Source organism: Pholis gunnellus (genome assembly GCF_910591455.1).
Source record: "Pholis gunnellus genome assembly, chromosome: 14".
Taxonomy (NCBI): Eukaryota; Metazoa; Chordata; class Actinopteri; order Perciformes; family Pholidae; genus Pholis; species Pholis gunnellus.
Genome location: NC_136541.1, coordinates 6282783 through 6402751, shown reverse-complemented (window position 1 = coordinate 6402751; position 119969 = coordinate 6282783). Strand labels below are relative to the sequence as shown.

The 119969-nt window shown below is 43.9% G+C and overlaps 3 protein-coding genes across 7 annotated transcripts; 1 reads left to right on the top strand and 2 right to left on the bottom strand.

Annotated features, from left to right (window-relative positions):
* Window positions 1-12267: 12267 nt before the first annotated feature.
* Window positions 12268-61847, bottom strand: mib1 (MIB E3 ubiquitin protein ligase 1). Of its 5 annotated transcripts, none has more exons than XM_079173168.1 (22): window positions 61023-61847; window positions 59552-59723; window positions 57171-57300; window positions 52937-53041; window positions 51865-51931; window positions 51324-51528; window positions 50661-50844; window positions 49472-49616; window positions 49213-49346; window positions 48282-48389; window positions 47957-48154; window positions 47674-47825; window positions 22915-23047; window positions 21730-21816; window positions 21131-21289; window positions 19259-19440; window positions 18406-18595; window positions 18222-18300; window positions 17933-18106; window positions 16395-16466; window positions 15549-15649; window positions 12268-14639 (listed from the first exon to the last, which is right to left on the bottom strand). In XM_079173168.1, the coding sequence occupies exons 1-22, from the start codon at window positions 61249-61251 to the stop codon at window positions 14499-14501; spliced, it is 3147 nt and encodes a 1048-aa protein (XP_079029294.1). In that variant the 5' UTR covers window positions 61252-61847; the 3' UTR covers window positions 12268-14498. The 5 variants fall into 5 exon arrangements, with proteins under 5 accessions (XP_079029294.1, XP_079029295.1, XP_079029296.1 ...); XM_079173169.1 differs by having other exon boundaries at window positions 16395-16463; XM_079173170.1 differs by having other exon boundaries at window positions 18020-18106.
* Window positions 61848-64485: 2638 nt separating this feature from the next.
* abhd3 (abhydrolase domain containing 3, phospholipase) lies at window positions 64486-73971 on the top strand (the record flags this gene model as incomplete). The annotated part of the gene is made up of 9 exons (XM_079172642.1): window positions 64486-64647; window positions 65736-65899; window positions 67592-67774; window positions 69069-69114; window positions 72163-72275; window positions 72787-72960; window positions 73375-73423; window positions 73522-73687; window positions 73790-73971. The coding sequence occupies 9 exons, from the start codon at window positions 64486-64488 to the stop codon at window positions 73969-73971; spliced, it is 1239 nt and encodes a 412-aa protein (XP_079028768.1).
* Window positions 73972-79142: 5171 nt separating this feature from the next.
* greb1l (GREB1 like retinoic acid receptor coactivator) lies at window positions 79143-97659 on the bottom strand (the record flags this gene model as incomplete). The annotated part of the gene is made up of 32 exons (XM_079174027.1): window positions 79143-81502; window positions 81768-81906; window positions 82565-82765; window positions 82875-83016; window positions 83113-83328; window positions 83577-83739; window positions 84070-84274; window positions 84461-84622; window positions 84848-84987; window positions 85112-85258; window positions 85389-85494; window positions 85629-86188; window positions 86299-86531; window positions 86738-86853; window positions 87387-87729; window positions 87920-88056; window positions 89177-89366; window positions 90012-90192; window positions 90361-90561; window positions 90743-90877; window positions 91210-91338; window positions 91488-91787; window positions 92050-92235; window positions 92783-92920; window positions 93496-93621; window positions 93721-93855; window positions 94800-94922; window positions 95708-95821; window positions 95947-96123; window positions 96413-96589; window positions 96826-96999; window positions 97503-97659. The coding sequence occupies 32 exons, from the start codon at window positions 97657-97659 to the stop codon at window positions 81339-81341; spliced, it is 5817 nt and encodes a 1938-aa protein (XP_079030153.1). The 3' UTR covers window positions 79143-81338.
* Between the last annotated feature and the right edge of the window lie 22310 nt (window positions 97660-119969).

Genomic DNA, 119969 nt, shown 5'->3' with positions numbered 1-119969 from the left:
TGTGTTCAAATGTGTCTATAGCTTTTCCAGTCAGAAGAACAAATAAGCCCTCGAAGATCTGATAAGATTTGAGCTTCACTCAAAGGGGTCTGCAGCGCCACCAGACATGGCCGCCTTTGCACTGCGCTTGTCCTTCCATGACCGCGTAACCTCGCCTCTCACACTTAGCACACAGGCAGACAAACACACACTCGCACAGCTCCCCTTCCGCACACATTAAACACACTCTCAGACGGACTTGGAGGTTTCTGTCGCCCTCGCCTTCACTTTAGTCAGTTGCCAGACAATGAAAACATTGAGCGGCAGTTTCTATGGCGTGACCAGGGCTTTTGTTTGACTGAAAAACATATGCATTCTACATGCTCCAATTATGGTTTTATCAGATCGCTGTCAAACACACCAATCACGCGCCTTCCTTTGTGCCCTCTCTAGCGGTGTGTACTGTACCAAGCGGAGCAGTGGCTCGCTGTGTTTGCATGTTTGCCCATGGTGGGAGTATAATATCTGGGACTGCTTTTTGTCCCCGTTGGCGGAAACCCCGCGGCCTAGTCGAAAAACAATGTGTCACTATCCCTTGTACCTCACAGTAACTGATTGGTTTCGAATAGCAGAACTTCCTTGTGTGAATATTTCGGCAAAATTAAACGCTCGGTGTTGCCATTCTCCTCGGGCTCCTGTTTAAAAAAAAGAAAAAAGGAGGCCATATCAGTGCGATCTGTAGCACGTATACAGTTAAAACCTTCATTGTGACTCGCACTGCACGCCTCAACAAAAGACATGGCTGATCTAACTCACCATTGGCTCAGGCCTCGATTGGCCTGATTTCCGTTCAGTGTCAAAGTCACGTCCACATTACCAGCTATTTCACAAGAATGCAGTTATGATAACTTAAGTTGTTTAACCATAATATTAATATACCGTATATAGACTGCGTGGTACACCTGCAGCTGGGACATTGTTATTAGATACTTTTTATGAACTCATAAACTGTCTTTAAAAATAAAAGATAAACTTCAAAAGGAGAAGTCTTGACCCCGGCCCTTTGACACAAAGACAAACCCTGGCCAGTGTGTGTGCAGTTTGTTTTGATAGACTCCGATCAGCAGCGTAGGTGCTTAGGCTCCACTAAGCCCAGTGTTTACAGATCTGCTAGAACGCAGCCTTATAGCCTCAATATGCCGCATGCAGGCAGGCAGACATCGCTGAGGTCTGGACCAGCTGATATTATCCATGAAACATGATTAACATAACATGATAATGACTCAAGGCGAGGATGGAGCCGTGGTCACAGACAGTAGCAGCAGTGTGACTCAATGTAAACTGTAAAATAAAATGTGTGGAACAACTGTAAAGATGACCACAGCATGATATACGGCTTCTTTCTTTTTTTTATTCTTTATTGCTTTATGTTCGGCCGATGCAAGATTTGGATTTCTCTGCCTCCACTTCAAATCAAGATGGATGGGGTTTAGTTTGTGGCGCTAACAATATTAAAAATGTAACAGCGACATCTCTTTCCAGAATCAGTGTCCCTGTGCAAAACCAACTCGTTCGTCAAAGTAGATTGCAGCTGCAAATAAAAATGTATCTACTCCTGAAATTCTTTTTGAGGTGTTGACTTTGTTGACACATTACAGGGAAAGATTGTTATGAGGGAAACTCTTAATTGCCTTCTTGCTGAGCATTCAACGGGAAGGTCGATAGTCTACTTCTCCCATGTCTATTTGTCAATTAGCTTAGCTTAGCATGGAGACTGGAAGTAGGGAAGCAGCTAGCCCGATTCACTCCAAAGTTCAAAAGTTAACCTATCAAGACTTCCGAGGCTTACTAATAATACCGACATGTGTCTTACAAGTACAAAAACTGAAATTTAAAATATAAATATAAATATTTTTTAGGGGAGTTACAAAGGACTTATAAACGTAACTCCCTGCTGATTAAACAAACGAGATAAGACAAGTTAGTGAGTTAGTTACTGAGCTGTAGAGGTGTTGGTAGACACATTTCTGAACTAAAGAGAGCGCTTCGCAAAGCTGTTTCCTGCTGCTTCCAATCTTTTTTGCTAAGCTAGGCTAATCTCCTCCTGTGTCTCACCGTCAAGTCAACGCCCATGACAACAGATTGGTATCGATCTACTCTCATCTAACTCTAGAAATGAAAGTGAATCAGTGCATCCCGCCAAATGTTGAAAGTATTTCCTTAAAGACACACGTTTTCTCATCTGTGTCACCTCAAAGCTATGGGAACAATTTGAAGCCTGTAGAGGTTAATGACAGCGGCGGACAAATAAAGTCAACCAACCGGTTTTAAAATCAACGCATCGCATTACAGACCTTTAATGACCTTTCATTTGACTAAAAAGATATTTCTAAATTGCTAACGAGAGTCTTTATCTTCCTGCACTGTGATGGAAGTATTACATTACGTAATGTCACAAAAGCTCTTATCGCAAAGCGTGTTCGCACCTTGACATTTCCTCATCTCTGCGCAGAATGCCGTGCTGTACATGTGCTGTGAGTAATTCATCAGTGTCCTCTCCACCTTAGACTTTTGCCCCCACAGTAAAGTACCTGGGTGCACTACCAACACGGCTCCTCTTGACTTTGCACAAGACATATTTACGTCTTGGCGTTTTATGGCCGAAAGGATAAAGGTTGCCGCGAAGGTCGTTGAAAAGATTCAGAGAGGGAGAGAAGTGAACAAGTGTGCGTGGGAGGGAAGGGAGCAAGGAGGGGTGGAATAAAGGGAGGGAGAGGAAGAAGAATAACGAAGAATTATGACTATAGAGGGGGAGGTTGCTTTCCAACACCACGCATTGGCGAAGGCCGGTGTGTAAAAAGCCACACCGTAAGAGCACGCAAACACACACCTAGAGGGATTCCTACCTGGGACTCAGGTCGGTGGGAGCCTCGAGAGCGAGAGGCAGTAATCAGTAACAGTGTTATATGGCCGTGTTAATAGTTAACATGGCCCCGAGAGACTGTGCCCCTGGCCCAAGCACCTGCAGCCCCTTTTACAGGCATCATCCATGGAAAGAACAAATAGTCTGAATGCTTGTTGGGCACATCGGGCTTTACATGAACCAACTCATCTGACATGCCAACAGGTGTTTGGTGAATTATTGGAGGTCCTTAAAGCCTTAGGCATGCTCCATACAACTGTAGTGCCCAGTTATTCTTCTCCTCTCTCCTCTTCTCTTCCAGCTATCCTCTCAGGGTCATAGTAGCAGGAGTGAGTGCTATCTGTCAGCCCGACTCCCCCAGACGGCCTTCTGGCTTCCCACATGCATATTTGTCAAACACCTATGTCAAAATCGTAGTCGCTGCTTCAAAGTTAGCCCCTCGCTTTCTATCGTCTCTCTCTCTCTACACATAGAGATACACACACCGTCCATCCGTACAACAACAAAACAAATAACCATACAGAAACACATGCCTCCCTTGGTTCTTGATAAATAGAAGCAGCATAAAATCAGGCTCAGGTCAGGATAACCTCACGGTGACCCACCGGCTCCGTCTCCTGTGGTGACCTCTCTCGCCAGCTGCCGAGTGCGACCTGTTTCGGCCCGTCCCTGCTGCTGGGTCAACCGCACACACCCAGCACTGCTGCACAAATGTACATGCACGCCAGTGCTTCCTTGACGACTTTCACGTCTCTTCTTTCTACAGTCGGTTTTGTGGCACCTTTATTTTATTTTTTTTCCTTCTTCAGCGTTCCACTTCCGAGCAGAATTGATCAAGTCTCAAAGTCCAAGAGCTTGATGCGAACGTAATGGCAGTGACATCAAGAGAGCACTAAGGCAATGTTGATGCTTCTCTACCCGGGCAGATGTGTGTGCACAGTGCAAACAGACCCTTGTACTGAGGAGGCTAAACTGGAGCACTCGGCAGTGTAAAAAAATCTGGGCTAATGTCTGTTTCTCCCACTAAATTGTTTTTTGATAAGGGAATATCTGGAGATAAGTGTTGTCACTATCCTATCTGAGAAGCGGAAGCCAGTTCGATAAATCTCTGTAATCTAATAGGAGTCATGGGCAGTAGCTGCCATCCAGGGATACTGTCTGCTGCGCTTGGGCTCAAGTGAAGACTTACTCTGATTAAAGAACAGGGGAGAAGCGAGCCAACACTGCCAGCTTGTAAAAATTGATAACATCTTTACATTAAACAAATGACTATCGCTGCTCATTCAAGATTACTCTGGATTTGTTGACATATTAAAGCAATACTGATAGCCTTTGTCAGTTGCCTAGTGAAAGTGTATCTCTGTTTTGGCGCACAGAGCCAAAGAAAAAAAAAGTGAAACAAAGTGGACAAATGTGGTATTTGTGTTACATTTAGTGTACCTGAGGCGGGGCCAAGATGGCGCTTTCTTGTAAGGGGGAACATGTCAGATGCCAGTTGGAAATACCTTCATGATAAACACAAACACAGAGGATCTGTGTATGTAGTATAACCAATGCAAGTCATTTTCTAGCTGTTTTATGATCAAGATAATAATCTACAAAAGACCATTTTATGTATTTATCTATTTTTGCATGTTGCACACTATGCAGCCAAATACTGATGTCGTTTTTTTAAATTTGGGCCACAGACCTCAATTTCCTAAATGAATCAGTCTGTTCCACACACACTGTCCTGCTGCCCTGTGTGTATTAATCCACAACTGAAAGTGTGGCTCAGCTGTTGTAGAAAATTTAGTCAGACCTTTTTTTAATTATGAAATTAACCAAGACATTTGTGAGTGAACGGATTGGCTTCGAGAGGTCGGAAAGTATTCCTAAACTATAATATTGCTTGTGTTGGTCTTTTCATGGGATCTGTTGAAAATAGTAAGTATACGTATAATAAGGTAGACATTCAGGTAAACACTCTGGGATTTTGGCCTCGTAAACACTGAGGTCAAACCTTGTTCCTAGCCAGTTGATTACAGGATAACTGTTGCCTTAATGGGCTGAAAAAATAATCTGAACATTTTTAGTTTCTTCCTTCCAGGCTAGAATTGAATGAAGTGATATCATATTATATATTAAGTTGTATAAAAATCAACTAGCAGAGAATCTTGTTTGAAACAGTTAATCCATCGCAGCATCTATTTCTGTGTTACCACTGTGAGGTGAATACTGTGAGAAGCTGAGTCGTTTTTGAAAACACTTCCTCGTTGGTAGATTTTACTGTGGGAAACTCCAACATCTGGGATTTGAAAGTCAGCTGCAGAAAAGCATTACATTTGTTTTAAATGCAGTCAGGAAACCAAATCGGGATGAAAAACAATATGTTAACGCGGATGTTGTGAAGAATCCCCCCCCCCCCCCCCCCCCCCCCCCTCCAAAAAAAGAAAAAGTACAACAGAGGCCCTTCCCCATTCTACCTCCTCACTGTTCTCCAGATCAACAATCTAACTCTCTGAGCTGGAGGCGAACAGGGTCTCCTCCCCCCGCTGACCTGAGCTCACAGGGGTTGGTGTTAAGTAAACTTTGTCAGCCACGCAACGATCTCCAGCAGAGAACTGTCTCTCCGCTCATCAGGAGACCTCCTCCATGACCCCCACCTCTCTGCCTTGGCATTCCTCTGCCACACCACCTCCCTGACCCACCTTGTCTCCATCTTTCCTGCCCTCCCCCGTCGGCCCCCGCCATCCGTCCGTCGCCTTGGGTCCTGCTCTCTGTCCCAGCAGCCCGTGCGGCCCGGCTGGTGTCTCCTGCGTTGGAGACAGCCTATCAGGGGCCTCACGTCATCTGTCTCCAGGACCTGACTGACATGTCGACCTCAGAGATTACCAGCTACTATCAGAGAACTGGGGGGGGGGGGGTTGTCTGTGCTCCCTGAGTGGATGCTCCTTTCTCTCACCATAACACTGGTTGGGAACTGGAACCTGCTTTAGACCTCTGAAACTCTGATGGGGCATTTTATCTGTCTGGGAGCTGCCCTGTTGATTTGCTACAAGGTCTGCAGGGACAGAGTGCCAGGCAGTGACAGATATCAACTATCTCGGCCAGCGTAGACACCAGAGAGGAGAGAAAACTTCAAGAGTGTTGGTCTTTGCCGTAAACATCTAGTGAGTTTCTGCTGTCCATCCAAAAGGGTTTGAAATAACAGCGTGGAAAGTCTGCCGGTCTGCTATCAAGGTCCAGATGTTGCATTCCCAGGCTGCATGCCGAGACCTTCAACCTTAACATTAACGGAGTTGGGGATTTTTTTTTTTGGTGAAAATTCTTCCAGTGCAAATTGTAAACAAATAAATTAAATAAAACTGAAAAAACTGAGCTTACCAGCTCCTTTAAAGCTCACTCCTTAACACATTCAATCTTGTTCTTGCACAAAAACTAGTGTTGTGGTGTAACGGGGGATTATGTACCAGACTATTTCTTGGCGGCCATCATAGACTTTATTTAAGAAGTGGACGTAGTCACCGTGACGTCACCAACTGGTTTTTGACTACTGTTTTTTTGCAAGGAGAAGTGACACAAGAGGGTGGCGCTAAGGAAAACTGAACGCTGAATAAGACATTTTTAGGTGACTAATAAGGTTCAAATGAACTTCTATGCACTGAAAATACACTGTGAAAGGGTTAAAGTTGTGAAAAGACAAACACATGGACAATCACAAGTTAGCCACGTCCTAAAGGACACCCTGCTTTATCGTCTCTTTTACTCTAAATGGGACCATCATTTACTAAATGATCATCATACTGTAATGAAGAAGACTTGAAACTATAGCAATTGAGAGCATAACCTCATGTTTACAATGATGTTTACTGAGGTAATAAATCAAGTGAGAAGTAGGGTCATTTTCTTACATATTTCTATACAATCAGTCTTTGCAACCAGAGTTCTCAAAATGTCAAAATCTTCTTTTAACATTTTTTTTTTTTTTCAGACATTAGCCAGGTACAACCTTAAAACTGTCAAAACATGATCTGAGCGGGTTGATAAATTCTTGCATTTTCTTTCCCCAGAAGTATATAATCCAGCCTCCCTGTCTCTACATTGACTCTAGCACAAGCTCCTGGCCTTTAGAAAAAAAAGACCTTCCTCTCTGCCAGGTGTTGTGAAGCGAGCTAACTCTCAAGCTCTCGTCATTGCTCTCTGTCTAGAACATGGAGCCCTGGGATATTTGTGTATCATGTATTGATTTGGAGGTACAACCCTTGGCTGTAAAACAAAGATAAAGAAGTTAGGCATTAACTATTTTTTTTCCAGGGGTCACTCTGAGCTTGTTTCACATAGCTGGAACCCACCTGGAACAAAAAAAAACGGACATGAAAATGCCTGCCCGTGTGATGGACTCTGGAATATTGATTTTTCTCTCCGAACAAAAAAAAAAAAAGGCCTTTTCAGTCAGTATTTTGCTCTGAGCTCAGATAGGGCTGCTGCATTCCTGTCTACTCCCTCCAAGGTTACTGCCTGCATGGCGGAGGCGAGCACCTGTCAGATGTGCGCTTGTTTTGTTATACAACGTGTCTTTGTAGCATTTGCTGTCTCCATAGAGCTCCCCCTTTTTTTTTTCAGTAACGGGAAGAAATTGTAAGAAACAAAAAAAAAAAAAAAAGAAGAAGATTGCTCAGGGGAATTCAGTTAACTTTAGCTCGGGGAGTTTCCTTGTTGTCTCTATCCGAGTTCACAAGGATTACAACCGGTTGAATTCTCTACTCGCATGCGGCTTAAACACTGATCCCAAAGCTAACCTTGTTTAGAAATCCTCACCTGGCACCATGCAGGACAACAGTGTCATCAACACCACCTTGTTTGCCTAGTTGAGAGTTAAATGTGACGAGGTTTGCACTTGTTGATTAAGTATGTCTACCCCATTGTTCTACAAACTTGCAGAGGTGTGACATTAAGTGCATCTAAAGAGAGCAGAGTGCCACTATTGCTTAAATATTTGAATAATTGACTAGTTCCTCTGATTGGACCGGATAGTACTGGTGGTTATTACGTGTTTTTTTTAAATAAATAAATCTAAAATATGATTTACATTATTAGCATTATACTACTTCTTTAAAAGTCATGCTGTTTGTGTTAGATTATCGACTTATTAATGAATTATTTATGCATTTTAAAACATTTTACATGCCTGGTAATGACTGGTGTGTTTGTGTTTGTAATCTACCTTATAAAACGAATAGCTTGCAGCACTTCTAACCCCGTCGGGAATCTTTTCAATCTCGGCATCAAAAAGCACTCTACAGTTTACTGCCCAGGCAAAGGTTGCACCTCCACAGTTTTATAGAATTATTAAGTAAGCAATTATGATAACCCACTGTTTTAAAGATAATAGGATGATAAGGTTCTGCCAAACTCACACTGTAGTTTGCCCTTACGTTGCTCTTCCTGAGGAGAAAATCAATATCTTTTGCACTTAGTCCACTTCGTCCTCTTGACACGCAGACTTGTTTATTTTACCTGTTGAGCATTAAAAGTTTCAGATAATCCACAGAAATTAATAATTACAATCTACATATGCGCCTCGTAGCCACACGTTGTAATGGCCCTGCGTGGCTAGTGGCATTTTATCAAAGCTCATAAACCTTGAATGACTATATATTGATAAAGACTGTTTAAAGTGTCATTGGAACGATAACATTTGCACTGTAAATGTGGCTCGCAGGCTCCAGCCTCCAATCGTGCGGGGATGATAAGGACAGCACTGACTGCGGCGACAGGCAATAGGTCAAAAGCCACAGAGTATCTGGTTTGGGGATGTTGAAAGCCAAGTTTTACGTTGTCAAAAATCATGAAATGAAGATAATTAAATCAACTCAGAATCAAAGCTGTGGGGCCTCTTAAAGAGAAGGTAAATTAACTGTGATGACACCCGGCAAAGTGTTTACAATTGATGCAATTTGTCCTTAAACGCCAAACTGGAAATTATTTGTATTGCGTAAGTAAGGAATACTGGATCTGCAAAACTTGAAATTGTTCTCATAGCCATTTCATTTATGTTTGTATAATACAAAATGTAAAACAAATATATTTTATTTACACAAATTTAGTTTTTTATTAAATCACAAAAAAAGTAGATGACATACAAAATAAAAGTTACAAATGACTTCTTTCTTGTTTTACTTTGGGATGTGTTCTACCAACATATGCAGGACTTTACGGAGTGTTGTTTGTGTTAACCTTCTCCCTCCGCATGCATAAATAACAACCCACCACTGAGAGAGGGATGGACGAGTGGTTTGACACTTTGCCCTGATCAATATCAATAAAGCAATCAGCATGTCAGGGGCCTATATGTTGTTGAGGAGGGATCTGTAGGAGTTTATGGCTTTACTGTGGAGGTGGGGCTGCTGCCTTCAGGTACACCAATCCAAACTACAGACACACAAACACATGTGGGATTATATCACATTTAGGGACATTCAGAGACTTAAGCTAATTTGTTTGCGATAACTGGAACCACGTCTGACGTATGCTAAACTATATTCTAACTATAAATGAACCAGCAGGTAAAACTAAAACAGTTTATGTCCTCAGTTTAACCAATGTCCCCAATTAAAAGTCCCAAAATTGGTCCCAAAATGTGACGCAAACAAATCTTCAGGCCCTTCCCTTCTCAAAGAGCCCAGGCAGCCAGATTGCACTTTGCTCAGGCCGACCATAAACTGAGACAATAAATCCAACCAGACTTCTGAACTGGATGACATGAGGGAGAACGAGAGGACCTTCAGACAGCCAGCGATCAATTCCTTCCAACATGGAAGCAAAGCCCAAGTGGCCAAAAAGAGATGGAAAGAAGTATTTCTCCCCTTTTTATTTATCTGTGTGGTCCGACTGAATCCAGGGAGGAATTGATTTCTGAAGGTTTTTAAAAAAAAAAAGAAACTGACATTGAGAATTTATAGTGTGAAAAATAATGTGTAATAAGACGATGTTTTGCAGATGGTAATGATTAAATGTAATAACTTTGCCCCTTTTTTTCTGTCAGTTTAAAGCCAGTCCTCCACTGAGACCTCATGAATCAATACGGTGAAATCAGAAAAACTAAATGCTGTTTATTAAGCAAACTTTTAGTTTTCACAGATTGATGCCGAACAATATTCGCTTCTCGTTTCTGGGCTTTAGTTTTAGCTGTTAGGTAACTGTGTCTAGCAGGAACAGAGCACACCTGGCACCACAACATGTTAAGTTCAAGTTCTGAGTCGAGATGCGATTAGTAAATCTAAGCTGCTGTATTTGCTGCTGCCAGCCGAGGTGAGGATCAACAGCTCTGTTTGAAAGGGAGCCTCCTGCTCTGAAACAACCAGACAATAACCTCTGGATGAGTGACGCGGCTTACAACTCGCTGTTCACACCAAGATAGAACGCGTCCAGCGTGACTTATTGTACATTTTGCTGAATCGTCCTCTGCACCACAAATATAAATGCATGTATGACAGGAGAGAGAGAAGCTACAGGGTTTAGTCGTTGGATGTACTGCCACCTTGTGATGTGCTCTGAAACCTGCATGTCAGACCCCCCCACCCTGTCGTCAGAGCTTCGTTTCACAGTAAATGTGGAGTGAATGTATTCATTTTCTGTCGGGTCAGAACTTCAGAACCGCCGCCCGAGGGGGCACGCCGACTTTCCTCCCCCGCGGCGTGCTGACTCCACCGGCAGATGGATGTCACTGACCCTTCTCAGCGATCACAGCAGAGACTTAAAGCACGGTCACAGTCATTTTCTTGATCACGGCTGCCCGCTCTTCTCTCCGGGGGTCCAATTCGTCTCTATCGGCTGCTCAGTGAAGCCCGCAGTGCCGAGCCACCATCACTCACACTCCGCAGGGCAGCCGGTGGATTAGCTGACCCCCCTGGTGTGGGAGCAACAACCCCTGCAGTCCAGTCAGCAAACACTGCAGCTGAAACCGGCAGGCGTGGCGGTCAGGGATCCTCCCCAGGATCAGGCCGTGGCCTGGGGAGAGATAGCGGCGTCTCCAGCACCCTGAAAGTCAGTCGGCAGGGCCGGACAGAGTCACAGACATCTGCCTGGTCCTGACGTTCACCCCTGAATGTCTCTTTTTAGTCTCTAGTCAGGTTGTAGACTATTCTAATGATCTGTCATACAGCGGACGGCCAAAAGTATATAGACGTGCAAGACTCTGGGCCTTAATATGTAGCTCTTGCAGGACTTTTTGCTTTTCTCTGTTGTAAATGGGATTTCTTTGACTTGTTTCTTCAACAAAAACAAGTCATTTGAAGAGGTCACCTTGGGTTTGGGAAAATTGTGAGGTGCTTATTTTCACTATTTAGTGACATCAATAGGTCATGATATTAACTACTAAAACTACAGGCAATGTGCAAAGCATTAAGTAGTATCTTCACAAAAACAGAGCCATCTTGATGAGTACAACAAACATAATTAAAGAAAGAATATTGTCCTACTAAACATTGGTAAAATGTGGTTATCTAAAAATCAAACCTCTTCACTGTGTGAAGCTAAACAGCTGCAGAAGACGACAAGCTCAAGCGAACAGGAGTGTCCACATACATGTGGCCACACACGGTTTTATTCTCCATGCAGGAAACGACAGCAGCTGCCATTCACGTCGCTGTCTAACGCCGTAACAGGTAACCTCATATGAGGGTCCATCGCTTTGAAGACAGGTACTTGAGTGTAAAATGACAAAGCGCCACAGAAATGACAACCAACTGTCTGGGCCTCGAGCCAAGTCCCGGAGATCTGAGAGGGTATAAAAAGGTGTCAGGGCCTCCCCTGCAGTCAGCGAGCATTGACGGAGTGAGAGGGTGACAGCGTGATGAATGTCTTTGTTATGACCGGCTGCATACTGCTGCTGCTGCTGCTGCTGCTGCGTGCGAGCTCAGCCCAGAGATGTCCAGGTTATGAATGGACTAGTCAATGAGCTAGAACATAAATGGCCTTTGGTCATAATTTCGTAGTGCTCGGAGGAGACGCCTTGTGACATGTCATCCGCTCACTGGAGAAGACGCATCACTCTATTCGGGTCTCTCTCATCTCTCCGGAGTGTTTCACTGCTCTTTTCTCTCTCTCTCTCTCTCTGATTAGCATAGCTGACCTATATGACACACTGGTGCTGAGTCATTATGAGGTGTTAGCATTTTCAATTAGCTCACACCTCCCATCTCTGCCTCCCTGTCTCCTCTGTGAGGCAGACGCTGCACAGCGGGAGAAAAGCAACAAAATGCTAATGTTGCGCTCAGAAGAGGGAGGCCGACTACATCCGAGCTCAACCGGAGAAACAAAAACAACAAAAAAAACGACGAACAATGCGGCAGAAGTTAGATAAACAAGCAGCACCTCTAGTGTCCCGTGGTTCATGTAGAACTTTATTTCAGCTATATGGTTGTTTTTAAAAGCACTTATTAGCAATACAGACTGAACGGTTTCCATGATACATGTCGTACTGCATATGTCAAACATTCATGCCAAAGAAAATACTACTGATACATTTTCCAACAGGACAGTTACAGGTATTGAAAATAAAAGTACAAAATAGGCTTTTTCATAACAACCATAACAAGACAACACTACCGTAAAGCGTATTAGTGCTTCTAGCTTTAAGTGTTATCATGATCAATGAAAAGAATCAAAACTGTACTCAAAAAAGTTGCTTTCAGTCGAAAGAAGTAAGGAAAAACAAAAAATGCTCTTATGCGGATGCAAATTCCCACATAGCGGAGCAAGCTAGCCTCCTCGCTGAGTCTCCACATGGGCCACTGCCTTTTAAAACAGGTAAGGCAGTTCTGTCTTTATAAAATCATTAGCTTTCCTCCCAAATAAAACACTGATGAAAACATACTCGACACCTTTGACGACAAAAATGTCTTTTTTTTTTCTTCCTTCTTCCGTTTCACAAATGAACACGTTCGGCTTACAGAGATCTATTTCAGAGAAAGAAAAATGCTTCTACTGATGACTGCTAGAAAGCTATTGCCAACGAAAAACATCACAGACGGATCTCGACATTAATATCAAAGCAGGATGTTAAGAGAGAATTTGAGGCTACATATTAGGAAGGCAGTGTTACCTATAAATCCTATTTTTTTGGGCAGCAATACAAAATAATTTATTCTACATTTTCATCTTAGTGTTCTAATAGATTGTACTCTCTAGCTCAAATAAATGTCGATTTTGAGAAGAAGAAAAAAGGAAATACACTTAAATAAAAAAAGTAATACAAGATAAAGAGCACCTTATCCCCATACAAGTTATTTAACAAGTAGATTTTTGGAAGCAAATGGCACAGCGTTGTCAATGGTAAATTAGCACTGCTCATTGAATTGTACTTTTTTTTTTTTTTTTTGTCAGACAATACCACCAAGTCTCAACAGTTTAACATCAAGTTGTGACAAGATACTCTTGTGACAGAAGTGTTTGCATCATGTAGGTTTGTGTGCACAACGAACAGGTACAACAGAGGCTGATCACTGGACAGAAGCTGGATGAGTGTGAGGGTTCTTCTCGAGTCGCTACACGGCGGCCGTGGAATTTGCAGCCAAAAAAGGGTAAACGTTCCTGGTACAGCATGGTTATACAGCATGGTCAACAAAAACACGGGTGCGGTGTGCGCGTGTGCTCCCTGGCAGTTACTACAACTCCATCTGCGTTTTATCAACGAGCTGAAGTGGACCTCCAAAGTCACTGCAGAAAAGAGCTTTTACCCTGACTCGGCGTTTCTAGTGCAAAACTGCCAAACATCCGGTCTTCAGTCGGCACACGAGAGTGTCACAACAGCCGAACTGAACACCGACATGAAGCTGAAAACACTCACGGAACCTTTTTAAGTGGTGCAAAACAGTAATGTGTCACAAACTTGCCATTCTGTCGCGAAAAATTAAGTACTTAAAATCCACATCTGGAGCTTCCGATACCAATACACGTGCATAAAGATTTACAAATACAATAAAACTCGACTGCAGCCGGCATTGACTGCGACAGATGTGCGAGAACTTTACATCGTAAGGGACCGGGGCCCGACCTCTTCATCACCTCCTCTACAGCTCTGAATTAGCGGGGAGCCGTTCTGGGGTGAAATCCAGAAGTGAGCCCCTAAAAGTTCATGTCCGGGACCACGAGGCTAAAAGGAGCCACCGTGGACTCATTCGGAGAGAAAGGAACTTTCACATATCAAGTTAAAAACAGAGAATCACACAGAGAGGAGAGTGAGAAGATGATGGCGGGGGAAGAAAGGCAGAGAGAAAAATGAGAGAAAAAGGCGACGCGTGTGATGCAAGTAGTTCTTAGAACACACGACAGAACAGCAAAACTGATAGAAAAGTCAATTCACATTTTTTTTCCTTTGTTTTGTAACAGAAATTCCATCTGAACACAAACCATTAAGAGAGCATTTGTCGTGTCGAATAAGACGTGAGAGGACGCCCTCGGCTGGCTGACTCGGGTGCTGTGGGGGATGGTGAACAGCGGCAGCAGCGGGCAGCAGCAGCTGGTGCGATTGTGGCTTTGCGGGCGCGTTCGGTGAGGGCCTTAAGAGAGGAGAAAGAGTCTGTGGTAGTGAGAGGGGAGGAGGGGGGGTCGTCTAGTAAAGGAGGATGCGGCGCTCGATGGCCTTGCGGCAGATGGGGCACTCGCTCATTCGGTCCCCACACAGCTGGCAGGTGCCGTGGCCGCACATGAAGATCATGTTCTTCAGCCGGTCCAGACACACCGGACACATAGTCTGCAATCACAGTGCATGCTTTGTTGTGATAAAGTCATTTCAACTTTCAAAAAACTCTTATGCTGCACATATCCGTTTGAACACACAACATGAAACATCACCCCGTTTGGTTTTATTCTGCCTTGGTAGTTCACGAGCCACACCTGGTTTGTGTCTTTATTAAAAAAAAAAACAGGGGTGTGCCCAGCTTAGCCACATTACGGTAAAACATCATTTAGCAGAAATGGTCGTGCCTTGAATGTCCCTGCAAGGCATTGGTACTTTTTAACATGGCTGCTTCTAAAGCAGATGTTTCTTTTCACCGTCAGTTATTCAGAGGGGAGTTTCACTGAAAGCAATGCTCTCTTTTTCAGAAACGCCCTGATCACATTTACACATGGCGGCTGTCCAGTACAGCCTCCGTCTGATCTGCTGGACACCGAGCGGCTCCACTGGAGCAGTTGGGGTTAAGGGCCTTGCTCAAGGGCGCCTCAGTGGTGGTAATGAGAGAGGGGCAAGCGCTGCTTATCACTTTGCCCACCCATACATGTCCCGTCGGTCCGGGTTGATCGAACCCATGACTTCCGGTCACAAGCTTTGTTCTCTAACCTTCAGGTCACCACCGCGCGTCATCAATTTACCTCTGAGTGTGGTCTGTTAATGATTTAATCATTTAAAGAACGCATCAGGAAACACGCTGTGGATTTGATGGCTCGAGCTTATGATTGTAAGTTGAATATGAAAAAAAAAGGAAATTGAAGACATTAACTTGGAATATTTGATGGACATTTTGGACTATTTTCAGCTTTTTTTGGTCTAAAGAATAGATAAATACATTTAGAAAACACACCAATACTAAAAATAATACTCAAAGTGAGAGTACCACGCCCTGCCTTCCTCTGCTCTACACTACAGACAGTCTGGACTCACCTGTTCCTTGATGTCCTGCAGCTGTTGCTGGAGCTTCTGTACATCAGCGTTGACGTTGGTGTTGTCCTTGTCTCTCTGCAAACCGGGGATGTTTCCGCTGGCTGTTTGGACGCAACAGCGCACGGACATGTCGAGGGAAAAAGGGAATTCAGTTACCAGCAGAGAGACTAAACAAATCAAAAGAGGGTTGCGCCAGCAGCCAAACCAAACCTCAGCTCCTCGTAATGATAAACTATATTGCCAATAAAACTGAAATGCAGCCACACCGACGTTGCCCTTCTGAAACAAGCCGGGAGCCAGGTTCTATTCAAAACATGTGTTTTACAAACAAGCATGGATCACAAACATATGCACTCTGAATTTTAATATATCGGGCTCTAGCAAGTCTGTGTTGGCATTGCATTCATTTTTAAATGACTTGAATTCAGAAATGCACACTTTGTAATTATCTGAAAAATAAACTAACACAGGACAGAGCATTATACAACACTACAGGCATCGTAGGAGCCACAGGATGAAGGAGTGTAATGATATACCAGTTTGAAACTACCTGAAATATATCATCTGAGCACTCAACAAAATAGCTGGACTGAGGCCCTGCTGTGGACTCCCTTCCAGACTGGCAAACATCTGCCAGAGACCGTGAGCGCCAATGTGATTCTCAGCCTTTGCATCACAAATATACTTTAACGGCATATACTGTTTAGGGTGTGTGTGTGTGTGTGTGTGTCACTGAAAAAGAAAGGGAGGGGGTTTAAGGGGAGGGGAGAGGGGCCAGGGCAGCACTGGGGGGAGCTCTTTGAGAAAAGGGGCTGATAAGGGAGGGGATCATAGAGGTATACTTACACCAACTTAGTGCCAGATTGTTGGGCTGGAGAAGATCCTGCGATCCCCCTGCCATAGTGTTAGAGCTCCCTGCTGGGAATAACCAGTCACATTGTTATAGTGGGAGCAGTCCTTGACCAGCTCAACAGCTGGCCTGGGGACCAAAACTACTCACTACAGCCTCTAAGGGAGGTTCAGAGACAGAATTTGAAGGAAAAAAGCCAGCAAGCTGGAAAGAAAGGGAAATAGAGCCTCTTCTATGTAGAATATATAGTTAAAATGCATAGCGGCAAAGTGATTCTTTTCTCTTTTCTTTTTGTTGCCGTCAGCCAATGTGAAGCATGAGTCGAATGCTTTTACTCACAGTTAGAAGTACATATCAGAGAAGTAGGGAGTGAAAATAATCAAAGTGACGGATGAATTGCGTGCATTGGATTTGCTTTTGTAACAGACATCGACAGTCGAGTGTTACTGGGATGAAGGGAGAGAGGAGATAAACAATCAATGCTGCCCCTTGCATGAGTGTATGAAGTGTTTGGGTCTGCATTCATTTTTTTTTGCACGTCTGGTAACGACTGCAAGAAATATTTGCCTGCCAACAAGCCGACGCGTGGAAGAAAATGTAAAATAATGAACACGGGGGTAAACATGAAGTTAGTGAACTTACAACAGTTTCCCTTTTAACTCAAACAAAACACGACAGGAGTAACCACTGGTGAGATGCACCACTAAAAGAAGGTCATGGGCAATAAAAAAAAAACTGTGTTCAACTTGGAGACAAGAAGATGGATTGTGAATGCAACCAAAAATAAATCTATTTACACACTATGTTGAATCACTATTCATGGACAATTTGGGGTAAAACTGATGACATTCAGCACTTGTGTACAACTGAAAGATTTCTTTTACGTTTTTTTCATCATTCCAAAAGAGTAATTTTTCACATTCATGTATCGCATTAATACTACGGGTAGTTTAGCAAATAAGTTCGGCAAACTTTAAGAGGGCACAGAAACATGAAACGAGGACATCGGGCTGTCTGTATATTAGGACATTATTGTATTACTCAGCGCGGGTCAGCAAAACTCAATTTAGAAATGGCTTCTGAGATTCTACTGATAAAAACATTATGATCTGACACACAAAATCCGGTCTCTTTGGAAGATCTAGTTGGGGCCAATTTTCAGACAAGGCAGCCAAGCACCTGTGAAGCCACTGTCCATTTCAGCCAGAATCTAAATAGAAGCTAGAACAGATGACACGAACAAAATGATTGCAATGATTCAAACATGCCAGATCTAGTCGTGGAAAGTAAGATTAACTGATTCAAACACCTGACTTAATTTGTACATTTCTACATGTCTACTAGGATGAAAAAATACAACAACAACAACAATGTATCAATGATGCAAACAAAATAAAATAAAATGCATAAGCAAGGCAGCAACAAAGCAACATATAAAACAGGCTAAAGCAGATATAAAAAAGAAGTGGAAACGAGAAAAGAAAGAAGGAAAATAAAGGGGAATTAAAAGGGAACGTGTGGAAGATTCACTCACTAAGGTCATCATCATCATCATCATCATCATCATCATCATCATCATCATCATCATCATCATCATCATCAGCGGCCTCATCCTCCATACCTTTCCCACCACAGCAAAGAACAAAGGGGGTACGGCGTTCAACTACAGCCCGACACTGTACGCACTTCTTCATGAGGCTGGCACAGTCTGGTGACAACAACACACATATCGGTCAGAATACAAAGTCCTCTCTATACACAGCGTGTGTGTTTTTATTTTGATATTCAGCAGCTGGTCAGAAAGATGCAGAGGTGTGACTTACTCTCACAAGCGCACATGTGGCCACAGGGCTGGAACAATACGGCTGCTTTTTTGTCAGAGCAGACTACGCACTCTTCGATCTGCGGAGGGACAAATGAAACAACACCACACACAAAATAAAAGCATCCGCTCTTCGTCGTGTTTCTATTTCTGGGTAGGACGGACAGTGGCACTGCTTCTGATACCTTAGTTCTCGACTGGACCTGATCCTTGCAGATGAGACACTTCTTGACGCGAGGCGAGCAGAGGGAGCAGGTGGCGATGTGTCCGCAGGGCCCAAACAGAGTGTCTCTCTTCAAGTCCGAACACACCATACACTCATCCAGGGTCTCGATGTTGCTGTTCACAGACGGGCTGCGGGTGCCCACCTGACCGCTGCAACATTGAGAATAAAACCACAGCGTGAGAGAGCGGACGTGAGGGTGGAAGAAAACAGAAAAAAATAGGGGGAGACAAAGACAGAGGTATTAAAAAAAGTAATAAAAGACACAAATTAAAGATTTTTAGCAAAAAAGGGAAATCAATAAGGTTGCTGATGATTTTCCTGAGATGGTTCCTTTTTCTAAGTCAGCGTAGGTGAATAAATATATTAAATTTATGTTTTTTATCTCTGTGTGTAACAAAGGTTTCTTCTTGTTTTAATTGCAAAGTCTGTTTGATTTAACAGTTAAGTTTTATTTGGCCACATAAAAGTGAAAACAGACTAAATCAACATCTAGGTCTGCTTGTCTGTTTTGATATGACCACACACAGTCTGATGAAAGCTTCGTTAATCCATAAAAACTAAAAGTTAAACCGTCTTAAAACCACAAATTAAGGATTTCTCACCTCAGTTCTTGTACAAACAACTACTTGTCCAAAGCAACTTACAACAAGTGAAGCTAGTTGTTCCCAGTTTTTACACTTAGCTAAGCCAACCGTCTTCATATTTAACGGAGGGACATGAGAGTGGTATTGATCTTCCCATCCGACTCCTGGAAAGAAAGCAAATAGGTGTATTTCCTAAAATGTCAAACTATCCCTTCAAGGGATGTTTACCTGCTTTTCTCTTTGTGGCACTTGGCCAGAGCCTTGCAGAGGCTGGGGTCTGGACACAGGTCTAGAGGGGACTGGCCCTTCTTGTTACGAATGGTCAGGTCCGCGCCGTTAGCTGCCAGGAAGCAGGCAATGGATGCCGCACTCTTCTTCTCTGCCCCCTGGGTGCCCAAGCCCATGATTAACTGCAGGGAGCCAGACAGACACACAAAAACAGATACATCAGAAGTACATCAGGCACTTTGGACATAAAAGATTGTTTTCAAGTTCAACCCAGTGGGACCAGGCGTCTCTTCTCCTCCTCACACATCTGCACGAGAGTAAAGAGCAAAGAGAGTAGGGAGTCCTGATTTTGATATTATTCAGTACCATCAGATCATCGCTAATTAGCCAATCAAAGACATGCCTTAAGATGGCCGTCAGGCATCAGGACCCCCCTCGTCCCAAGCCAAAATCCCATTAACTGTCCCGTCTCTCTCTCGCTCCTCCAGCTCAGTCGAGCCCAACTCAAAGCCTCTCTCTCGCTCTCTCAATTTGGGCCTTCCATGTCTGATTGTCTTCAACCAGTAAATTTTACATCTCTGCTGATGGAGCCACCGGGCCGGCTAATTCAATTCTCATCTCAAAGGGGGGGGGGGGGGGGGGGGGGCTATGGGAGAGTGACCCAACTGCACATATCTCAATTAGGCCTGCTGTCTGTCTCTTCCGCAGGGAACCAGGAAGGGCAGGAAGCAGGATACAAGAGAGCAGGCCGAGAGAAGGAAGAGAAGGAAGTGGGCGGGAGACAGAAGGTGACAGGTAAGTCTGTAGCTGCAACTAGGCCCCGTAGCCTTAAACTCGTCCCTGTAGGGATTAGTGATGTGGCGTTAACATGAAGAGGGTTCAGGTCTGACACGGCCTCTACGGAGGGACTAACTCATTCAGGCTGGTCCAGAGGCTGCAGAGAGCTGGTTGGCTGCTCCGTCGGGCTGCTGTCTGTCCTGTCAGTGTTATACAGGTTCTCTCTGCACACTCTGGTATCTTTTAACAGCCCAAAGACACACAGCTCATATGAATTGGAGACTCTAATGTGTTTAATGACTCTGATTAGTGTTTGCTAACCAGAATTACGACCCTGCTCCAAACCTAAATTTAAACACAGATCTGACACTATTAAGCTTTACTATGAAAACATGGGTGTCATGTGTTTATTCATCAGATCATGTGCGTTATTATAGGAATACTAGAACCAAAGCAGCTATTGGTAATAACTCGTTTCCCTCTCAATCCCATAAATACTGATCTTCATTTTCAGATTCATAACAAAATCTCCTGCAAGTTGCAAAAGCTGCATTATTCTGTCTCACACACACAGGGCTGAGGTGTCCCTAGGTGTGAACATGTTTGTATGTGCCTCAGCTCTGCTATACACTGGTGACTTGTCCAGGGTGTTTCCTAGTGTTTTTCACAATTTATGCTGGGTAATAACCAGACCCTCAACCGGAGAAAAAACAGGTAAAGAATATAAACGTAACAAGACTCTAAACTTTGAACGAAGCCTTTTAAAGAGTGGCAGTAAAGCCATGGCAGGTAATCTTAAATTCTCATGACACGCTGCATTCTTGTGTGTGCCTTTTGTGGGCAAATACATTTGGGAATGTTTAAATGAATCACACCCGCCTATTGGATAATGAGGTGCCACAATTCCTGATACAATTGGCCTCAAGCGTTTTCAGTTTGTTGTTTTCTTGTTGATAACGGCATCTCTTGGCTGTTAGACAACGTTTCATTTCACTTTAATGCCGCGATGCCTTATGACACCTTGAGGAACCTTGACCCAAGCAAATTACTGTGATCTAGGAGGAACAGTGACGTTAATAATTGATGTATACGCACTGTGTTCTTGGAGGGTTCCCAGGGCTCCACTTTGCTGACGTCCTGCATATCTTGGAGTTGTCGCAGTTGGGACAGTGTGTGGTGACGCAGTGCCTCGTGGAGCGGCGTGTCCCCGTCCTTGTCCTGCACGTCTAGCTTGGCCTCCGCCCGCACCAGCAGCTGTCAACAACAACAACACGTCAACAAACAGTCAGACAGAAACAACTTTAATTTGATGCTACAATGCAAATGCCTCAGTGGTGATCTTTAAGGTCTCTGCTCAGTGCCTCAATGTTGTGCTCCCCAATTATGGAGTGCATTTTTTCTCGAGTCCACAAGATGGCAACGTGGCAATCTCAATCCAATACTATGCCAGATGACTAACCAAGACACCGCCTCAGAGAACATTATCCCTACACAGCATCAATCTGAGGCAGGACCACATCCAACGGCAGGACATCCACCCGTGTAAATAAAATATGACGCTGCACCGGGGTTGTTCTACTCCCTTCTGTGTTTAGTCCACAATGAGAAACTGAAACAAAATCTTCAGTTTGTGTTGGAAATGAGGAGAAAAAAAACAAGATAGAAGCATAAGAAAAAGAAGACGTTCCACTAACCCGGACTATCTGGGTGTGTTGACGCTCCACTGCCAGGTGTAACGCCGTCTGCTGGTTGACGTTCTGGATGTCTAAGTTGGCACTGCCCTTGAAGGGGGGGGAAAGCACAACACACAATAAACATGTGGGCATTTGTGCACACATTAACAACCAACCATAATGAATCACACATATGTGCATGTGAATATGACAGACAAGTGATACATGTGACGAACAGGACCCCAAAAAAAAAAAAGGAATTCAGTTAAAAAGTAAAATAATCGTTCAGCACATGAAAGATTGTAACAACCATTCTGGCTTTCTGTGCCACGGCAGAACCTTCCTTCTTTCCTTCAACCCTGCCGACCAACAAAGTGTCACCTAGGGGGCTGGAAAAAACGCATCCTACAATAACCCTGCATGTGATTGTCATTTCCAATTGCGAACACCTCAGCTGAGGAGATGTGGAGGGAAGATAAGCATTGTGATCAGGCGGTGTGTGAAATCCCCAAGTAATAAGACTGGCTGGCTTGCTGGCTGGCTGGCAGGGAATCTGCAGTGCACCTTGTAGTGTGGTGCAATAACTGAATAGAAAGCTGAGCCATCACTGCAAACCAGCCCATTGCAGAGACTTGGGGGGGCGGGGGGGGGGGGGGGGGGGGGCGTCCCCGCTGAAAGGTATAACTTGCGCAGCGAGCGTTCATGCGTTGGAATGTTGCAGCAACATCGCTGCCTTGCACCATATCCAAATTAACCCAGTTTCCCGCTTGGTCAGGTGACTTTTGCTGTGAAGTCCTGTGTGTGGTAATCCTGAGAGAGTTAAACCTGCAATCTCAGAAGGGAAAAAGAGCACGAACCTATGATTGCAAGAGGAGGAGGATGTGAGGGCCCAACAGCACTAAAGAATACCCCTGGAGGCTCTGTGAACCGTATGGATTCAATAAAAAAAAAAGGCACTTATAGCAGCTTCAACTGGTCTACAGCTTGCTGGCTGCAGGGAGTGCAGTGGAAGCTGCTCTTAATGGTCTGTAGGCGGGGAGAGCCAGAAGTTCAGGCTGAGCTGATGCAGCTGTGCTTTGGGCTCATTATTGTAAACGAACGGGGCCTCTCATGGAGGATGAATAACTGCATTTGTTGTCAGTGTTAAGCATGCGTTAAAAAAAAAATCTGTTATTTATATGCATGCGTGTGCTTGTGTGTCGTTACCTGGTGCACCAAGAGCTCGGCCACCTCGACGTGGTTGTTGAGGGCGGCCAGGTGCAGAGCGGTGTAGCCGTCGTCCTTCTTCTCGTCTACGATCCAAGGCCTCGGCAGTTTAGACAGCAGCACACGCATGGCACTGCACAGAGGACACATGGAGGAAAAAAAGGGAGTGTTTGAATGGACTGAGCTGGGAAGCATGCCGAAAAACCCCCCAAGAAGATACATAAAGTATAGTCGAAATGTTATAATGTAAACCGCTAAAACAAATCGATCTGTGACTGTATCGTAGCTGGGGGTCAGACACAAGCTGCTGTAAGCAAACACATCGCAGCGTCTGTACTGCTGATACACAGCGTATTCCTACACTTTTTCTTTACAGCAGAGCATATCCCATTTTCACACATAGGGACAAGAATACTAAATCAACTTAGGGAGGAGTTGCTTTCCCAAGCAGAGTGTTATTTACATCAAGCTTTGAGTGCTACAACAGCGCTGTGTGTTATGTTAGAGTATCTGTCCCGCTATCATCTCTTCAGTTAAAGAAGGGAAGCCACTTTTCCCTTGATGATATACGCAAACGCAAGCCTATCATCGGGAGGCAAACCGGTAATTACACAAGATTTAGCTGCATTCACTCGGGTCTCCTCCCGGGGAACAAACAGACAGGGTGGGAATGGGGGAAAATCCATCGTTTGAGCGGCGCTGCTTTAACAGAAGTAGCCCGGTGTGGTGGAGAGAGCCCGTCAGTGCTGAGCCACTGAAGGTCATTTAGAGGATGTGTGCAAAGAGAAGCGAGCAAGAGGAGGACTGAGAGGGAGTCACAGTGTGGAGAGAGGGACGCCGACTGTCACTTCCTTCTTGTCATTGAAAAAAAAGAGACGTCTGTTTTACTAGTAATAGGAAGCCACACGCGTTTCCATTTCTCATTAGATCACAAAAAGGCAGCAGTGACACATTTGGAAAATAAACAAAAAAATAAAACCTCCATGAGATTAGACTTAAACTGTAATAATGTTGTTATTAGAAATAAATAAGGGAAAGTGAGCACTCTTCTTCCTTCTAGCGTTAGTTTAGTGTTTCAACTGTTATCTATTCACCCCCCAACCTCTACCTCTCTTGCTCCTCTTCCTGCTTTAGCCCCTGGGCAAACATCCAGGCATATGGCACATGAGAAAAATGAAATGAGACGCAGCCGTAATCTAGTGTATGACCAGTTCATCAATCGGGGGATATGTGATGGGGAAACAAAGGCTGCCAACACACAGCTCTTCAACTATTGCAAATGCTATGGAATATAAAACAAGGCGGCACTTAAAAGCCATATCCCTGAATTGTTCTTGTGTCTTGTCTGTAGTAAGGTACACAATGTACCTTCAATGAGCATTAAAGCCGCAAAACGCTGGAGGGAACACTTCCAACCTTGATTAACCCTGAATAATCACGCAGGGCATATCTTTGAACTGCGACAAAAGGAGGCACTTTGATATGGCTGAACGGCCCCCTATGCGAGCACCGGAGTGTTTACATACAGCGAGTTAAAGGGAGGAAATGGGCTCGAGCACGGAGCAAGAAGGCCACAGCCCGTGCAAATCAATGAAAACGCCGTTTACTATTAAGAAGGAGAAAAGAAAGAAATGCTGGCAGGCTTTAAAGCTGAAGGTAATCAGGATGGCTGGTTCCCTGCGGGTTTTTTTGCTAAACCTACATCTTGTCTACCCTCCTTGTGGAGTAATGAAAGAGAGCATCATCAGCACACCCTCTTGAGGGAAGCAGAGGAAGAGGGGCCGAGAGAGGGGGGGGGCAGGCAGTCAGCACCTCTGTACGGACAGAGATCCGGAGCTGCTGTACTGCTGCAGTGATGAACAGCGCAGCACACTGATCCCAGGCTCGCTCTCTCTCTCTCTCCCTCCCTCTACCTCTACCTCTCACTGCACAGAGGCTTACGCACACACACACCTGCATTGCTTGCAGCCATCTTCAACCACTTAATGCAGAGAAGCGCCGCTTAAATGAGGTAGCAACCGCACCCACTCTCTGCCTAATCTCACATTCATAATGTGTCGCCTTTGTTACGAAGAATTATTTGCTTGCATACTGTAGATTCACCATCTCGGGGGGGGACTTCTGAGTAATTTCATCCGTGGGGCTCCCACTGGGCACGAGTTGAGACTTAAACAAGCAAATTATTCAAGGAAAGACCTTGCCACATCACATTCTCGCCTGAAGCTGGAACATAAAACAAAATCCCAGTGGTTAAACATCACTCTTTTAGCTTTATTTCAAGTAAGACTTTCTTTTTTTTTTTACTACAACAGTTTTTATCTGAATCAAGGGCAATCGTCCCACATGAAGCCTTTGTTCTTTTTGTGCCAATTTTCTTCCTTCTATTGGTGCAATGTATAACATTTGTAAGTTCAGGATTGGCTGGAAATATCTCCTATATGTCGAACAACCGGCCAATAAGCCTGCAACACCATACGGGCAGACCGGCGCCTCCTAGTGTCAGAAGCAGGCACTGGAGTGCTGGGCAGGTGTTTGCTGGTGTAGGGAGCCTCTCCAATAGAAGGCTAGATTGACAGGCTCCCTGCCACGCTGGGCAAAATAGGCGGCCATTAATATTAATGCCCCATACTGGCACTGCTGCATTGCAGTTAAACTATTTGCTGTAAAGGCAGAAAAAAATAAGAGAGTGAATTCAGAACCAATAAATAAATCCTGGTTGTTGTTTTTATCTCTTCGGTAAGCGATGTTAGCAGTGGCCCGAGGGTGGTGTGAGAGAAAGTGTTGTGCCGGCCCTTGAGGTTGGTTGTAAAGTGGGAGAGAGTGAGTCTAGTCAGCTCAGGCTGCAGACCTTTTACTGAGCAGAAGATGCCAACTTGACCTGGGTGTTAACATTTAGACAATGCAGGTTATCTGCTGAGAGAAGGACGCCGCTAGCTTATTGCATGTGAACTTTAAAACCAACGCGACGGTCCGTGTGAATGCTGGAGGACGTGCAGCTGAGAAAAGGGGAATGGTAGAGGAGAGACGTGATGGAACTGGGTCACCCTGTGAGAGATCTCAAGGGTCCCTCAGGAGAGCCACACCGGGGCCTGTTGTCTCGGGCTGCAATTTGTCTTTGACCGGGACGCTCTCCGACACTCTCGGCTCTGTGTGTTGGCGTTTGTCATTGTATGCAAGACGGCGGAAGTGTGTGTGTGTGTGTGTGCGATGTGTGGAAGTGTAGGGGTCGACAGGTCCCTTCTGCTGCCCTCGCCTGGCTGACAGCCATCTGTGTGGTGGTCAGCGGCCGTTATTGCAACAGGAAGTGAGAGTCGGGGGACAATAACTTGGGTTGGACGGGGCAAAACGGGAACAGTCAACAACATCCAGCCCGAGATTAATGGCCGTGCACAAACATATGGTTACTCTGATGTAGGAGACGTGTTTGGCATACCGCCGTCCATTAACTGAGGCTTCGAGCTCAACAAAAGAGATTCTGCATCGGAAATTAGATGCCAAAAGGTGCCACCTGCCTTGGGAAAGTGAAACGCTTTATAAAACCGAAAGTGATCAGTGGTTATATGGTCAAACATACTGATCTATTTTATCCACGCTGCCTTCAAGAACCTTAGCTGGTCACAATGTTCCATGAGGTTTGGCTATATATTCCTTATTGGAACAGCCTTTGGAGCTGAGACGACCTCAGACGATACATGAGGTGACAGCTCATCGGGGACGAGATCAATACTTTCAGGTCCTTTGAAATAGTGAACCCTGTTCCCAACAAATCATTCACAAATGCAACCGTCCTCTTCCCTCTCTGGGCAGGGAGTCACTCTTCATCATGTGTGAAAGGTTTGGACGGCACACAGTCCTCAAGTCAGAGGCAGCCGGGAGGGTTAGAAACATGAAACTGATCGTAGAAGACGCTGTTTTGAATGAGAATGTTGGCTTAAATATTGCTTGTTTTTGATGATAAAGGCACAACTTCCACATGAAAAGGGGAAACTTAAGTCTCAATTCCACCGCTGTCTCTAAATAACGCAGCAGATATTTGACAAGACAAATAATTTAGGAAGCCTATAATCCCCAAAACAAATATAACTGGTTGATTTTTCAGATCCATAAAAGTTCATCCTGACCATCAGTCCAGCCCTAGAAGCAATTAGCTACCAGTTCACCTTGTCATGGCCGCCTCACAGCTACTCTGGCCGGAGTAAACAGACACAGATAGCGTCCGGGCCAGCAGTGCAGCAGAGAGCTGAGGACAAGAACCTAGCTGGCTCCGCTCAATAAAAAAAAAAGAAAAAAAAAAGGCTTTCATTACCATGCCGTGAAGAGAATAATTTCCCCTACAATGTGACCTTCCTCTGCCTGCCTGTACCTGAGGCCCCTGAGTGAGCATGCTTTTATTAACTATTTGCATAAACCGGGAAAAGGCAGAAGACAGGCAAGAGGTGCATTTCTATGATGTTTTGGTTATCACTCTGGCTATTCGCCTGTGCCTTGAAGGTTGTTTAGCAGACACCAGGTGCATTTCCAAACATCTCAGGTACAGTTGTCTGTCCATTTGGGGAAGTATGTGTGTGTGGGGGGGGGGGGCTGAGATTTAATCAGGCTTAAATTACCTGGTATTATGAGCGTCCTGATTCATAGCAATTTATGAAGAAGGGGGCAGCAAGACAGTCAGAGAAGCCAAATGGCGCGTTAATGTCCCATTGGTTCCAGATGACCCAATTATTCTCCCGTGCCGCTCTTCCTTTGCACTTTATTCTCCTCAGCACCTTGAAAAAGCCTCATTCTCATTTCAGCACCGGCCTTTAACAGTCATAATATACGTCCTTTTACCCCAAAAAAGCAAAAAGCCGACATAAAAGATGAAGCGAGGACATGCAGATAATATTAGAATAAAGAGACGGCTAAATCATGCACACAGTATCGCTGAATAGCATTATTACCTATAAAACAACCACGTAATTACTGAGCATCACTTTTCACACAGGCCTGGGTCATAACGTCATATGCATTCATCTTTAGTCTTTTGGTAGTGCAAATCTGGGGACAGTTGAAAAAATATTAATAAAACTGAAGTGGAATCAACCTGCTGTATGAAAATGACTCACAAGTAGTTGACATAAGAGTGACACGACTGTGTGAACACAATTTAAATGTGCAAATTACAAAATTGAAAGATGACAAAACCACAAAGACAGGATTCGATAATCGCACTTTGAACGCTTGACTTGACGTCAGACAGAGTACACAAGCCGAGGCAGAGGAAATGAAAGTTGAAGCTCAAATGAGATATCAGCCAAAAAGACAGACAGACAGACGAGGGTATGTTGTCACCGGAGCGTCCTCACTCACTGACGCCTCTCTCTGCTGTCATAACAGCCATCGCGCCTCAAACCGAGCTGCTAACAGAGCAAAGGAAACCATCTGGAACTCATTTTCTACTACTATAGAAATTGAATTCATGAAAACAAAACCTACATGACAATATCTACACCTCTGCCTTAATGTATGCAATTATGTTTTGTTTATTGATGGTTGCGACGTGTTTGTGCTCATCCAAAGTGAGAAACTGAACTCATTAATATGCGGTACTAAAAGCAAATTGGGGATTTTATGGCCCCTGTAACTGTTGGTGGTGAAAACCCAAACCAAGGCCTCTAAACATCCTTTTTGAAACCTAAAGGTAACGCATGCGCCACCTGTGCTTTTCTAAGATGCAGATACATTTTTGAAGGCTTTTTGTTTTTTAATCAATGGTTGGCTTTAAGCAAAAACTTTCTTGCCCCTATTTCCACTTAAACTACAATGTGTACATGTTTTCTAACTTTCTAGGTCATTAGCAGTCTTTATGTTGAGCCACTATGCCATTTGCATCGTTTTCAGGTTTTTAGCCACAAGCTCACCCACTCAGCATCTAAATGACTTGCTATCTGTGAAGCCAATGTTTCATTTCTGGCCGACAATGACTCATTAACTGTGAGAGAGATACTGGAAGTTTTGTGATTATAAAGTTCCTTTCGGTTTGTATGAAAGAAAACCAGACGTACTCCTGCCCGGTGAAATTAACTGCACGTGCGTGGACAGACTCGACACCGAGGTACAAAGCAGTAAATAGAACAGAGGGATCGACTCGGGCTTTTTGCAGAGCGGTGGAGAATTCAGCCGCGCTGAAGGTCCTTCGATCGACGGCGACTCAGCAGCGCGCCACGCTGTCACCGCACGGGCAGACGATCTGAGAGGCTTCCCGTGATCTACGGTCTCACTGCAAATCTAGCGCTTTAAATCAGCCCTCACTCCCCGGCCAGCCTGCCTCCCCAGAAACACATTACACTCCCCCTCCCCCTGAAACAATCATTTCTGTATGTTGTAACCCTGCGAGGGTCCCTTCACAAACAGTACCACTATCGCCCCTTTAACACACCAGAAAAATCAGATTCTCTTCCACAGTAATTGGCAGAACGGATCCAAAGTGACACAAATAAGTTTCCATATTGCAGCTGATGAGTCTGTATTTTCAGAGGAAGAAGCTGTGGCTGACGGAGCGGTTTGGTAATTAAAATCTATTGTTTGCAGAGAAATAATAGGGATCAAAAAGGGCCTTGTATCAGCTTCTGCCTCCCCTAAGCACAGAGACAACAGGCCAAACGCCCCAGAGCAGAACACGTCTCACAGCCAACTTGATAATGATGGAGCTTGAATGTACTATAGATTACACAGATAAGGCTCCGTAGAAACTACCATGTATTCCACACAGATCCAGGATTCTATAGATAGTGCAATGGAAGTTTTCACCCAACAATTTTGCATGTTATCTACTATTCTGCCTACACCCAATAACGTAACGCTATAAAGTGCCTCGACCACTGTCGTTTTTCTTCAATACTCTTTGCATGTTCGGACACAAGGATCCACACACACACACACACACACACACACACACACACACACACACACACACACACACACACACACACACACACACACACACACACACACACACACACACACACACACACACACACACACACACACACTTATCCTCCCTGACCTGTCGTACTGCGTTTACATGGGAGCCACTGACTTCAGTGTCCGCACGGGGTTACCAAGGAAACATGGTGTGCATTATTCAACAGCTGAGCTTCGGTTGAGCGTCGGCTTCAGTGTGTCCCTCCGAGTGCATCGGGGCTACTAAAAAACCCAATCAGCCAGGCATTCCTCATAATTATCTTGTCAACTTACCACACGAAGCCCCATCCATTTCTGATCCTTCATTCGCCTGATCTAAAATATTTTAAAAATAACCTATACCATTAAATAATAGTAAAAGGACTTGGGTTGGACTAGACATCCCTAATTAAAATAGAGGGTGACATCAATACTTATGTCTGTATATATTATCCATATTATATTGATATAAAGCCCGGCTCTATGAAGTACAAAACTGGAACATACTAAAACGTATATAATAATAATCAATCACACTGGGTGACCAGCTAGTTAAAAACATACTCAGCGACATGTTTTCTTGAGTTCTGCATCATGTGAAATCATATTTACTATACTGCAAGGTCTATGCTGATGTTTTATGTGCGCTCACACAGATAAGAAATATTCAGGACGCTTCTCAGTGTTTCATAAAAAACACAAACCGAAGTGCCATCACGGATGTTAAAGTACCATCAAACACAAAAACAAATTATATTACTTATTCCAATACATCAACTAAATAGATAAACTACATTTGTTTTTAAATGGGGGGGGGGGGGAATATTAAAGATGCCCGACAGCTGTGCTGTGGAGGTACATCACCTTGCTCTGTCATGTTTATTACCTGCATTGCTGAGGCACTTTTAAGTGCCACAAATAAATCCTGCTCTTTCTAGGTTTGGCGAGTGGGCAAAAAAACATACCGTCAGAGGTTATAGTGCCTTCACAATGCAAGCTTTTCTCTTTGCATGCTACAGTCACTTTCCCAAAAGCTCTTCATGTCCTTGAGTCCCTTCAGGAAGCGATGCACCCCTCCCTATCCCTCCCTCCCTTGATCCCTCGTTTCCTCTCTTTCCCCTCTATCCATCCATCCTTCCCTCCCCCCCTCCCTCCCTCTTCCAACATGTGCTGTAGCAACATTGCAGTCAGGACTCAATGCTTCAGCATGCCACAGGACGGACAGAGCATTACAGCACGGCTGAGCTTATCTATTGGCTCAGGGCCACAGTTGGCCCAGCCCTCGGAGGAAGTGTGGGCGTTCTGATTGGTCACAGGGGGATTGGGGCTTGTATCAGCTTGTCCTCTGGCTGGTCTGTTGGACTGGTCCCAGCTCATACAGAGGTGGACACTGGGAGGGCATTCAGGATTGGATGACTTTTCAATCAAGTCACAAGGCATGCTGCAGCAAACTGGTACCCAGGCTTCAATGGGAACAATCTTCAGTGGCTAATTTAACTTGAATAAGCTACAACAACATTACAGCGAGTCTAATTGAAGAACTGAAGATAATAACAGAGAATACTAAGGAGACACTTGTAATTGCAAAAAATTAATCAGCAGAACCAGTCTCTCTAGACCACATGGAGCAGGTTTTGATAATTGTCCGACATGAGGACTTGGCCTCACATCGTGGACTACAAGAACTCACCGAGTGCAATTCACCTGGATTCCAAAGGTTACATCGACATATCTCCGTGATCGGTTATCTTTTAATGAATTACAGCCAGGCACCTGTGCATACCCTCTCCCCTGACCTAGTTTATCTGGTTCCACCATCAGGAAATATCACACATCACTCTGTGAAAATGGGGAGATCATAGAGACGGCAGATGAACACACAAACACTAATAGCAGAATCACTATGCCTAAGTGAAAGCCCGCCTCTAATGTACCATGTAAAACCCTAATATTCTACCATCACGTACAGTGTGAGAGAGAGTGTGTGTGTGTGTGTGTGTGTGTGTGTGTGTGTGTGTGTGTGTGTGTGTGTGTGAGCATATGGTGACAAGGGGGGACTCATACATTGTCCTCAGCAGCTACAACACCTTCCCCGTCACCTCTCTTTATTTCACCGATAGGGTTGTTGGCCGGTCCATCTGGCTCTCCTCACGTGTATTAACATCTGAAAATCGTACACACTTACAATCATTAAAAAACCAATTCACACTAAGCGTATTAATAAGAACTAGCGAGCGAGCATACATGCCGCTACTTGAGTGGCCGACTGCCAAACAATCATAGACTGTAAGCAGCACGCTGTGTGTGTGTGTGTGTGTGTGTGTGTGTGTGTGTGTGTGTGTGTGTGTGCGTTTGCCTCCGAGAAAGTGGTTTCGCAACACATACGCACCCCTGCAGTGCATAAGTATTTGTGTGGTTTGTGAGTCACTCGACGGTTGCATGCGGTGCCGGTAAGGCGCGGTGAAAAGATCAGAGGCGAGAGGAGCTTCCCCTGCAGTGAGGCTGGAGGGAACAATGGGCCGCTGGATCAGAGAGACCGACTGCCACTGGCTTCCCCCTCCAGCACCCAGGTAGGCTGGCCCATTCATAAATCACTTTTATTCCTCCGAGCGCTCAACAGCCTCACCTCTTCAAATGATGCACTGTGTAAAGGGAAGAGGAGGGAGGGGCAGGGTGGTGGACAGAAGAGGGGGAGGAGGGGGGAGATAGAAAAGAGAAGAGCCAGGCCGATGGAAGATGGGACTCATTAGGAATGGCTCTAATCCCTCTATGATGCTGACTGGTGGGCAGCCACACAGACTTAAAACAAGCCGAACGACCGAACAAGACTTCACCAGCAGAATTCCCGTTACGGAACTCTTCAATCTGAGAGGAGCGCTGCCTCAAACGGGATGAGCTCTCGTTACACGAAACAAACCAAAAACTCATGTTTTATAGTTTCACAACAAGGAATCACAGTGGAAGAAATCAGTCCTTCTGAAATTGATCAAAACTATTAAATGTCAAAGTAAAAAACAAATCTCAACAAATTAATCTTAATTAAGTAACAAACTAAAATAAAAATGATTGATTGTATTCACCCCTGCAAGACAATATTTGGTAGACAACACAGCTCCAGCCTCGACTCTATGTGTGAACACTGAGCTCTGTTATGGTGCATGAGATCAAGCCATTCTTAAAGTCCTGCTACAGATTCTTGATCAAAGGCCTGCTGCAGAGAATTATCCTCACAGCAGGCGGCTGCCACCATCACTACGCTTCACGGTGGGGACTGTGTGTTTTTGTTTGACTTGCACCAAACACGGCATTCACTCGTTGACTCGCCAGCGGTGGACCGTGCGGATAGAGTTGCTACATCACTTTACGTCATCTCCACTATTTATCTAACGATTTTTTAAATGTCTAAAAACACCACAGATGTTTTAGCAACAGAATCAAGAGAGAATACTCGTTAATAAATAAAATAAAATAAAGACAGGAAACGAATAGCTTCAAAAATCTACAACAAAACTTGTAATCGGCTTAGATAATGTTGCAGTTTTTTCCCATCCTCTGAACAGTAATCTGCTTTATAGTTAATTTTTAAATTTGAATGGAGATATGGGAGAACAACACGTCCCGCCCCTTCATCCAGTGAAAGAAAGCACATCCATTAGTCGACCCTCTTTTTATTGATCGATTAACTGCTCAGCTAAACATTCAGCCCCGCGCTATTCATCATGGCGGGAAGATGTAAGCCGCGCGGCAGAGTTTCAGGGGCAGATGGGATGTCGGGATGTAATTGAGATTAAACTGGTGGGTTGGGTGGCTGGAGCAGGCAGGGTGGAGACGCACTGGGGATACACAACACATCATCGGTGGAGATGGTTAGAAACCTTAACCGACGGAGTCGGAAATTAATGAACACCATCAGGTTCAAACGCACGTGTACAGTAAGTGCATGTACTGTATGGGAATTTACACACAGTAGGGAATTAAGGCCGTCTGGCACATTCAGTTTTAAGTGGTGTGTATACATAGACACTCCACGGCAATAACAGGCGGACATTCACAGTTGCCATTTATAAAGCCGCAATTCTGCATTTTTGATTGGCCATGTAAGGTCATGTTTTGAGCAGACACATTAATTTGGAATCCATTTTGACTCGCAAATGGTCAATTCTTGTTAACAGCCGTAAAGATAAAGCAATCGAAAAGCTATAAATTGCAGTGACAATGCATTAATTAAATTGCAATTCATGCAGAATTATCTCCGCCATGAAAAGAAAAGGCCTGAGATATTACTGCAAAGTGAGGCTAGAATGACTGGGAGCTTGTTAAAAAGGCTCATCAAATCAAGGAACAGAGAATTGGGTGACATTTTATTCTGGCTCATGAAAATACACTTTGACAGATGTTCATGCTGTATTGAGGGTGTTTGTGTGTTGTAACAATCTCATTCATTTTAAACCGAAATGCCACAGCCTGGTTTCTATATGAGTACCTTAAAGAGCACTGGCTCACACTTCCTGGGGCGTCGTGCAGTTGAAATGCAGGTTTGGAGTAAGCAAGAGGACTCGTGCGCTGTCGTTGACGTATAAGAGGAGAGACTGAGAAAGGTAGGAGGGCACAGAGGACGTTGCTTCTGTACAGTATAGATGTGCCCCGCGATGAGACCAACTAATTAAACAGATCCTTCAGTGGCCGCGCCTCGGGAAAGCTTGAAAAAGACACTTGAAAATTAATGAGAGCTCAAAAAGAGGAGAAAGCAGCCCAAACTTCTCAATGCCTCGGAGGTAACGTTGCCACTTATCTCCCTGCATTGCCAAAAGCAGTCTAAAAAAAATAATAATATTTCATGCTTTTCTGCACTACACGTTCACCCTTTTCCCTCTCCTCCATTTCTCAGACATGCGGTGGTTTTAAGTGTAGAGGTGAGCACATGGAAGCTCTTCTGCGAGCAGCGTGTTGGAGCTCCGTTAGAAAAGAAGACCGACAAGAGACTGGGGGTGGTCAAAAGGACACAGCGAGTGAGGGGGTGGTATCAGGGGAGGAGGTGGTGGAGCTGCTGGGGAAGGATGTAAAGCAGGGGAGGAGGGGGTGGAGAATCAAGAATATACAAGTGGAAGCACGAGACACCACTTTATTTGGAGCTACTAAAAATAGCGCAGCAAATGGTAGCAGAGGCTAGCTGGGCCCAGCGCTGCTCCTCTCTCTCCTTCCAGGCCGGTGGAATCGATAGGCAGGGAGCTGTAAGGGAGGCTTCCCGGAGCCTGTAGCCAACAGTTGCTGAGGGAAGGGGGGGGAGAGAGAGGAGGCCAGGAGAGGAGCAGAGTGGAGTGGAGTGGAGCGGAGCGGGGACTATTTTTTGCACTGCTTGACTAAATATGGTCAGGGAGGTGGTGAGACAAGACACAGGAGCAGCACGGCAACAGGGGGCCAAGGCGTGCTTCAGATGCTTGGCTTCCCCACGAAGTGCTAACTGTTCAGCGTAGCCCTCTGCACCGTGGGGTAGCAAGCCTTTGGCTGCTTGACCTCGTGTCCCTAATTTGCTGCCACGGTGTTCTTCCTGTGCTCTGTGCTCTCTGCCCCGTCCCCCGTCCCCCCGAAAACTGCAGCAGCATCTCCACTTGATCTTTCCCTAGTAAATAAAGGTGACCCTGGAGATGCACTATTAAGAATGCATAAACGGCATGTTGAAGATTCGCAAGCGCAAAAAATGAAAATGTAAAACTCCAAAAAATACCCAACAGATATTACAATGTCCTCTGTCTCTAGTCCCTGACAGTGGTAATCAAATGTACATGGATCGCAAGGGACTATTAAAAGTACAGCTGTCTTCTACCGCAGAGGCACAGCTACGTCTTTTTTTAAATACCTCGATCACAATTCTGCTCTCAACCCATTCAATAAACTCCCTCTTCTAAGCTGCTGTGTAAAGTTCCACTGAATAATAAAGGCGCTTTTTAGGAGCAGAATGAAGCTCTGGGGCTGTGTGTGTGTGTGTGTGTGTGTGTGTGTGTGTGTGTGTGTGTGTGTCGATGGAATGAGAAAAAGGTTGGTACACTTTCTGCCTCCTCCACCGACCAGGGCATCCTCCCAGCTTTCTCCCTCACAATGCACATGATGGAGAGGAGAGTGCTGCAGATTTTTTTTCACCCCTCCTTTTCCCCCCCTCTTCTCTCTCTGCCTCCCCCGTTTCTTTCTTTTTTTTCAAATGGCAGCTCTTCATGTCAGCTCTACGTCTTCCTCTTCTAAAGGTATGACTTGTGTTTGTATGGGAATGTGTGTGTGTGTGTGTGCTTTCTCCCCCCCCCCCTCGTTCCCTCCCTGACTCTGGAGCTCAACCCGCCTGCCACCACCCCTTCTCCTCCTCCTCCCCCCAATCATAGAAGCTGATTCAGCGAGTCAGGCGTGCACCCGGCACACACGATGGCTGCAGCAGCTGGAGCGCTCTCTAGGTCATTATGGCTCTCTTCACTACGGGAAGAGGAGGAGAGGAGAGGGAGGAGAGGAGGAGCGGCTCAGATAAGAAACTGATCTGACAGGTAATATATGCTCTTCCTTCGCTCTTTCGGACGGAGTTTACCCCTGACAGGCCTCGATGTCTCCTGTCCCGTCTCTTCACTCGCTCTTCTTCGGATGCGATCAGTTATTAAGCGCATGGTTCGCCGGTGAGTCGCGGGGGAGTGGAATGCACTGTTCTGCAGCAGTGGCAGCACTGGGACAGAACTTAACCAGAGACAACCTATGAGGTTTTTTTTTTCTCTTGTCTTGTTCCTCTTGTCTTAAAAGAAGGAAAGAAATAAAGCTTTTTTTTTTAAATATGGAGAGAAAGAGGATGCAGGAGGAGCTGGAAGAGGGAAAAGGGAGGCTGGGGAGTTGCTAAGGTCCACATGGATTTTAGCCCTGTTTCTTTTTTTTTTTGCACTCTCCACTCTATCTCTCTCATCTTGTTCTTCCTCCCTCCCTCCCTCTCTTGTCTTGCTTGCTCTCTCTTTCTCTCTCTCTTGTGTTCCTGGCACTGGCCGGACATGCTGCAGCAGCAGAGCTCTCTGGCTCATTAGGCTTCATGGTTGCAGCTCTGCCGCTATCTAATGACGGACTCGTTAACTCAGACCTGCACCGGTGTGGAGAGACGTTCCCTTATGCACAATTCGCCCTCTGCGTCCGACACCTTCCAAGATGGGTTTTTTTGCCACCATGACTAAGGACACTATAATTACTGGGACTTTTTAATGTGTTCTTCTTTTTTTTTGTCTTTTTGGTGGTCTTACCAGACCGCTTTTCAATTTAACTGAGGGGCTGGGTTGGGCGGGGGTGCACTGCCATTCTGAAATTGATAGGAGGTAAGTTTGAGGACACTCTTAGGTCCAAGGTTGGCTGATTGGGGCAGAAGGATGGAATGTGGCGACCGGAGGGATGACGAAGCATCAGAATAATGAACAGCGGGCAGGTCAGGAGTGCTGAACAGGGGGGTGGGGGGGGAGGGATTGACAGCACACAGCTGTGAGAAGTGTATTAACAGAGATGTAGGGGGGGGGTGTGGGCAGCAATGGTTGGCTGAGTAGATGTGTGTCACCAGCTGAACCCACAGCACTTAGGGTAGTAGCCCAGTTTCTTCTCTCTCTCTCTCTCTCTCTCTCTGTAACAGATTGCTGTAGGCTAGGCAGGGCATGCAGGGCACACAGTGCTGCAGTGCTATCGCCCAAACCAGAACAGACACCACACGTTCCCCAACCTTCATCCCGCTGAGTGTCGGAAGGAATTTCAGCCCCCCCCCCCCTCTTTCTCTCTCTCTCTGCTATTTGCTCACCCTATCGGGTGGCTGTGACATTTCCTAAACAGGACGTCACACCTTTAGGACCAGGACTCATCCACCAACTGTCACCTCCAGTTCAACCTCCCCTCATTGCTATTCCAAAGCCTTCCGCTGCAAAAAACACTGCAGCAATTTTTTTCCCCCTGTTTATTCCGTTTCTCTGCCACCAAGTCTCAAAACTCAAATTGAAGCTGGTCTTCCCTAATCCATTATTTTTGGTTTTACACCCGTCGCCCGGCTGGCTAGCTCAGCGCGGTTGGAGGCATTGTTGACTTGTGGAATGTGTTGGTCTGGGGCAAAGATTCATTAGAGACTCGCTGAACAATTCTCGCCGCCATGCAAATGGTTATTGATCTGTTCCACCCCCCTCTCTGCACAGACAGGTGAGGGTTGATCAGAGAAAAAAAGGGAAGTGAGAAAAGATTACCATTAAAACAGTGATCTATGTGTGGGGAGAGAGAGAACAAGGTACAGAGAGAGAGAGAGAGAGAGAAAGGGAGAGAGGGGTGGTGGTGGGGGTATAGCCAGGACCAATCCACAAGTGCTGAGTGGGCATTAACGCCTTCATGTGACCTATGGCCTGCCTCTGCGCCTAAAGCCCAAATCCTGCTCACAATAGCTTCCTGTTCCACTTGGATCACTCCCGTTTTCAAACATCAGCAGGCGCTCCGGCTCGCCTCTGGGGACGTTGCTGACACAAGAGAGACAAGCGATAGCTACATATTGGTAGAAAGTGAGAGGTGGGATATAGAAAGTGGGGGGGGGGGGGGGGGGGGGGGGGTGAAACAGGAGAACGAGATGGCAGTGAGGGAGGCAGACTGAAAGAGAAGTGGGAGGAGAGAAGTGAAACTGTTTTAGTGTGTCAGCTTATAGGTGCACCCCTGCTCGCGGGACACACGGTCCAGAGCGCGATGATCACCCTACAAGACAAGGCGCGCACAGAGGCACCTTACACCACGGACTTTCTGCCAAGGAGAAAAAAAACTCTTCTCATCTCTGCTGTCCAACTCCTTCATCTACCTCCTCAACATTTTTTTTCCTGGAAAGAGAACCAGACCACCTTCTAACTGCAGTGAGGAAAAAAAAAAGAAAAGACGGGGAGTTGTATTCCTCCCCCTGATCCTCCTGGTTTCTCCCAGTTGTCTGGAGGACAGCGGGGGTCACCCGGGTGAGTCGACTATGGTATGGACTGCAAAACTTCTGTTATGTTCAGGGGCGGGGGGACCGGCTGCTCAGCCTTACATGGCAACCAAAGGAAAGCCTCGAGCGTTGAGCTGCATTTACACTCAAAGTCACCTTACGGTGCAGACTACCATACTTGGGGGAGAGAGAGAGAACGGTGAGGAAAAATGTTGCTGCTGGTAACTTCCTGACCTTGGCGAAAGGTGAGACATTTTCATACCTAAGATTACCTCCTTGGTGTACATACTTCTTTATGTACCCATATGAACATATGATAGCTATGGAATGTAAAGAAGTATGTATTCTTGGTGAGGTGCTTGTCCTCGTTCTGGGAAAATGATGCAGGACAGCAGTGTCTGAGGATGTGTTTGTGCTTTGCAGATTGTTAATATGACTGTGATCACGGTGTGAGAGGAAAAAACGAAAATGGCAAAGTATAGAGAAAGAGAGAGGGGGGGCAGAGAGAGAGAGAGAGAGAGAGAGAGAGAGAGAGAGAGAGGGGGGAGAAGAGAGAGAATGAATGTGAGTGGGAAGGCTCATACATTAGCTATACTGTCTCTGGGCAGTCTCACTGCAGCAACATTCACTGTAGGGAACGTACTGCTTTCTAAAACCGGCTGACTTGGCCAATAAAAACCTCTCATCCAAGATCTGCCATCAACTCATTGGACAATTACGTTAGTTAGCACAATGTGATAGCGGTCGTTGTTTTGAGATTGCTCTGTCAGCAGAGTGCGTTTAAGGAGCTACTTGCCACTCACACCTACTATGGGCAGACAGCGGCCTTGTGACATCGTCACACCAACAGGGCCTCCTTTCATTATCGGACCGATTTTACTGCATTACAGCCCTTGAAATTCTGCCAGCTGCAACTTAGAGCCAACTTCAGCAGGCCGTGAGAGGTATGCCAGAGCTGCTCCTGACCAGTAATACCATAATCTTTCCCAGTGCTCCCACATGGCTCAAGGGGGGGGGGAGCAAGGTGAAATTGACCAAAACTCTGCCACTGTCGCTGGCCTTTTTTTTTTGTTTAAAACATGCAACTGAAAGAGCAGGAAATAGTTGCTGAGGAGGTAGAATGGGAGACTGAGGGAGTGAGGTATACTATGTATCATATGGCTTCTGTGTTAACAATATTTGTGTGTTTAACTGCGACGGCCCTCCCTTTATGCCGCTACCCTTATCCCCCCCCCCCCCCCTCCTCTGATTCCTGCTCTCATTGTTCACGTTTGCTACGCTTGCCAAATGCTTTGCCGGGCTGCATGGCAGTCAGATTAGACCATCAAAAAGTGACAATGCAGGATCAGAGTCGACTGTGGCCCGTCAGCTGATTCCAATTGTTGACCGCTTCAAACAAATAAAAGGCAACAGAATATGGACAGAGGCACGGGGAGAAATGAGGCGAGGGGTGGGGGGGGTGGGGTGGGTGGGGGTGGGGGGGGGGTGGGGGGGGGGGGTGGGGGGGGGGGGGGGGGGGGGGGCGTGGAGAGCTATTCATATATATTTCACCTATTCTGACCCCCTCGCTGGCCTGTGATCACAGACGATCCCTGTACCAGTTTTAGCCCAGGTTTACTTCTCTTTAAACCCCGTTAATGTAGACACACTGCTCTACTAGAGGTCATTTGTTCCACTTGGGCTCTAGCTTGAACACCTAAATTAAAGAAATAACAAATAGAAAAAACCATGGAACAAATATAATTCTTACTATCCGCAACTATCCGAGGTATACCTGCGTACATAAATTGCTTCTTCATAAAAACTAGATTTATTTTCCTCAATTACAATGTTGTTTGGATGCGGAAGGCTGGAATGTTTTTCTCCCGCAGTAGAGCAATGAAAAGGTGTGCGTATGCCCCTGTAGTACGACAGCTTTATTCTAATGAAATACAAGACACTTCATTCTGAACTAATTGATATGCCGAGTGTAAGGCTCACTTACTCCATTCCCCTTCAACGGAAGAAATCTCTTAAGTGGAGTTGACACAACCGGTCCCAACTCTGACAATATGCATTCCCTTCACCTGAGTTTAATGACGATGGTTAAAAACATACTTAAGTCATAATGCCAAATTAGTTTGAAGTCTATAAATCCCTTTCTGTTTCTTTTTCCTCTGACGAAGTAGGATCACATTTCTGGAATGTAAAAACCCTTTTTACATTTTTAATTAGGAGAGCGTCATAATGAAGCTGTATGTTTTGGGCTTCCGTTTTTCCCCCCCATTCAGACCCCTCTGCATGATGTTCTGTTTAGACCTCTCTTTTCTGTGTAGGAGTCCATGGCTTGCATTGCATGGAGCTTCCCTCAATAGCACCGAGCTGCTGTCTGAGTGACAAACACAGCAGATGCTGACATTATCAAATGCTGAGTGCCTGTCGTCCCCCCGGCTTTTGCCCTGTTATGGCCCTTAGACGAGGTGAGCGGCCTGGCCACCTGACTCTGAGCGTGTGTGTAAGTGAGCGAGCATGAATGTGCATGTGTATGTTACAAATAGACCTGCCTCTGGTGTGCCGTATCAAGCTGGCCCTACACTGACCTCCATCCTGTCTACAAGCAGGGCCGTATATCCCTCAGCTGTCATTGGCCACTCGGAGAACCGTATCCGTGCCTTGGCAGAAAAGTCAATAATTATAACAGCTGACCTACGCTTCATATTCCGCTTGCAAAATAGTGTCAAAGGAACATTTATACCAGTAATGATAATGAAAGTATGTGAAATGTTTGACGGTTTATTGAGCTTATGATTGACGACAACCAACGTAAGCTTTAGGCACACAACAGCATAATCAAAGATCTTTATGTGGGCGCCACTGGGATCGTTTCCTGCATTAGCACTGGGATAGATTTTGAGCGGAAAAATGTTGCATTACTGTACTTCTGTTGAGCCCTGAAAGAGAAATGAAATAATCTGCCCTCAGTCACTGTTCAAACAACACCCTTCACACTACAAATCAGTCTGGGACTTAAATGACTGCTTTAAATTAATGTTGTGACTCGACACCCCAGAGTGCTGCTGTAGGAGCGAGAGCGAGCGAGCTTGTGTGTGTGCTCATGCCTCTGCATTTGTCTGTTGGCCGTCTCGGTGACCGCAGAGGCGGCGTGTTTGCAGCAGGGCCCATCTGTCAGAGCCTGTAATTGCTTCATGACTCCGGGACATTTGACTCAAGTGCACTGCCACAGATTATTATTATCCTTTTCTCAGGGAACAATTTCTCTCGCTCACTGGGAGGGAGGGGGGGCAAGCATAAAACTTTAAAAAAAAGATAGCGAGGAGGATAAATAGACTGCCCGGGGGGCAGCAGAAGAGAAAGTTAGGTAAGGTTGATCAACTGTACCTTTGTGTTATCGTAGTGTGCTAAATGTAATGTGTGTCACACAGGGTGGGTGAAGGTGAACGGGCGGGATTAAAAAAAGCAGAGAGATCGTCTGTTTGAACCAGTGGGTGGACATGGTGTGATGGGCCACATCTCGGCTTTTTAATAAGATGTTGAAATGCAACATGGCCCTTTCTCTGCTCTGTGTGTCGCTGGCCCTTTTCGGATTAAACTGTACTGCAGCAGAGCCTCTGTGACAGTTCACTTCACAGCAAGTCCCGTCTCTGAAACAGTGATTCCACAATGCTTTGCTAAAGCTGGTAAAATGGAACCAAATCACCTCTTGAATGGATTTGGTCCCCTTCAACCAGCTGTAGCTATGCTTTGATGACTACAGGAGCTCCTTCGACACAATCGCTGTCACGGGCAGCGGGTTCACTTCCTACTGACGACCTCGACCAACAACATCTGCACCGTTCAAAACTGTACTGTTCAATGTCTCATTTCTGACTAATAAATAAAACAGATCCCAGCTTCCAAACTTTTGGTATGGTCCACTTTCCTGACTCTCTGCCTCCAACCGGATTGATATTCGGACCACACTATCAATGGCTATTTCAAAAATAGCAGGGGGCGGGGGGGTCGGATGTGCAGTGTGCGCTATTTCAGAAACACAGCGCTCGCATGTCTGCGCGGCTGTCCTGCTAAGACATCTCCTAAACTGACTGTCACTGGACGCTAACAGTCAATTACACTGTGGGTGGGAATAGGCAAAAAGGAACTAAAGGAGACAGTCAATGCAGCTCAGCAGGGGTACAACGGTATTTTAAAGTGCTATAGATAAGAAATAAGACCATACGAATAAAAGGTAAAAAATATAGAGAGTGCACATTGCACAGATTCAAACTCCTGCACTGGTGTTGGACAGGTCGGGGTAGACGAGGGCCAGATGCTCTGGAGGACAGGAGCTCAACAAATCACAGGGGCCGGCTGCTCTCAAACACTCGCTGTTCCTGCAGATCAAACCAAACTCCCCTCACGCTGCGTCTCCTGACCACCCTCCTTTTCCTTTGCCTTCCTAATTTGGTGCTCAACACCACAAAAAACACGATTATTTGTTTGAGAATCGTTCTAAACGCTGTAATTTATCCAATTTGTCTCATTATACAAACTGATTTGAGGTTGTGGATATAGCATAAACAAAAATATGTATTGAATTAACTGTAAAAATAAAAAATAAAAGGCGCAGTATTCTCCATTTCTTGTGAATTTAAAGTGTTTTCCATTGGACCAATAACCATGAAAACTATTTGGTGTACCGTAAGAGGCACTAGCTTACTCAATTACAGTATAGTCTGACTTGATTAGCCTAGTCTGAAATGAGCAAGAGAGAGGACGAGAAACTCCTGATTCAATCATTGGCAATCATGAAGCGCATGTGAATAAAGCAGCAAGTCTCTAGAAGTGCAAACATTTGTCCCATTCTGCAAATTTGCCTCAAAGGGCACACAAACACGTTTTCTATCTAATTGAGAGCTCCGTTACAATACTGCCGCCTATTAGCACCGACATTATATTGGGAACGCTGCATTTTGGAGCGTGGTGTGATTAATGGCAGAGCCCTCGATTACCATGTGGGGTTTGCCTGTATGATGCCATATTTAAAAAAAAAAGAAAAGCTGAGCACTATATGAGAGAGGGAGGAGGGCAAATATTACACGGAGGTGACACGTAAAAGGGCACAGACCGCCGCTGCAGGGCTTGTTTGGAGCCCGTTTATGAGTCATGGGCTATTAATCGTATTGTTTACAGTATTGTAGCAGCTACTGGCTTCCCAGCAGCCCGAGGGGGAAGACACAGATACGAGCCAGGCTCGGGCTGCGGTAAACACAACGGGGGGAAAACATAATGTGGATGTCCGAGAAAATCCTTTCCTTACTACCAGTTATACCAGCGCTTTCAATTTAGTAGCAACTGTAAAACTTAACAACTAGGTCTAATTTATGAGGAAATGCCTTCACACTCTGTAGTGGTATGTGTGTGCATGTGTGTGAAATGAAGGAGGTGAAATATAGTAAAACTCCTCGGTTCCTGCCGCACCCCTGTTGGTCGGCTTGATTTCTCTCTCTGTATTTGGGACTCCAAGTTGAAAGATTCATCCGTCACCCACAGGGTTCTTCCTATACATCTTCCTCAATCTTCTTTCCATCGCTGGAAGACAAACCCGCGATCTTAAAACACCCAGGCACACACACACACACACACACACACAAACACACGGGCCTCTGACGCACTCTCTGAAGCCAGCATTTGATGTAGATAACTTACATCGCTTACGAAGGTGGAAGCAATTTTTCTCCCCCCATTTTACATGAGTTGTATTAGTTTTGATGAAAAACGATAGATTAGACTTGTTTAAGACGCGTGTGCCAGGACATTCTTTGCCGGTGCTCAATCTAATCACGGGGAAGGGAGCGCGGACCTACTATCAGGGAGCATTAATGGCATCGATCGTAAACTGGAGGGGGCTTCATATAACACCCTTCATCCAAGGGGCTTCCGATCAACTCCCAACTCCAAGCACTTCCTCATGACTGTTGTCAAAGGCACTTTTTTTGAAATATGATTCGGTGGTAGGAATTCCTCTAAGCACTCAATCGAAACAACTGCCTCTCCACTAAAAACACAGCAGACAAGGTACTTTCATTTCAACCTAGGGAGAGCTTTTCGAGGGCTTTAGGACTTGTGGACTGTCTTCCCGATATTGCAGGTGCTCGAGCGTGAAATAAAAGTAAATGGGCAGACTGGAGAAGGCGACATACATCTTCGTTTCTCTGAAGGCGAGGGGACAGAGCGTGGACGGAAGAAAGGGAACGCACACACACAACACAACAGCAGCCCTGATACAGAGAATACTGCTACTCCAGCACTTTTTTTCGCCGCTAAATCAATGCGTGCTGCAGCCGACCGGCTTGCTGCTGCTTTACACCGAATCCTGGTTTACATGTACACATTACACGCCCATTGCATTTTAATATTTATAATGCAAACAAGTGTGTTTACACTCTGGCAGTCTGTGACCTTTCCTAAATGAGTTTACTATCATTCATTAAAGTTTAAAAGCTGTAATAAAAGACAACACAGTGGTTTAACATCGCGTCACACACGGACTACAAAGTCAGGATGGGATTTCGAGCCATATGGCCAATTTTGTTTGTCATGTGGGATTTCTATATTTTTTTTTTTTTGTCAATTAGTGGGTATGATTAAAAAATGAAATGAACATGTGGATGAATCAGACTCTAATCTATATAATTACATTTAATTAATTAAATAATTTCAAGGATAATCAGCTCTGGACCGACCTGCTGTGGAGATCGGTCAGGCAAGCTAGTTCTGCATCTTTTATAAAATAAATCTAAAATAAAATAAGTAAAAAAAGTATTTATATTTACTGCATTTTTGCACTTTTGTTGCTGTTCATACTTTGTCTTTATTTGTTCGTTTCTCTTTTTTTTTTTGGTCTGGTTGGTCCCTTTTCTGTTTGTGATCCCTGTCTTTCCCCTAAAAGTGTTACTTAATTTGTCCCAAATTATTGTTATTACAGCCATGATTTTGAGAATTTGCTTGTCAGAGGAAATAAGTCCTTTCCTCACAATCTGTATGTTAATTAAATGTATTTGCCAATAAATGTCACTAGAGATTAACCCACTGACAGCGGATTTTCCTTGATAAGCAATGCTTTGTGTTTTCATATCGTTATTCTTCATGTCGAATCAGTTGGTCAGTGTACCACACAGGAGCCAGGCCCCGGCTTTAGTGTGCCAGAGGTGGAGGGCTGGGTCTGGCCAGGCTTGTGGCAGGTGGCAGGTGTTCCACAGCCCTCTGACCTCAATCCTACTTGTCCTCATGCCAAAACGAATGAATGCCAGTGAAGGGGAATGACATTTAGCCCGGGATAACCACGCTCATGCACAAACATACACACGGAAAAGCTCTCAGCGAGTGAAGCAGATGTGAACTTTTCCAGAGGCCGCTCCGTTCTATAACGCCGACCCTGTAACGTCAATGTCCATCAGCTTAAGAGACCCCGGATGAACAACCTGATACAGACAGCCGTCTCACTGAGCCATCTTTAATATGCTTATTGAGAGACAAGAATGAAGTAGCCAAAGACTGGAGTGGTAACCTTCTCCAGACAGAAATAGCTACGGCCAAGGACAAGGCGAGCGGCTGCCGCTTCAGGCCGGCCTCTGCTCACAACACACGGAGAAGGACCGGCACAACAGTAAAAAAGAAACAACAAATGAACTTCAAGGGCAATTAACTACACCAATGAAAAACAATTCAATGAAAGACAGATGCTTTCAAGGCCTAAAAGGTAGTCTGATGTCAACTTGAGACCGTAGCATCTGTTGGGGAGATGGATGAAGCCTTAAGGCCCGCCTCAAACTTCAATCAATGTCAAAGTAAATTCGGATCCAAAGTAAATTGTATCGTTGGATGAAATGCGATCAGTGGAATTGAACTTCTTTTAGTTTTAACGGTTTTAAACTCTTTTTAAATTGAGGTGGAATCTGTGGAAAAACATCGATTTATATCCAAATATCCATTTTAATTATTTTAGATTTACTACTAACGTTGACTTTTGGAGCATTTTAAGGAGAAGCATCACACAAGACTGCAGTAGTGTATTACACAACATGTTTGGAAAATACTGGAAATTTGATCTATAGGTTTGGCATATTTTCCTTGGAACACATTCAATTGTGCAATAATAATCCAGGACTGAAAATGTATCTTAAAAGGTGTGAAATAAATGAGGTTCTGAAGTGCCATGATTTTACACACTTTTGATGATGAAGTTTTCTATTTGTTTATGTCAATGACCCGACCGAGTCTGTCTCCTAGTTTAGACATGTAGGTGGTGAGCCCACGTCTTTCATTCCGACAGAGGATGATTACGTAACGGATTAGTAGTAACAGATTAGTGATTCTGCCACGGCCTCAAAACAGGAAGTGTAGTGGTTGTAGTTTTGACTAATATTTGAAAATGCTCTAAAATGTATTTTTTCTCGAGCTAAAGTTGTTTCAGTTGGGCTGAATATTGAGAACAATTATGCATCAGTTGAGTTATTATTCAATAATCAAGTCTAAATCATCACAATTTTGTCACTGAAGATATTTGTGTTATGTCATGCATACAATCAAACACCGGTCTGGTGCTGATTCGTTATTAGGGCTAAAATGTCTCACGGTGCCAACAATCTGATTTCTCAATTGATTTTTTTTTTTAACGCACTGTGAAGTCTCTTTTCCAGTTCTGGAGTCTTGTGCTTCAATGCTGAATCAGTCAATGCTGAATCAGTGTGTGGACATTAGAAATATGTAAGGCGTTTAAGGTGAGACTATTGAGATCCTGAGGATGCCGTCTCCACAGATTCCACCCAAACATGCCCTGGTCCCTCGTAGACCCCAAACAGGTGCGACAGCAAGCGGGAGAGCAGGACAGTGTCTCATACCTGGGGTTTCCTCGAAGGGCCGCGTGATGCAAGGCATTGAAGCCATTATTGTTGGTGATGGTGACATCAGCACCAGCCTCCAGCAGCACAGACAGCATGTCATCTCTCTTCTTGCTTATGGCATCGTGCAGCGGCGTGTCCCCCTCGGAATCCTAAAAGGGGAAACCGTGTGTAACTTTCTCCTCTCGGACTTATCTGTGATTCAAACCCTGCCGTAAACGACCTCTCTACTCTCACAGGGTATTTATTTTTGTACACGTAAATAAGTCGCAGTGATAGATACCTGAAGGCTGGGGTGGCAGCCAAAGTCCAGCAGGGTTTTGACCACCTGCAGGTGTCCCTTGTTGACAGCTATGTGTAATGGAGTCTGCCTTCGCTTGTTCCTGGCATTCAAGTCTGCACCGCCCCTCTGCAGTACCTCAATGACAGAGCCCTCATCGCCAAATGACGCGTGGTGCACTGCCCGGTCTCCATCTTTGTCCTGAATGACACACCAGCGTAATGACTCAGTGTTGTTTTCTACATAATGAAAAGCACTTACTTAGCCTAAGATGCATTTGTGATAATGAAATGGATGCGAGAGGAGGAATGCGTTTAACTATACGAACCTCAGCTTCCAGGTCAACGCTGTGTTTCAGCAGCAGCTTTAGGACGTCCACGTGACCATTCTGACTGGCTGCCTGCATAGCAGTGTGTCCAGCACACTGGCCGTTCACCTGTCAACACATCGAGAGTGAGAATATGGGTGTGTGTCGATGTCATGTGTCGTGTTTAGATACACATCTGCTGCATTAGCCGTTCACCTGAGGGGCTAAGAGCTCGGTGAGGGCGTATTTAAGCGTTTGTGTGAGCGGCTGCGCATGCACGGCTGTGTGTGCATGTTTCATCAGCAACTGCAGCACTGCAAAAACTCAAGACCATAAATATTAATGTGGACTCCTTTGGGAGTCTCGAGACATCTCTTGTCCTGGCAGGCGGATCACTTGGCCGAGCTCAGTGTGCTCAGCTTTAAGCAAATAATTCCACTGAAAGGCAGTAGGGCATCTGGCCAGCCGTTACAACTGACACACACACACACACACTCATTCACTCGCTCTTGCTCTCTGAGTGAGGACAGTGTTGCAGACTTGACGTAACCAGTTCTCATAACCTACACCGGGCACGGGCTTCTGTCCTGTGGCAAAAAGGATGTTTTCCCTGGCCTGTAGCCTGTAGCAGGGTTTGTAGATCTCAGCTTGATTTAAAGAGGGAATGGGGTCTGTGCTGCAGTGCACACCAATGCTCCTCGGTGCCTCCTCTGGGCCCAGCCTTAATGCTTTTCGGATTGAGAGAGGTGCAGGAGTGGGAGGATCTCAGAGCCCTTCCCGAGGAGAGACTCAGCCTCTTCGATATACTGAGAGCAGAGCTTAGCTCGGGATATTCCAGCTACAATCATCAATGGACTCAGATCTCTTGTAGATATTCAACGGCAAAATGACTATCTAATATCTAGGAGTCCAGCAGCAGCTCATACCAAAATACCATGTGTTGAGCACTTACATCCACATCAGGTCTCTTAAGGATGTCCTCCACTTTGGCCAGGTCACCATTGGCTGCTGCCTTAACCAGCTCCTCATTGATGTCTCCGGACTCTTGTGTCTCAAACAGTTTCTTCAGCAGCTGAGACAGACGCTCTGGCCAAACGGAGGGAAGAGAGCAGAAAGTGACTGCGTGTTAAGGTGTCAGAGAACAGGCGGCAGTGAGGACAAAGAACCACAATGACACTCTCTCCGCGTCAGGAGTGCTTGTTCACACATACCTCCAGAGGCGTTGGTGACAGCGGAGCCAGAGGGGGCAATCTTGGTGACAGCGGCGGGATTGTACGTCCAGGAAGTTCCACAAACCTCGACCTTCAGGTCGCTGTCAGAGTAGATCTGCTGCACACGGCCCACCTTGCCGAGGGTCTGTTGGTAAATGTTGCGACAAAACTCATTAGTACGTGGAGGGCTGTTGTCTATGGGCTATGTTCTGTGTAACGGAGCCTGTGAGATTGGTAGAACGAGTGCGGGGAAGGACAAGGAGAAAAAAAGAAAAATGCCAGCTCAATAAAGCAATTGTCCCACCCGGAGCAGTAACGAAAATAAAACCTGATAGAAAAATAACTAAACATCACATATTTAAGATGTGTTCTCATTATTCAGAGGACATTTACTTGCACAAGAAACAAGATGGATATAAAAGAGCGAGACCCCGCTACTGGCTAGACTATTATTCATCTATACAGCCGATACAAAGAGGACGGAGCAAAATGCTTTCCAATTTTGAATCATATCGTCTGGATCTCGGCTGTATGAGAAAGAGGCACTTTGAGTGTGTCGAGGCGGGTCTGGGGCCGTCCTGGAGGATGCCATCAATAACGGGGGGAGCTGCTGCTGCGGCAGAAGCAGCAGCGGGCGACAAACCGCCGTGGCTAGTGATCAAAGCTACAACCCGTCTCTGGGTTTTAAGGCTCATTAGATGCTGAAGGGGGGGGACAGTTTGGCAGGGACAAGTGGCATATTGAAGTAGACTGGCGATACATAACCTCAGGCATGCTGGGCAGCGATGAACAAACTTCATAATAAGGGAAGAATAGTGTTGTGTCGAGACCAAAAAGGATCAAAACAAACAAATTGGCAGCAACACGGACGCGGAGGGATTTGCAGGGGAAACAGCAGAAATATTACACACAGCTAGATTAATTCAGCCTAATTTATAGAAGCTGTTTGCATATAAATTGTGTGCTTGTAATGAATTAATGTAATGATTTAAACAATCGCAAAAATGTCTGGTGCAAATACCAAACAGAACACATATTGCCTCGCTTGTTTTAATGACACTAGCCACTGAAGTGTACTTTAGATTTGAAGATGTTCCGTCACTCACACGACTTCACAGCTACAGTCCGGCGGATAGTATCATGTGACGTTGTGCTACACTATACATAAACACGTTAGCAGCACGCTTACAGGTAGCATTGCCTCGGCCCACTCTCCGTGGCCTCTTTGGAGCAGTTTGATGCGGTCGATGTCGTAGCAGATCTGGACCAGGTCTCCCACTACGAACTGGGAGGTGCCTCCCTCGGCCCCGGCTGCTGCGTCGCCGCTGCGCACTACGTTGGCCTTTGTCAAAACGGCGGGGTTAAACGTCCACCTGAGGATACGGAAATCAATGCATTAAACAACTTATTTACTCACAATTGATCAAATATGATACCTGAACAAGAGTAGATTCGGAGCAGTCAGATGGAATATTTGGGGGGTCGCAAGCTACGATTAAACCTTTGTTTAAATGATCAATGTCTGACTTGAGTTATGAGTTTTTATGAATACTTGAAGCAGACTGAAGTTGACATTTAAGGTGATAAGAAGATCCACTTTTTAATTATATTTTACAACAAATTGACCACTAACTTTTAGAGAGGCTCTTCTCTCAAGTGTTACAAACCATAATTTAATCTTGTAATGAAGATGTACTTCAGCGTTTGGTGGCATTTGCCTGAGATGAGGTGAAAGGGGGGGGGGGTTATATAAAACTGAATTTATGGGACGCTGTGGTGATGAGACGCGGTTTCATTGGTTCCACTTAACAGCAGCCGATAAATCTGAGCTGGTCCATCTCTAGGAACTCACCTGTTCCCACTGGGGTACTGGACGACGATGTCGTGATCCTCATCGATGCCACACACTGTGCCGGTGGTGGTGAGCGTCTCAAACATGCCGTCGGTCCACCCACCATGGCCGTGCTGGAGGGACTGAACAATCTCGAGGTCTAAGTCGATGTTGACCAGGTCTCCGATCTGGAGGCCGCCAGGATTTCTGTTGCCATTCTGCTCACCTGGGAGATTAAGGTAACGTTAGCTCTATCGATACAGCAACTTTTTAACCACATATGTGGCAGCAAATAGGTAACAACAAAACAGAGGCAAAGCATTACTACAAGTACTAAGTGTGGCTATTTGTAGATAATACTATCAAACCTCTCACTGCATGACCTGAGCCTGTACATGGCTTTGGCAGCCAGGTGACTGTGTAGCGCTGCCATCTAGTGGCCAAACAGCGCAAACTACAAGTGAAACCTCCCCTAATGCCCTTGAATTCACTGCACCAGAACGATAGGTGAGAGAGAATTGGTGCAATAATGACGGTGGACGCGGATCACAGGCTCACTTACCTAAAACGGGACAGTGGTCTCTGTAAAAAGAGCCTCCTTTGGCATCCTGGACACATTTCAGATCCGACTGAGAGAGAAAAGAGGGAAGGGATTAGATAATTACCCGAGGTAATTACATTAGAGGAGGGGCAGGAGGACCGTGAATGATGGCACAGAGAATTTACTCACTTCATGCTGTAGTGTGAGTGTAGTTGCCTAGAATACCAACAATATCAGTGCCCTGAGGGTAAGCTAGGAAAATGAAACACTACATTGCTACAGAGAGAAGGCATCGCATCGTTTGTGATGACTCAGATGCGCAGCCACTGTGGCAGATTTAGAGGGCAGAGATGATTGTGAGGCAGAGCGAACATTCCTCTGAGCGGAAGGAACACTAAAGTCCTGAGTAGAACAAGTCCAGACAAATTAATAACTCCAGTCTGTCCTACTGCATCCAGCCAGCGAGACACTTTTGATCTCACGATGCTCTGAGCACAAACCAAACATTCATTAACAGGGAAAGGTACTTCACATAAGCAAACGTGTAACTTTGTAGTTTTTTTTAGCAGGATTTGATCATTTTCCATAAAAAACTAAGCCAAAATAAAACAGTCAAGATGGGGGGGGTCGAGTCCATTGACTTAATCCAGAGGCAGATGCCACCTACTTCCCTATCAGCCTATTAAAATAACAAAGGACAAATCTGTTATGCAACCGAGACACCCGATTGGCCTCTTTCGTAAAAAGGAAAGGGCGGTCTCCACCAATGAGCAAGAGGCTTCTCATTTGAGACGCGTGTGTAGCTGCGCCTGCAGCAACCCCCCCCCACCCTCCTTCTAAAGTTGACCTCCATGTTCACTCTCTCCCCCTAAAAAGCAGAAAGAACAGCTTGCCTTTATCATGTAGATACCTTCCCCTTCCAGCTGCCTGTACAATTGTGCCTCACAAAGGCCTGGCAGCAAAAGAAAGAGCCCCGGCCCAGCGGTCAAACACAAAAGCCACCTGACAGCTGATCTTTTGTGAGGCTCTGTGTGTGTGTGCGTGTGTGTGTGTGAGTGACTGAGCGATAGGGTCAGGCTGGAAGTTTGCTCACCATTCCCTCAAAGCCCACTCTGTACAGGTTCTTGGCCCCATTGTCCCACAGTACGTAGGCAGCGCTGTGAGGGCTGGCTGCACTCCAGTCCTGGATCTCCGTCACCTGTGGAGGAGGAAGAGGAGGAGGAGGAGGAAGAGGAAGGGTTAAGATGAGTAAGACAAATAAGGGCACATTGAGTTTTACTCCTAATTTTGGGATAAATTATTGGCTGGGTGTAATAATGGAAATTAAAGTGTGGGCATAATGTGTGTAAAAATACAATATCGACCAGAAGGGGATCATTTTCTTAATGGGAGCTTTCAAGCAGGTGTTTTTCATCTTGAAACCTCATCATGATGGTGAATATGACACTTTATTGATCCCTGAAGGGAAATCATCTTTTCAAACTAAAGGGCAGAGTGAAGGTTGAGCTACAGAACAGCAACCCAAAGACAATATGTCTGCTCACACAAGTTGAACTCTAGTTGAAAGGGTCCAGCGTCTTCTGGCGATGCACTGGGTACAGATTTGTCGTGTCGCTCCGGGTGCGAACACATCACAGAGTTTGAATTAAGTTGTACCACTGCTTTCCCAACACAGTTACAGAGGACATTAAGAGTCGTCGGGATGCTGGTGTAGTAAATCTATACACACAGCCACAGAGCTTCAAATTCAAGAGACGTTTAATTCCCTAAATACTCAGAAATACTAGGAGTGGGATACATCAAGAACACATTCGATTAGGCTTTGATTCTAGGGGTCGCAATTAGATTTAATTTTATTTCAACTGCATTGCAATCTTACAAGAAATACTACTAAACTTTTGTCTTAGTTTTTCATCAGTTGGGAAGACTTGTCTACACTATTTCAAGGGAATTAAATGCAGTTGCTATTCAGGAATAATTAATGAAAATCAGAGTCTAGGTATCCAAATAAGGTTAGCTGCATCATCTTTGATGAATTCAGGAAGGTCCTAAACATCACGATCCATGTATGTTTCCATCCTTATGCATTCAGGGTGTGGATCCACACTGCGGTCGTAGTATGCTGAGGTCAGCACGAAAAGCTTTTTCTCTTCATAGTCATGCCAACGCAGATATTTGAAATACACCGACAGTCAGTAAGCATTCTTTTTGCCACAGAAATTTTCGGCTTGAAAACATTGCTCTTCACAAAAAAGTGAAAAAAAAGTGAAAAAACTTCCAGGAGCTAGTTAAGAAAACGCTCCTTTCATCACAGAAAACCTAAAAGTTATTAAATTACATCATTAAACCTCTTCTATTCACGCTGGGTTGGACCATTAATGAGTTAACAAACACATGGTTCTCCCTCAACCTGTGCATGCACTTTGAAAATAAATGAAGACCCTGCATGAAGACTCAACATGCACACCCGTCACTACATTGTCACACAGACTCTTCTGGAGTTAGTACTTGTTGTATTACATTGTGACTAATGCTGGACCCGACTTATGTATCCAGGACCGGCTCACGGCTTTTGGCTAAAAAAAAAATAATAAAAAAAAGGCACAGTAAGCAAAGGAAAATGACGTGTTATTGGCATACATAAGCAATAAGCTATGAGTGGGGGACAGAAAAATCAATTCAAATTTGGAAGAGAGGGTCGGGGATTTACACACGAGACAACTTTCATCATATCGATAAAGTGTCAAGAGAAGCGCTGCATTGGAGTAAATTAATTATTTAATCAAAAGCTGTGCCTTTAAGGAAACAGAACCCAAATAGTTAAATTACTTTCAGGGTAATTGATGAACTGGCCTTGAGAAGTAATATTCATGCTAAACTAACGGATCATCTAAGCTGCAGGACATGCAGGAGCAGTTTTCTGGAGAGCATATTGCTTACAGCATCATAAAACAGTAATGAGATATGCCATTAAATAACACAGCAAAATTAAATCTTAAATCGCCTGCAGGGGCTCTTAAATTGAATACTCTGGGGTCTGGACCAGAGTCAAAATACAAGCACTTTACAGTATGAATCTAAATAGACTGGGCTGAACTCATCAGACATAGTATTGCTTTGTAATAATGGGTTTGAGCCTGGACTAACCTGCAGGAAGGAGGTCTGTTTATAGCCTCGGGAAACATGAAGAGCAATCCGCAGAATTAAACGAAGGCGTAAATGTTTTTAGTGGCACATTACACTCGTTCCCATCATCATTTCTATGCGAATGTACTCTTACATTATGATATTGTGCACAAGTCAACCTCATGTCGAAATGAGTTTCTGGATAAATCTGGATTATTGGCTGTAGCTGCTAAAGTTTAACTAACTTAAATGTTCTTCACTATAAAGAAGGCTTTAGAAACAGGACGTCTTAAAAATCCACATTTAAGTATATATTTTACCTGCCAAATCAAATTGTTTACAGGATATTCCACCTTTGTTTCTTTATAATGCATTTAATACTTTTTTTTTTTTTTTTTTTTACAGGGCTTGAAGAAAGGCAATAAAGTAGACCATGAATATGAGATATGAGTTTACAGGTTATTACGATCCCTCCTCTGCATTGTGGAGGTTGGTTTATGGCTTCTTGCCTCTTACACCCACAGTCTATGGGTCACACTTGTTGTCGTTTTGATTCTTCACACTTCTTTTTGTTTGTACGCCCTCTGGCGTTTTTGGAAAATAATGTAACGAACAGCGTATTGTGTGTAAACGCCTCCGTGCATGCTCTGGGAGCTCGCACGCAATCTGCGGAGGCTCGCGCTACGCTGCCAAGCGCGAGTATGAACAACGCTTAACGAGACACCAGAGCACTGGGCTGTGTTCTCGCCTGCCTGCAACATGTCCATGCTACAAACACGTCGAGTCAGGCAGTGCCCTTCCTGTTTTGGTTGAGGCTCCCGCACATTTCAAATCGAATCACATCCTGAGATGCAAGCTTGTTTTTTCCTTTCTCAGGTCGTTTAGGGCAAAGGATCCTTCCATGCCGCCCTTAAGGGCGTTCACGCTCCACTCAGTGGCACACATGTGGTCGTGATGGCCTCTGTCAGACGTACTACGCCTGCTTTACCACCAGGGATATATTATCCACTTACCTGTGCAGCTTTGAATTAAAAACAAAAAGCTGAGTTTGCCTACGTTTTTGAAACTGAATCATTTAAGTAGTCATGTTCATTCAGCAAGGAATGGAAAGATGCATGAACTTTTATACCTCGCTTGTGAAAAAGAGATTTTGAAGACAATTCTCACTCTCTGCCTTATTTTTTTTTTTTTTGCTGTCTGTGTCTGGAGCCCAGAGAAGCTCTCAGGTGATGTAAAAACAAGTGGCAGAGTGATAAAGATCACATGCTTCTCACTATATGAGAAGTAGTAAAGCCAGAAACATCTTTCCAGCACTGGCCCTGGTTTATAAGTGACTGCCAGACTTACAGGCGTACTTGTGTTATTGGCCTCAGTGCTCACTGATCTCAGCTCTGTACTGTATTTACAGGTCACTGGCTCGTGGAGAAAGAAAATGGGCAAAGTGGAGTTACAGGGTCTACTTTCTTGGCTGGAACCGTACTCATTTGAATTATTTTAGACCCATGTGCAGCTTTTGACACAGTTGAGCTGCTTCCTTCAAATTCAAACCAATCCACTCACACGCTGACCTGGAACAAGTCATTCATGCTTCTATCTTCTCAAGAATCATTAGTTCAGAATGCAGAACCGGTTTTAACAGACAACGTCGTCGTCGTCCCCCCCCCGATCCTGGCTTCTATCCATTCTCCCGCTCACTGTGCGTTTTTTTTTATTTTACTGATAACTTTTAAAGCACGTCTGGCAGAAATGTTGAGCCTCGCAGCCTTAGATCCTCGGGTGGGGCCCTTCTGGCTGTTCCAAAGTCGAGACTCAAAACTAAAGGTGACCGTGCTTTTGCCATCGGGGCCCCTCGGCTCTGGAACGAGCTGCCGGAGGAGATAAGGCTCGCAGAATCACTAATCTCTCTTAAATCACTTCTTAAAACCCATTTTTACTGACTAGCTTTGATGTGATTCTGTCTTTTTACTGCTTTATTACTGTCTGTTATTTTTGTTGTTATTATTTTACTCCTTAAGTTTGTTCTTATCGTAACAATTGGTTTCATTGTTTCATCCACTGTACTGTTTTATCAGGGTTTAACACTTAGTTTCTCTTGCTTTGTTGGGACTCATTGTTGTTTTATTGCCTTGCCTGTTAAAGCACTTTGTAAACTCTGTTTTTAAAGGTGCAGTATAAATAAAGTTCATTATTATCATTATTACCTTTCCTCTCCTTCCGTTGCCCCCATCTTGGTCTTCCCACTGCCAGTCCACTCCTCTCACGACCCGTCCACCGGTGAAGATCCCTCTGGCTGTGATTTTCTTTGACTTTCGACGTGACTCCAAAAGAACTCTACTCAAATACAAAGACAAAGATTTCCATTCGGGTTAAGCTTAAATCACTCTCAACACTGTCAGAATACTCAACAGCAGGTGTTTACAGAGGCTCTGTTTACATGGATCAATTGCAAACATCCACTGCAGAGGCGATGCCTCCCTTCTGATACTTTGTGTCCTTAACTGCCCTTCTCTGTGTGCCTCCTGCTCCGGAGTCATGGTGTAAATTACTTTCAGCAAATGGGACATGGCTACAGATCAAGATCTTACTGTGAGTGGCCTTAACAGCATCTAATCTGCTGGACCAACCATGCAGTCCACTGAGCAACGGATGTTTGACGATAGCAAAACAAATCAAACCAGAAATATTTGTCAAGAGTTGCAAGCAAGACATCAGCACTGATCTCTTGAAATACCAGACACACATTGTTTAATTGTGGCAAGCTCTTTCCTATTGCCTTTGGGTATGCGTTCGATTCAGGGAACACGCTGTGCGAGTGGCAGGGGTCGTGTTGTAACTTGTAACATTACGAATAACAATAATCTTTGTAATGACACGGCATTTACACATCACTGACAATTCCTTCCATTCTCAGCCAAACCCAATAATCATAGCGCTGCAAACGCAAATTAAAAGCCAGCGTAAAAAAGTCTAAACGAGCCCGAACCAATGAAGAGGTAATCGCGATTAATAGCTGAGCTCGAAGCATCAAACAAGTGTGAGCCGTGGTGGTAGACGTGACAGCTGGACGGTGAGGGTCTAACCAATGCAGACCGCTCGTGGCCTCTAACCACTCCCTCTCCGGCAGTTAGTGACAGAATCTAATGCGGTGTAACTAAACACCCCACTACGCTGGGGAGACCTCCAGCACCCATTGTGCTTTATGCAACGTCTGTCTCGGGGGAAATGAAGTCGCACTCGGTTGAAAAGGCTGCCAGCTGTTGGGCCATGTGTTCATTTAGTCAATGATGGTATTTGGCTGAAATAGGCCTGAAATGGATGAAGCGTCATCACAGCACTGACAGTCTTTGCAATAACACAATCAAATGCAAGTTGTGGAATTGAATGTGTGTGCTTACTCACAATCAGGTCCAAATAATACATTTAAAGTCTTTGAATCAAATCACTTTGAACTGATTTGATTGCTTGTTTTCCTACGACACATTAATCTCTGTGTGGAGCATCTTTAAGGGAAAGGAAAGCTGCCTTCTTGTCTGCACATGCATTCATTCAAAGTTTGCCCAAACTGTAACAGCTTCTGGGCCAAATTCCATTGTCCTGACTAAGATCTAAAACTAATTTACATTGTTTTTTGGGTCAACTTTTAGTGAGTCAACAGCAACAATGCTATCTAATGTCTTGCTGACAATGTCAACACTTCCTGAGGAGGCTTGACAGTAAACCCACCACCACTGTCTTCACAACAACTTCTCACTAAAATGCATTTATTGTCATACAAAGTGCGGAGTTCAAATAAATGGTAGTTTTACACATGAACACTGAGACAGAGCAATAGCAATGACGATGCCATTTAAGTGACAATAGTGATAAATAAAACAATATTAAGCACAAGGGACGTCTGTAGCACCCTGCTGGGACTAGATGAAGTGAAAACACTGGCCTGCACGCGTCTAGTGTTACTCTTTATATTAGTATACGATTGGTAACTTCTGAGACAGTTATTACATACTTGTAAGTCCTTTGAACTTAACGGGAAGCTGTCTTACATGATGTAGTGAAACGTTTTCATTATCTCTGTTCATTATATGCAAATACAAAGCTCGAAAGTCAGCTGCGAAACACTTTTTCAATAAATCTGTACGTTATGTTTCATAAACATGCAGCCTTCTGAAGACATAAACACAAGAACAAAAACAAAATCTGGGAAATCTACTCAAATAAATTCTATGTTGCATTAATGTGATTTTTTTTACAAAAAGGTATGACTGGATCTTAAAATGAGGCTGAGTTGTTGCCTGGCAACTGAGGGCTGGGAGCATAGAGATAGATCCTGTCTGCACAAAAGACCTCTCAAATGTCACACACACACACACACACACACACACACACACACACACACACACACACACACACACACACACACACACACACACTTAATGCAACACAAGGCCAGACAAAATAGGGGCGGGGCCACCAATCCACAATGAAGTGGCGTGGATTACCCGGCTAACCGCGGGTCTATCGTATACAACGGGTGGGTCTGAGGTGAGAGCACCACACCGGCTAATGTTTGGGCTAAGCTCACCTCTCGCTGCCCGGGGTGGTGATCCGGTAGAAGCGGTGTCTCAGGTGATGCTTGTCTCCATGGTAACAGGTTGTGCAAAGGTCGTAATTGGTGCACTCAGCACATTTCCAGCGAATGCCGATGATGGGCTGTTGACGGCAGGTGTCACACATGGTTCCGTCATGCTTGATGCCTGAGGAGGGGCAGAATTAATCGACATTTAAAAACAGAGAAATGGGGTTGTATTGTGTAGGACATTGCATGTGATTAAAAATACGACTGGAATAACATCTATTTATACTAGCTGTGGAAAAAGAAGTATTCCATATGCAATCTGAACTCTATGATTTGACATAATTGTGCACACAATGGAACTTATACCACATATTCCTAGTCCACATTACCTTTTAGGAGGGCTATATCGCACACCTGTTAACGTGAGAATAGCGTGACTAATTTTGGAGTAAACAGCTTAAATCACATGTTTTTCAAGATGTGGTTGATCCTTAAGGATCCTGTTAAGAACCACCAAAGACTGCTCGGTATCAGGTGACTGCATCATCAGGTGGCGATATATATGGAGTCAGTCAATGGGATACATGCGGAAAATTGTAACTGTGTTGGCATTTAATACTATGACAAGTACGGAGACATAAAGCCAAAACATTGTGAAGTTGTATCTAAAGTGGCAATATCAAGATTTTCATGTACAAAAATGTCAACATCGCCAAAGGAGGAAACACAATGGTGATCGAGCCTGTGGCCCACTGATGAAAGTATTGCAATATGTATATACTTGCAGTATTACAAACTGGGTGTCTGTATTACAGTTTTCTCTATTATGTACACAAAAAAATTAACTATGCACACATGTGCTAAACTGTAAGCACAATTATATTGTTTTTATTTAAATCATCAACGAATGAAATAGTAAGGATTGACACTTTTTACGTCTACATCCTACTGATATACTTTTATATAATGTTGGAAATGTTTTCATCTAAAGGTGTAATTTAAAAACACATTCTTGACTCTGAACGTGCATGTCCTGTATATAGGATATATATATATATATATATATATACAAATATTTATATCTTAGCTTATTTGCATATCTTGACTAGTGCTGTCTGTGACATAGCCACATCTGTTCAGACAGGATGTATTTAAATACTTATTTTTAAATATATATATATACATCGGGGAAGTCAAGCAGACATTGTCTGCCTTCAACACAGAGAAGAATGCTTCCGAGAATTGTTTACACTAAAAGTTCTTCAACAACCCAAAGAGCTTAGCCTTACTACCATGAAGTAATACATTAATTACAGCAACAGCTTGTTATCGATCTCATTCCTGCACCCACCGAAGCCTCAAAATATAGACCATGAAGCTATGATCTATATCTATAAAGTCTCTTTTAAGTGGAGCATAACTCTGTGGCATCGAGAGACACTTGTCGTACATCAGTCTGAAAGTGTTGTAAAGTTACCTGTTGGAGCACTGTCTAATATCCTCACGTCGTAAGCTCCAGAACATCGGTAGTTAGCAGCCGTCCCGTTATCCCAGACAACCACCACCTCCTCTGGACTTTCAAAACTCCTCACGGTGCCAACATGTCCCTCTCCACCATCCTGCTTCCCCCACTTCCAGTCGGGTCCGCGGACAACTCTGGCTCCGACTCCTTCCATCATCGCTCGGTTATTCCTGCCGGTAGTCATTTTTTGTGTGCAATATTACAAGTCTGAAAGCCGGTGCGCTGGTGGACAGTTTTCAAAATCCCAAGTGCGAGCAAGTCCGAACAGGAAAGGAGACGAACAATCCACAAAGCTAGCCTGCTAGCTAAGTTAGCTACATAAAGGAGGCTGTTGGAGCCTCCTAGAAAACTATCCTCCACAAGCTAACGGTAACTGTAAGCCAGTGCCTCATCGGCGTTGACTTGGAGAATGAGAAACTAATAAACGTTTAGCCCAAAAGCCTATTAAGTAGCCACATTGCTAGCATAGCCAGATCTGAGTACCCAGCAAGCTCTCTCTCCTCCACTCCACACACAAGAATGCCACCTCTTCAACTTAGCAAGCTAGCGAGCCGAGTTGCTAGCTGTAGCAATGCTAGCAGGATACACCTCTCCTGGCTAGCAAGTCCTTTTCCGTTGAGGTAAATGTAGTCCTTATCCTTATTGTTTTTTTGTCCGTCGAGCTGAAAATCCACCCTCTACGTTCCCTTTGTCAACCAGAGAGGGTTCCCCTGGAGTCAACTCAGAATAAACGCGTCGCCATTATTGTCAATCATCGTTCAGACCTCAGACGAGCAACAACTAGCTACGGAGGTGAACGACAAAGCCCGAAGACGCGAGGCTTGGGAAAACAAGCACGAGTCCGTGTCCACGGCGCGCATGCGCATCTGCAACATGCAAGCCCAGACAGATAGATACAGACAGATATTTGTAAAGTGTCTAATAAATATTTTTTTCCAATTGTAACAATCATTTTAACTTAACTCACCTGTCCTAATTTAGTGTACACAGACAAGTAGCCAAAACACACACAAATATCAATATTTTAGTTGATTTTGTGGAACAAAATATCTTTTTTTAAATCATTATTTACATAGAAAATACACATATATGTTTTCTATAGGCGTGGGAACATATAGTATACAAACCATAATAGACAAATTAATGAATACATACTAAAAACTGAATATTCTCTTGCATAAAGCATCCACTCATACATTGTTTACTACACTTTGGATTTATGGTGGTAACATTCCAGCTCTCTGTGCTGATGACAGCTGACATTAATTCAAATACTCATGATTAAACGAGATCCAGCCCACAGAGAAGCAACAGCAGCAGCATGAGTGTGTCAAAGGCCACCAGCTGGTATCAGTGAATGGAAAAAAAATGTTCTTCAATTTAAGGCAATGCATTTTTTTTTTCATTGAGTATAGCTATTAATTGTTATTAATATATGAATTGGCATATTGAAAGATCATCGTACTTTACTTCTCCAGAGTCCAGAAGGTGAGGTAGACAAGGCCACTTGTATGTTCATCTATAACCAGTATCAACCTAAATTGTGCAAAATCTTATTGTTAATTCCACAAAAATAAAAACATGTCAAGTCATATCATACTCACCAGATACGATACATGCTTTAATCTGATAATAGCAAAACATGTTTATGTTTATGGTATGGACTACTTTTGAAATCAGATTAACCTATGGTGGGCCTTCAATATAATATCACACATGACCCAGTTTTTTTTTTCACTCTCTGTGCATTGTATAAGTATTATGCAGCAATTTACCTGGTAAAACACACAATATAACAAGGCTTTAAACATATAGACTTTAACTCAGGGTCCTTCTCGACTAGATAAATCCCCAAGATTAGGTAATAATACAGGTGTTACTTTAAGGTGCCTATCATTTCAGTTTATAATGGTGCACACAGTATCAACAAACACATTCTCAGTTAATTAAATTACCACTAACTAATTACCACCTGGTGAACCTTCAGTGGCTGGGCCCCCTGTGGGTCTGTAGCCCCTGGGGCAGATGCTTTGCCTGGCTGTTAATCCTGTTTTACTGTAGACTACTACGTCCGGAAATCCCCTGATCATTTTTTCAGAAGCTTAAATTGTTTTAGTGATCACCAGGCTTTCTTTGCAAATATCGATTTAATTGTCTTTTGACTGATTTATACCCCACTAGAGGCACCGAAGGGAAGATTCTAAGGCTCACGCAGAAACTGCAAGCGCCGCATGGTGCACTTCCCCTCCGTCGAAGGTAGGGGGAGACAAAACCATCTGACTGATAGCCGGCCAAAGAGCGCTCCACCGCTCGCTGATACACATAATTATTTATGTAACCACCCCAGGTCCCCTTGACTGTCTCCTTCACAACTGCGGTCAAATCAGCAGACACTCTTATCTCTGTGGTCAACCCAGCAGACACTTACATTTTAGTGCGCCTATATGGTGAAATTGACGGTAAACGCATTCAAACGGCACAGATCGGGAGCGAGAGAAGGACTTTGCAAAGTTAGCGGAAAGATTAACGTGAGACAACATCCGGTTTTTAAAATAAGATGTCAAATAAGCGAGAAAGATTACCGTCAGACAACATCCGTTTTCCAAAATAGAAAGAAAAATATAGCACCTGAAATATTTAATTAGATGTTTTCTCAGTACAAATGTATGACTTTTACTTTGAAATATCTCTTAATTTGTGCAGTAAAAATGTCTGATTTTCAGTAGGGGTGGAGTCAACGAAATCTTGAATACATCAGTCATTGTATGGAAATATTGACAAGAATATTTGTATAGCACCTACACAATTTTAGAAATTAGCTATTTGAAGGTACAATTTCAGTTTACACTTTGTACTTCATAAAATATCTTCATAGGTACAGTTAACATGTTTGATTTTTGTTTGGTGGTGGTCAGAAATGTCCTGAACACATCCGTCAGTCAGATATTAGTCATTTAATTATCTTTCCTTCAACCCTCACATCAAAGAATAAAGACACTTCATCCAGAATTTAGTTGTATTTTCCCTTTAACTCACGAGATGCAGGTAACATGTTTTATACTTAATGTAAATATAATTAATTTAATCTTATTTCCACATAATTAAATGTATATATACGCTTAGTTGACATCTTATTTTGAAAGCCGGATGTTGTCTCACGTCAATCCCTCCGCTAACTTTGCAAAGTCCTTCGCTCGCTCCAGATCTGTTCCGCTTGAATACGTTTACCGTGAGTTTCAGCATATAGGCGCACTACAATTCAAGTGTCTGCTGAGTTGACCACGGAGATCTGAGTGTCTGCTGAGCTAACTGCGGTCCTTCACAGTGGTGCTCGCAGGCAGACACAGCTGACTTTTAACCCTGAGCCGGCCGCTGTCCTTGCAGTACGGGGATAAAAGGTAAACAGGGAACCCTTGCAATGATCTCGCTGGACTTCAATTTCAACATTTTGACAAGGGACCTGTCACATTATCTGGAAAACCAAGTGAAAGTCGGGCTGTTCGGTTCGGGAGTGGGACTGTCTCTGGTGCTGGGCTTTAGCGCAGCGTACACCTGCTACTATTTGCTCTCTGTAGCGAAGGTAAGTACCGTTAACTCGCGGTTAATAACACCCTGACCGGCTGCTTATAGCCTTATAGCCTTTTGTGTGTGTGTGTGTGTGTGTGTGTGTGTGGCATTTAAAACCCGCCGTGTGTGCTCTTCACGGTGCAGCATCACCATCACTGCCCGCCGAGTGATGATGACACTCGACCGGTGCATTTGCTGATGGATCGATAAGGTTGCATCTGTCCACCGGTACATGCCTGCACGTGTTTTGGCGGCTCTCTAGCAGATAAGAGACACGTTGTTTTTTTTTAAATCAGCATATATAACAATACCCGGAATCTATGTTATCCACGTGCAACACTTATGTAACTGCATTCAAGATCAACCCATAGACGCGACGGTCACAGTTAGATGTCGGCACTGACCAAGCTAAGCTAACGTGAACGGGTACTGTATGTGAGATGGGAATGCCGGGTTGAAGGGTTTTCTGTAAGCTGCCATCATTCATTTGACAGCGGGCAGTAACTCACAGTCACTATTAATAAATACAAATTGAATACGTTTATTATGCATGAGTTTAAGATTAGAATATGAATAGGGAAAACAAATTGAATTGTCAGCAGACCCAACATTTTCATTAAAACAAGAGTTGAGTTGGCTAATAGACCAAATTATGCAACAAATTAAAGTTAAATTAACAAATGGATGTAATGCAGGTCTAGTGCATGCCTAACATTTATTGTCAGTATGTTGAAGTGTAATAGAGAGCTTAAATGCAGGTTCATGTGGATCATATGTGTTAGTAAGTTAGTAATAACCTTTGTTACAATTGGATGCTGACATTTTTAATCCTGCACTCAATTACTTTTCTATTTTAAGTGTCATTTTTGTTTGAATGGTTTGCAACTGATCCACATCAGAAGATTTGATGTTGAGTTTAGAGACAATAATGCAACAAGTTGGATATGATGTAACAAAACATGGCTCAGCTAAAAGATGCTTTACTACAGCGATTGATGTGCTGTCATGTTAGATAACCTCACTTTACTGAATCCCCGTGGTAAAGATAAAGAAGCCACTTTTTTGAACCTGTGTCGCACTTTGATCCCCTGTCTCCCACAGAAGCCACAGCTCATCTCTGGGGGTAAGAAGTTCTACCACTTCCTGAAGGAGCAATGTCCCGTAGTGTCAGAGACCTACTACCCCACCTTCTGGTGCTGGGAGAGCCGCATCCAGACTCTGCTGAGACCCTTCGTCACTGCCAAACCGGGGGTCGTCTACAGAAAGTTAGTCCTCACTCTTCAGACACGCTTCACCGTGGTTCACATGTGTGCATTTGAACTCATAAAACAGCGCCGGTGAAAGAGGTCAGAGAGATAAGTGTGACGAATGTAAGGTAGACGTGTCACCATGTCACCGATGACATGCTGCAGCACATGCACATTTATAATATCAGCTTACTTCTTCTGGTACTCTGGAGTAATTAAACGCTACTGCAGACATTTCTTTCCATGCCCACAGTGAAAATCTCCAGGAATTAGCTTGGTCACTGAGAATCTGTCATTGTGCCTTTCTCGAATCGCTTTAACAACTGGAAACAAATGCCAGTGTTGTTCTTTAGCCCACATTGAAGGGCTCAGAGGAGAAAGAAATCGTTTGTGTCACGATGGAGGCTTGGGCCGCCCTGCCTGCTCCTTGATAATGTACATTCTGTTGAAGATTAATTGCCACTGCATTCCTTGCCCCCGGCGCACACAAAGAGGATTAAAATGAATTAAGAGAGACTTATTTCCCATTATTACTGTTTATTACTTATTTGTTCAGATTACATTCTCTCATAATGTACAATTACATAATGTATTCAGATATTCCCTAATTTCCATAGCCATGCCTTTTAGCCAAGTGTACTGTATATGTGTGTATATACAGTATAAATTCTACAATATGATCTTTGTCAGCCAGGTACTCGGGGTTTGAAAAAGAAAAAGAAAGAATTCCTAAAATTGTGCTTTTACTTTGTTCGCCCTTAACTTAGAAACCTAACCTATGCATACAATTAAAACTTATTACTGGTGCTTTTTCTCACCAATATCAGCTATAACTGGAATAAATCAGTTATTATCTGTGTTATTCTCATCATTTGTCCCTATAACATTCACACTGCCTCGGCTTTTACGCCATTCTCAGTCAAGGAGACAGATATTCCCATAATGCATCCCAGTCCAACTGTTTGTTATCAAACGGGGTAACATTCACTCAAGTTATTATCACATTTCCTCTGGGGACAACAGAACCCCCCCACCCCCCACCCCCTTCCCCCTGATAATGAAGTCACCCAAGGTTGACCCAAGGACAAACACCATGAAAACTGTCCAATTTGTCGCCGGCTGCCGGGGTGAAATTCCACTCATGTCACTGTCCGAGCGGAGGATCGGCCCCCAGGTCCCCTCTCACTCTGTGGATCGGCCCTCACTGACTTTAAAGTCTGGCTCAAGATGCATATTTCATGGCGGCTCTGTAATTTCATGCGGATGTCTTTACAGCCAGCCGGCCAAGTTGGCTCACTGCCTGCTGTGTGTGTGTGTGTGTGTGTGTGTGTGTGTGTGTGCAGTGCAGGTTTTAAAATGCACTAGCACCGGGGCTTGAATGACCTCATCTGCCTGGCCGGGCTTGTATAACCCAGAAATTGATTGACCATAAGAACCCACTGGTGCAGTGCCCTCCTCCTTATCTTAACGCGCGGTGCCGCCGGCAGCTGTAAGTGGGCGCTTACATATCCAATTCCCCTTGGGGAGTGCTCGTGATGGACGCAATGAAGTAGTCACTTTACCTGGAACCAGAGAATTTGAATGACCATTCTGTGAGCCGATGTTATCGATGCGTGTTTGAAGGAGACAAATGAATGGATACACGGAGATACAGACGCAGTTTTAGCGATATTGTCGTTGCTGAGTTGTGTGTCTCGCTCGTCTCTGCAGTGAGCTCATTAAGGCGGCGGACGGAGGACAGATCTCTCTGGATTGGTTTGACAACGACGACAGCCTCTCTCATCCCGACCCTGCCGCCAGGCCCACGATCCTCCTCCTCCCCGGTCTGACCGGCACCAGCCGAGAGTCCTACATCCTGCACATGGTCCAACAGAGCCGGGATCTGGGCTATAGGTGGGTGGTCTTGGCCCCGGACACTCTGGCTGAGGGCCAGCACTGAGCACGCATTAAGGGCCGCTGAATCACACCACCGACACTCTCTGTGCCTTACACTCTAATTTGCCACACAAATATTTGGTCCAATCAAAATCGGAATACCTCAGCAGTCATACCAATATTGATAAAAGTGGAAAAACCTGACACCTGGCTTTGCGATGACTTCGTAACTTCTTTTTATGTAACGCTTGCACGCGTGACAGGGGCTCGGGGTTATTTCAGGTGAAGTGCACAAATAAAGCGGGCAGTTGAGCTCTGCGTCAAGAGTTGCTTTTTGTAAATCGCCAAACGTTGCACAAGCTCGAAGAGTTGCAGAGGGAGGCAGTTTCTCCCCCCCTCCCCCTCCAATAGAACCTTTTGCCTGCGCTCATTCTTTCACCCACATTCAGGAAGGCATGGCAAACTCAGCATCTTCCACCCCTCACCCCTGTCTGTGTATAGCTTAATGAATTACAGCTTATCCCGGTACAAGCTTTGCAGCTTAGTCCAGGCCAGCTTCCGAGTTTATGCTGCAGTGTGTGTGTGTGTGTTTAAGCGCACACTCCACACACACACACACACACACACACAAACACACACCTCCCAGTCCTCTTGCCCAACTCTCCATACAAGCCCCACCCTGCCGCTGGGCTACACCGACCGAGACGGCGGGTGTGACTCCAGATTATGGATGAGGGGAGGGATGCTGATGCCTTTGCGGCACAGTACAGACAGAATGCTCTTCACACAGCTGGGCCTCCGTGCACAGCTCATCATATTCCCAGTTCAGTTGGGTTTTTTTTGAAGGAAGGAACATTTGTTCAAAGGAATTTGGGCCACCGTGCTCCTTTGAACATGGAAGTCAATATCTTGCAGTGACAAAAAAAAAAAATAGCAAGCGTAAACTTACTGGAGCAAGTACGTGTTTTTCTTCTTTAGAACAATCTTAATTATTGATTAACCGGTTAATCTTTTTGTCTATAATGACATATAATCTGTGAGAAATGCCTCATCACTATTTCCCAGAGCCCCCAGGTGACATATTTAAATGACTTGTTTTGTGCAACCAAGAGTCAAAAACACAAAGATGTTCAGTTCACAACTACATAACAACAGTAAAACAGAATATACTTTTTGATTCATTTTCTGTTGATCGACCAATGCGTTAATCATTTCAGCTCTTATTTAAACTTCTTTCAGTGACAGTCAATACATAGATGAAGCCATTAAAGGAATCATTAAGTAGATTGTGATCATGTTTTGTGTGTTTCAGATGCGTGGTATTCAACAACAGAGGGGTTTCTGGTGAAACACTGCTGGTAGGAATCATTTCATTTCTTCATTTGCCTCGTCCATATAGTAAGACAGACACGTGTACAGGATAAGAAAAAAAGGACTGTTGATGACAGTTGGTTGTCCCTGTTTGTCAGTACGACAGCTTCCCCGTAGAGTTGTCCTTGTCATTGCTTCAGCCAGCACAGAGCGGATCTATTCCACGTGTGTCACAAACATGTGTCACAGAGCCCACATGGGAACCCTAAGCGGATGTTGCACAGACAGTGTTGTTGCACAGACAGGGATTAAGTTGCAGGCAGATACTGTATTTTAATACCGATCCACAGAAATATGACCTCGTCGAACACGTGCTGCTCCGACACCTGACATAATCTGTCCTCTTACAGCCGGGGGAATATTTAGCCAACAAAATGGGCCCGAGCTCTGAAATCACAAAGCCTGCCTGTGTTTTATGCCCCCCCCCCCCCCCCCCCCCCATCTTTGGAACAGAGGCACGTTCTTTACGGACCCTGATCTAATCATACCATCACTACCATACAGACATCTCAGTCATTACAGGCGGGGTTTGCCTACAATCAATCTAATGTCCCTCGTATAGTGTGTGTAAATCTGAATCAGTGGCTCGTCTGTGTCCCGCTGTTGTCTTTGTCGTCTCAGCTGCAGCAAGACAAAAGGGTGAAAGTGACACGAAAGCAAATTGTCTGGCGTTAGTTTGATTTACACAAGCATTCAAAGGTCATATCCAGAATTTAGTTGGCTCAGCTGTCCTCAGATTTGGAAAAACTAAAAAGTTTGAACTCGATAACCTCGGCACTGTGCCAAGCGGTGATATAGCATTCGTACGCTCCTGTGAGTGTTTTCTCTGTGTCCAGTTAGTGTGAACATCATCCATTGTTAAAATAGGCCAGGGCTTTGGTTGAGAAAGACTCGCTGTGTGAAAGATGCCCCCTGCCTCAAAAGACTGCCTCTGAGCAGCTCATTACATTAGACTTTATAGTGGAGTAGCTTTGGAGCGTAAATATTTCCCCAAACTATTAGTATTATATATCTTTTTTTTAAATATCTTATATGTTATCAATCAATTTGTAAGTTTAGCTGTTTCACTGTAGAGTCCAAAAGTTGTGCAGACCTATCAAAGGACCCTGAGGAGAGTAGGAAAACAGGGATTTACTTCGTGTATGTGCTTTAATCTAAATAAAAGGGCTTTAAAAGCTGAAGAGTCAACAGCATTCTGAGATATTGGACTTGTTAAAGAGGCTCTTTACAGTTCAAGCTGGTTTGTTTTATAATGTGAAGTAATCTGCCCTGCTTGACAAACTGTTTCACGTTAAAAAATAATTTTACCGCTTTGCTCAAACATCATAGAACAGTGTTCATCTGTATAATAGCCTGAAGGAATAATAACAATAATATAGTGTTTTTCAAGATAAACTGTAAAATCATAGCTTTGCCTCATTAGAGACAGATTTAAACCCTTTCTTGGCCTGCAAAAAAATGACAGTTTAATTTAAATACAATAGGTTTTAGAGTAAAATAATCTTCTACTCATTTATACTGAGTTGCAGTGAGAAAAACACTGCAACAATAACGGAGGCCACGCAATCGGCCTGTTCCGTACAGGCATGCATTGAACGGGCGCTGCACTAGTAGACATAATAATAGAAATGACCAAATTGCATAATTACTGTTTGCATTTAAAGGTTGTACAGTGAATTGCGTTGGCTGCTTCGGGCTGCAACTAATGATTATTTTCGTCCCAATATGATGCCTCCAAATATCTTGTTTAATCGGTCAAAAAAAAAACCCAAAGATATTCAGTTTATTTGTAAAACAGCTGACATGTCCGAGCACAGATTCCATGGATCAACCCCTCATGGTTATGAGGCATGCTGGGGAATCATGAAAGAGGTCAGTCCTGCCTGATGTTGTATTTTTGCCTACAGGCTAATGGCTTAGTCTCTAAAACATTAGACAAAAGTAAAAAAAAAAAAGAAATCCCTGTCAAGTTTCCCAAAGACTAAAGTGACATCTTTAAATATTTAGTTGTTTAACTCTCCAAAACCCAGAGTTTTGGAGAGCTGCAATGTTAAGCTTTCAGCCTTCAGCTTAACATTGCAGAAAGCAAAGACAAACAGCAAATTTTCCTCTTTGAGAAGCCAGAACCAGTGAACAGTCGGCGTGCGGTGCTTGCTTTTTGGCTCGACTGTTTTTTTAACACGGCGTCTGGATCCCCAACTCTGTAATTTGACGGATAAACAGAACACTAATATATGTTTCTGGACACATGAGGCGAGAAATAAGGCAATGCAGCAACAGAATCTTGATTCATATTTGATCAGCGCCGCCTAGTTTCACCGTTTGATCGGTGGTCACGAGCAGTGACGCTCACCGCTGATTGGTTGTTTTACTTCGGGCTTAGTGGAATCTTGCAAATGCCATTAGGAGCACTAAGAGGAGGCGGAAGAACCTGCTTTCCCCCACAGATTATCTGTCTCGTCTACCGTCAGGATATAGTGACAGTTTCAGCAAACAAAAAGTGACTTTTTTACACAAGTTACTTTCTGAATCTGTAAGCGAATCATTGATTATATTAGTAAACTAATCCTTTCAGCTGTAGTTTGATCTGCCTTATACATCATATCGATTGACTTCTGCAGAGCATATTGCATTACTGTACAGCACCGGCTGAGCTTCGCTATAGATAGACAATAACACGAGCTGACAGACGCTATAAGTCCACTTCCTGTGCTGCTCTCTCTCCCTGTAAATAACAACGGTCCTAATGTGACCCAGGGAGACTGTGTCTGCTCCATATTAACCTGTAAACTCCTTGTGTCAACGTCTGCAAACCCTGCATCCGCCGGCCACTAGACAGGGGCCTGCACATCGGCCATATATTGTGAATTATGTAGTTTATTTCTCATATTATCACTAACTGCATTATCGTCACCCACAACCACTTCCATCGTCCCATTATCACCACCAGTAAAACGCTCACAAATCAAATTTTAAAACAAGAAGAGGGAAGAGAGGCGCAAAGAGTGACTCTATTGTCTTCCGGTCCCACCCAGACCCCGAGGACATACTGTGCGGCCAACACAGAGGATCTGGAGACTGTTATCGAGCACATCCAGAGGACGAATGAAGCCGCTCCAATCATGGCCGCTGGAGTATCAATGGGCGGGTAAGGAAGCCACTTAACCACCAGCTGACTGAACGTCTCAGTGCACGGCTAACAAATCTCAGAATGTGACTTAAAGCTGGTGCGAGACGACTTCACACATTGACTGGTGACTCAGTGGAAACCCAAAACATGTGCTGCTGTCGTGCACTACTCAGAACTACTCATTTACTAATTCAGCTATAGTCTTTTGATTGGTTTGGACAAAAGAGGCAAAAGATGCTATGCTAGTAAATCTCCCTTCTCTCTTAAATACTGTCTTATGGGTTTATTGAAATGAAAATACCTGATGTTTGAATTTTAAATATAAATCCAGCATCGCTTGGGCTATAGTCAGTCCTTTGTAATGGTCCCAGTTAGTCAGTATAGCAAGTCAAAAAAAAGGTGTTTTTACTGCACAGCTCTAATCCCACGACGTGAAGGATTGGTCAGAAATGGAACATGTTCCAATCCCCGTTTTTACCAATCTGTCGCTCCATCTCGCCCTCTCGCCCCCTCTCTCCTCCATGTTCAGGATGATGCTGGCCAACTACTTGGGGCGCAAGGGCCGGAAGACCTGTCTGAAAGGGGTCATAGTCTTCTCAGCGGGCTGGGACGTATTTGAGTGCACCGCTTCACTGGAAAAACCCCTGGACCGCTTCCTCTTCAACTCCTACCTCACCAGCTGCCTACAAGCCTCTGTGCACAGGTCAGGCGGGGCCGGAGCGGGATTAGCGCGGTTGCTAGCTCACCGCTGGTGGTAGGGGCCAAGTGTTGCAGGAGCTTCAATAACTGGGTTTTACGTAGTTATTTTTTCGTGTGTTCGATTAAATGCCACTGTGTGCTGTGCTGTGTGTACCTGTGTGACACACCAAAACAGTCTAGATTGACAAATAGCAATTTAATTAATAAAAGGAAAGAACTGCATTTTGGATTTTGGTGTGAACTGTCCCCATTTAGCATGATATAAATGCACAGTAATGCTTTCGTAGGACCACTTTGAAAGCTAAGCTTGATTCTTGTTTCATTATGCTGTTACAACCTTGTCGGCATTTTTGAGGGACATTTTCAGCTGCAAATCAACAGAAGTCGGTGACGGTTTTATTCTTTATCTCCCCTGCAGACACAGACCAGTGCTTGAAAAGTGTTACGACATCGATCATGTCATGAAGGTCAGGGTTATTTTTTTGTGATAAATTGGCCACAAATGCTTATCTAATTAAAGGAAGTAGCCCAAAATGTAATTGATTTATTTGGTCCCTCCCGACAGGCGAAGACCATTCGAGAGTTTGATGAGAGGTTCACCTCCATAATGTTTGGTTATCCTACCAATGATGACTACTACCATGATGCCAGTCCTGTCCACAAGCTGAAATCTGTGCAGGTGCCAATGCTGTGTCTGAATGCTGCTGATGATGTCTTCTCCCCGTCTCACGGTGAGTCCCCAGCAACCTCAGATTTCTGTACACCGACATGGTGACATGAACGTAGTCCACGGAGAAGAAAACAGGACCTGAGTCCTGTGTTTCCCTTTTCAGCCATTCCAGTGGAGGCAGTGAAGCAGAATCCCAACCTGGCCATGCTCATCACCTGTCACGGCGGCCATATTGGTTTTCTGGAGGGCCTGTGGCCCCGACAGAGCACTTACATGGACCGAGTCTTCAAGCAGTTTACTAAGGCGGTCATCGAGCAAGGCAGCGGACTGCAAGACCTCTCCTGATAGTTTTCCTTCCTCTCACGTATGCCTTTCTTGCTTCGTTCCTTCCTTCCTTTACTTTCATTTCTGCTATCCATCTCTCCTTGCTACCTTCCATCCTTTATTTCATCCATTTCAAATTCAATTCTTCCGTGTTTGTCTTTCTTCCTTCCTTCCTTTCTTCCTCCATCCATTCCTTTGACGCGTTTCCCCTTTTCCAAACTTGCCTTTCATTCCTCCTTTCTGCATTCCATCCATCCTTTGTTCCTTCCCTTTCCACCTAACACTGTTCTACCTCTTTCCTTCCTTCCATTGACTTTCTTTTATCTTTGCCCTCCATCCTTCCGTCCCATTCTTCCTCCTGCCACAAGCAAAAAAAAAACAAAAAACCGTCTCTCTCATTTGAAGGGCACATCTTATAGAGTGCAGCATTTGTGTTGCATTCAACATTCATTTATTAATTCCATACAGTTAACAAGTATTTGTATGTAATCACGCTGTCAGTGGTATGCTTATTAAAAGAGCAAGCATAGCTGTTCATGTCGCTGTTGAAAAGATGAACCTGTGCCCATCATGTGCGCATTAGCTAGCTAACAAATTCTGCGATTACCTTGTGCAATAATTTTCTCTTGAAGCTAACACACAAGTACTGTACATGAAAATCCAATCATCTTTGTCCATGAGCCTTCAGTACATCCATCAGTAGGATTTTAGCCCTCAGGGATTTTCTTTATTCGCTCATGCTTCCTGTGTAGATTTATTTTGTCAATCATACTCCTTTAGTTTTTATTTTTCGTGGTTTAAAGGTAGATGCTATTTACACAGTTGACATTTTATCCTTTAAAGTAGTTCGATGTTTTGGGGAAATACGCTTATTTGCTTTCTTCGGGAGAGTTAGATGTCTACGCTAGCAGCCGATTAGATTAGCGTAGCATAAAGACTGGAAACAGGGGGAGTCAGCTATCTTAACTCTATCCAACAACATTGTTTGACCATTAGACAGAGCCAAGCTAGCTGTTTCCCACTGCTTGCAGTGTTAATGCTAAGCTAAAAATAACCAGCTGCCTTGTATTTCATATACTGTACAGACACGAGAGTGGTATCTATCTTCCCATCACTTTGCAAGAAAGCGAATGAGCGTGTTTCACAAAATGTCGATTTTTTTTCCCGCCCTTCCTTTAACCTCCTGCATGCACTTTTTTTTTTTTTTCACGTTCTACCTTTACGCACACCAAATAGTTCTACAAATGTATATTATGGAGAATAATTCATTAATGACAAGGAATGTGAAATTGCACTATTTCAGTTGGTTTTACCATGCCTCTAACTCCTTAATGCAAGGCACTTCATTTCGTACGATATATGAAAGTATATCCCAAAGGCCGAACACAGCAGTATATGAATTCCATGACGTTTTTCTTTGAGAAGATCTTCTGTAAATAAGTCTGAGGGTGCTAGATACAGTGATGTAAATGAAGTAAATGCACATAGGAGTGTACATATTTGAAGTGGCAGATGTACCTTTATAAGATGCACAGTATCGTTAATGGAAGCGGGTTGTCAGTCATTTTTTTTTTTCTTTCTGTTTTTCGGTTCGCTAACAATGACCAAGGGGCTGGCTACCGTGTATGAGTTGGCTTCGATAAAAAAAACGATCCGATTTGACTGGCGGCCAGACTTTCAGTAACGCGCTGCATGAGGGACTCTGACTTCCTGTTCCTGTGGAATTTTGGTGTCCGTTTGTTCTGCCAGGTCGTCCATCGAGTAGCATGTGTCTCATCGGCGTCATCATGTCCCGAACCTTAACATCACTTCTGTAGCACAAAGGACATGTTTGTTTGTTTGTTTGTTTGTTTGTTTGTTTGTTTGTTTGTTTGTTTTCATTGGATGCTGCATTTCATTTTGCACACTACATGAAAAGAAGAAGCAGAGAAAAATAAAACATCCTGTCTCAACATGTGCAGCAATAAGATTTTCAATTTACAAAAAAATTGTCTCTATAGTACAGTTATCAGTATGCACATTATCACTATGAGTGTAATATGCTGTATTTAATAAATTATTAAACAGAGTCGAGGTCCATTTGTCTGCTGTCTCAAGTGATTCTGCTCGTAATGCATTTTCTCCACAGAGTGTATTGCGTTGCTCGACTGACTGTGTACTGCGGGTTAGAATAATTGACTGCAGTTGCCTTTTGTCAGCAGTTCTCTTTCAACTCTCTTTCTTTCATTTTCTTTCTCTCCCTTTACTTTACTTTTATTCTGTCTTTCTTTCGTTCTTTCTCTGCCTATAACAATTGGGGTTTTTACCCGTGGCTAAATACTGACAACATAAATACTTGAGGTGTTCACCCCTCGGTGACAGACTCGTCCCCTGAAGTCGAGGCCTTTGACGGTCTACTACTTACTGCACGGCCTGCGTGTCACTGCAGGGTCAACCTCTCTCTCCTCACATCACAGTCCAGGGTTTCGCTCCATGGAATCGACTCACTCCACACTCATGGGCTTAGCTGCTGATAGGATATGCATAGCTGCGGTAGTGGATGTGATCCACCAAAGGCAAACTGTAATCCCCCTGCACTCCACTCTCTTTCACCCCCCCCCCCCCCACACCCATTAAGCCCACAGACAGATGAGCTTTGGTTTTTATCTAGATGCTTTATGGAAGCCTGAGAGTAATTAGAGTAGACTGCCAGTCATTTACTGTTGGTTACCATCTACGAAAATTGATATTATGTGGCAGGAATCCCTCTATTCTAAATGTTATGTCTGCTCGTGTGAAAATGTACTCTGGATAAGTATATAGTCCGAGATCAATAAATGCTCTTAATGTTAAGATGGAATAAAAGGATGTTTCACGCTGACTTTTTATCACGTCAGTGTCAGAAAGTAGTTTAATAATAATTACTGCATTGCCTGAGGACTCAATAATTGTAAGAAAGTTCAGAATCATCGAGAGACATTGTCTCTTTTTCTCCTCTGAGGATTTGTTCAAATATCAGCTTCTATAGAACAAATCAAACAGTTACATCGATCAAGGAAACTGTGTACCACATGCAAAGTTACAGCATCACCGCGAGAAGCCAAAGAAAGCCAATCTTTACATATTTTATGGTTGAAGTCATAAAACATTCAACTACCCAATGACCTCTTTTTCCGCACGGGAATTCTCCAGTTTGTCACAAATTAATCACTTTGGGACATGTCAAATCTCTTGGGCTTCCTGCACAACATCTTTCTGCTTTTCTCAACCGAGAAGTTATGAGGTGTAAGAATCAGCACGGCGGTAACTCTCTCTTGCCCTCTCTTCCTTATCCTGCCCGGGCTGCAGCTGGCTGAAAATAGCCTTGTGTTATATCACACAGGGGTTGTAGGTTGACGGAGAGAGTGCGCTCTAATATTACTTCAGCGGGAGCTGAAATAGTGCCGTCCCTGGACCAACAACGCCCCTGTGCCCTTACAGTGAAGTCAGAGTGGAAGTGAAGTCAGAGCATCCATTCAGAAGACATTTCTGCTCTTGATAACGAGAGGGCCACTGTGCAAAGTCACGGCGTGGCTACAGAGGTGTTGAGTTCAGGAGAGGCGGGGACTGGGAGATGGGCAAGGTACTGGGATTTACTGGGATTGAGAGTATGCAGAGAGTGAGAGGATTATTAATCACATGTTTAAAACAGGGCTGCGCATACACTTTAACAACTTAAGATTTATATTAATACACTTCAAGCACACTTTAGAATCCTTCGCAGGTACACTAGAAGCACACCAAGATAACAGAAATCATCAAAACAAATCCACCGACTTTAGTGGATGATTGTAACTTTCCTTGACTCTGTCAATACAATCAAAGACATTCTCAACAACTTTGCTGTGGGAAACAGCGAGAGACCGATAAAATATAGGTTTACAACAGATGTGTGTAATGCTGATCCTCAAGGAAATGAGCACTGCCTTGTTTGGGAATTGTCAGGAAAAAATAGAAATGGTTCAGGAAATTAATTTGATGCAAAAATGTACCAATCTTTTAAGAGTTAAGGGAAATAGTCTTCACTTAATTGACCAGTTTACTTTAACCCTCTGTACCCCAAGCAGTGTCGGGGCATTCTTTTGCGGCCGACGGTTGAAAAGTAAAAAAATTACTTTTCCTTGACCTCGATGGAAATCATTTTGTCTAATGTATTTTAGAACAATGTATAGTGAAATCATCAAAGGGCTAAAACTAGGTTCAAACTAAGGGCCCCTCAACAGGATGGTTGCCTGAAGTCTTCATTCCTGCACACAACTTGCAGTGACTTGAATTATCACAACCTACCACGGGTGAGCCTGGAGCCTTTGGGCCCCCAGAAGGTTTGGGACCTCCAGGGCAGTTGTCAGATATACAGACGGTAATCCAGCCTGGGATGAAGGGAATTTTATTCTTTACAAACTAGGACATGCACTTATTTTAAACTTTTAATATTTTGATTTGACTTTCTAATAAGACATAACGTCTGCAGATATAAATCTTGCGATGACACCTCCACTTCATCAGGTGTCCCTGGTTCTTCTTTGTCCTGCAGGATCTGGGTTGTTAGCCTCATGAGCTACCTCTGTATAGAGATATGCAAAGGACACACACACACACACACACACACACACACACAGATTCCTAAATAGTCATATGCTGCTACAGCGCAACCTAGTGGCCAAATGGAATGGTCACTCACACATCATATCTTTGTCCAACAAATGTGGTTGCAAAAGTACAAAGTGTTCGGGGAGATACATATTTTGATATTTAAGCCCTGACCACAGCATTTGAGCAAACTCTGAGGGCCAGCTACAGCAAAACTGTATGTACATCAAATACTAACAGTTTGATAGAGTCTCATTTATTTTCTCTTTATTTAAGAGCAAAATAGTCAAACCTAAGATGCATTTTTCTATGGCTGCCCTACTCCATCAATTTGACTCCAGATGACTTGTGCATCTTTCTATACACATTTCTCCAAAATTGAAAAATCACATTTGGGATCATACTTGCTATCCGGAAACTTTAGGATGTCCACTAGAATTCAAAATAAAATTCGGTGAAATGTATATTTCTGTACTCTGTGAACACATATTCACTGTGTTTGTGCTACTGTCACAGGTGGAAACATATAAACACTCCAAGCTCAAAAGAAAGGCCGAAAAAAAATAAGAGAATGATTTTCGAAGTCATTTTTATTACATTCATACATTTTCAACAACAATAGCATGGCTCTAATGTCATACGTTCACAGCCTGCAACCACAACAGTAAACATGAGGTAGATCACCCGGACACCAAGGCTACCACTGGGCCGCACGTGGTTATCAAACACATTTCATTGACGATTGTGAGAGCAAGTTGCATATTAAGTGTTAAATTATTAACAAGAAAGACACATTCTATGGACTATTGGTGTTTAAGTTAAAGTTTGGATCACAAGTCTTGTATTTGGACAAATTTTGGGGCTCATTTAATAATGGGAAATATTTGTTTTTCCTGCTGGTAACTTGTATTGTGCAAGTTCACATTTCCTACCCCCAGTGACACTCAGTAGCTCTAAGAATCATTCGTTTGGGTCTTGTGCAAAGCCTTCGTGGATGGTTTTGAAGAGAACACGCGCCCTCGGTTTAGGCGAGCTCAGCATGCAATGAAATATTACGCTTCAATATGATTATCAGTCCAAAATGTTTGTCAAATAAATAAGAATCCCTAATGGACCTGATTTTCATTTTCAATAAAAACACAACACAAGAACAGGAAGGGATACAGACATGTGGTTAAGGACTCCTCTAGGTAGATTCTTCTCGTCTTTGCAACACAACATACAATGAAGAAAGACATCATGACCAAAAGATACTGGCAAAAGTTACACAAGACTAAAAAAAACATCAGTAACCCTCAGTGGTTAAGGGGATGATATAATATATTATTAATGTAAACAAAGCTTTAAACAGTACAGTAGTCCAAACTCAAATTATTTCATTTTGCTTCACTCAGACACACAACATTTCTTCGCCTCACAGTTAAATGGTTTCTTCATTGTCATTGGTCCGAAAAAAATGTAGAGACTTGAGCAGTGACTGTATGAAACGTCACTAAAAAGGCATATTCTTTGGACAACCCTGTGCAGAAACATATAAAAACATTCTACTTTCAAGTATATGAAATGATCTGATCAGCTGCTTTTGACCCTATGTATTTTTGGGGGGGACAAAATATGGCAGATTGTGAGTTAATGTGTGGATGGTAGCCAAGACCATTAATGTACAATCAGCCTCAGAACATTCTAACAGGAGGTTCAAATCACAGTACTCAGCAGCAGGATATTTGGCAGTGAAGAGGCTGGCTTATTAAATAGCATTGACTGGCATGATGTGATTATGCTTCAAATACCCAGTATTCAAGTCAGTTAACGCCCGAATACAAAACATTTACAACTAAACTAGTTTTGCTTCCACGTCCGTCTGTTTGGCATTTTAACATTTACAGATGAGTTGTAAAAGTAAAAACCCGTGGCAAGTCAGAAAAGTGTGTTTTGGACAACAGACCTGCTTCATGGTTGTATATTCACGGCTTAATAGAACATTAACGTACTACATTCTTGAAGGGACACGACTTTTCTTCAGTTGTGAAAAAGTCTTTGGATAGATTCACGTGTCAAGACATTTTGAGACTAAAACCACACTCGTTCAGCTCCCCGTCAGAAAGATTATCGATTCCACACATATATATTTTCAGAGGCACAAGACAGAAGTCCATTTGCAGTTTAAATGATTGAGAAATCCAATACAGGTCAACCTCTATGTTAATATCTCTTTAATACAGTGAGCTGACTTTTATAGTCAATAGGCTGCGTGGAGTTTGAGAGGCAGAGCAGGTGAGGAGGGACGAGGGACGAGTAGAGCGAAGGGCAAAGGCTGAGGATGTCTTTGGTGCACAACACAAATCAAAAATACACGGTGAACGAAAAAAGAAAAAAAGCTTTACTCCTTTAAGCGACCTCCCTTGGATCTCCCTTTAAAACCCTGAGATAAACACGTATGCCCAGACTGGGACAAACCGTAGTCAAAGTACATTTGTATGTACAAATACAATCTTCAAATAGTCACATCGTTGATCAGAGAGCGTCCATGTTTTCCCCCCACAGCAAAGTGGAGACAATCCCAGCTACAAGCAAGAGTTAAAACACGCACCGGACCCTCTTCAGAGTCAGTCATAGTGCACTGTGGTAGTGCAGACGAAAGGAAAGCCATATTAGGTGGCCTTGTGTCCACTTGTGGGGCACTTTGGATCTAGTGCTCCAGCATATCCTCTCCGACCTTCCATTGGAATGGCAAGAATTGTGACCGCTGGGTGGTTTGGAATCAAATCTGTTTTTTAGGTTCAAACATGGCGGCCAGTCAGAAAGTAGAGGGGCCGGTCCTCACTGCAGTTAGCCGTCTGAAACTCGTCCCGCAGGCGGAACTGCCACTCGTCCTCCAGCTCCAGTCGGACGATGGTCTGGCGCAGGGAACTTCGGTCCTGGCAGATCACGCAGAGAGTGGCGCCTGTGGACACAATCAGGGTAAAAATCAGAGCGGGTCGTCCTCTAAAAAGGCCTGCTAGTGTCCCTCAGAGGCTGTTCTGCTTACTAAAGCTAGGCAGGCTATGATCTGTTCACATGCATTAAGTTTCTACCATTTATTTTTCATGATTATTGGTCAGAAAGACACAGGAATATATACACGGGCACGCCTTAATCGACACATACGTTAGTGTCGCATACCACCTAACAACAGAGACAATAACAACAGAAGCAGTTGCAATAACCACCTTTGAGGAAGCGGAATTTCTTGAGGAGTCCAGAGATGACAAAGGAGTCACAGAGGTAAAGCAGCAGGCCGCTGAACAGCAGGCCCTGATGGTTCAGGTTGGTGGAGTGTGGACGAGAGTTGATGTAGCACACAGAAATCTGTGACCAAACATATGACGCATAAGACACATTTTGTTAATTCCACTCAAGCAAACTATAAGAAACATAAAGTGCATATCTTTTGTGTCAAAATGAAGGAAAGAACCACTGATAAATCCTGTGGGGATTAATCGGAGGCGTCTTTACAAGCAGATTCAGAGGTTGCATTGCGTGCATCATGATTTATTTCCATTACAGGAGAAAACACAAACACAAGAAATGTGTCCAGGCATGTAAATAATGAAGTTGTGCACAACAAATGTAGCCTACAGTGGAAATGTGCAATGTTAGCATTCAGTGTTTGCACATGTGCGTGTATGTAGGTCAAAATGTTCTCAGCAAAACAGATGGCGAAATCGTGCAACACGTTTCCCTGGTTAAAGAAAATCCTACAAATGGAAGGCTTATAAAAAAACGTTTGATACTAAGTCAGCAGGTTGTTCCTATTCTTGTCATAGCTTAAACTTCAGCAATTCCCCATAAACAGTAGTACAGTATGTACAAATATAGGAAATTCAGCATGTTCGGGGATCAACTGCACTTTGCTTCTATCCCAAAGAGGTTTTTTTACGACAGTCTTCTGGCAGATTTAAGCTGAAGGAATGATGCTAACAGTCTCGTCTCATGCTTTCAACTGCAACCTCCTGGGAGCTCTCACCTCCGGGCTGATGTTGAGGTAGCTGTCAATGGACAGAACGGGGTTGCTTCTGTTCTGAACGGCCTTCGGAAACAGTCTGTGGCTGCAGCTTTGCAGGAACCTTTCCAGCAGGAACTGGGCCGGGGCGTCCAGGAGGGTCTGCTCGCTATCTGGGGCGCAGACGTACTGCGGCGGGCTGATTGCGGTGGGGTTTCCCATATCCTGGGGAGGGAAGAAAGCAGTTTAGTGTTTGATGGTGTTTCATACAAATAAACTCACCAGAAGACCCTCTTACAAATGGGCATTTTGTTTGTACGAACGCGACACTTACCATGAGTTTCGGTTTGACCAGGAAGTCTTTGTTTCCCCCAACTGGAATGTGTTTCTTCATGAGGCTGAAGTAGTTGAAGCGACACAGCAGCAGCCCACTACTGTTCACCCTTAAATTAAAGTCCACCTCCTCACAGCTATACCTGCACATGGGACCAAAATAGCAAAAGCAGTGGATTAAGACGCTGAAACAACTTGCGAAACGCGTGACTGATTGACACAACCCTCGCCTAACTTACCGATTAAGGTCATAATGAACATTCTGCGTCAGGTCCACATTAAGCATGACCAAGTCATGGAGGTGACACCGGCTGAAGGGATGGCTGGGAGACTTGCGAGCCAGGCTGCTGCTCCACCTGCGCGTACCGCACATTGCGTACAGGGAGATCTTCGGTGTGTTTTCCATATGCTGCAGCATCATCTTCAGTGACACGTTGGTTCCATCCGATGTCTCACTGACAGAGAAAAAAAGGTAGGACAGAGCACACATGAGAATAGTTTTTTTTGGGGGCAAACACGGTTTAAAAATCACATACTTTTTCTGTATTTTTCTTAAGGGTCTTTAAATATGATAAAATACAAATTTCCAACCTTGGTAATAGGGTAATAAATTGCTAAAAGTAGCTTAAGGTGACACATTATAACTCTAATAACTCAGCAACTTGTTTCTATGTACACTTTACAAATCAGAAAGAATTACTACCTGCCGTCTGCTGGCTGGTGGGTGTTCCACAGCACGCACGAGTCGTCCATCATGACAATGAAAGGCCATACATCTTGCCTCTTGACACCTTGCTCCTCCAGTCTGTTTCTTTCCAGCTCCAGGTTATGATATGACAGCTCTTTGATCATGAAGCGGGCAGCACCTTGAACGGACAGAAGCGCATGTGTCAATTTTTCTATTATATACTTTCTCAAAACTGTTACACCTACAGTGCCCTTCAACTTAAGCACAGTGCTGCAGGAGGTAATAAGCAGGGCAAATTGAATTTGCATGGTGTGTGTGGATTACAAATTTACAAGTGAACTCTTACAGTTCAGAAAATGCATTTCTTTGTTGAGCACAAAAGGTATTTTGTTTACAGTAAAATTAGATAATGCCCAGAAAAAAATTGCTGATACATGCATTGAAAAATATTTAACTTTTGCTCAATAGTTAAGACATCTCAGTTTAATTAAGCCGGAGAGCTGCTCACCAACTCCCGTGTTGTTGAACACAGCCGGCAGGACGAGCAAGATGTGGTTGGGCCAGTACTTTCTGTAGAGGGGCATCTCAAACTGCTTGACCACCAGAATGTGCAGATGAGTGGCTCCCTCCATGGCATGGTAAATGTTGAGCAGGCCGTGCTCTTGGCGTCCTGTAGTCGGGGTGAAGATCGGACTCTTCAACCGATCCGGGTCCTAGAGACAGACACAGAGAGACAGGAAAGTAGGGTAAAAAACAAAATAGTAAAGTTGTGACCCAGAAAAAATATTTAACCAGCTATACCAGGAAGAGATGAGCAATTCCACCCTCTCCAGAAACCTACAGCACATACCTACAGACGCACACACACAAATACTCCCACATATGTAGAGTCAACTAACCTTGGTGGAGACCAGAGGCAGGCGCATGCTTTCCAAGTGGCTGCCCTGCTGACTGAAAACAAAGTGCTGCTCCTTGGCTTTGGGAATGACAAACTGGAGCTGCACCTCCTCCCCCAGCATGGACGAGCAGAAGGTGAAAGCATGGACGGTGCACTCCGACAGCTACAGCACACAAATTCACACACACACACACACATGCATTGTAAACACAGAGGGATCACCATTAAGCATGACAGTAAAAAATGCACATACAGGTATCCAAACCTGTCACAGTATTTTGACAGGTTTGGATATCTGGACGTGCATCTATAAATCAGCAATGTTCCTCAAGCCCAAACGAGTCCCTCGGATGATTGATGTTGAGGAAGGGGAAGTGTGTGCACTCACCTGTGTGGCGGGGCCGGCTTCACAGTAGTGGTGACACTGTTCACAGTGGTGAAAGGCATTGTGGGCAGCAAACCTGCTCAGACGTATGGACTTGGTCACTCGTTTTTCTGGCGTTTGGCTTTCGCCTTCTTGCTTCAAATCTGCAGATCGCAAAAATCAAACATGTTCACACATATACTTTGAATTAAAACCAATGTCGTTTTTACAATGGCAGATTAAATGACCGAGACTGCCTCTGTTGTGCGTTTGCATATATCTGCTGACCTTTTAAGCACTTTGACCTCTTGTCAGTGTAAACAGGGCTGGCCTTCCTGAACTTAGGGTCCCGGGGGTAGGGGTCAAAGGGCAGCTTCCGCACTTCCTCAATGTCAGGCAGCTGGGTTTTTACGAGAGTTGTAACCTCTGATGTTTCTGGAGGAGAAAAGAACATGAATAGATGTGAATGAAAAAATAAACAACTTGACATTTAGTTCCTCATCATATATATGGTGTGTTTAACACCATGTGAGGTCAGGATGAATGAGTCAGCAATGATCTTCACCTTCTTCCTCCTCCTCTTCCTCATCATACACATCTACTTCCAACAGTCTGATGAGCATTCGAAACAGGATGCGAAGAAACTGCAGATAGGCACCAGTTTTTCCCACCTAATTAAGGACAAAGAAAAAAATCATCCCTGTAATGTTACACTGACACTTACATCCAGATGCATAAATAAATCAATCTAATATACATATACTTATTTGCACCTATAGGGGGAGCAGTACTTGTGTGTTGTTACCTGTGGGGGTCCACTGAGTAGCATGCGTCGTGGATGTGGCACAGATGGAGCTTCGTAATCGGCGTGATGCTGCCTGGCGATGGTCCACTCGCGGTAGTACATGCTCCGCTCTTCCCCCTGCAGGTTGTGAGTGACGAGGGGCCTCAGCGGGCTGCTCCAGGCCACGTCGGCATGAGGCAGCAGGGAGAAGGAGCTCAGCTGACTCCCCGACTCACCCGCCAGCAGGCTGTATGCCGCCCGCGACATGATTACCGTCCGCGGTGACACCCGAGTGGGCTTAGGCTCTCGCACGCACTGTGTGGACTGGCTGGGCCTCTGCGTGGAGGAGGACGACGGGGAGGAAGAGGAGGAACTGGAGTAAAGAGAGGGAGGGGCCTTGGAGGCTTTAGAGGGGTTGGTGGAGAGCTGGCTTTCTAGGGAATCACACTCCTGCTTGAAGCCCTGCGTCCCTGTGCCCATGTCTGAGGTGATGGCACCTTCGGGTGGGCAGGTGGAGGTGGAGGGCCTCTGGAAAGAGTCGGCAATGTCCGATGAGCTGACACCGTTCTCTGCCAAAGAGCCTGAGTGACACAAAGAGAGTAAAAAGATAAATACAAATACCTTTGAAGATATTACTTAAAGCCAACATCTGGAGTTAAGACTCAGTAGCTCACTGAGTTCGGGGACTCACCAGAGGTTCTGGTTGCGGCGCTGCCGTTGCTCTGAGGCCTCTCCAGCTCGTCTCCATCGTTCAAGCTGGTGGTGGCCTTCTCCCCGTCTGATTCCCGGGGGGCCATGGCCTTCTTGGGTTCGTGGACCACGCCAATGGACACGTGGGTGCAGGCCAGACCCACCTCCTGCTCCAGGGCCGTGCGAGTCAGGTAGCTGGAGTCTATCAGACGCAGGTCGCTGTATTTCAGAGACCTAGAAGAGTAAAAGTGTGAAGGAGGAGATTTGCTGAGACATGGTCCTATATTTGGTTTTTAATTTTCATTGAATGCGTTTCTATCAAAAAGTCAAGGCAACAGCGCGCCAAGAGGAATTATAGATGAGCTAAAAGGGAACGTACTATACTTTCCACGACGGACTATCACGTTTTAGGAGTGACAGGGTATTGAGTATGAGTTTACCTGGGGAAGGTTTCTCCAAGAGGGTCCTTCCCTGTAAGGATGACGATGCAGGGCAGCCCTTCCAGATCCTCATACGTGTGTGGCACCCAGTCTTCATTCTCACAGCCTCTCCACGCCTAAAGCAAAACACAACACGTTTACTGTTTGGTTATGAATGCATCATTTAGAACTAGCCCAAGCCTGCATGTTGGGTTGATACTGGAGATAGACACGTTCTTTTAACAAAATAAAACGTTTTTTCTAAATGCCTCATTTTAAGCAAGTAGTCCACAGGTCCCTTATGTAAAAGGTGAAGAAGCCACACTTGTACAAAGGAGAAAAGATTAGAAGTCTTAAAACATTTGCTGGCAGGGTTTCGGTGGTTTAAATGAGGTTTGAGATTAATCTCAATAATCTAAGGGAAAAGTCTGAGAAATCGAGATTAGTGAATACTGAGAATTAAGTCAATTCCCTGATAATTACTTCAGATGTCCTTGCAAAAACCCAGTTTCATTCAGATATCTAATGAAACACTGATGAGTTTCACTCGTGGATCTGATTTCCTCAAAACATCCTGCTTGAAAAAACCCCCCACAGTAACTTTGTATAAATGTTATTCAAATGTTTAGTAGAAAGCATGCTAAAAAGAAATGACTCTTTGTGTTCTCACCTTGAGGCGGTTGGTAAAGTTCTTCTGTAGGTTGAGCTCGGTGGCCGGGCTTCCCAGCAGCACAGCGAAGCACAACTGGAGCCCCAGTTTGTCCCTCACGTCCTCTAGTCGCTCCCGGGCCAGCATCGCCAGCTGCAGCGAGGGGACCCGAACTAGCAGCATGTGGCCCCGGCCCTTGGAGCCCTCTCTGCTTGGGGCGTTGATCAGGTCCTCCACCATGGCCAGGGTCTCTGGGGTTATGTGGTCTCTCAGGGACGGGGAAGAGGTCAAGGCCATCATGGCCTCGGTGTACTGCTGAATCAGCAGGTAGCTTCGGATCACCATGCTGTGCAGGTGCGGATGTCTGGGACACAAACACCCAAGTTTGAGCTACATTGCCGATGAAAACGTCTTTTATCAACACAGGCACCATTTAGACAGGTTTGCGTTTTTAGGTTTGTGCCAATTCAAAAACACATCTGTCAGACTTTATATTGGATGACAATATGTTAATCTATGTTGATGATTTATCTGTTATATGACACAGCACTGACCTTTCCAGCAACGTGTGGACCATCTTCTCAAAGGCATCGTCACAACGCAGAATGGGGCTGGCCACACCCCACTGCAGGGAGCTGCTGTAGTCCCTCAGGCCAAAGTAGAGCAACTCGTTAGGAGACTGCTCCCCCTGCTGGAGGACAATTATAGTATAGTCAGAACATGTCATCCTCTCAATACATGTGGCAAGAAATCTAGCTTTTTGTTCCACTTACATATTCACGATAGTGAAAAGCAGACCTAGTTTACTGAGCGGTTAATGAGTCTTCTCTCACTGCATGATGCTTGATCTGAAAGCTTTCACTTCATTATTATTCGCCCTCTAAAATTAGTGGTTCCCAACCTTTTTGAAGTATGACCCCTTAAAAAGTGGCAATGTGCATTTGTGAACCATCATCAACATCGTATATGTCTAAGGCTCATGAGTAACTATTTGAGTAATCTTCTACAGGCCTGAATAATATGCAGTAACTCACAAGAAAAAAGTGAGAGGAATGTCTGAAAAGTGAATCTAATTTTGTGCAACACATTGTTTTTGAGAGCCACTGCTTTAAATAATGTAATTTAGACAAAACTTCAACATCAATCAGTGTTTTTGTTAATTCAGCTCGATATAATGATCGACCAAGTCCTGCAGCATTGCCACCTCTGCTCTGAAACTTCAGGACAAATTAAGATCTTTGCTGCAAATATAATTAGGACTGACCCAGATCACTTTCTACCACAGTCAATGTAAACAGAATTACAACCGAACAAACAATGACCTCAAACCAGACCAAATATCTGTTTGAAGACTCACTAGCAGCATACAGTTATGGTGTGACAGATGAATCATGAGCAGAAAAAAAATCTTTAAAAAATGATACATTGGGAGTGCCCCAGAAGCCTAACGGAAGCACTGTTAATTCAATGCAAACTGTCAAATTAATGCAAAAATGCCCCCAAAAGATATCTCATTTAATATCGCAAAAGTCAATCAGGGTCAAGTTACCTCTCGTAATGTAAGTTATTGTAAGTTCACCTTGGGTCCACCAGGTGGAGTAGCTAAACCACAGCATGCTGCCATAACTCTGCAATGTTTAATTTGCAAAATAAATTAAATAGCTCACACGTCAATATATCCCTGTATGACTTTCACTGAACCTTTTTTCCACAAGATGCAATATTAGACAAAAGCTCCTTGATAAAGACTTGCATGACTTTTCTCAAACCTTCAGAGCATTTGGGCTGTTCAAAGTAAAAAAAAAACTCACCAGACTTTCGCTGGAGGGCCAGTGAACTTCGTTATGGATGCTGATGCGGGACTGGTGGGTCTGCAGCGTGTACGGGAAGCAGCTGACCTGCAGGACCAGGAGGTTCATGGCATCGAGGACTTCCTGGCAGTTGACCACCCGGTCGGCCAAACCCTGCAGCTCGCCGTGGCACACAGAGCCTGACAGAGCACTAGAGAGGGAGTAGATCAAAGGGTTTGAAACCTGCGAGGGATATTCTAATTTCATAAAATTCAAGTTGGATGCAAACGACAACTCGATTAGGGGCATGGCTCACGAAGGCTTTTAAATTTGCTGCGCTAACTGTTCAGTGTGTTGAAGGTCATATCCCAGGAAAACCCCTCAGGAACGGATCTGTTTTAGCTTTTGGCAGTGACGGCAGTGGTTTACTTGGAATAAGATCTTGGCTGAACAGAATGCTGTCAAACTGGCTCTAAATTAACAAAATCCAGCAAACGATGGGGATCAAATATCATTTGAACCCAATATGTTATACAGCACTTTCAAATAAAGTTTACAAAGACATTTTTTAATAGTTTAAAAAGGATACAACATTGAGCAAAGATGCAGCATATTAAAAAAAAGCATAATAAGTAATTAAAATCATTAAAATAAAAATACGTCTAAAATAAAAAAAGAAACCTTAAAATGATTGGCCAGCTTTTGACCAAAATGGAAGGTTAAAGATACTAGTGCTGTATTTGTTGTCACTTTCTCCTCCTCCCCGCTTTAAACAGTGCATACAAAAGGACTTATCTTCTGTTACACATCTTTAGATTATAAACAGAGTGAAATAGTGTCTGTCGAGTCGTCTTACCTTGTGAGGTCCACGTGCGAGTTGTCGTGAATGAGGACAAACAGGGTGTAGGGGTTCTGCTTGACTTTCCTCATGAAGGCTTCCATCTTGGCGTGAACCTCGCCGTCCAGACGCACCACGTACTTGTCTGATTTCTGGTGGGCTGAGCAGACGTCTTCGATTCCCAAGTCGACAAGCACTCCTGAGCAAAACCAACAAGACATTAATGTTCAACCCTTAAAAAGTTAATTTTATCTGGTTGTTGTAAAGTTCCATGACTTTGTCCACTCGGGGCATCTAAGCACAATACACGTGGAGAAGTCATCCTTGAATCTTCATCGTGTTGTTATTTATCACGCTGAACACAAACCTGATTGCCGGATGCGCTGTGCCGTCTGGTGTACCAGAATGTGAGATGGAGGCACCAGGACGAGAAAGTCCACTTTACAAAAGCGCCCCAAGTCGAGGTTCTGAGTTCCAGAGTCGGCGATGGAGCAGACTTGAGAGAGGAGGCTCCGAGCCACGCTCAGCTGGGTGGGATAGATCTGGAAGATCTTGCTTAAAAGCTCTGCTACAGGAAAACAAAGAGGTATGTGTATCAGTGTCGCTGTCAACTTAATGTGGAACAAAAAAAAGTAAAACAGACATTTTCTGCAAATTAAACAGAAGGATTACAGTCTATGTAGAATGCCATAATGATTGTTTTTCGCTCGGGAAAGAAGTTCAGCGAGTTCGATAGAGGGCAGTCTAACCTCTCTCCGAGGGTGGTGACATGCTGGCGGCTTCCTGGGAGTGGATGTGGTCATTGACATCGCCCTGGAAGGGCTGGACGACCTGTCCCTTCCATCTGCGCTGGTATCGCACCAGCTGCTTGTCCAGATTGTCTCCTAAAAACAACCAGTCGCTATTATTCACACAAAGCCTCACAGCCAGGCGTTGAAGCTGCTACAATATCCTCTTTGATTGGCAGCACAGTCAATGTAAAACACTCAGATACAGATTTATCATACGAATCCCATTGGACTGATATGTGTTACGGTGTTCTATTGTTGTCGTTGGTATTTATTCTGCATCATAGAGTCAAACTTGTCTTGTGGTCACTTTAGTCAGTGGATCATAGCCTAAAAAAAACGTGCCACAGTCATTACAGAGCATTAGCTTTAAGTGTAATATTTTGCTTTACAATCTCTTGGAACGCCTCCCTCATCGCAGCACTCACCCAGTGACGTGGTTTTGAAGTGAGACGCTAAGATGCTGACTTTCCCCGTGATGAGTTCGTAGCTGATCTCCTTGAGAAACTCATTGGTTGTCAGCATGCCTTCAGCTAAGGCCCGCGCTTGGTATTTCCCTGTGTCCAACGCACAAGTTAAGATCAGATCAATATGATTATAACTTTAACATACAAACGTGTGCACAGACTGGTCGACGTAGTGAGGTAGCAACCAAGTCAAATGATGTCAAAAAGCACAAATGGAGCAACCAGGTGAAGACACTCACCCAAAACGAGCACACAGAACTCGTTGCCGCTCATTTTAGAGGCACATATAATGACTACATAGGTGGGCAGGCACTTCTGGTGTAGCGGGCCCTCGCTCAGAGATCGAAGTGACTCCGAGATGCCCTCTCCCAAAGAGTTGTGGGTAACGACGACCTGGACGCTGCCCCCTGAGACGCTGGCTTCCAGCCGAGCCAACCAGGGCAGCTGAGACGGGGAGATGGCAGGACCCCTGGGGCAGCACAGCATGGCCTTCAAAACAATCTGCTCCAGCTCCTCCCTCAGAGGAATCTGCACCGAGCCTGCAAGACAAATTCACACGTGAAAAGACCGAACTACTGATACAGAAGCGTGCATGCTACAAAGTTAAGATTTCAATTTTGCCAGCGATGTTTCTGTGTAAATGAGACACTAAGCACCTCCCGGTCATCCACCTCACAACGCCCCCCCCCACGGTGCGTTCAACAACAGCAAAAACGCAACATGTCAGTAAAAATACCAGCGACTGCAAGGCTTCTTAGCGTGTGTGTGTGTGTGTGTGTGGGTTTGTGTTTAGCTGCTTACCTAAACGTGCGAGATACTGTAAAGTGAGCAGAATCATCGTCTCCACACAGAGAAGCTGGCTGCTGTTGAGGCCCAACGTCTCCAGGGTTTTCTCCGTCAGCTGGCTGCTCTTGTAGCAGCTGACCAGGAGGGGGCTCACCACTATGTCCCCAACATTCCCATAGAAATAAGGTAAAGTGCCATGCCCTGAGAAGAAAAGTTATCATTAAACAAAACAGAAACCTATAGAACACATAGAAACATAGAAATACTGGACAACAACGACAAGTTAGTCATTATAAACTTCATATTTCAATGCAAGGAAATGGCAAACTAATGCAAAAATGGGGACCAAATTTATAAAGTGCAGTGCAATATACAGTAAATTAAAAATATATGCAACAAAAGGGTGGGTAGGGTGGGTAAACCTACCTGAGCTCACTTTAAACATCTTTTCACTGGATTTGAGTTTAACCAACTTTTACAGTTGAAACATTAAAATAAGTTGTATCACACATTGTTATGATGAGGGACATCTCTCACTTGAAAAAGTGAACTTATAGTTCATTTCTGAAAAGTCTTTATTGGCGCTTCACTTCCTGATAATCACTACCCCGATAACTGAACATTTTACTTTGTACTTAGTGGCTCTGATTCAGCTTTTCTGACATTGCTACACATTGCTCTGATGTGCCTTGCAGGATATTTTATTTAAGTATGAGGAAAAAGCAGGTCGCTGAAATAAAGCTCGTACCGATGAGGATGACAGGGCGAACTCCTGAGGAGTTGAGCAGATTGTCGGGGACGATGACCGTCTCTCCAGCGGTGACAGGTTGGGGCTGAATGACTCCTGCTACCGGTGGCTGAGGAGAGGACATTCCTAATACAGCACCTTGAGGGAAATAATGGAATAATACGTCAATACTAGGATCAACCACTTAGAGCTAAACAGCGGCGTAGGTTAAGTTTTAACATATTAGTCTTTTAAATTATCCAGAAGGGAACACAGCGGTAATATTTGTGGCTGTTGTGCTGTCACAGAAATGTTTTCAATGAAAGAAATAAAATCAGGACAGACAATTTAGCTGAAATGATGCTTGTAAAAATAACCACAATTACATGATGTCGCAGAAATCTTCCTCAATCATTTGAACCATTTCTGCAACAAACTCTCCATCTCCATCTCCATGGAGATACTGGATGAATCATCCCTAACAACCAGAGAACGTAGAGGATGTGGCATATTCATCCCCAAACCAGAGGTAGAGGAAGGGGAGGGTGGGGGTTATAAACAACACATCTTATGCTCCAACAGGAACAGAAAAACACACATACACACACATGCATGCACAGTGAATCAAGCGAAACAAAGTAGACCCATGAGGGTCAATTTACAACCCATCTGACCGACTCTGACTCATCCCATTACAGCTCAAAGCGTCATCCGCATCGGGTTCAGGAACTGACCTGGAGAGCAAACTATCGGCCGGATGGCTGGAACGGGGACGGCCGTCGGTGGGACGGGTACCAACGAGTTGGGGTGCCAGCTCCGGTGGCGCTTCTTCGGAGGACCCGAGTTCATGGCAGAGGATACTGAACATCCAAAACAGACGGAGAACAACGTAAAAACAGAGAATAAAACAAAAACAAAATAAATGATGAGGAATGTTGTCAGGAAAAAAAAGGACTTACTAGGACTGTCTCCTAAGTCAGCAGTGCGATACGCCGGACCTTGAGGCCCTAAGGAGACCTGGGAGGGGCTCAGTAAGGGAGGACGCCCGTCACCCAGGCAATTTATCGGCCCGTTCACCCTCAGAGCTGTGGGGACTAGAGACATAAATATTCACAGTAAAACACTAGAGAGACTTTATATTTCAATATATTTGGTTCTTAATTTATGCGTTTAACGATTATGGAAACAAATCTTAGTAACATTTGCTAATTAGGACAAAGCACAAAGTAGAGTACAGGCTGATGCAAATTGAATTAGTTTTGCATATTTTGTCAAAAAACAAAGGAGACATTTAAATTTTGATTGCGTTAAAAGAAAAGTCACTACATCAATGTCATGGAAATCTATCTAATAGTTGTGGAGATATAAACATAAATAATATTTATCGCGATACATGAAAACGAGTCAGGACTAACAGCAACTTATTGATTTCCTTTACATGAACGCGCTGCCAACGACCGGATTGGACATTTTGCCGTCTCATATTCACTGTGTTTGCAATACATTAAAACATTGATCGGTATGTGTAGCCTTTGCTTGTCAATAGCACAACCTTGTAAGCGCTAATGGATAGCAAAGCCTTAAAAAGTCATTACAGCATTACTCCCCTCAGTATTGATTGGTGTGCACACACATGCATCTGTGTGTGTGTGTGTGTGTGTGTGTGTGTGTGTGTGTGTGTGTTTGTCCAAACAGGCCAACGCAAAGGTTAATCTTGGCTCCATGGTCAGCCACTGCTCCGTCTGCCTTATGCTGAACCATGTAGCTAAGCAACCCTTTTCAGCACAAGTACAATAAGGCCATTTAAGTGTCACACACACACACATAAAGGCAAAGCCTTGTCAACATCTAAATCCTTGCAAATGCCTCTGTCAAAGCCTGGATGCAATTAGGACTAGTGTGTGAAAATGTGTGTATCTCTTGTATCATCTGTCTTTAATAATACAGCAAAAAAGTAAAGCATAATGCAGAGGGGAAATACATTAGCATGGCGAATAGCTGATCAAAAACAACAACATACACTTAAAAAGAGCCTCACCTATTGGTAGAGTCTTGTTTCCAGATGTGGAGGACAGAGGTTTGAGGAAACTGCAGTCTCTGCCGAGGTCCTGACTCCCGAAAAAGACAGAGGACACTTGTGTCGTTCTGGTGGGTGGAGAATCTGGAAGTAAAAACAAAATGGACTTTAAAATACATATAACACTCACCATCTCCCTGCAGCCTTCACACCCACCTTTCCCCTGTTTGGTCATTTGGTTGCCTTTGGCCTTCATGCTTCTAATCACACAGACTCTTCTGTGTCCGTATCCAACGTCCACTGCACAATACAAACACACCATAGCTCTCCTTTTTTCATCAATCATTGCAGGATAAACAGTCATTTGGAGCGGAGGAGTTACTGAATGTTACTGCGTTCAAACTCTTGGCTTGACACTTGCCAAGTGTCAGCGAAATCTTTGGGAGCAGGATGAACCTGCAGGTTCGCAGTCAGTAGATTTCAGGCTACGCCAGCGACGAGCCCCGCAGCTTCAGCTGTCTGACACGTTAATGCGGGAGATCTCTGCTGACAGGGTCTAATCAATACCATAAGACCCACCAGCTGTTTGTTTTTTTTTCAATTAAAGAGGGAACAGGCGCTCCTGATGTGAGAGGTCAGAGAGAAAAACAAACACCTCCTTGTAGGGAAGCAGAATCTCTCTCGACCGTCATGTGACATTAAGCTGCTGGTTTACCTGAAATCATTCAGACCTTTATTTAATTACACTGTTGTTAAGCATGATCTCGTATTTTTGGCCTGAAAACATTACGACGTGACGTCAGCAACTGACATCAGACACCGCAACAACCACTGCTAATAGCAACAGCAATAAGAAAATGTAGTGAACATGTTATTTACTGCTGATGAAATCACCATTTTACTATACATTGTGCTGCGTAGAGTCTCACCTGAGAAGGAGAAGGGCGAGGAGCTGTGTCCACTGGCGCCTCCGTTTTCTTTGCTGGACGACGAGCTGGGTTTGGACGTCGACGCGCTGCTGGAGATCTGGCGGCTTTTACAGTCTGAGGAGGAACAGAGAGGAATGACCAAAACTGTTTGACGATCAAAACGTACCAGCACATCATCAGAGAGTGAAAGGAAATGATAAAATGCAGAATTTAAAAGCTGGTTGTTGTTGTTTTTTTACCTTTCCAGCAGATGAGGGGTCCTTTGTACAGAGCACCCTGAGAATTCTTCACCAGGTAGTATTTTAAGTGCTTCTGCTTCTTGGGCTGGGTGGATAACTTCAGGTTAATGTGGTTCGAAAACTCAGTGAAGTATCTAAAGCCCTTTTCCCCACATCCCACACAGTTTCCTGAAAAACCTGGAAGTAAAAACAGGTGACAAGGTTATTTATTTTCCTTGCACAACAGGGTTGTGCAACAAAATGCAGTTTGTAATCCAATTTAGCTGAATAAGGAAAACACAAAAACTAAAATTGTATATTATATGTTGCGGGTGGAGGATGAATTAAGGAGTCTCGCAGCCTAATTTACAAATATTTCAGTCTTTGGTCAGCACAGGCTAACAATAAAGCGTATTCATTCTAACAGGAACCTAAAATGGTGCTGATAGCGAGCTGGTGGGGGGGGGGGGGGGGGGGGGCGACTGACCTAAAAGTGCATTTTTCCCATTCTCGTCAGGCAAAAAGCGGCGGTCCACGGCACACACCAAGATGTGCTCGGGGACGCTGGGGGACTTGGCACCGACCAGCTCGAAGCCCGCTGGGACTTCGATGGGCTCTGTTGCTATGGATACCAGGCGGAGGTCCTTGCCGGCCTGACAGAACCCTGAAGAGGAAAGATGTTGACAGTGAAACAGATGTGACATTTTGATGAAATAAAGTCTGACCGGTAGATTGGACGGTTTGTGAATTGAGTGATGAAAACAAAAGATGTAGAAATCACATCTTCTATGATTTTAACATCTTTAACGACAAGCTTGATATTTATATTTCCTTCTAAAGGAAAGGTTTTTGTGCTTTAACATACACATTGTTCCAAATCAAGGCCTTTTTTGGGGTTACCGTCCAGTGTGCAGCAGCCGTCGGGTGCCGGGGCCTGTAGGTAGGGAAGTGGAGGGCTGCTGCTGTCTGAGTCATCGTCCTCCTCCAGCTCTTCCAGATCGTTGGCAGAGTGGCCGTTCATGAGCTCGTTGCCCGGCGGCTCCCCACCGTGGAGGTCGGCTTTCGGCTTTACGTCTGATGGGCATTTGAAATTGGGTTATTTTCACCAGAGCTGGATTAGAATTATGAGAAAGACCGTATTTCACAGGCACATTCCACATAATTGTTCGACTAAGTTTCCTGGAAAAAACTACTGATAAAGCGAATCATTTAACAATAACCTAGAGAGTCTTTTAATCAATGCATAGCAGGTCAAAATCTAACAAGATATGCATACAGTTTAACATGAATGAAAACTTAAGTACTAACAATACACACTTTATGTTATTTAAATCGGGCTCTTTCTTAAAGGAAAGTCTTATTTCCCTTATAATTAATTCCAAATAACAGTTCTTTTTCGTAAACATCCTTAGAAATGATCAGGAAACAGACCCAACATAATGACAAACAAAAAATATGACCACAGCTTTGACTCAGTGCAAGTACATTAGCCCTGACCACAGGTATGTATTTTCAAATGTAGACCAGAGGTGCACAACAAGACAATCTTTAGTGCAGTCGACCTGTGCGTTTCCTACCTTCCACGTTACCTGGATACTGCTCCGGCTCAAGGTAGAGCTGTGTGAAGATAGGCTGTGGATCTCCACTGCTGGAGCGCAGCGACGCCTCAATAGAGTTGTGGAGAGCCTCTTCAAATCGAGCAGATTTCAGTTGCCCGGCATATGAATTCCCCATTATCTGCGAGAGCAATGAGGAGCAGGATGATGAGAAAAATGCAGAGTTATGGGGGCCGTGTTCATCTCTATTCATTGGTTCCTTACAATGAATTCCTTACATAAGGAGAGCGAGCTCGGCAGAGATGACGAACCAGCAGCAGGAGTCTAACACAAATGTTTTCAAATGAAACACAGCTGTATCCTTCATCGGGTCAGGTCAGTGTACGTCAGTTGGCTTTTTAATTAAAATCATATATAAACCAGTGCTTCAGCCGCAATTTAAAGATGTCACATTGAGCTCTGGGTTGTTGTGAGGGGAATTTTGCACTCTGACATTTTGTAGACCGAACTATTTATCGATCAATAACAAAAAAAAATTCTTTAGTTGCAGCCCTATATGTAAGTGTACTCTGGTTCACCAGAGGCTCCTGCAAATAATAGGAGACGATACGATGGATAATAACACACACGTGCACTCAACATATGTATGCTTGCAATCACATTTTCTCTATGTCAGCCCAAACATAATGGCCAAGGCCAATGGCTTTTTCTTCTCTTTTTTTTTTTGGACTCTTTCTCCTTCTGTCCGGTGTGTCACTCTGCCTGCTCTGCCCCCGTGCCCCCCCCCCACCACCCCAGTGTCCACTCCGGGACATCTGCCGGGGTCGGCTGTGTGGGCCTGAGGTTGGCGGGCTCTCTGGTGGCAGGTGGCAGCTGGACAGAGGGCCAAGCGAGAGGTCTCAATGAAGAGAGCGCAAGAAAAGGGACGGGGGGGGGGGGGGGGGGACAGAAAAAGAAAAAAAAAACAGAAAGAGGTGAAAAAGCGGCACTGACCAATGGCCATGCAACATCGCGGTGTCCATTCATTACACAATGAAGCTTCCCACTCAGTCTCCCACTTCACAGTTCGTCATAACATTTCACTCGATCTGCTTTTCATACCAAGCCAGTAATCAAGAGTGAAAATAGAGGGAGTTTTGGCTGCTTTCCTGACACTGAGACACTGGTGTGCCTCCCGTGTTTGTCCTTGGACTACATTTGACTGGTGCAGACCAGTGTTGTGGTTCATCAGGAGGCCGAGCTCGAAGACTTCAGCGGTTTGGTAAAAGCTGTTGAAGCACGTGCATGATAAGGTTATGTGTTGTAGCCTTACTTTTGACGAAAGTCAGGTGACCTAAGGTGACCTAAACCTGATGTAAGAGTTTAGTCATATTTTAACTAATTATTATTTTATTCAACCCAACGTTAGCCTCGGATTGTAGATGTTTATTTGAATGTGTTACTATAAAACAGCCTGCAAAAACAGTATGAATTGCCTTAGTGGCAACAGGTTCACTTGCAGCTCTTTTCTTTTCACAAAACAATCAGTCATGTATTTGATTTGTAACTTAATTAATGACAAATACTTTTTAAAATCCGTTAGGGCTGCAACTAACAATTCCTTTCATTATCGATGAATCTAATTATTTTCTCAGATAATCGATTGAGTGGTGTTCTCTATAAAATGTCAGAAAGACCCCAAGGTGAGGTCCAACAGTCCAAAACCCAAAGATGTTCAGTTTTCTTTAGTTAGTCTGTTTGTTCGTCTGCAGCACACACTGAATATGTCAGGGAATCAATATCTACTAGGTACACAGTGTCTTTTGGCCTCACAGGAAGCCTGAACCTTTGTTTTTTATCAATAATGGGCAGGGTGGGAATCAAGTTTGAGCTGGCTCTCTCCTCCTAGGTCTCACTTTGCCCACGCCTGGACAGGTTCCAGAGCCTAACGACCTTCCTGGGGAGGAATCTGGCCAACCCAGACAAAAGACAAGATTAACAGTGCCTCACTGTGCTGTCAAAAGAGATAAGCAGCTTAAGAGAATGAAGCTACAGTATTACTTGCTTAACTGATGTGGCTGCACAGAGGGATAAAGACAGAGGGGGTGAAAAAAAAAAAAAAATAAGAAAAGAAACGAGCGCCCGAGGGTGTTTTGATGCAGCCACTGCTTGTTCGATTGTGAAGTCAAAAGAGGCTCCGGAGGCCTCATTGGCTGGCTGACCCTCAAGCCACGGCGGATGGATTCGTCATTAACCTCGCGTAGGCCGGAGGTGAACACAGAGAATTACCTTTTATCACCTGCGCAACTTAAAACACAGCGTGACTGTGGCAGAGGTCACTTAACGGATGTTTCTGGGGTGTGACCCAGGTGGTTGCCGAGGTCAGCTGTAGTGGCAGGGGGGTATTTCAGGTGAGTCGGCGGCGGCTTGATGGATGGTCAAACATAATGAGGGGACTCAACCCCGGGGAGAAGCAGTTTATCGCTCAAAGACTAGTGGCTTGAAAAGAGGCGACTTCCAGCGCGCCTCTCAGCCGGTCAGATGGTCAGTCAAGGCCATTCGTCAGCTCCTGGGTGGCATCAACAGATTGCATGAATGTGACCCCCGGTCAAATCTTCACTCAGTGGATTTGGGAGGGAGCAAGTCAGAGAAAATATGACAACACAGACCGCCTGAAATTCATCTCTAACAGACGAGCAGCGCATTAAAAACAAGGGGACTTACGTTGTCGGATTGCTCTTAGGCGTGAAGGGACTTGTTCACCTCTGCTACATGCTGGATCACAACCACTCTGAGGAAACTTTCAGTGAGGCATTTCACTCAGTGCTTCGAGACCTGGGAGGGGGGAGAGATATTGAATTAGTTTACAAAGTATCACTGTCGATACAATGAATCACAAACATATTATACATGCTGAACGGTGCGCTGTAGCATACTGGGGTTGTGTTTTCTCTAAGTAGCCAGGATTATGCAACGTATATGATCGTGTTAATCTCAATGTATCCAAAACTCAAACAAACAACGTACCAGGAACAAATTTAGAGCAACAAATTTAAGGCAAAAAACATCCAAACAACACTAATTCTCATTAAGTAACTCAGTGTCTGATTCTGTTTTCAAGACTCTTCAAAAGGAAAAAAAAAACAGAAGCATAATCGTCCTACTGCATTTTTACCTTACAGGACTTTTCAGGAAATCCTCACTGAGACACAACATGATGTAAAACGTCACATTAAAGCAGATTGCTGCAGTATAGCTCAAGAAATTTACAATTTATTCAGGAAAATGATTGAATGGATACTTTGTAACTCAAATAAAAATACAATTTAAGGACTCAGTGATTTAATACATTTATTTAAAAATAAAAAAAAAAGTAATTTGACATTGAATGAAAAGCCAAATACATACACTGCTTTCTGAAACGTATGCTGCAGAAAGTCTGGTACTAAAGGTCACCACTGTCCAAAGAAAACAAAAGTGCACTCATTGCCAGTCATGACGCTCAAACCATGACACATGTACTCCCTTTTTACGAGGCTAAAAAGGTGTTACGTGACACCACGGCCCCGGTGCGATCTTCATAAAACACAACTGGGTATTTTAGTTTGGAGCTGCACTCAACACACACAGTCACTCTACTCTGAATGGATTTGCCAGTTACTTTGACCTTTGATACAATATTGTTCGGCAACTCAGGCTCTGATATTACACAAGCAAAGCTGCCTTCAAAACACTGACTGTCACAATCTACCCTGTCATCACTTCTGACCATGTGGCGCTATTCTCTAAGAGGGATGTTGGTCGGGGGGTCCAAGTCCTTCAATGGGCAAGTGTACATAAGCTGGTTCAACTTGCATTTACTGACCAGAACATAGCTTATTTTGTGAATGATTAGCCAGCTTGATACAGCTAATCAAGATAAAGGGTTAAACATGTCAATATGTCAGACACAAACCTGTACTCTTTGCCTTCTGGGCAACTGAATTGCTTACTGAACATTTTGTTTTAAGTGACCTAAGCTTGAGCTGAGGGTTTAGTTTTGATTTAACTAAGCTGGCCTTTCAGAATTGTTTTTTTTTTTTTCAACCCAACATTAGCCTTGGATTGTAGATGTGTTTTTCCATGTGTTGCTATGAGGCAGCTTTTAAAAACAGTATCAAATTGCATTTGGGGCAAAGTTGCTGAAATTACAAAATGAAACCACAACAATTTTGCTGAATGAAAATATGATAAAAAAAACACACTTAACAAATCCAAAATAATTAAAATATTTCGAACTTAAGATAGTTTATAGCTTAAGAAAATCATACTTACTGAAACTTTTGTTTGAATTACGATTATACCAGAATTCAATGTGGCATTAACCATATAAAATGTACCATAACACAAGTCCAGGCTTCACCCTCCCGCAGGTCTCACACTCTGCTAATTACCCAGGATGCAGAGTCTTGAAATATTTTGATTGTTATCTAGTCGTGAAAGGTAGACGACACAGAAGGAGACGCAGATGGCTGCCGAGATGAAGATGAAGGAGCCGTAAATCTAGACACCGACACCAGCCCGGCCCGAGGTGCTTAATCAGGTTCTGTGCTTCCAGTAATAACATTTGAGGGAATGTTTAGGCTGCCGCGCTGGTTAAGTGTCTCACTTAGAGCAAGATTCAAGTTAAAACACACGCATTTCTAACATGCACTTTGTAATGCAAGTCCGACTGCTTCTACATACAGTACAAGCCCGGCATAGTATGTACATCATACGGTCATATGGCCATGGGTGATATACTCATTGAAAAAAATGTGTGTAGAAAGTAGCAGAAAGTAGCAGAAAGTAGACCATTCTGCTGAGATTGTGACCGTTAAAAAATATCTAATTTGAGTATTTTTTTCAATTGTTTTATTAACTTTGTTAAAACACTTTAAAAAAAAAAAATACAGATTCAACTTTGAAATGTCATAAACAGTCAACCTCCATCTATACGATACGTGTGAATGTATTATTGCTTTATGTTTCACATTGTAGGCAAATCAAAAGTGTAATGAAAAGTGATGTGAGCCGAATGTTTTTAATTAAAGAATTGTGGGAAGAACAATTGATGCATTGTTGTGAATGTTGCTGGTAAGAATACATTCTGATCCACGCTCATGTTAAATAATGAAAAATGTAAATCAAAACATTGACAATAGATCACACAGAATAAAATACAACGTAATGAATCCAGCATGAATGTTCATATTCTTTACACTTTCTGTAATTGGCATGCTTTGTTAAGTGCAAATGGTCCTAATTGTGTCTCGGGTAAAGCAACCCTTAATTAAATCACAAATTAAACCTCATTACAGACAATTGTTGGAAACAGTTTTTTTTAGATCTCACTTTTAACCCTGCCTTTTCCTTCTCTCAGTCCCTCTTTAGTTTCTCCCTCAACTGCTTAATTACATTAGTGTTCACAATAGAAGGAGAGAGGCCGGATTAAACCTACTTCCCCTGTTGAACTGGTATCATCACATTCTGACTCAGCAGATCCTTCCAGTCAAAGCCAACACATTCCTAAATGAATTTGAAGAAATTCTTCTACCTTTTTTTCCCCACTTAAATATGTGAGAAATAGAGGAAGAAAGATGTTCATAGTGTCTATACAGTTACACTCATTGTTTAACAGTTTCTTTTTAAACTACTACTGTAAAGTAAAAATGTGTTTTATTTACTTCAATCATAACTACCTATTGACTACATTTTCTTTTCGCCTCAGTCATAAAAATAACTGCAAGTAAAATGTTGATGAAAATGTGATAAATATCCAAATGGTTTACACCTCATTGTCGTGCATTAACACGTACGGACCATACCAACAGCTGAAATGCGGGAAAGATCTCAGCACAGTGTTAACGTCAGAAAAGCTGAGGTGGAAAGACACTAACCCATCAGACAGGAGAGAAAGGAGGGGGATGGGGTAAGAAATGAGGCAGGAAAAAAAAAAAGACAAACATCTCTTCATGCTCTCTAAATGAGGCGCTAAAAGCCCATCTCATTAATGATACATCAGAGCCACATGTGACACACAGCACGCAAAGCTTCTCCTGTACCTTTCATGACTACTCGACCAGCAGAGGAACTCTTAAAATCCAAATCAAATGCAGTAAATCCCAATTGCTGTTTTTTTTTTTCAGATATAGTCCATTTTAGATAATAAATCCTCCGGGGAAAGAATTTGTTGATATCCAGGCTGCATGTGGAGTTTCACTCCTTTCCGGTATGTCTCAAGCCACCTTTGTCATGATACTAGAAATGGGAATCCTACTCTTTCCCTCAGAACAGCAGAAACCCTCCCTCCCTCTCTCTCTCTCTCTCTCTCTCTCTCTCTCTCTCGCTCTCTCTCTCTCACTTGCATGCAAACAAACACACACACACACACACACACACACAAACCCCTCCCCCGAGTCCCCTATGCCCTCCTCTGTCCTGTGCCATTTGCCAAGGAGGGAGGGAATCCACCGGGGGCTCATTCATCTTGGCCCTGTTGACCCCCTGTGGTGACAGATGCTCTTGGAGGCCCGCAGAGCTGTGTGTGTGTGTGTGTGTGTGTGTGTGTGTGTGTGGGGGGGGGGGGGGGGGGGGGGGGAGAAACAAAGAAGAAGGTCCCGCATTTCCACCCTGCCACACAGCCACGGCGCCCTGCCACGCGTGACCCCCTGCATGCCAAGACACCGACACTGTGTCAGGTGGTTTTCAAGAGAGAGGGGTGGGGTGGATCTTTAAATCAAACTCTCGCTCTCACGCTCAGTTCAGGCTCTTTCTGGCTGACTGACACACCCGACTTTTTTTAAATTTTATTGGGGGGCCAATTCAGGGGACGGGAGAATCTGTCCCCAGCAAAATGGGGACAAGAATGTCAGGTCAGCTTGAGCATTTTGTCTTCGTAGCCTTGCCAAGGATTGACCCCACTCTGGGCTTTTACTCCCGCTATAAATACCAGGGGCTCATCTGGCCAAAATAAATAAACGGAAATGCACCGCAAATCAACAGGCACTGGCAGATGTTAAGGATTCTATGTCATTAAAGCCTAATGATCAGGGTTAGTACCTTCCCATGGTATCGCTAAATGGAAAGGGTGCTCATTTCCAGGTAAGGGTATGGTGTTCGGGTATGCAAGTGAAGAAGTGTGACATTAATGTTCAAACGTGTACGTCTGCAACATCAGAGGAGAAACCACTTCCAACTATGAGACTAATTAAATCACTCTTCCCTCGAGTCCTTGTAGTGTGTATTATGCAGCATGTTGAAACTATATTAAGGATTAACAATCTGTTAGCAACGGTTACATTTCATGGTTCAATCTTTTTCCATTCAAGGTCGCTTACACACTGAACTTAATCATTTACTGTGGCCTTGCGCATGTCAAGTTACTAATTTAGACTCCTGCGTCTGTTTTTCTTCCGACTAATTAATGCCAAGTCAGCAAGAATTTGTCGGGTAAATAGTAGGTTTAGAGCAAACTCGCATCTACTTGATGGCAAGGAGGATGCGCTCAACTTTCAACATGACACAGCATATTTTTTGTCTCTAATACCAATGTTTTCTCTCAGATGAATTGGTTAAAATGAGCTTTTATTGAGGGGAGAGAAATAAAAATGCAATTGTATCACGGTCTAGAAATTGGGTTTGTGCGTGAAATTTAACAGAAAACACCGACTTATTACACAGCATATTAATAGAGATTAATGATTACAATAAAAATCGGGTTGATTATAAATATCTCTCTCTTTACAGGCCCAGGTTTCATGCTTCGCTGAGCCGTGTGACTGGTGTTCCAGTTCATTACCACAGACACAGTTCCACAGTTGTGTTAATCAAGTCGTGTGCAGCTCTTCTCACCTCCTCTCCAATGGTTATATTAGGTCACAGTCAGCGTGATGGCAGCCGTAAACCACTACGCGAGCCAATCAGGGCCTCCATTAGTCCTTACGGGCCTTTCGTTTCTCTCAATCAGCAGCATTTGTCCAAACATTGGGCTTGAGTTTGACTGTGAAATTTGTCCGGCTATTGCTGATTTAGACCACACATGGGAAAACATCGGTGAGTCCCAAACCGTGCCTCGGATTTGATTTGGCGTATTTCAGTGCTAGAGATATCGTAAATTAACTGTAGTTATCAGGTGTGACAAAAAGGGAAATGTCTTTAGAGTGATCCATCGGAGACCAGCGTAGCCACAAGTTCAACTGGGGGAAAAGAGCTGTCAGTGTGATGTATGTCTAAGCCCCTGACTTTGACGTGGGCTGTCTTAAACAGCCCATTCAGAATGGAGATAATGAGTAAGCCCAGCATTTTCTCTGGCCTCAAAAGACACAAAAAACAAAAGGGTGTGGATTGAATGCATTCCCGCCCCCCCAGCCCATCCTTCACCGCTGCATTGAGCTCCTGCTAAAGTCTCTGACAAAGGGGAAGTATCCCTGCCACCGCCACCTGAGGAAAGACGAGTCACATGATCAGCTGTGTGTGTGTGTGTGTGTGTGTGTGAGTGTTTGTGTGTGTGTGTGTGGGGGGGGGTTCTGGGGGATCTTGGGCTTGATGCTCTTAAATGTGGAGAGGGATAGTGGAAAAGGGGTTCTTCCTCTCTCAGGATTCCCAGAGGAGCGACACAGCTTTGTGTTAGCTGACTCAGCGACCTACCGGCCTAGCCTAGCACAGTGGGATGGCTTCTATGCTGATTACATACCGTGGGCAGGTTGAGGCTCTGATACCGTAGGAACACGAGGACGAGGTTTGATAAATCGAGACACACGAGTATCAGTCGGGGAGGAAGCACAGAAAATCAAGGTGCTAATTAGCACGCCTCACTCTTATAATAAGAAAACAATGCGGCAGCAAAAAACAAAACAAGAAAACAAAAATGACAGCATGTGAAAATTCCCGCAACGGCATCCCCTCATCTACCTGCTCGGCGTGGGCTACCTGACGCCAAAGGTGTGAGGACTCGCGCTGCTGTTTACTGTCCGGGTGGCAGCCCGCAGCCATTTCCTTATAAAAGCCCCACAACCTTCTTCGGGACCCCCCCCCCCCCCCCCCCCCCCCCCCCCCGGGGCTCTCCGGGACTACCTGCTGGGCCCTGAAGTGTAAATCGGTGCTAGTGAGGATAGCAGATGAGCTAAGGTCATTCATGGCTTTCCAGTGGGCCACACAAACAAAGGCAAACATTCCAGCTGAATGCCATTGCTGAAGTCGGCAGTAACAGAGAGGAGGAGAGGGAGAAGGAGACAGAGCAGGGCTCAGTGAAGATAATAGCTTGAGGGTGCATGTGTGTGTGTGTGTGTGTTGTAGGGGATTATCTGAGGAACTATAAAGTGGGGTGAATCAGGGTTTAAGGCTTGGTGTGACCAGAGGGAACGGGGGCAGGGTACAGGGCCCGAGGAGGGGCGGACAAAAGGAGCATTTGGGCAGATGAAGAAGTCATCATCATTAAGCCACTGGAAGTTTACTGTCCAGTTATAAAACTCATTTAAAAATTAGGGGCAAGGGGGTGCGTGTGAAAGGGCAGCTGGGCTGGGAAGGCCCGCGGAGGGGCTAGAGGGCCGTGTCGGGCCTCGCTGAGGAACAGTAGCGCTAATTCATTAGAGGACAAGCGGCCTTTGTGTTAACACCAGGTTGACTGGAGCGGTGACCTTGCCACACACTCCGGCCCAGCGGATGAGTTTAAGGGCAAGGCATTTAACCTTAAACTAAATCTCAAGCGGCGGACAAAGGCCTGCATCGTTTAACGGCGCAGGTCGACCAAACAGATAACTGACGCAGCACAATTGCAAAACAAGCCTTCTTAAAAGTAGCCAACTCATGGATCGACACTTGACTTTACTCGTTTACAGTGAAATTATAGTAATGTTCCCGCATTTGATAGAAAGGTTTTCTTGTTTTTGTTAAATAAGTGGCAATCACCTAAAGGTTTCAACGAATACGGATAATCAGAAAAAAAAACCTAAAACTCATTTTTCTACTCGACAACAGGGCTGCAGCTAATAGCACTTTTCATTAATGATTATTTTCTTGATACATGTGTTAATCGTTTTGTCTATAAATGTCACACAATCTCAAATATTGCCCACTATAATTATCCTGTTCCTAATTCAGTTTACTGACATATACCTATGACAAAGAAAAGCAGCAAATTTTCTCATTTAAGGAGCTGGAACCAGAGAAAGTTTGGCCTTTTTGCTCGAAAGATTAAGACTGATTTTCATTGATGAACTTATCAACTAATTGTTTCAGCTCAGCTCAAAATTACGATGTTTTTGGACACGGCTGATCAAAACTTTTTATTGTTCTTCTAAAATCTGATCACATAGCTCATTTTCTAAAGATAAAAATAGCCTTTCAAATGTCACATCCAAACCGATGGGCTTACTTTGGGCATCTCGGCCATAAATTTCCCCTTTTACACGTTTAGCAGAATGTAACAAAATGTAAAAAGTTGCCAAAACGTGTCCGTTCTTTGCTAATGTGACCAGTGAGCAGAAAAGGTCAGCTCTCAAAGCCGCTATCCCCGATAGAATAAGTGAATGAAAGTGAAGGACGAGTGACAGTTTACAACGCTGTTCATGACTGTGTAATAAAATGGAAGGCCTGTCAGTGAACCCGATCTGCATTTTACAACGCTGCCGGGGTTGAACGTCAGTTCGCCATAGTCCGGACAACAAGACCTTAATGCATTTATGGACTTATTCAGCGGAGCCATATTGAACAAGACAACAATGAGTTCTATTTCATACTGTAAAGCTGTCACCAGCGAGGGTTAAGCACCGGTCAATGGTAAAGGGCACGAGGAGGGAAGATGGAAAAAAATGTAAAGACAAGAGGAGATATTTTTACTGGTTAAATTTACTCTCTAAAGATATATATTTGTAATCTAAGACTGGAAAAATGATCCCTAACGTTGTATGACTGAAAGAAAACTAATTAAGCTTATAATACATTAATTCACTTCACCACCAGTTCCTTAATTAACCTGTAATTTATCCTATTCTGAGAAAGAAATCGATCCGCCATCATTGCCACAGCTTCATCTAACATCTGGTCCACACCGAATGGCTCATCCCAGAGTAGATCTTTGATGATGGTTGACCAGGCCTTGTCCTGGCCATAAACTGTTGTTTAGACAGCCCTGTTTGCTATACGGGTGTAAAAGGAGAGCCGTGGATCACGTTGAGAGGGCCAACACTATCAAAACACTGGCTCTTATCAGATGACAGAACAAGCAAAGGGGTCAGGTTCTGTTTCCAGCGGCTGGCTTGAGCTGCACTCAGCCCGGCCTCCACGTCACATGTCAGGCAGACGGAGGTGCTGATAATAATGGGGGATGTCAGAGATGATCATCATGTCAGCTAACCTTTCAAAACACACACACACACAGCCCCTAGGGACAGATGGTGGCCCTAGCATTCGCCTGCATTGCCTATATGCATAGGACCGGCTCTGCAAAAACTGAATAAATTAGAAGGGTTTGTATTGTTTCACCTCAGTTTTGTTAAAAAGACAAAAGACACAAATGTATCAAAATAGACTCAACTCAATGTAAGCATTTCATGATCTTTACTTTCATTCATGAACATTTTCCTGATAATTTACAAGTACATTTCTTGGGAAAGAACTTTGTCATTAAGCACGTATTGCTGAAAATAAAATGGAATTTCAGTTATTATTGATATGATCTATTTGTTGAATTGTATGCTTGCCTGTAGACGAAAGAATCATAAGAGAAATTTTTATGAAATAAATATTTAAATAAGTGAATATCTTATAAAACAATAATGAATAAGATGATGAATAAGACAGCTTCCAGTACTTGAGCCATCTTTACATTCAATGTAACAAACATTGTGATCGGTACTCCTAAAGTCCCCTCTTCTAGGCTGAAACAATGAGTCTATTAAGCCTTTTTACAAGAATACAATAAATGTTTCAGCTTCTTTAATATAAGAATGTTTTGCTTTTCTTTTAGTAATGTGATAGCACTCCTAAGGAAACCAATATTCAACACCACCATCTGACATTTGATCCATGATTAGTTCATTAATTGAGAAACAATTAGCAGATTAATGGATCATGAAAACAGCCATTACTTGCAGCCCTACCCCGGCTCCTCTCAGTAGAAATATCAAAGACACGTTTTAGATAAAGACGTCAATTGTCTGTTGTAAGGATCTTCACTAAAACATTTTGGATGCTTCCAACTTAACTCCACGGATACAAAAGACAGGCGATCCCCTCAAAGTTCAGTCAAAGTTCTTCCCTGAAAAGTTCACACAACTGACACACAAACAATTTAGCCACGCAGGAGCACTGAGCTCTCATGGAGAGGACATAAGAAAGAGGTCTGTTGTGTGTATCAGGCATCCAGAGAGAGACCCACCTTTCACAATGGGACCTCTCCTTTCTTTTCCTTCCTGAAAAAAAACCCTCCGCCACCTTGAATCCGTTTGAGTGACACCGGGACAAAGAGGCTTCTCAATGTCCCCGACGAAGGCGCCTCCTCCCCTTCCCCTCAAAACTTCCTCACCGGGCGATCAGCTGAATCCATCATGTCCCTCTTCCTGACCCCAGGCGGCATTGCTGCATCAGCACCCCCCCCCCCCCCACCATCACTCTACCACATTACCCCCCACCCTGACCGATTAATAAGCACCAGGTTGCCCTCGGTGACAGGACCCACACTTAAATCCCATCAGTCCTCCTTACTGCAGCGAGAGCCACAGCGTCAGCAGGACTCTTCTTTTTTTTTTGTCTTTGTGAGACAATGGAAGCGGGGCCATCTTTTGTCGGGGGCTTGACCCCACACACAAGCTTTGCTGATGAGAAAAAGTGACAGTAAACCTATTCAGGCCTGGTGCACTTCATCCTGCCCTGATCCCTCCGAGAGATGAGATACTTTGCCAACTGGCAGATGTGATAGTTAAGACACGGCTCTTGTCACAATGTGGTGTACCGAGCAGAAATAGCGGTTAATAGACGGCACTCAGGTGCAAAGTGAAAAGTGTTATGACTTCAAATGTGCTCCTCAAAAGACAGCCCGGATGCTGAAGTTATTAAGTGGGCCATTTGAAAATGTTTCAAAATGTTCCTACAAAACATTCTTTCACCAAAACATGAGTCATTTTTGTTTAAAATAGAAAAAAATAGATATACAGATATTTTTCCAACCCTGATTTCCTGTCGGGTAGCATTCTCCAAATACTCTGTGCCGTGAGTAATATACGGGATTCAGTTTATCTTTACATAGTCTTCATCAACGCTGGCACAGCATCAGACTCCCAACTCTGCCGTTACACCCATTACTGTTACACTACATGATGGTGCACGAGCTGATTAAATAATAACATTTAAAAGAAGTGATGGTTTATCTTAATTCTTCAACAAAAGAATTTAGTGGAATTATTTCAACTAAAAAGTATACAAACAAACCCACACGAACTGAGTCAGTTAAAGGAATACCTTGTCATTTGGGAAGATGTGCTTTATTGCATCGGCATAAACAAGAATCCCCTCAAGTTAAAGCTGCAGCCAGCAGCCGATCAGCTTAGCTTAGCAAAAAGGGGTGAAACATCTGCTCATTTCTAACAAGAGCAAGCTGTTTCCCCCCCCCACGGTAATGTCAAGTCCACAGAAACAGCATACATGCAGCAGTGATGGATTAATAGCAAAGCCGAGTGTAGTTTGAGCAACCCATCTCTGCAATGCTGCTCCAGGGGACAAAGACAGAGAGAGACTCTTTGCAGGTAAATAGGAGCTCAAGTATTTATTTTTTCATATCCAAGCACGATGATTCTGTAGGTCTGAGAGCCAAAACAGATAACATACACGTGACAAAGTGTCTGATATTAAGGTGTTAGACCAGCTTGTGCCACAGAGAACAGCTGCAATGCTGCTTGGCACAGTGTCCGGAAATGCATTTGAGGGATGAACGCCATTCTCAAAAAAGGATAATTTGGCATTTAAATCATGATGGTGGACAAAAATGTCTCAACAGTTATTAAACTGGACTGAGATCAGGTGATTAAAGCATATGATTGACAGCATTTTCTCATCAGCTGTATGAGATCTGCATGTGTTATGTTTCCTCACTCATTTCCTCATGGGTTTCCCGTTTTGTTTTTTTCACTGAATGCAAATAAAAAAATACATGAGTCACAAATGTCCAAGGCTCTCTGACACACGGCTGTCTCTCTTCTTCTACAGTCGAGGCTTAAATGGACAGGGAACAAATGTCTAGCTATAGACACACAACAGGTTTCACTGAGTTAGTTTGATGAAAAATGCCAGTCTGTGTTTTAGTGCTATTGATTTTATCAGGAAGTCAATACGTAGATCTAGAGGAGAAAATCAATGCAGAAGTCTTAATCTGTTAACAGTTTTCTATGTGAGAGAGAGAGAGAAAGAGAGAAAGAGAGAGAAAGAGAGAAAGAGAGAGAGAAAGAGGGAAAGAGAGAAAGAGAGAGAGAGAGAGAGAGAGAGAAAGAGGAACGTTGAGTTCTCGCAGCAGAGGTCTGGGTCTTGGTCACCGTAGCCTTGAACAATTGGTGACAGCCTTCTGCTGCAGGCAGTCCTCTCCCCCACAAACCCTGGCAGCATCAACACACGATGACCTTGTGTTTTGACATGAAGAGTGAGAGAGAGAGAGTGAATGTCAATGTTTGAGATGTGTGTGTGTGTGTGTGTGTGTGTGTGTGTGTGTCAGGGATATTTTGGGACAATTTATATGGGCAAAGCCAATGATGCTTCCGTGGTGATGTGGGAAATCTGGCTACAAGCCTGTGTGTTTCCAGCTGTTGTTGGCACGCGTCCTGCTCCTTCACAACAACAATACCAAGATGCACAACAGCGCAGGACATTTAATACGAGTGACGATCAACCAAATGTATCAGAAAGAACTGCAATAAAATCGTACATTCAGCACAATCAATCATCTGGCAAAGGTAATATCTTGCACGACTGAAATGAGAATAAACCTGCGTGTTAACTCATTTATGTGACGAGTCTAAAATGTACCCAGCCCGACGTTATTTGGCTCATGAATTAGCAGATTAAAACAACTCAAGAGGAGTGGAAATAGAGAGGCACAGAGGGGGAATATTGGGTTATTTTATTTACACATTTTCTATGTAAACAAAGCAAGGAGAAGCTCTGAGAACACACACACACACACATATAGGGAGAGAGCAACTTCATTCTCAGCTCCACAATATCTTTATAAAGATAATAGTTGTTAGTGATTATTATCAACGTGTGCAACAGCCACGTTAATCAATAGATAGAAACCCAACACTGATGAATGACTCAAACGCCGTGTACCTCTGCAAAACAAATCTGACACTTGTAGCACAGGCCGAACAACTTGAACTTGAACTTTCTATCAGACTATTGCACTGTGATCAAACACTGCTCTTTCAAAATAATGTACTTCATTTCTGGCCACAGGTACCCACTGAGGTTGGCATCAGTACAAGGGAGGAGGAGGAGGAGGAGGAGGAAGAGGAGGAAGAGGAGGAAGAGGGGGATGCAGCAGTACAGCCTGTAAGAACACACTGTTCCATAACAGTCCTGTGCAAGAAGGGATTCTCAGCTGGATGCTTTCCAGGTTTCAATGGAGAGAATGAGGACATATTATTACAAAGAGCTCTCAGCCGAGCTGCATGCACACTTTGCTCTTTATGAGCTTACATTGATGTAATGGAGCCCACAGATATCCAAGAGATTGATCTTAAAAAATAAAAAATAAATAAAAGGAGAAACACCGTAGACATGAGACTTCATACCCCAATCCTGCTGTGATGAGATGCAAGATGCGAGGACTCAGATTTCGGGGGTTTATTGACCTCATTATGTTTATTACCGCTGCAAATGAAAGAGTTCAACTTAAGGAACAATAGACTGAAATTCCTCATTCACCTGGACACACACACAAATGCACTCACGCCTAATGGCGACCGCTTGACTTTGCAAGCTTCTTGATGAGCGACTTGGGGGAAAGTCCAGATAAGTCTCATTCCTTTCTGTCAGGGAGCTGTTCTGACTTTGATCTGGGGCTGGGCGGACAATGGAGCAACACATTTGGAGCTAGCGACTGTTTTAGCTCTGTATTTAGACGGCTTTACAACACTCTTTGTAACAGTGCCATGAACACAGCTGTGTGATTAGGAATAAGTATGATTGATGCTATGAATGAGGGCTTATAGAAACTAGGGAATGGCTTCATTGAGTCATTCGATTAGCCAACTAGGACATCCAGTGGTGACAGATAAGAAACTGCCATGCATGTCAGAATCAGAGATAACTAACAGAACAACAGGAAGTGCCATCTACTGGGGGTCGTGTTCCACTCATGCATAAATAAACACACACACACACACACACACACACACACACACACACACACACACACACACACACACACACAGAGAGCCTCCCTTGCAACAAAGAACAGGATGTTCAGGCCAGTATTGTCGGATGTACTCCTACGTATTGCATGTCCTACCTTCCTTTCATCCATCACTAAAAGTCACATTCTATGGCTGTGAGGAGGCACTTTTTTCTTTTTTTTCCTTTTTTAGCTTAGAGGAATTTTCCCCTTCACTCCTGAGTAGGCCATAAACGCAGAGGGGTGAAGTAGACTCAAACCCAACAGCACAAATTCATGGTCGGACATTCAGGGAGGAGATTGTTGTTTCGAGCATTAAGCCACGTTTAAACAGTAATGTGCCTCAACCGAGCTCAAGTTAATGAGTGAGGGTTTAACACATGCAAGAGCGGGGAGCAATGAGTTTTGGGTGAAGGAGCTTTTGGAATTAATCCAAGGTAAACAAAAAATAATGAAATTAAGCACGTTTAAAATGTGCTCTGTGTTCATTGAAATACGACTGTATGGCTCGAATGCACTTCATCCACAAAAATAACCTGGTTTCCAGTTCAATACTACACACTAGTTTCTATGCGACTTGGAAAAATAGAGCTAAAACTAACTAATAGTATTATTTTCTCAAGTAATGATTTCATCTATAAAATACGGGACTAGGAAATAGAAGGAAAAAAACATCTTGACATTTACCTTTGAGAAATTGGACCCCGTGAATGACATTTTTACTTTAAAACACACTGAAACGATTATAAAAATGCGTGTGTGATTAATTTGATTGATTGACTAATTGTTTCAGTTCTTAACAATAGCACACTAAAAAAAAATCAAGTAAATTAAAAAAAGTAAAATAATAAAATAAAACAAAACAAAATAAAACAGTTCCACTTCCTGCAGGTGAGACTAAGATATAACAGCTGATGGTGGAGGGCTTTGAGGAGGAAGCCCCACCCCCACCAGAAGGATCAATGCACGTAAATGGAAGAGGTCACAGACCTTTGACATCTCCTTTCAGCCGGGGGAGGGGCACAGGCCTTTGTGAGATTGGCTTTAATGATCCGATTGTCGACTGTGTCATGCGCCTACATACAGTACAGGGTTTGTGTCGCATTGTCCTTCACCCTGTGCACACTCCTACCTCACCGTGTGTCCAAACTGTGCAGCCTTAAGTGTGAGGTTTGAATTTTAAAAAAAGTGTTGCTCTGTATCTCACTCTCTGCCTGCATCCAGCTGCATTGCTTTGCTCTTCATCACCCTCACATCTGTTTTAACCACTTCTCCCATATCTTCCCCTCCGCAGCCTCCCCATGCTCCTCCTCAGACCTTATCAGCGCTTTCCCTCACTCCTCTTTCATGCTGCATTTTAGAAGAGAGTTTTGATCAATTACTTATTTAGATTAATAGAACTTCAACCACATGTAGATCTAACTCCCTGCTATAGAGAGAAAAAAAAATACAAGCAAGCGTGACACCACCACAACAGTCTGTGAGTGCTCAGACATTACCAGTGAACACGGTGTTCCTGGCATTCTTCAACCTTAATAAAAAAAAGGGCAGGTTGGAAGTTTACTAGCATCCATGCGGAACACATTTGGCTCTGCAGATCAGCACCGAGATGTTCTTTTATTTCTTGAAAACAGACAATAAACAGGCCAGCCAAAATCTGTAACAATGATTATTTTCTATTTAGATTCGGAGCTGCCCGCATAACTCGACCAAATGATTCGGACTTTCATCAGACACTGCTGCTGCTGCTGCTGAAGCAATACAGATATCATGCTGAGGAATATAAAATACTTTGCTCGGTGGTTAAATGAATACACAATTTCTATGTGATTTATTTGTATTTGGCATAAACATATAATTGAATCCAGTTTTGTATATAGTGGATCTATATTATTATTTTACAGTGAGTGGCAATACAACTATTTACTCAAGTACAGTACATAAGACCAGATAGGAACATTTATATTCAATGTTGAGGTACTTGTACTTTACTTGAGAATTTCCGCTTGATTTATACTTCTACTCACCTACATTTCATTTTGAAATAATGAACTTTTTACTCCAATACACTTATGTGACAGTGTCAGATACTCATTACTTTGCAGCTAATTATTTTATAAAAAACATATCCAATATAAAGTATGGTGCTTTCTTTCAGATTATACCGAACACTATGTAAAGCAGGATTAGCTTCACAAATGATCATAACTGTAATCATTTTTAAATAACATGATTATATAATAATATATATATATACTAATTTAACACAGAGGCCAGTTTTTACATAATGAATACTTTTACTTTGGTAATGCAAGTAGCAAGCATTTTGCTGACAACACTTTTTACTTATCAATAACATTCTGAAGAAAGTTTTTATTGTAATGAAGCATTTAAACATTTGTATTGCTACTTTTAATAATATTATTATTCATACTATTATCATTATAAATATAGCATTTGATTGTCTACTTTTAGATCATATAGTGTGTTTTATTGACACAATCATCTCTCCATGACAACATAAGCGTGTGGCAAATAGGGGAAACCTGATTTGGTGCCGGCCTCTGCCTCAGCAGTATTTGGATAATGAGGGTTGATTTGAGGACCACCTGTTTTTAGGTTCCTGTCAAAACACGCTCAAAAAAATGTGAAACAATAGCACTGATCTTTCCTAGTTGGGAATTAGTCCCTTGTACCATCTGTACTCAGGATCAGAGACAATCACTAAGACGTACCTCTGAAAGGATCAAGAGAAGCATCTGCCTGTATCGCTGACTGGTCCCAGTGGTGTTTTTGAGATCGTATTATTGTGATCCGTGAGGGTGTTTCATGTGAAAGATTTTTGCCTCACTGATCAATATTTTAAATGATGTGTTTCTGGAGCTGGTTGAAGCCACCGGAGAAAATGAAACCTCTTTGCTGCTGACTGGATTGGTAATCAATTGTTACGTATTGTTGTGTATGACACTGAATACAAATCAGAGTGATCTATGATGCACGGGTTTCTCATAACAGGGAGCAATATTTGTCGAGTATGTGAATGAAAGATGACGGTGTTCAAATGAAAATGCATCTTCCACCCCCCCCCCCCCCCCCCCCACCCCCCGGAAAATAGACAAAAATGCACAGGGCCAGCTGGGCAATCGCAAGGCATAAACGGCAAAAGAGAAGTCCTGGTGAGCTCGAAATGATAACCGGGGAAAAAATAAATACATCCGTTACCTTGGTGACAACTGGATGTGAAATAATCATCGAGCTTGAGAAATGACATGTTGCATTTTTTGCAAAAACCTCCTCGCCTCACAGCGGGTCTTCCGCACAACAGAACAACTGTTAATGATACTTAGGCAAAAAATAGAGACGGGATGCATTAACATGACAAGATGAAAGGTTGACAAAACAACATGCTCTCAAAAGATGAATTGTTATTTTAAAGAGGGCATCTTTTAAAGGGATGAGCAATAGCTTTCATTACCTAATTTCCAGCTAGGTACATCTCATTTTGGTTCATTAGAATTGCTAGAAGTGTACTTTTTCACCTGCATGTGTTTATTTCTCATCAATGCCATAATGGTTGGAGTTTGCCATGTTCAATATTACCGGTTTACAACAAAAATAATGAGGCTCACACCAATTCCAGCAAAAACAAATTTATGGTTTATAAAACTATATCCAACTCTTTTGCCGAATTCCCAGAGCCAATGTATCACTCGTGTTTGAGAACTAAAAAGGTTAAAACGCCTCGACCACACAAAGAAAACGCCCACCGCCAAACCTCCACAATTGAAGGCCTTTAACAAAGCAACAGGGGAAGGAGATGTCTCCTTCAAGGCTAAAGAGAGAAACCTGTCCGAGCGCAGGAGTGGTGTCACGGGGGCCTTACTTATCTCCTCCCAGATTAACTCCCAATTGTTCCTCTGGAACAAAGGCAGCCAGGGAGGAAACCAGCCCCCCCCAAGGGCCAGATGGTCAGCGTTCAGGCCCCCCCACCCCCTCCCCCCAGTCCCCTCCAGCCCTTCCCCTCTCTGACAGGGCTGCGCGTGCTCTAGGTGAGACAGGCCACCCAGCAAATTCTCAATCCACACTCCTCGCACGGAAGATGCTTAGTTGGAGAGGACAACCACGAATGTCGGATATCACAAATCTGCAGTCAATGGCAACAATCAGGCTTTTAGTTATGTTTGTTATCATCGATGCAAATATTTTAAAGCTCAATAATGTGTATTTCTTTCCATCTGGACCACATTTTGTTCGATGATGAGTGCTGCTTTGACATAAAAAGTAACATTGCAGTTGCTTTACCACCAGTGAGCCTGCCGCATCTGGTAAAATCAACTACTCTAGTCTGCAGGATTGTGTAATGTGCATGTTATTGTCATTAGCTCTAATGACATTTTGCAAGTAAAGAAGGGGGAGGGGAGACGGGAGGAATTTAACCTTTGGGACATCAAACATGGAATGTCAGATTAGATGCAGTCAAGACAGACTGGTTTGCCTGTAATTACAATGACAAACCACCAAAAACCTGGTTATATGGCTCTATCTAAACTGCTGAAGCCTGTTTCAACATCGCGCCTCGGGCAACTGTGACAGTCTTCAAGAGACAAACGTCTGAATTAGTGGCCTGGTTCCAGGCATGACTTTGTTAACAACGAACAATCATGAGGACAGGAGTGGCAAAGATGAAATAAGATAATAAAATCTGCATTTTAAAGGCAGCAGACACTGATCTACAATCATTTTAATACCCATAAGTTAAATTAATAAGACTGCTGATCAGACATAAGGTTTCACTGGACTTTTTTTCTGCCACAGGTTTGACAAAAGATAAATTCCACACTGACACTCATATTACACTGCAAGACACGTTAATTACTACCTATAGCCCACTAATTAGGCTTAAATGTAGGTCGGACACATTTGGGGGCCAAGCACCACTGACAGCCACGACATATAGGCAAATATAATGGAGCAAATAATGAAAAAAAAACAGTTAAAAACAAATGATAGTCCCACGCATGCAGTGTTCCAGAGCACGTAAACAGACTTTGCTCCTGATTTGATTAATTAATTAAGAAATTCACTGGTGAAAACTAACTTTAAGCAGCTGTTTCAGCCCCGGGCACGGACCCGACATTACGCAGGGGATTCAGCGCGACCATTACCAGCCTGATCCTGCTGCTGATCACTAACGTGCTTTTTATCGTGGCGTGGAATTATTTTGAAAACAAGTGTGCGGACACACCGGAAAACCGTGCACGCCTACCTTTATCCACTCCGGAGACGCGTTACACGGCCATGTCCACGTAGCAATCGGGATCTGTGGGTAACATTTGTTGCGTCCCCGACTTGAACACCACCCCCACACTGTTGCTGCTGCTCCGGGTCGCTCTGCTCACAGCTGATCTGCGCACTGAGGAAGCCGCCAAGTGACGTCAGGACATGACTGTACGTAGACCGTTTGGTCCAGTTCAGCCGAGGATAAGTTCACTTCAGCTTGTTGTTAGAGTGAGAGGATGAAAACACAAAAAGTCAGACACAAAAAGAACACGTCACAAACTTTACCGGAAGTGGCGAATTAACCGGTTAAAATGGACCAAAAAAAGTAAGTTTAAAAACGGCGCAGGAAGGAGAAGCACACGCAGTCAGGCGTGACAGAAACGGCCCACCTCACAACGTCATACACAGACAGTAACACGTCTGGACATTTAATTAACAAACAAATTAATTAATAAAAAAATAGACAAACAAATAAACAGAATACATAAATCAAACATGCAAACAAAGTAAAAAGGATACATACATACATACATACAATATATATTTTACAAAATGATATTAAGCCTCCTGTTAACCTATGAGATATTTTCTCTTTAAACAGCAACAATAGCAGTTTGTTTACATGTATTTGTATGAACACACAACTCACAAAGTAACCATTTTCCGCACTTCTGGTCTCTGAGGTTCAAATATCCTCCTCTGCTGGCAGAAATACAGAAGTGATGCACTGACGTCAGGCTGCATCGCAAAGGGCACCATCTTTACAACAACAATTATTGTTTTTGCTTGAGATAAAGTGATATAAATAAAATGTGGGATTTTTCCAAAGA

Bases quoted from the DNA above. Each gene is read 5' to 3' on its own strand.
- mib1 (XM_079173168.1), bottom strand. From the start codon at position 61,251: ATGACTACCGGCAGGAATAACCGAGCGATGATGGAAGGAGTCGGAGCC. The intron at 49,347-49,471 runs GTATGTGTGAAC...CCGTTTGGCCAG, and splicing joins TGTCACCAACGCCTCTGGAG to AGCGTCTGTCTCAGCTGCTG. The intron at 18,301-18,405 runs GTATCAGAAGCA...GTCCCTCCGCAG, and splicing joins AGGTCCAGTCGAGAACTAAG to ATCGAAGAGTGCGTAGTCTG.